This window comes from Pongo pygmaeus, chromosome 21 (genome assembly GCF_028885625.2).
Source record: "Pongo pygmaeus isolate AG05252 chromosome 21, NHGRI_mPonPyg2-v2.0_pri, whole genome shotgun sequence".
In the NCBI taxonomy this organism is placed as follows: Eukaryota; Metazoa; Chordata; class Mammalia; order Primates; family Hominidae; genus Pongo; species Pongo pygmaeus.
The window spans coordinates 31,931,598-32,063,362 of NC_072394.2; the positions used below are offsets into that span (position 1 = coordinate 31,931,598).

The following is a 131,765-nucleotide window of genomic DNA, read 5'->3' on the forward strand; positions in this document are numbered from 1 at the left end:
CGTTTGGGGTTTATTTTGCTATTTTTTCCTAGAATCTTTCTTTTTTTTGAGACGGAGTCTTGCTCTGTCAGCTAGGCTGGAGTGCAATGGCATGATCTCAGTTCACTGCAACCTCTGCTTCCTGGATTCAAGTGATTCTCCTGTCTCGGCCTCCTGAGTAGCTGGGACTACAGGCACACACCACCACATCCAGCTAATTTTTGTGTTTTTAGTAGAGATGGGGTTTCACCATGTTGGCCAGGCTGGTCTCAAACTCCTGACTGCAAATGATATGCCCAGCTCCAAAAGTGTTAAGATTACAGGTCTGAGCCACTGTGCCCAGCCTTTTTCTAGCTTTTAAATGTGTGAGCTTCGATTATTGATTTGAGATCTTTTTTCCTAATTAAGAATTTAGAGATAGAAATTTCCCTCTCAGCATTTCTTTAGCTGTATCTCACATATTCATTTTCATGCGTGTGTGTGTGTGTGTGTGTGTGTCTAGATAACAAGAAATTTGAAAATAAACAATACACTGCTAAATAACCCAAAGGCTTTTATGTGGACACATTTTTAAAAATTTCTCTTGGGTATTCTCTAGGGGTGTAATTGTTGGATCATATGGTAATTCTATGTTTAAACACTTGAGGAACTGCCAGATTATTTTCCAAAGCAAGAATACCATTTTAAGTTTCCACTACCATGTAAGGATATCTCATTGTGGTTTTGATTTGCATTTTCCTAGTTATTAATGACATGGAGGATCTTTTCATGAGCTTATCTTTGGAGAAATATCTACTTACTTTCTCTTTTTAAAAATTGAGTTATTTGTATTTTTATTATTGAGTTGTAAGTGATTATCTGTCTATCTATCTATCATCTATCTATCTATCTAACCTATCTATCTATCTATCTATCTATCTATCTATCTATCTATCATCTATCTGTCTATATCTACTTTCTAGATACCAGTTCCTTCTTAGGTATATAATTTGGAATATTTCTTCCCATTCTGCGAAGTATTTTTTTACTTTATCATCCAAGGTCATGAAGATTTATCCCTACATTTTCTTTTAAGAGATTTACAGTTTCAGCTCTTGCATTTAAATCTTTGATCCACTTTGATTTAAATTGTTTATATTGTATATGTGTGTGGCTATCCTGTTGTCCCAGAATCATGTTGAAGAGACTATTCTTTCATCATTGAATGGTCTTAGCATGCTTGTTGAAAATCAGTTGACCACAGATGTGTGGGTTTATTTCTTGACTCTCAATTATATTCCATTGATATGTATGTCTATCTTTATCAGTACTAAATTTTCTTGGTTACTATTGCTTCACAGTTAAGTATTTCTTTGGATATACCCAATAATGAGACTGCTGGGTGAAATGCTAATTCAATTTTAAGTTCTTTGAGAAACTGCCAGACTACTTTCCGTAATGGCTGAACTAATTCCCATTAGCAGCATGTAAGTATTCCCTTTTCTCCACAACCTTCCTAGCATCTGTTTTTTTTTTAGCCTTTTTAATAGTAGCCATTCTGATTGATGTGAAATGGTATCTCATTGTGGTTTTGATTTGCATTTCTCTAATGTTTAGTGATGATGAGTATTTTTTCATATGCTTGTTGGCTATGTGTATGTCTTCTTCTGAAAATTGTCTGTCCATGTCCTTTGCCCACATTTTCATGGGGTTGTTTGTTTTTTGCTTGTTAATTTGTTTAAGTTTTTGTATATTTTTGATATTAGGCCTTTGTCAGATGCATAATGTGCTAATATTTTCTCCCATTCTGCAAGTTGTCTGTTTACTGTCTTGATAGTCTCTTTTGATGTGCAGAAGCTCTTTAATTTAATTAGGTCCCATTAGTAAATTTTTATTTTTGTTGCAGTTGCTTTTGGAGTCTTCATGATGAAATATTTACCAGGCCCTATATCCAGAATGGTATATTCTAGGTTATCTTCCAGGGTTTTTATAGTTTATAGTTTTAGGTTTTACATTTAAGTCTTTAATACATCTTAAGTTGATTTTTGTGTATAATGTAAGGAAGAGGTCCAGTTTCAATCTTCTGCATATGGCCTGCCAATTACCCTTACTAGGCAGTTTTTATGTGGGGTTGAGTCAATCTAGTTATTAGATGAACAGTACCCTAAGTTTGGGTACTGTTAATGCTGTATTTACTTTCAGTGCACCCAGGCTTCTAATTCCTCTGTTGCCTTGTGTTCTGGATGGACTTGTTTGCAGGAGGTTTTTCTCAATGGGTGCTTTACCCTCTGCTTTAGGTCTTTCCTTTGCACACCTGCACCTCAGAGTGGGTCCTTCTTTGTATCTCCTCTTTATCAGTAGTAGACTGCTGTTACTTATTACTCAGGACCTATTAACCTGGTTGGGGAGGGGGGGTGTACGCACAGGGAGCTCTGTTGTTATGGTTCAGTCACAGTCTTAGTCACTATGGTCCAGGGTTCTAGAAGTGGAAACTTCTCAGTGGTCCTTCCCTTGGGCATCTCAGTAGATCTCTAATGGTTTAGGCCCAGGACATTTTTCTATCCTTTCCCCAGTGGTACAAAAGGGTTTTCTTTCTGTTCCTTTATCTGAGGAAAAGCAGATTTGCGTTCTTTCCAGCTGCTTAATGCTTTATTCCATATGGGAGACAGATGTGAAGGATCTGGGTGGTGCTTTGGGCTTTTTCCTACAGTAGCTGTTGCCCACGTCCCCTAGGTTTGCACCATGAAGGAACCTTTCTCTGAACTCTCATCCTGACCCAACCTTTCTGAGAATCCAGTAAAGTCTGTGGAGAAGAGCCTGCATGTACATGTAAATTTCTTTTATGTCCACGGATCTCTGGGGTTCTATATTCTCATGTTAGCCCACACATACTCACTTTAGCAATTTGGCAAAAAGATCTTTGAATTTTTCTTACCAGTTTATTTGGCGTCCAGCCTCTGCCCCAGGGAGGCATTTGCGCATGGCTCATGTCTTCTTGGAGGCATCTGTTTTCCTTTAGATTTGAGATTAGCCAATTGCCCTGCAACTTCAGCTCTCTGATCAGTTCAAGAAAAGATTTTATTTTGCAGGTTATACAACTTTAAATTTTTGTTATAAGAGTGGAGATGACACTGTTTCTGAATTTTATCATCCTAAGCAGAAGCTGAATTTCCCTGGATATATTTTCCATATAGAACTCATAGGCGGGGAGGAGCCAAGATGGCCAAATAGGAACAGCTCCGGTCTACAGCTCCCAGCATGAGCGACGCAGAAGACGGGTGATTTCTGCATTTCCATCTGAGGTACCAGGTTCATCTCACTAGGGAGTGCCAGACAGTGGGTGCAGGTCAGTGGGTGCGTGCACCGTGTGCAAGTCAAAGAAGGGCAAGGCATTGCCTCACTCGGGAAGCTCAAGGGGTCAGGGAGTTCCCTTTCCTAGTCAAAGAAAGGGGTGACAGACGGCACCTGGAAAATCGGGTCACTCCCACCTGAATACTGTGCTTTTCCAACGGGCTTAAAAAACGGCGCACCAGGAGATTATATCCCGCACCTGGCTCAGAGGGTCCTACGCCCACGGAGTCTCGCTGATTGCTAGCACAGCAGTCTGAGATCAAACTGCAAGGTGGCAGCGAAGGTGGGGGAGGGGCGCCCGCCATTGCCCAGGCTTGCTTAGGTAAACAAAGTAGGTGGGAAGCTCGAACTAGGTGGAGCCCACCACAGCTCAAGGAGGCCTGCCTGCCTCTGTAGGCTCCACCTTTGGGGGCAGGGCACAGACAAGAAGACAGCAGTAACCTCTGCAGACTTAAATGTACCTGTCTGACAGCTTTGAAGAGAGCAGTGGTTCTCCCAGCATGCAGCTGGAGATCTGAGAACGGGCAGACTGCCTCTTCAAGTGGGTCCCTGACCCCTGACCCTCGAGCAGCCTAACTGGGAGGCATCCCCCAGCAGGGGCAGACTGACACCTCACACAGCCGGGTACTCCAACAGACCTGCAGCTGAGGGTCCTGTCTGTTAGAAGGAAAACTAACAAACAGAAAGGACATCCACACCAAAAATCCATCTGTACATCACCATCATCAAAGACCAAAAGTAGATAAAACCACAAAGATGGGGAAAAAACAGAGCAGAAAAACTGGAAACTCTAAAAAGCAGAGTGCCTCTCCTCCTCCAAAGGAACACAGCTCCTCACCAGCAATGGAACAAAGCTGGACGGAGAATGACTTTGACGAGCTGAGAGAAGAAGGCTTCAGATGATCAAATTACTCTGAGCTACGGGAGGATATTCAAACCAAAGGCAAAGAAGTTGAAAACTTTGAAAAAAATTTAGAAGAATGTATAACTAGAATAACCAATACAGAGAAGTGCTTAAAGGAGCTGATAGAGCTGAAAACCAAGGCTCGAGAACTACGTGAAGAATGCAGAAGCCTCAGGAGCCGATGCGATCAACTGGAAGAAAGGGTATCAGCGATGGAAGATGAAATGAATGAAATGAAGTGAGAAGGGAAGTTTAGAGAAAAAAGAATAAAAAGAAACAAGCAAAGCCTCCAAGAAATATGGGACTATGTGAAAAGACCAAATCTACGTCTGATTGGTGTACCTGAAAGTGACAGGGAGAATGGAAACAAGTTGGCAAACACTCTGCAGGATATTATCCAGGAGAACTTCCCCAATCTAGCAAGGCAGGCCAACATTCAGATTCAGGAAATACAGAGAATGCCACAAAGATACTCCTCAAGTAGAGCAACTCCAAGACACATAATTGTCAGATTCACCAAAGTTGAAATGAAGGAAAAAATGTTGATGGCAGCCAGAGAGAAAAGTCAGGTTACCCTCAAAGGGAAGCCCATCAGACTAACAGCGGATCTCTCGGCAGAAACTCTACAAGCCAGAAGAGAGTGGGGGCCAATATTCAACATTCTTAAAGAAAAGAATTTTCAACCCAGAAGCTTAGTTCCAGCCAAACTAAGCTTCATAAGTGAAGGAGAAATAAAATACTTTACAGACAAGCAAATGCTGAGAGATTTTGTCACCACCAGGCCTGCCCTAAAAGAGCTCCTGAAGGAAGCGCTAAACATGGAGAGGAACAACTGGTACCAGCCGCTGCAAAATCATGCCAAAATGTAAAGACCATCGAGACTAGGAAGAGACTGAATCAACTAACGAGAAAAATAACCAGCTAACATCATAATGACAGGATCAAATTCACACATAACAATATTAACTTTAAATGTAAATGGACTAAATGCTCCAATTAAAAGACACAGACTGGCAAATTGGATAAAGACTCAAGACCCATCAGTGTGCTGTATTCAGGAAACCCATTTCATGTGCAGAGACACACATAGGCTCAAAATAAAAGGATGGAGGAAGATCTACCAAGCAAATGGAAAGCAAAAAAAGGTAGGGGTTGCAATCCTAGTCTCTGATAAAACAGACTTTAAGCCAACAAAGATCAAAAGAGACAAAGAAGGCCATTACATAATGGTAAAGGGATCAATTCAACAAGAAGAGCTAACTATCCTAAATATATATGCACCCAATACAGGAGCACCCAGATTCATAAAGCAAGTCCTGAGTGACCTACAAAGAGACTTAGACTCCCACACATTAATAATGGGAGACTTTAACACCCCACTGTCAACATTAGACAGATCAACGAGACAGAAAGTCAACAAGGATACCCAGGAATTGAACTCAGCTCTGCACCAAGCAGACCTAACAGACATCTACAGAATTCTCCACCCCAAATAAACAGAATATACATTTTTTTCAGCACCAAACCACACCTATTCCAAAATTGACCACATACTTGGAAGTAAAGCTCTCCTCAGCAAATGTAAAAGAACAGAAATTATAACAAACTATCTCTCAGACCACAGTGCAATCAAGCTAGAACTCAGGATTAAGAATCTCACTCAAAACCACTCAACTACATGGAAACTGAACAACCTGCTCCTGAATGACTACTGGGTACATAACGAAATGAAGGCAGAAATAAAGATGTTCTTTGAAACCAACGAGAACCAAGACACAACATACCAGAATCTCTGGGATGCATTCAAAGCAGTGTGTAGAGGGAAATTGATAGCACTAAATGCCCACAAGAGAAAGCAGGAAAGATCCAAAATTGACACCCTAACATCACAATTAAAAGAACTAGAAAAGCAAGAGCAAACACATTCAAAAGCTAGCAGAAGGCAAGAAATAACTAAAATCAGAGCAGAACTGAAGGAAATAGAGACACAAAAAACCCTTCAAAAAATTAATGAATCCAGGAGCTGGTTTTTTGAAAAGATCAACAAAATTGATAGACCGCTAGTAAGACTAATAAAGAAAAAAAGAGAGAAGAATCAAATAGATGCAATAAAAAACGATAAAGGGGATATCACCACCAATCCCACAGAAATACAAACTACCATCAGAGAATACTACAAACACCTCTACGCAAATAAACTAGAAAATCTAGAAGAAATGGATAAATTCCTCGACATATACACTCTCCCAAGAGTAAACCAGGAAGAAGTTGAATCTCTGAATAGACCAATAACAGGAGCTGAAATTGTGGCAATAATCAATAGCTTACCAACCAAAAAGAGTCCAGGACCAGATGGATTCACAGCCGAATTCTACCAGAGGTACAAGGAGGAAATGGTACCATTCCTTCTGAAACTATTCCAATCAATAGAAAAAGAGGAAATCCTCCCTAACTCATTTTATGAGGCCAACATCATCCTGATACCAACGCCGGGCAGAGACACAACCAAAAAAGAGAATTTTAGACCAATATCCTTGATGAACATTGATGCAAAAATCCTCAATAAAATACTGGCAAACTGAATCCAGCAGCACATCAAAAAGCTTATCCACCATGATCAAGTGGGCTTCATCCCTGGGATGCAAGGCTGGTTCAATATACACAAATCAATAAATGTAATCCAGCGTATAAACAGAACCGAAGACCAAAACCACAAGATTATCTCAATAGATGCAGAAAAGGCCTTTGACAAAATTCAACAACCTTCATGCTAAAAACTCTCAATAAATTAGGTATTGATGGGACGTATCTCAAAATAATAAGAGGTATCTATGACAAACCCACAGCCAATATCATACTGAATGGGCAAAAACTGGAAGCATTCCCTTTGAAAACTGGCACAAGACAGGGATGCCCTCTCTCACCCCTTCTATTCAACATAGTGTTGGAAGTTCTGGCCAGGGCAATTAGGCAGGAGAAGGAAATCAAGGGTATTCAATTAGGAAACGAGGAAGTCAAATTGTCCCTGTTTGCAGATGACATGATTGTATATCTAGAAAACCCCATTGTCTCAGCCCAAAATCTCCTTAAGCTAATAAGCAACTTCAGCAAAGTCTCAGGATACAAAATCAACGTACAAAAATCACAAGCATTCTTATACACCAACAACAGACAAACAGAGAGCCAAATCATGAGTGAACTCCCATTCACAATTGCTTCAAAGAGAATAAAATACCTCGGAATCCAACTTACAAGGGATGTGAAGGACCTCTTCAAGGAGAACTACAAACCACTGTTCAATGAAATAAAAGAGGATACAAAGAAATGGAAGAACATTCCATGCTCATGGGTAGGAAGAATCAATATCGTGAAAATGGCCATACTGCCCAAGGTAATTTATAGATTCAATGCCATCCCCATCAAGCTACCAATGACTTTCTTCACAGAATTGGAAAAAACTACTTTAAACTTCATATGGAACCAACAAAGAGCCCGCATCGCCAAGTCAATCCTAAGCCAAAAGAACAAAGCTGGAGGCATCACACTACCTGACTTCAAACTATACTACAAGGCTACAGTAACCAAAACAGCATGGTACTGGTACCAAAACAGAGATATAGATCAATGGAACAGAACAGAGCCCTCAGAAATAACGCCACATATCTACAACTATCTGATCTTTGACAAACCTGAGAAAAACAAGCAATGGGGAAAGGATTCCCTATTTAATAAATGGTGCTGGGAAAACTGGCTAGCCATATATAGAAAGCTGAAACTGGATCCCTTCCTTACACCTTATACAAAAATCAATTCAAGATGGATTAAAGACTTAAACGTTAGACCTAAAACCATAAAAACCCTAGAAGAAAACCTAGGCATTACCATTCAGGACATAGGCATGGGCAAGGACTTCATGTCTAAAACACCAAAAGCAATGGCAACAAAAGCCAAAATTGACAAATGGGATCTCATTAAACTAAAGAGCTTCTGCACAGCAAAAGAAACCACCATCAGAGTGAACAGGCAACCTACAAAATGGGAGAAAATTTTCACAACCTACTCAGCTGACAAAGGGCTGATATCCAGAATCTACAATGAACTCCAACAAATTTACAAGAAAAAACCAAACAACCCCATCAAAAAGTGGGCGAAGGATATGAACAGACACTTCTCAAAAGAAGACATTTATGCTGCCAAAAAACATATGAATAAATGCTCACCATCACTGGCCATCAGAGAAATGCAAATCAAAACCACAATGAGATACCATCTCACACCAGTTAGAATGGCAATCATTAAAAAGTCAGGAAACTCAGAAACAACAGGTGCTGGAGAGGATGTGGAGAAATAGGAACACTTTTACACTGTTGGTGGGACTGTAAACTAGTTCAAACATTGTGGAAGTCAGTGTGGCGATTCCTCGGGGATCTAGAACTACAAATACCATTTGACCCAGCCATCGCATTACTGGGTATATACCCAAAGGACTAATAATCATGCTGCTATAAAGACACATGCACACGTATGTTTATTGCGGCATTATTCACAATAGCAAAGAGTTGGAACCAACCCAAATGTCCAACAGTGATAGACTGGATTAAGAAAATGTGGCACATATACACCATGGAATACTATGCAGCCATAAAAAATGATGAGTTCATGTCCTTTGTAGGGACATGGATGAAATTGGAAATCATCATTCTCAGTAAACTATCACAAGAACAAAAAACCAAACACCGCATATTCTCACTCATAGATGGGAATTGAACAATGAGAACACATGGACACAGGAAGGGGAACATCACACTCTGGGGACTGTTGTGTGGTGGGCGGGAGGGGGGAGGGATAGCATTGGGAGATATACCTAATGCTAGATGATGAGTTAGTGGGTGCAGCGCACCAGCATGGCACATATATAGATATGTAACTAACCTGCACATTGCGCACATGTACCCTAAAACCTAAAGTATAATAATAATAATAATAATAATAATAATAATAATAATAATAAAAGAACTCATAGGATTTGCTAATCTGTAGAGTGAGAGAGAGAGAGAAGTCAGGGATGTCCCCAAGATTTTGGGCCTAAGAGACTGGAATAATACATTGCCGTCAAGTGTGTTAGAAAAAGCAGCACATGGAGCACATTTGGATGGGGAGATCAGGCGTTTAGTTTTGAACATGTTGAGTTTTAGGGCTGTAATTGGAAACCCTATTGTCTCATAACATTTCCGTTTCTGAGTGTGATGCTTAAAAACCTCTGTTGTTCAAACCTCCACCTTTAGATAAATAGCATATTTTCTAAAGGAAAGGCTCCCTGCACTTCCCACAGGATTGTGAATGAATAATAAGGGTCTCCCCCATCTCAAGAGGGAAGAATAATGAGGACCTTCAGACACGCATGCATGAAGTTGGCACACATTTCTAAGGACAGCAGTCTGGCTTCTTGAATACTTCCTCAAGAAGATAAGTTGCTATGTGAATAATGAAATTTTGTTAGAAGCAAATATTTCTATTGTCTTTACAAGTTGAGAAGGTCAAGGACAGTTGAGCTCATGGCAAATACCTCCAGGACCCTAGACCACCTAAGCGGAACATAGGAAGAGGCTGCAAAAACAAGTCATGCCTGCATTAGCAACCACCCACCTCCAACCTACATGAGAAGTTGAAGAGTACAGAGAAGCTGTATTTTAAATGTATTTTAATAAAGCAAATAATAAAACAAGTATTTGTAAGTATTTTTCTTTCCATACCAAAAGCCTGCTTTGACAGTAAAGCTTGTTGACACATAGTTCAAACACTTCCTTCCTGCCTTTTAAGAAATTTATTCTGCTTTTCAAGGAAGGTATGTTTCTATTTCATCTACAAACCTTGTAGACTGGCCTTGTAGTTTATAGCAATATAAAAACACACAAAGTGATGAGTTTTTTAAATGAAATTATGTAACAACACATAATGTATGTATTTTACCACTCTTACAAAGATAACTTACAGTAAATAATGTTAACAATGTTAGTTTTACTTTTAAAATACAGCATTTTTAAATCTCTAAGCTCAACTTGAAGATATCATAAGAACAGTAAATTTGATAAAAATGAGAAATTACATTCCCATTTCTTTAACAATTTGTAAATTCCAATTATCCTGAACATTTAATACCACTTACATATTTTGTTAATCACATTTTCTTAAACATTTGATAAGAGATTTAACGTTTTGATCCAACTACCAAAAAGGCAGACTTGTGTACTTGACAGATTTTTCTAAACACTTGACAACTCACGATTCAAACATAAACACAAAATAGCATATCAAAAGTTAATCACTCAGTTGGAAAGCATTCATACCATAGGCTTTTATTCATTTCTTGAAAAATTTTGTTATATCTTCCTCTTTTAGGCTGGCTGCAATGAGCTATAATTGCACTACTGTACTCCACACTGGGTGACAGAGCAAGACCCTATGTCTGAAAATAAAAACAGTATACATATATAAAAGTATCTTCCTCCATTATAATTTAACTCATTAAGCCATTTATTTAGATGGAAACTTGGCCCCCTGACATGTGCTATGAAACAAATAGAAACCTAGAAATTTAGTGCATATTCAAATATTAAGACAGACACTGGTGTGGTGACTTTTGACTATCGCTTCATTGGGACGTTTTTTCTTTCTGATCAACTTAATGAAAGTATAATTTACTATAATTAAGTGTAGCCATTTTTACTGTAGAGTTCAATGATCTTTGATGAACGTGTACATCCATGTAACCACACCCCCAATCAAAGTAAAGAATATTTTCTTACCAGAATAAATTTCCTCTCCCTTTGCAGTCATTCTCCCCAGCCCTAGGTCACCACTGATCCACCTTCTGTTACTGGAAAGTTAGTTTTCTTCCCTGATTTAGAATTTCATATAAATTAAATCAGATAGTATATACTCTTGTGTTTAGTTTCTTTAGCTTAACATGTTTAGAGATACTTGCTGTTGCATATGTCTGTAGCTTTTTGTTTTTATTGCTGAATAGTATTTCATTGTAATATACCACAATTGGTTTATGTATTTGCTGATGAATATTTGTGTTATTTCCAGTGTGGGATTATTACGAATAAAGTTGCTACAAAAAAAAAAAGTACAGAGAAGCAGGGAAAGGAAAGATCTTCGGAAGGGGTTGTTAAGGGCTATAGCAATTTTCCTCCCATCCTCAGGGTCAGGAGTGAGGGGGAAGCACCTGAAACCAACCAAGAGAACTTTCAGACAACACTTCAGAGACCTTGACACTTATGCCAAGGGTTTGGGAGAACAGAAGGGCTTGTACTAGAAGTGGTAACTCCAATGGCCTAAGGCAGCAGAGCAAAGAAAGAGGCAGGGCTGCATCCAGTGCAGCTGCACTTCCTCCAGTGGTGGGACAATTCATCTGTAGAAGTTCCATCTCATTACACACGACTTTCCTATAAATACTGAGAGTCTCCATCAGCCAACACAGTTTTCTATGAAGTCTGGCCACATCCCAGTCACTTCAAAGAGTCTGATCCATGTCGTTACAGATATCCCCGTGAACTGCTAAATAAAGCTTAGTTCATGATTTTTGCAAGTGAGAATGGAATAAAAGCTAATCAGATTCAAGGTTTGGTTATCATTTGAACTCAACATTATGTTCTTGACAGCTGATAAAAGAAAAAGAATTTAGACATATATCTTGCCCAAGCAGAGCTAGTTTGGAAGGCTTTCAGGGAAGAGGCTGCTTAGAAGCATGAGACCAGAATGGGGAGCACTTGCGTGTACATTTCCACTCAAGTTTTTCCATTTTCCTTTTCTAACATCTTCTTTTGTCATAATCATTGTTTCTCTTTATAGGCACAGACTCAGAGATTAGTCATTACCTTGGACCTAAACTTTTTTTTTCAAATGTATACATTTATAGGTTGCTACCGTTTTTCAGTGGCCTGAGGAAAACTACTATTTTGAAGTAAAGTAATACCATAGAGTATTTTATGTACCTTCATTGTCTTTTACTGGCCTGATGAAGCCAGTCACGGCCCCCACCCACTCTCTTTTTTTTTTCCTTAAGCAGATGAAAGGAAAGGGCAACCTTATTTTTTCTAAAAATCTATCTTCTTCTGACATGTTGGAGGGCTTATGTATTTTGTTTTATTCTCGTTCAAAGCCTTTAGCTTAAGCTATGTCAAGGCTGTCTATAGCAGCTGACTTTTGCTTTCTGCTGGGTCTTCAATTCCTGTTCCTCCTGCCACAAAAGAGTGGTTGCTGATGGTACTTTAGAAAGTGAAGTCATTTGCCTTTTCAGATAAAATGAAGAAAGCCTGGAGGAGGCTGCAGAATCTTTTCACATGGTGAATATAACAGGAAGAAAGTAAGGGAGGGAGGGAGGGAGGGAAAAAGAAGAAAGGAGGGAAGGAAGGAAGGAAGGAAGGAGAAAGAAGGAAAGAAAGAAAGGGAGAGAGAAATAAAAAGAAAGAAAGAAAAAGAAGAAAAGACAGAAAGAAAAAGAGAGGGAGGGAGGGAAAGAAAGAGAAAGAAAAGGAAGAAAGGAAGGGAAAAAGAAAGAAAGAAAGAGAGAAGGGAAGGAAAGAGAAAGACAGAGAAAGAAAGAGGAAAGAAAGAAATAGAACTTTCTGTCTTACAGAACTAGAGACTGCTCATGGAGGCCTGGGTGTGACTGTGACATAGGCTCTGGAGCCACAGGATAGACCAGTGAACTCATTTTTCTTGCCAGGTGAGGTCTGTAAGATTTTGATTTGTATATGAGCTGGAATAGAATTGTGCCTTCAAATAAGTGACTTTTCTAACTTTAGGTTATACATGGTGTGATACTAACTTAAAAATAAGTGCATTTTCCTTCAAATAAACTGTTTCTTACTTACAGCAATTTGTAACTTAACAACAGTGGGGTTCTTCTTGGGTGTCTTGTTTTGCATTCTATAGGTAAAGAGCTGAATTTAACACTGGTTGCAAGAAAAAAATGCACAAGTGCATTTTAATTTCTCTTTCTCAAATTTCTTTTCTTGGATATGTAATATTAAGTGTATATGACACCAATTTAATAAATATCCTATACATTGCCTATATATAAGACCTCTTCTGGGGAATTTGAAAGTTATGAATGTTTTTAAGCAGCATCAGTTCTCATGAATGAAATAGCTTGTGTACAGGATGATGAGCTATTCATTAAACATAATCATTGTGCAGGAAGTAGCAGGGGTGGTGTTTTGTTCGGAGTTTGTATCAAAATACCCATTTTCTTAGGCTTTATGTTCTCAACAAATGACTATATTTTATAACAGAAAATGTGAAGTTGTTTTGTAATTGGAAAAGGGGACACAGAACATGTACTGCCATTAGGAAATATCCTTTCATGTTCAGCTTTGTCATAAATTTTTTTAGTTCAGTTAATCTAACTGTATAAAATCTTTGTAAATTATGACAACTGTACCTTCTATTTCAAATGGTGGAACGGTGCAGTTTATTTGGATGTGGTTAGAAATTAGGCACATGCAACAACCAAGTCCAAGTGCATTTCTAGTTACAGGTTTCTTAATTTAGTAAGAACATTATTTTTACCAATATAAGTAATTTTACCTCAGTGTTGCACTTGTCAACTGAATTCAATAATAATCACAATAATGTCAAATGCTTAAACTACAAGAGTGAATTTCCAAAAGACTTTTGATTTCATGAATTAAATGAAAAAAATTAAATCATGATTTTCTATTTGAATCCTCTGATGGCATCATTTAACTGTTGACTTCTCTTAATGGAGCCAACACGTTAACAACCATTGCTTCACTTTTCATGTGTGCATAAAAAAACTTGGAGACAGTAATGAGTATAATTAACTTAGAAGAACAGTCTTTTGATCTAAATGAAGTCATGCTTCATAGAGTAATATGTAGGCTCACCTTTTGTAGCCCTCATTTTAATCATTATCTTTTAGCACCATCTTCTTAATGTAGCTATTAACTTTTGAAGTAGATGCTGATGGTTCTTGTGATTGGCAATCTGTGTCTTCTGATTTCCATCTAATCAAGCTTTTTCTAGGCTGCTGGCATGAGACTGCACTTTGCTTTATCATTAAGTGCCCCTCAGGCTGTTCTCAAAAAGGAGGGGTTAGTTACACTGTGACCAAGTGCTAAAAAAAGCACTTTGCTCACTACACATATATCTCACAGCCTGTAAGGTGAGAGCATGGCAGAAGCTGCAAGTACAAAGTGGAGGTTTACTAAATCCACTTCAGCTTCAGTTAATGCAACTATTGACAATAATACTTTGTTAAAACAACAATAAAAAGGACAAAAACCCAACAAGCAAAACATGAGGACAACAGCAATAACCTGAGACTCTTCCAGTGAAACCAAGGCATAGGCTTTCCATAACTGATGATAAGGGTGCCAGTTCTGTGGATTAACAAGTGGGAGGGACCAAAGGAATCCCAGAGGGAGGAGTTGGCCTTGGAGAGGCAAGAGAAATTCTACAACACCAGATAAAAAAAAGTGTCAGTAGGTCCACAGCACCTGGAAAAGCCAGAGGTCAGTGACTGGCAATATACAGTAAGATTCATTCAATGCTTAGCAATTTCCTGTTGTTTGCCAAGCATCAGGTATGACAATTAGTACTATTTATTCAGCATCATTGCATAACAAACACTTCATCTTATTTAATCTCCACAAAAGAGTGTAAGGTAAGTATTGCTACTTCTGGTTTACAGGGGATAAAACTGAGCCCAGAAGGGGCCAACTGACTTGCCCAACTCCTGGCCATTCCCTCCTGTTCTGGGCATTTCTCCTCTGCCTCTCCCCATTTCTCTGCCTACATGAGGAGTAGATGGGAATGGTGACCTCCCATGATAAAAGTGTTAAAATCTGTGTGACCGTCTCTCCCACAGAGGTCTGATCATCATTTTCTCCTCCCATCATTTCTCCTCCCTTTCCAAATAACTCTTCCAAAAACACATCCTTGTTTAACTAAACCCATTTCCTCTGCTGGCAAGAGATAGGAAATGGGTTTTGATAGTGTTGCAAAAACATCAGGGGTCCACAACACACTTTACATCTGATTCAATTTTATGTTTTATCATTTTATATTACTAGAGAGATTTTGTTTTTACTTTTTTTAATTTAAAAAGAAAAGAGGTTTATTTTGCTCATGACTGGAAAGATCAAGGCTAGGCACCTGCATCTGGTGAGGGCCTCAGGTTGCTTTCACTCAAGGCAGAAGGTGAAGGGGAGCTGGCATGTGCAGAGATCACATGTCAAGAGAGGAACCGAGAGAGAGAACAGGGGAGATGCCATGCTCTTTTGAACCACCAGCTCTTGTAGGAACTAAAATAATAAGAAATCACTCACTGTGCCCACCCCCCCACCCTCTACAGGGGGGGTATTAATCTATTCATGAGGGATCTGCCCTCATGATCCAAACACCTTCCATTAGGCCCTATCTCCAATATTGGGGATTGTATTAGTCTGTTCTCACACTGCTAATAAAGACATATCCAAGACTAGGTAATTTATAAAGGAAAGGAGGTTTAATGGACTCACAGTTCCACATGAGTGGGGAGGCCTCACAATCATGGCAGAAGGCAAAGGAGGCACAAAATCATGTCTTACATGGCGGCAGTCAAGAGAGCTTGTGCAGAGGAACTCTCATTTATAAAACCATCAGATCTCGTGAGAGTTATTCACTACCACAAGAACAGTATGGGGAAACTGGCCCCATGATTCAATTATCTCCACTTGGCCCCACCCTTGACCTGTGGGGGCTATTACAATTCAAGGTGAGATTTGGGTGGGGACACAGCTAAACCATATCAGGGATCAAATTTCAACATGAGGTTTGTAGTGGACAAACATCCAAACCATAGCAAGTGATCAATTCACCTATCAATAACCAATAAGCATATAAAAAGCTTCTTACTCTCTAGTAAATAAAGACGGCAAATTAAAACAATAAAATGTAATTTTCTATCCATCAAATTGAGAACTTAAAAAGTGATAATTCCTCAAGCTGGAGAAAGTACAAGGAACCAGACTCCCATTATCTGCTGGCAGGAGTGTAAACTGCTGCAACTTTTCCTTCACAGAAATACCTACGTAAGAATGTTTCGATCTGTACTATTAAGCATCAGATGGCAGGTTCAGAACAGTGCATATGATTTGCTCTCATTTAGAAAACGTATCAGTGGTCTCCTCTGGAGAGTGGGGCTAAGGGTCTAAGTAGAGATGGAGGTTTTTTTTTTTCTGAGATGGAATCTCACTGTTGCCCAGGCTGGAGTGCAGTGGTGTGATTTTGGCTCACTGCAACCTGCATCTCCCGGGTTCAAGCAATTCTCCTGACTCAGCCTCCTGAGTAGCTGGGATTACAGGTGTGTGCCACCACGCCCAGCTAATTTTTATATTTTTGGTAGAGACAGGGTTTTACCATGTTGGCGAGGCTGGTCTCAAACTCCTGACCTCAGGTGATCTGCCTGCCTCAGCCTCCGAAAGTGTTACGATTACAGGCATGAACCACCGCACCTAGACAAGGGAGCTTTTTTAACCATACAATCTTAGGTAACTCTTTTTCTTACCAGGTACATATATACTGTTTAAGTATCCAAATTTTAAAACCAATTTTTAAATTTAAAAATCTCAACTTGAGTTTATCTGAGAGTTCTGCTCATAAATATTCACTGCAGAGTTATTTATAATATCAAAAATGCTAACTTTATATCCAACAATTTGGTATAAATTGGAAAAAAATAAGCTAAACATTAAAAACCATATTGTGGAATATTTTGCAACATAGGCAAATATTCAAATACAGTAAATGAGAAATTGATTATAGATTATATTTCAACCTCCAATTGTGTAATAATCATATATGTACACATATATGGTCAGGTCTCACTCTGTCTTCCAGGCTGGAATGCAGTGGCATAATCATTGCTCAATACAGCCTCAAACTACTAGGCTCAAGGATCCTCTCACCTCAGCCTCCCAAGTAGCTGGGACTACAGGTGCATGCCAGCATGCCCTGCTAAACTTCATATGTTTTTGGAGAAACAGAGTCTTACTATTTTGCCCAGGCCGTGCTTGAGCTCCTGGCTTCCAGGGAGCCTTCTGCTCGGCTCACTCTGAAGATCTCAACTTAAAAGCCATATCCTGGCCGGGCGCAGTGGCTCACGCCTGTAGTCCCAGCACTTTGGGAGGCTGAGGCAGGCAGATCATGAGGTCAGGACATTGAGAGCATCCTGGCTAACACGGTGAAACCCCGTCTCTACTAAAAATACAAAAAATTAGCTGGGCGTGGTGGCACACGCCCGTAGTCCCAGCTACTCGGGAGGCTGAGGCAGGAGAATCACTTGAACCTGGAAAGCAGACGTTGCAGTAAGCGCAGATTGGAGATAGTGCCACTGCACTCCAGCCTGGGCGACAGAGCAAGACTCTGAAAAAAAAAAAAAAAAGCCATATCCTGGAGGATGCAAATTAAGTCATATCTGCCAGGCAGGTATTCCCTTTTCTTACACCAGGTATCTCACATGATAATTACAAACACATTTGCCTCTCAGCCAACAAATATTCATTGAACCATACTCTGTGCCAAGCAATGTGGTTGGTACTAGAAATTAGGCGGAAAAATTCTTGTTCTTGTGTAACTTGCACTCAAATAACTGTAAGGTTACACCTGTGCTAAGTGCTAGGAACGAGTATGTGGCAGTCCGAAAAACCCATGAAGAGGTAAATTGTACACAGAAACTAGCAAGGATTGCCCTAACACAAGAAATCCTAAGGAGGGGAATTAATCAGACCAAAGAGGGCATGGTTACCCAAGGAACCACACGTTCAAGAAGTAAAAGGCCAAAGAGGCTGTAGCAGAGCCAAGGGGAGTGTGCTGGAAGATGCCAGGCATGCCAGGCCGCCTGCACGTGAAGAAAGTTGTTGATCTGTTGTCTGGAAACAATGGGGTTATTAGGCGACGGGCAGAGGGAGGATCATACCTGATTAATAGGGACTTTTCCTCTCTGGGCTGAGAGTTTGTGTGTCCGTCTCACTCAGTGGCATCCCAGGAACCCAGAATAGCACTGTACGTAATAGGTGCTCAATAGGGTACCGGCCTGGGTGAACGGGGGGACGGGCCTCTGTGGCCAGATGGACCACACAGGGCCACACCTCCAGCGGCAACCCACATCCACGGCCCCCATATCACAGAGCGTCCGCAGCAGGGGAGGGAGGGAGGGAGTCCCAGGGCTGCCCCGCAGACCGCCTCTGCCCTCTGGGTCACCACGCGGCTGCCAGCCTCCTGCCCAGGCTCGGACTCCCAGGGGCCTTGAGAAACCGAGAAGCCGCCTCCTCCCCGGTGGGCGACGTCACAGGACAGGGACTCTTAACAGAAGTCTCCCTACTCAGCACTCATCTCCCGCGGCGGGCGGCACCGGGCTCTGGAAGTGCCGAGACTTTGTTTTTTCAAGAGACAGGGTCTCGCTGTATTGCCCACGCTGTCCTTGAACTCCTGAGCTCAAGTGATCCTGCCACCTCAGCCTCCCTGGTAGCTGGGACTACAGGTGCATGCCGTCGTGCCTGGTTACTAGAGGGACTTATACACACACACACACGCACACACACACACACACACATTAAAAAACCTACTAAACTACTTTTTAGAGAAGTTTTAGGTTCACAAAAAGATTGAACAGAAAGTACAGGGAGTTCCCATATACCCCCTTGGTGTTGTACACTCTATGGATGTATAATGACATGCATCCACCATTGCAGTATTGTACAGAATAGTTTCACTGTCCTAAAAATCTGTGTGCTCCACCTAGTCCAGCCTCTCTTTTTTTTTCCTTTTTCTTTTTCTTTTCTGAGATGGAGTATTGCTCTGTCACCCAGGCTGGAATGCAGTGGCGCAATCTCGGCTCCCTGTAACCTCTCCCTCCTGGGTGTAAGCGTTTCTCCTGCCTCGGCCTCCTGAGTAGCTGGGATTACTGGCACGTGTCACCATGCTTTGCTAATTTTTATATTTTTAGTAGAGACGGGGTTTCACCATGTTGGTCAGTCTGGTCTTGAACTCCTGATCTCGGGTGATCACCCTGCCTCTGCCTTCCAAAGTGCTGGGATTACAGGCATGAGCCACTGCACCCAGCTGACTAAACCTCTTTTCTTTGTAAATTACCCAGTCTCAGGTATTTCTTTATAGCAGTGTGAGAACAGACTAATACAGTATGTATTATACATAAATGCAGCTGGTCTTCCTAAGGATGGTTGCCCCTTAAAGGAAAGCTCAGTTTCGTCCAGCAGTTTCCCATAATTTTAGAATTTCCTTTTCAAAAGTGTCCAAGGCTAGGACAGTGTATCAGGTCAAAGTATGTTGCTTTGTGAGCATCACTCCACAAAGTGTCACCAGTGAGTCATGAGTCCCTCTCCTGCATGTAACAACTGTTCATGCAATTCTCTTCAGGAGAATTGAACTCATCTTCATGTTTCCTTTGGTTTTGAACAAACAGGAATTGGTCACAAATGAAACTACAAGTCTGAATTTCATGCAATAGGGAACAGCTACAATTTTAACAGCATGCTATGTAATTTTAGGCCAAAAGAAATGAAACTACTTATGCTAGACTGCCAATGCTACGACCTGGAACACCTGCTGTGAAATAGCAGCAGAGGAGACAGTTATCTTTTGTTTTATTCCTGAAACCAGAATCTCCTGCCCATAGACAGAGATCAAAACCTCCATTCTAAAGAGAGGCAGTTGGAGAGAACAGCTCAAATAAAGGCAAAACCTCACCAAAAAAGAAAAGGAGATCTGATTTCAGGAGGACTCACCATTTTGCACCCTGTGAAACCTCTGGAGTCTGAGGAACATAGTGCATCAATGCTGGTACCAAGCACTAAGCCCAAGAGGGAAGGCAGCATGTTCAGTGTTGGGAGGTCCCTCTGAATCCTGCTAACTATAGCAGACATGTCTACCTAAGAGAAGAAGCTTAGATAAAGTTAATATAAGTAGAAGGTCTATTTGAGCCAAATTTGAAGACTGTAACCCAGGAAACATCTCCAAGTCACTTTGGAGAATAAAGAACAGACTCGAGCTTTTAAGGAAAAAGGACAAACCAGGGGAGGGGATGATTACAAAAGTTTTTGTCAGGAATTCTCATTGCTTTACAAAAATAACATTGATTAGTAACCTTTATACATTATTTAACTATAGAGTATGACTTATAGTGTCCGCATGTGGCATTGTTACATTAAATTGTAGCTACCTGGGGCATTAGTCAGTCTAGAGTCCACATGGCAAGCAGCCTCAAGAGATGGTTACTTAGCTGAAGGAGGGAAGTGGGACATGACTGCTTTCTCATTCCAGTGCCTCTCTGGGCCTGATAATTGAAGGGGGCATCGCATTCCTCAGATTAAAAGGTTTTTGTGCAATTTATATTACAATACGGATGTACCCAGAATTTATGGAATTACCCTTTACTTTTTCCTGCTGTGTATTGTTTTTAAATCATTATGTAATCTAAGGGTAGCATTATGCTTTCTGTCAGGCCTCGAGCCCAAGTTCAGCCATCATATCCCCTGTGCACGAATACATCCAGAAGGCCTGAAGCAAATGAAGAATCACAAAAGAAGTGAGAATGGCCGGTTCCTGCCTTAACTGATGACATTTCACCATTGTGATTTATTCCTGCCCCAACTTAACTGAGTGATTAATCTTGTGAAATTCCTTCTCCTGGCTCAGAAGCTCCGGCACTGAGCACCTTGTGACCCCCACCCCTGCCTGCAAGAGAAAAAACCCCTTTGACTGTAATTTTCCATTACCCACCCAAATCCTATAAAACAGCCTCACCCCATCTCCCTTTGCTGACTTTCTTTTCAGACTCAGCCTGCATGCACCCAGGTGATTAAAAAGCTTTATTGCTCATACAAAGCCTGTTTAGTGGTCTCTTCACACGGACGCGCATGACATTTGGTGCCATGACTCCGATCGGGGGACCTCCCTTGGGAGATCAATCCCCTGTCCTCCTGCTCTTTGATCTGTGAGAAAGATCCACCTATGACCTCGGGTCCTCAGACCAAGCAGCCCAAGGAACATCTCACCAATTTTAAATCGGGTGGGTGGCCTCTTTTTACTCTCTTCTCCAACCTCTCTCACCATCCCTTAACCTCTTTCTCCTTTCAATCTTGGCACCACCCTTCAATCTCTCCCTTCCCTTAATTTCAGTTCCTTTCCTTTTCTGGTAGAGACAGAGGAGATGCGTTTTATCCATGAACCCAAAACTCCGGCGCCAGTCACAGATTTGGGAAGACAGTCTTTTCTTGGTGTTTAATCACTGCGGGACGCCTGCCTGATGATTCACCCATGTTTCAGAGGTGTCTGGTCACCGCAGGGACACCTGCCTTGATCCTTCACCTTAGTGGCAAGTACCACTTTGCTGGGGCACAAGTATCCCCCACCCATTCTCTCCATGTCTCTACCCTCTCTTTTCTCTGGGCTTGCCTCCTTCACTATGGGCAACCATCCACCCTCCATTCCTCCCTCTTCTCCCTTAGCCTGTGTTCTCAAAGACTTAAAACCTCTTCAACTCACACCTGACCTAAAACCTAAACATCTTATTTTCCCCTGCAATGCCACTTGACCCCAAAACGAACTCAACAACGGTTACAAATAGCCAGAAAACGGCACTTTTAATTTCTCCATCCTACAAGATCTAGATAATTCTTATCATAAAATGGGTAAATTGTCTGAGGTGGCTGACATCCAGGCATTCTTTTACACATCGGTCCCTCCCTAGTCTCTGTTCCCAATGTGACTTATCCCAAATCCTCCTTCTTTCCCTCCCGCCTGTTCCCTCAGTCCCAACCCCAAGCAGTGCTGAGTCTTTTCAATCTTCCTTTTCTACTGACCCATCTGACCTCTCCCCTCCTCCCCAGACTGCTCCTCTTTAGGTTGCTCCCCACCAGGCTAAATCAGGCTCTGATTCTTCCTTGGCTTCTGCTCCTCCACCTTATAATCCTTCTATCACCTCCCCTGTTCACACCCGGTTCAGCTTACAGTTTCATTCTGAGACTAGCCCTCCCCCACCTGCCCAACAATTTCCTCTTAGAGAGGTGGCTGGAGCTGAAGACATAGCCAGGGTACATGTGCCTTTTTCTCTATCAGACCTCTCTCAGATCAGCCAGTGTTTAGGCTGTTTCTCATCAGACCCCACTAAATATATACAGGAATTCCAATATCTAACTCTGTCCTACAATTTAACCTGGAGTGACTTAAATGTCATCCTAACTTCTACCCTATCCCCAGACGAATGGGAAAGAGTTTTTTCTCTAGCCCAATCTCACGCTGACAAGTGCTGGTTTCATGAGCCAGACCTCCAGGAAGGCATTAGAGCAGTTCCCCAAGAGGATCCCCAATGGAACTATCAGGCAGATTCCCCAGGTATAGCTAGGTGAGATTACATAATTTCCTGCCTAGTTGAAGGGTTTAAAAAGGAGCTTACAAAGCTGTTAAAGAACAGTTAAAGAACAAAGCTTAAAGAAACTACCCAAAGTAAAAATGAAAACCCAGCCCAGTTCATGGCTTGTTTGGCAGCAACCTGAGATGCTTTACAGCCCTAGACCCTGAAAGGTCAGAAGGCCATCTTATTCTCAATATGCATTTTATCACCCAGTCAGCTCCTGACATTAAAAAAAGCTTCAAAAATTAGAATCTGGCCCTCAAATCCCACAAAAGGAATTAACTCACCTTGCCTTCAAGGTGTACAATAATAGAAAAGAGTTGCAATTACTTGCCTCCCCTGTGAGAGAAACCCCAGCCACATCTCCAATACACAAGAACTTCAAAACGCCTAAGCCACAGCAGTCAGGTATTCCTTCAGGACCTCCTCCCTCAGGATCTTGCTTAAAGTGCCAGAAATCTGACCACTGGGCCAAGGAATGCCTGCAGCTCAGGATTCCTCCTAAGCTGTGCCCCATCTGTCTGGGACTCCACTGGAAATCGGACTGTCCAATTCACCAGGCAGCCACTTCCAGAGCCCCTGGAACTCTGGCCCAAGGCTCTCTGACTGACTCCTTCCCAGATCTTCTTGGCTTAGTGGCTGAAGACTGACGTTGCCTGATCACCTCGGAAGCCTCCTGGACCATCACAGATGCTTTGGGTAACCCTTACAGTGGAGGGTTATGTCCGTCCCCTTCTTAATCAGTATGGAGGCTACCCACTCCACATTACCTTATTTTCAAGGGCCTGTTTCCCTTGCCTCCATAACTGTTGTGGGTATTGACGGCCAGGCTTCTAAACCTCTTAAAAACTCCCTAACTCTGATGCCAACTTGAACAAAAATTTTTATGCACTTCTTTTTAGTTATCCCCACCTGCCCAGCTCCCTTATTAGGTTGAGACATTTTAACTAAATTATCTCCTTCCCTGACTATTCCTAGGCTACAGCCACACCTCATTGCTGCCCTTTTCCCCAGTTCAAAGCCTCCTTCACATCCTCCCCTTGTATCTCCCCACCTTCATCCACCATTTTGGGACACCTCTACTCCCTCCTTGGTGACCAATCATGCACCCCTTACCATCCCACTAAAACCTAATCACCCTTACCTGATCAATGCCAGTATCCCATCCCACAGCACGCTTTAAAAGGATTAAACCCTGGTATCACTTGCCTGTTACAGCATGGCCTTTTAAAGCCTATAAACTCCCCTTGCTTTTCCCCCATTTAACTGTCCAAAAACTGGACAAGTCTTACAGGTTAGTTCAGGATCTGCACCTTATCAACAAAATTGTCTTGCCTATCCACCCCATGGTGCTAAACTCATATACTCTCCTATCCTCAATACCTCCCTCCACAACCCACTATTCTGCTCTGGATCTCAAACATGCTTTCTTTACTATTCCTTTGTAACTTTCAGCCCAGCCTCTCTTCACTTTCACTTGGATTGACCCTGACACTCAACAGGCTCAGCGAATTACCTGGGCTGTACTGCTGCAAGTCTTCACAGACAGCCCCCATTACTTCAGTCAAGCTCAAATTTATTCCTCATCCATTACCTACCTCAGCATAATTCTTCATGAAAACACACATGCTCTCCCTGCTGAGCATGTCCGGCTAATCTCTCAAACCCCAACCCCTTCTACAAAACATCAACTCCTTTCCTTCCTGGGCATGGTTGGATACTTTCACTTTGGATACCTAGTTTTACCATCCTGACTAAACCATTATATAAACTCACAAAAACAAACCTAGCTGACCCCATAGATCCTAAATCCTTTCACCACTCATCTTTCCATTCCTTAAAAACAGCCCTAGAAGCTGCTCCCACACTAGCTCTCCCTAACTCATCCCAACACTTTTCTTTACACACAGCTGAAGCACAGGGCTGTGTGGTTGAAATTCTTACACAAGAGGCAGGACCGTGCCCTGTAGCCTTCCTATCCAAACTACTTGACCTCACTGTTTTAGGCTGGCTCCCACATTATTCCAGATACCACACCTGACCCCCATGACTGTATCTCTCTGATCCACCTGACATTTACTCCATTTCTCTATATTTTCTTCTTTCCTGTTCCTCATCCTGATCACACTTGGTTTATTGATGTCAGTTCCACCAGGCCTAATCGCCACTCACCAGCAAAGGCAGGCTTTGCTATAGTATCTTCCACATCTATCATTGAGGCTACTGCTCTGCCCCCTCCACTACCTCTCAGCAAGCCAAACTCATTGCCTTAACTCAGGCCCTCACTCTTGCAAAAGGACTACATGTCAATGTTTATACTGACTCTAAATATGCCTTCCATATCCTACACCACCATGCTATTATATGGGCAGAAAGAGGTTTCCTCACTACGCAAGGGTCCTCCATCATTAATGTCTCTTTAATAAAACTCTTCTCAAAGCCACTTTACGTCCAAAGGAAGCTGGAGTCATTCATTGCAAGGGCCATCAAAAGGCATCAGATCCCATCACTCAGGGCAACACTTATGCTGATAAGGTAGCTAAAGAAGCAGCTAGTGTTCCAACTTCAGTCCTTCACAGCCAGTTTTTCTCCTCATCAGTCACTCCCACCTACTCTGCCACTGAAACTTCCACCTATCAATCTCTTCCCACACAAGGCAAATGGTTCTTAGACCAAGGGAAATATCTCCTTTCAGCCTCACAGGCCCATTCTATTCTGTCATCATTTCATAACCTCTTCCTTGTAGATTACAAGCCACTATCCCCCTTCTTAGAACCTCTCATATCCTTTCCATTGTGGAAATCTATCCTCAAGGAAATCACTTCTCAGTGTTCCATCGGCTATTCTACTAGTCCTCAGGGATTGTTCAGGCTCCCTCCCTTCCCTACACATCAAGCTTGGGGATTTGCCCCTGCCCAGGACTGGAAAATTGACTTTACTCACATGCCCCCAGTCAGGAAACTAAAATACCTCTTGGTCTGGATAGACACTTTCACCGGGTGGGTAGAGGCCTTTCCCACAGGGTCTCAGAAGGCCACTGCAGTCATTTCTTCCCTACTGTCAGACGTAATTCCTCGGTTTGGCTTTCCCACCACTAAACAGTCTGATAATGAACTGGCCTTTTATTAGTCAAATCACTCAAGCAGTTCTCAGGCTCTTAATATTCAGTGGCTCCTGGTTTTATCTCAAACTGCCACCCTTAAGTCTCTCTTAAAGTGGATAAATGATTTTTGCTGACAGGGTACACTCCAATACTTTCACCCTGATGAAGTCCTATTCTTTACTTTTATACTCACTCTTACTCTTGTTCCCATTCTTATGCCACCCTCTACCTCTCCTCAGCTATCTCCACCACACTATCAATCTCACTCACTCTCTCCTAGCCATTTCTAATCCTTCTTTAACAAACAATTGCTGGCTTTGCATTTCTCTTTCCTCCAAAATTGCTGAGGTCTCAACTTAACTCACTGCTAAAAAAAGAGGACTCTGTATATCTTTAAATGAAAAGTGTTTTTACCTAAATCAATCTGGCCTGGTGTATGACAACATAAAAAAACCCAAGAATAGAGCCCAAAAAACTTGCCAACCAAGCAAGTAATTACACTGAACCCCCTTGGGCACTCTTTAATTGTAGATGTCCTGGGTCCCCCAATTCTTAGTCCTTTAATACCTGTTTTTCTCCTTCTCTTATTCAGACCTTGTGTCTTCCGTTTAGTTTTTCAATTCATTCAAAACTGTATCCAGGCCATCACCAATCATTCTATATGACAAATGTTTCTTCTAACAACTCCACCATATCACCCCTTACCACAAAATCTTCCTTCAGCTTAATCTCTCCCACTCTAGGTTCCCATGCTGCCCCTAATCCCGCTCGAAGCAGCCCTGAGAAACATAGCCCATTATCTCTCCATAACACCCCCTAAAAATTTTTGCTGCCCCAAAACTTCAATACTATTTTACGTTATTTTTCTTATTGATATAAGAAGACAAGAATGTCAGGCTTCTGAGTCCAAGCTCAGCCATCATATCCCCTGTGACCTGCATGAATACATCCAGATGGCCTGAAGCAAGTGAAGAATCACAAAAGAAGTGAAAATGGCCGGTTCCTGCCTTAACCGATGACATTCCACCGTTGTGATTTGTTCCTGCTCCACCTTAACTGAGCAATTAACCTTGTGAAATTCCTTCTCCTGGCTCAGAAGCTCCCCCACAGTGACCTCCACCCCTGCCTGCAAGAGAAAAACCCCCTTTGACAGTAATTATCCACTACCCACCCAAATCCTATAAAACAGTGCCACCCCCATCTCCCTTCACTGACTGTTTTCGGACTCAGCCTGCCTGAACCCAGGTGATTAAAAAACTTGACTGCTCACACAAAGCCTGTTTGGTGGTCTCTTCACAGGGACGTGTGTGACACTTTCTAAACCTAACACTTGCTCAGTACATAAGTGTTAACGTACATTTTCATTTCCATCTTGGCTTTGTGGGTGCCTAAATCAGCAAATCTCTCCTTTCCTCCTTTTTCTTTTTTTTTTTTCTTCTTCCTATTTTGGGATTATTGCCTCTGAAAGCTATGTCTTTAGTTTTGTCTCTGGTTAATAAGAGGAAAAGGAGAAACAGGATAGCACCTCTAGGCAGTAGCCTGTCTCTGGGATGGCCCTGATGACTCCAATATAATCAGTCCATCCCCCTCCCTTTTCTTTTCTCTTCAGCAAATATTTTATTTATTTATTTATTTACTTTGAGATAGGGTCTCATTCTGTCACCCAGGCTTGAGTGCAGTGGTACGATCATGGCTTACTGCAGCCTCCTCCTCCCAGGCTCTGGTGATCCTCCCACCTCAGCCTCCTAAGTAGCTAGGACTATAGGCATGGTCTACCATGCCTGGCTAATTTTTTGTATTTTTTTTTTTTGTAGAGACAGAGTTTTGCCATGTTGCCCAGGATGCAAAATATTTTAGAATGACTTGCATTTATGAGTGGATACAGGTTTCCCCACTCTCTTTGGATATTTACCTGACAAGCCCCTGGTAGTCCTGAGTGGCTTCCTGTCCTGATTTATAATCTCAAGTGATCTAAGAAACCTCAAGCATCTTAGGGGGAGTGGGATCAAAGTGCCCCTTCCCACTTTTCTCTGCTTTTTAAAAACATTGAGGCACCTATATCCATGGATGAGATCTGAGATAGCCAATGGAGTTGGGATATGAAAGCAACAGCAGCAAGGGATGCAACAGAGAAGCTCTCACCAGCCCTGGAGGCACAGAGCTTTATGAGGTGCTGTGGAGGACTCTCTGAGAAAGGAGGGCTGCCTGACACCAAGAGAGAAGAGAAGAAATTACAAATGGTCCCTGACTTACAATGATTTGATTTCTAAGTTTTTACTTTCCGATGGCATGCAAGTGATACATTCAGCAAAAACCACACTTCCAGTACCCATACAACCATTCTTTCACTTTCAATACAGTATTCAATAAATTACAGGAGATATCCAATACATTTTTATCAAGTAGTCTTTGTGTAGATGATTTTGCCCAACTCTAGGCTAATTTAAGTTTTGAGCGTGTTTAAGGTAGGCTAGGCTAAGCTATGATGTTCAGTAGGTTAGGTATGTTAAATGCATTTTTGACTTACAATATTTTCAAGTTAGGATGGGTTTACTGGGATATAACCTCATCACAAGCTGAGAAGCATTTGTGTTGTTGTAATTCAACAACACATTGAACAGTGGGGAGAGGGCCACCCACCCAAGCTGTAGCCCACTGGACTCCTCAACTTGTCTTTATTGCTTAGACTGGAACAGAGTGATATACACTCAGCACCAAAGAAGATCTCCATTCTATCAGCAGGAGTTCTTCTTCAAATCAAAATCACTCCGAAGTACACTGAGAAATAGCCAATCCACATAGCCCAGTAACTTCAGATCCCTGGCAATGATAGTTTAAGTATCCCCTTCCTGCTGGAATCATGGATAGAAAGTGGTATCCTGGGGTGTGTTATTGAGATTGGGACAGGATCCACACTATAGAATGGAAAGTCTTGCCAGAAACACAAAGTAGTGCACATCTTGCCAGCAGGATATAAAGTCGTCTCTATTGGTGGAGCCAATCAGGATAGCAAAATAGTGAGCCATGAGCAATTAAAAAACATCCCCTGGGAACTTTCTACCCATTTTAAATGATCCATTCTCATCACCAGTTGTGTTGTAAATGGTGGAGTAAGTGTCACTGGTGGGATCTTTGGGGATTATTCCAACACAGTTGCAGAAGTCATACTTGAAGAGACATATAAAATTAAATGATTTATTTTACTCATAGTTCCTAGAAGGTGAAGCATGACATGCCACACAGGGAGCCATTTAGAAGGAGCTCCTAGAGAAAGGGCTCAAGTCAGCAGGTGGGGAGATGAGACTGGGTGGACCCCTGGGAAAATGCCTTTATTAGGAGTCACAGTAAAGTACACAAGCAAATGGCATGAGGGAATTTCACTGGTGTGTTTGAATATCACTAGGTTACAGTAGAGGAGGGCAAGAACTGGTGTCAGGGACCAGCCTTATCACACTGGCACCTCATTGCCTGGGCAGGGGGCTCACAGCCTGTTTGTGGGGACATCAAGGCATGAGAAAAATATGAAGCTCTAAAATTTTACACCACAACCGAAAATATTTATTTCTTCAGACAATTTTGAGGTATTATGTTGCATCCTTTCATTTCAACCTAAAGAACTCCCTTTAAGATTTCTTGTAGGGCAGGTCTAGAGGAGATGAACTCTGTCGGCTTTTGTGTATCCAGGAATATCTCGATTTATCCCATATTTTTGAATGATGGTCTTATCAGGTATAGAAGTCTTAGTTGATGGCTTTTTTTTTCTTTCAGAACTTTCAACATAACATCCCACTGCCTCTGGCCTCCAATGCTTCTGATAAGAACTCAGCCAACAATCTTACTGAGGAGCTCTTGTATGTGAGGAATGGCTTCTCTCTTGCTGCTTTCAAGATTCTTTGTTTCATTTTAGCTTTCAATAGTTGGATTATAATATATCTTAGTGTGGGTCTCTGAGTTTATCTTACCTGGCATTTGTTCAGCAACTTATATTTGTAGATTCACATATTTAATCAACTTTGGGAGGACTTTGGATATTATTTCTTCAAATAACCATCTTCTCCTTCCTCTCTGTTTCTCTTCCTCTTCTGTTATTCTCATAATGTGTATGTTCATCCACTTAGTGGTATCCCATAAGTCCTTCAGGTTCTGTTCCTTTTTCTTTGTTCTTTTTTGTCTTTCTATCCTGTAGACTCAATAATTTCATTTCAAGTTTTCTGGTTCTTTCTTCCTCCTGCTAAAATCTATTATGAAACTCCTCTAGTGAATGTTTCATTATCATGACTTTCAGCTCTTATATTTCTGTTTGGTTCTATTTTAATATTTTTTATCTCTTGGCTGATGTTCTCATTTTGTTAATACATCTTTTCCTAATTTCCTTTAGATTTTTGTCCATGTTTTCCTTTAGCTATTTGAGCATTTTTTAGATGGAATTTTGCCCTTGTTGCCCAGGCTGGAGTGCAATGGTGTGATCTTGGCTCACTGCAACCTCCGCCTCCCAGGTTCAAGTGATTCTCCTGCCTCAGCTTCTCTAGTAGCTGGTGTGTTTTTAGTAGAGATGGGGTTTCACTACATTGGGCAGGCTGGTCTTGAACTCCTGACCTCTGGTGATCCACCCACCTCAGCCTCCCAAAGTGCTGGGATTACAGGCATAAGCCACCACACCTGGCTTTCTTTGAGCATTTTAAGACAGTTGTTTTAAAGTCTTGGTCTAGTATCAGGATGGGACCAATATATTGCAAGAGTCCTTATAAGTAGGAGGCAGGAGAGTAAGAGTTAAAGAAAGACATGTGATAATGAAAGCAAGATGTTGAAGTGATGGAAAGATGAAACTGTGAAAAAAGGAAGGTGAACAACCTCTAGAACTGGACAGGTAAGAGACAGAAGCCTAAAAATATTATCTCTACTGATACCTGTTTAGATTGTATATATTTAAAAGTGCTTTGAGATATATATAGGTAGATAGATATTGTTACAGTCAAGCAAATGAACATAACCATCATCTCAAATAGTTACCTTGTTTTGTGTGTATGCCAAGTGCATCTAAAATCTTATCTTTTAGTAAAAATTGTGAGAACAATTCAATATTATTAACTAGGGTCTTCATGTTGTACATAACATCTGTAGAGTTTTTCATCCTAACTATCTGCAATTTTGTATCTTTCGACCTACATCTCCCCGTAACCTTCCCCAACCCTACTCCAGGAAACCAAAGTTTTATTCTCCACCTTTGCATATTTGAGTTCTTTTCTTTTTTCTTTGTTACAGCTCAACAATTCCAATTTTGTACTTGTGACCACCAGAAGTGTACAATAATACATTTCTATTGTTGTGGTACATAAATTTAGTAGTAATTTGTCACAGCATTGTTAGGAATCTAATGTAATGTGATTATGCTATGGCTAAAAAATTTCAGGGCTTAAAAAATGTTTTATTTCTTATTTAAGCCATATGTTCATTGTGCGTTGAGAGTCACGTATTTCATAGTCGCTCAGAAATCCAAAGTGAGGAAGTAGCTTCCATCAGAGCCTTGTGGGTCTTTGTGGAAGGGAGCAGTTGATCCACAGAGGCTTTTGCCGTTAAATGCACAGACCACAATTATACCCATCACTTCTGCTCGCAACTCAATGGTCTAAAGAAGTCACATGGCCCTACCCAATGCAATGATTCAGAAAAAGCAACACTCCATGTGGCCAAAAAGTAGAGAGACAAATATTTGGCAAAGCATGACATTTCCAAGGAGGGTTCAGGAGTTCTACTCAGGTCCTCAACCTCATGCTCTACCATTAAACTGGACCTGACTCTGCCACAGTGTTCTCACTTGTAATACAGTCTCATGTTACAGGCTTGTTGTGAGGGTTAAATGAGATAATACATGCAGTGTGCTGAGCTCAAGGCCCACTCCTGGTGTATACTCAGTCAATGAAAGTCATTGATAAACACTTTAGAAAACATAAGCATCACATAAGGATGAATAAATGACTGTTTTGTGTTTCCCTGCAGGAGCGGCAGGTGAGGAGGAGCTGCAGGTGATTCAGCCTGAGAAGTCAGTGTCGGTCACAGATGGAGGTTTGACCACTCTGTGACTTCCCTTTGCCCTGTGGGGCCCATCAGGTGGTTCAAAGGAACTGAAACAGGGCAGGAACTAATCTACAGTTCAAAAGAAGGCCACTTTCCCAAGATAGCTTGCATTTTAGACATCACAAAGAGAAACAATACAGACTTTTCCATGTGCATCACTAGCATCACAAGAGCCAACACTGGCACCTACAACTGTGTGAAGTTCTGGAAAGGGGGCCCTGACATGGAGCTTAAATCTGGACCAGGCACTGAGTTGTCTGTGCATAGTGAGTACAGTGTGGGCCTCCTTCGTCCCCTGGTGTGTGACAATAAGTCAATAGTAACACCTTCCATTCATTGAGCAACAATCAGGTGTGGTGGTGGGTGCTCATTTTCATGATCTGGTGTCACCCCCTTCTACAGATCAGTTAAGTTAAAGCCTGATGCATCATGCTATTCACTCAGGCACCCATGGCCTGTAAATGGTGGGTAAAGTCTGTAACACTTGTCTGCCTTCTCCACAACTTGTCTCTTCTCATCTGGCCCAGCCTTTGGTTTCTACAGATGAGGGAACTGAAAGATTGGGTGACTTGTCCAGGCACAAGGCCAGATCTTGCCTTCTGCCTCCATGGAGCATTTTCCCCCTCTGGGTGGCCGTGTCTCCTTTTTATATAACTGGTACTCACTGAAAACCTACTATGTGCCAGGCTCTGCCCTGGTTGCTGTGTAAGCCGCAACGAACAAAACACGGAAAAACTCTTCTCTCACAAAACTTACCCTCTCTTTCCTTCCAATGAGAAGGAATTTGTTCAGGGTGGGAGGGGGATTGTATTTTTCTTAGTTTAATCTTCAAAAAACATCACATTGGGAAGATTTCTGAGAGGCACAGATTCATTGTTTAATCTGATGGCCCTGGTGGGCATAGATGCCATGAGCTTTGGTGTTTGTGGGTCTGTTAGAGAAACTCTCGTGTGATTCAGGCATTGACTTACACAGGTACTGTAGGCTGCAGTCAGAGATGGATCATCTCAGAATATCCCTCACTCCAGGAAAGAGGCCTCCCATGTGAGTGACTTAGAGTTTCCCCAGTGGAGTTAACAAAGATACTCACTTTGGGTTTCCTGCCAAAGATCTAGATTCACAATCTAACTCCTGATCCTGGGATGTTAGCACAGGAGGGATCTTCAGACCAGCCAGTCCAACCCCTTGTTGACAGACAAGAGCCTGAGGACAGGAAATGACATGGGTCTTGCCCACAGTCACAGGACCAGTTAGTGATGGGATCCAAATTAGAGCTCGGATCCAATTCCAGGCAGGTCCTTCTTGCCCTGGTGTTAGACACCGTCTCCACAGAAGAACCTGGTGCATCCTAGGTGCTGAATAGATGTTCCTTGAACATAACCACTGAGAGGCAGCCAGCACTTCCCCTTTTCATCACCTTCCCAAGGTTCAGAATACCCCTGACATTCAGACCCTGAGCCTGACTGGAAAACAGTAAGTATTTTATTTTATTTTATTTTTATTTTGAGATGGAGTCTCCCTCTGTCACCTAGGCTGCAGTGCAGTGGCACCATTTCGGCTCACTGCGACCTCTACCTCCGAGATTCAAGTGATTCTCCTGCCTCAGCCTCCTGAGTAGCTGGGACTACAGGTGCCTGCCACTGTGCCTGGCTAATTTTTGTATTTTTAGTAGAGACAAGGTTTCACCATGTTGGCCAGGCTGGTCACGAACTCCTGACCTCAGGTGATCCACCCACCTCAGTCTTCCAAAGTGCTGGGATTACAGGCATGAGGCACCACATCTGACCCATTTCATTTTATATAAAGATCCTATATCAGGACATAGACAGCTGCTCAATTAATACCTGTAGAGTACTCCAACTTATGGAGCTATCAAACTTATTTTACAGTCTTCTGTTAATGGATATGTAAGTTGTCCCCAACCTTGGGCTACTAAAACAACGCTGCAGTGGATGGCCTTGTACATGTACATGCATCATCCTGCTCAGGTGGAAGATACCCACTGGAAGTGGCATTGCTGGGTCAGAGGGTATGTGTGTTTTAAGGTATGTAGCTATTGCTAATGTTTTCTTCTTGATGTTGAAATAATCAGCACCCCCCTACCACCACCACCTTACATCCCTTGAACATAGGTAGGGAAGGTGGTTTTACCCTGATTTTGCAGATATTACAAAGGCATTGAAATTCCATGATGGTTCATATTGTGCCTAGGCAGGCACCCTTATTAAGGGTGTAGCCCTTATTAAGGCTCAGGAGTAACTCAGATGTGCTAACTCCTAGTAGAGTGCTCATTCCTCTTTTCCAAGCCATTAACCTAAACAATGCCCTGGATGAGATTGGAGAAAAGTGAGGAGGGGACCAAAGAGTGGCAGCTGTCCCAGATGCTGTGTCTTCATCTGGCATTTTCTTCTTATAACCAGTGCTATGAGAGGGAGACCATTTGCTGCCTCATTTATAGATGAGGACACAGGTTTAAAGAGGGGACCTGACTTGTGAGCAGGTAGAAGAGCCAATTGACCCCCAGCTATCTGACACACAGCCCTTTTCTCCGCAACACCCAGCTGTGCTTGCTGAAGTGTAGGGAAATGCTTCAACCTTCTCGTTCTAAACTGTTGTATTGTTCTGTTCATTAAAAAAAAAGACATTAAAAAAAGACCAAAAAAAGGCTTCTTCTTGTATGGGTAGGAGGGGCTGGCTTGACAACCCCCATCAGAAAGATCCTGCAGGCATTATATGTAATGTTGAACCTGTCCTAAAAGATATGTCTTGGCATTTAGGACTCTTCTTACATGTGCCATTTCTCCTTCATCGAGCAGCATCCATGGAGCTGAGTCCAGCCTCCTGCCTTTCAGCAGACCACACTAAAACCACCTTTACAAAATTATGAGAGACAGTGAAACAGATCTAACTTAACTGACTCCATCTTGCTTCTAACCTCCAAGCTGTCCTCGTTCATTCCTGGATGTAGGCTGAACTAACTTTGGGAGAAACTTAGTTTATAGTTTAAACAAAGACAGTAACAGCCCTTTCCCAAAGCAGACCTTCTTGCCTGGAGACTAGAATGCCTTTGTAGGACTAACATTACCCACAAGATGAGAAATTATGGTTTAGGAGTCATGCAGCTGGAGGCTATCAGATTCTGACCCTCCCTAAACTGCTCCTAAGATCAGTGCTTGAGATATTTGGCAGACCCTGAACTTGATGGATCAGCCAGCACCACCCAGATCAAAAAACTGGCTCATCTGATCTTATGGCCCCCTGCCCAGGAACTGACTCAGCTCAGGAAGACAGCTTCGACTCCCTATGATTTCATCCCTGACCAATCAGACTTCCTGGCTCACTGGCTTCTCCTTACCCACCAACTTATCCTTAAAAACTCTGCTCCCCAAATGCTCGGAGAGACTGATTTGAGTAATAATAAAGCTCTGGTCTCCTGCACAGCCAGAATTGTGTGAATTACTCTTTCAAGCAATTCCCCTGTCTTAATAAATCGACTCTGTCTAGGCAATGGGCAAGGTGCGCCACTTGGGCCATTACAACGTGCCCACCCACTCATGGAGCTGAAGACTAAGGATGTGGGAATGCGACATTTCCTAGAGTTCTTGTGCCCCATGGGAGCAAGAGTTTACATTCTCTTTTGGGCTATTAGGAACCCAAGGTCTTCTGTTTGTGGGTACAGAGTAACCATAGGGAGCCCAAGGGGAGAACTACAGAGTAACCAGCCCTGGGCACCCAGGAGGGATACTTCTCCCTAGAATTGCATTAAGTCAAGAATCTGAAAGGGACAAGGGAGGTGGCAGTCATTGTTGGGGATGTTGAAGTTCTGGTGCTTACTCTTTGATGAACAGGAAAGCTTGGCAAAACACAGGAAATGCCCAAGTCACGCATGGGGGATGAGAAGACAGTGCCTTCATTTCTCTTAGTCTCAGTTTTTTCATCTGTAAAATTATGACAATCTTGGACTCCTTTAGGAGAGTGGAAAGGACTTAAGGTTCTCTCTGTAAATCACCTAACACATTGTAGGCACTCTCCCAAATCACGTGTTATTTCAAGGCTGTGTGATCTCAGGCAACCCAGTTCCCTTTGCTGAGCCTGTTTCTTCATATGTAGGGTGTAGATAATTATACCAACCATTCCAGGATGTTAAGAGGATACAGCGAACCTGGGGAGAGAATAGACTTCAGTAAATGATGGGGTTGTTTTCCCAAGGTTGTGTGATCTTGGTAAAGTCTTGGCTACCCTTGAGTCCTCAGTTTTCCCATTTGTGAAATGGTGATGATCATGGTCACCATTATGGACTCCGTGGGGATCGGAGAGGATGTGCACAGAGTTCTGGATGGTGGTGGTGTTAGGGTTATTACTGAGTGTCAGTAGCACAGTGATTAGGAGAGCATGGGTTGGAACCCCATCACCTGTGCCACATCTCAGCTCTGCCATTTCCCAGCTCTGTGATCTGGGACAAGGCACTCCACCATCGTGGGCCTCAGTATCCTTACCAGTCAATTGTAACTCAACTTGGGAATATTTTCTCAAACTCTATGTGTTGTTTGTTTACTTGCTGATTATTTATTTTGCTGTTCAGAAGCTTTTTAGTTTAATTAGGTCCCATTTATTCATTTTTGTTTTTGTTGCATTTGCTTTTGGGGTCTTAGTCATGAATTCTTTGCTGAGGCTGATGCCTAGAAGTTTTTCCAACCTTGTCTTCCAGAATTTTTATAGTTCTAGGTTTATATTTAAGTCATTGATTCATCTTGAATTGATTTTTGTATGAAGTGAGAGATAAGAATCCAGTTTCATTCTTCTACATGTAGCTTGCCAGTTTTCCTGGCACCACTTATTAAATAGGGTGTCCATCTCCCAACTTATATTTCTGCATGTTTTGTTGAAGATCAATTGGCTGCACATATTGGGCTCTATTTCTTGGTTCTTTATTCTGTTCTATTGGTCTATGTGCCTACTTTTATACTTCTACCATGCTATTTTGGTAACTATAGCCTTGTAGTATAATTTGAAGTTTGGTAATATGATGCCTTCAGATCTGTTCTTTTTGCTTAGTATTGCTTTGGCTATGCAGGCTGTTTTTTTTTTGTTGTTGTTCTATATGAATTTTAGGATTGTTTTTTCTAATTCTGTGAAAAATGCTGCTAGAGTTTTTATGGGAATTGCATTGAATCTGTAGATTGCTTTGGGCAGTATGGTCATTTCCTTAATATTGATTCTTCCAATCCATGAGCATGGGATGTGTTTCCATTTGTTTGTGTCACCTATGATATCTTTTAGCAGTGTTTTGTAGTTCTTGTTGTAGAGATTTTTCACTTTCTTGGTTAAGTATATTCCTATGTATTTTATTTATTTTGTAACTGTTGTTTTTTTTCCTAGATATTTTATTTTGCAGTTGTTTGGGACTGAGTTCTTCATTTGATTCTCAGTTTGGTGGTTGTTGGTGTACAGCAGTGCTGCTGAGTTGTGTACGTTGATTTTGTAACCCGAGACTTTATCTAATTCATTTATCAAATCTAGGAGTCTTTTGGAGGAGTCTTTAGGATTTTCTAGGTATATAATCATACTATCGGCAAAGAGCAATAGTTTGACTTCCTCTTTTCCCATTTGAATGCCCTTTATTTCTTTCTCTTGCCTAATTTCTCTGGCTAGGATTTCCAGAACTATGTTGAATAGAAGTAGTGAAAGTGGGCATCCCTGTCTTGTTCTTGTTCTTGGGGGAATGCTTTCAACTTTTTCCCATTCAGTAGGATATTGGCATAGGTTTGTCATCTATGGCTTTTATTTTTTTGAGGTAGGACTCTTCTATGCCTAGTTTGTTGAGAGTTTTTATCATAAACGAATGCTGGATTTTGTTGAATGCTTTTTCTGCATCTATAGAGATGATCACATGGCTTTTGTTTTTAATTCTGTTTATGTGATGTATCACATTTATTGACTTGTGTATGTTAAACCATCCCTGCATCCCTGGGTTGAAATCCATTTGATCATGATGAACTATCTTTTTGTCGTGCTGTTGAATTTGGTTAGTCAGTATTTTGTTAAGGATTTTTGCATCTATGTTCATCAGGGAAATTGGTCTGTAGTTTTCTTTTTTTGTTATGTCCTTTTCTGGTTTTGATAATAGGGTGATACTGGCTTCACAGACTGATTCAGGGAGGATTCCCTCTTTCTCTAACTTTTGAAATAGTTTCAGTAGGATTGATACCAATTCTGCTTTGAATGTCTGATAGAATTCAGTTGTGAATCCATCTGGTCCTGGACCTTTTTTTTGTTTGCCATTTTTTTGATTACCAATTCAATCTCGCTACTTGTTATTGGTCTGTTCAGAGTTTCTTCTGGATTTAATATAGGAGGGTAGTATGTTTCCAGGAATTCATCCATTTCCTCTAGGTTTTCTAGTTTATGTACATAAAGGTGTTCATAGTAGTCTCAGATGAACTTTTGCATTTCTGTGGTATCAGTGGTAATGGCTCCAGTTTCATTTCTAATTGGGCTTATTTGTATCTTTTCTCCTCTTGGTTAATCCAGCTAATGGTCTATCTATTCTGTTTATTTTTTCAAAGAGCCAGCTTCTTGTTTTATTGATCTTTTGTATTTTGTTATTGTTGTTTGAATTTCATTTAGTTCTGCTCTGAGCTTTGTTATTTCTTTCCTTCTTCTAGCTTTGGGTTTGGTTTGGTCTTGTTTCTTTAGTTCCTTGAGACATGATATTAGGTTGTCAATTTGTGCTCTGTCAGACTTTTTGATGTAGGCTTTTAGTGCTGTAAACTTTCCTTTTAACACTGCTTTTGCTGTTTCCCAGAGGTTTTGATAACCTGTGTCATTATTATCATTCAATTCAAATAATTTTTTAATTTCCATCTTGATTTCATTATTAACCCAGTTATCATTCAGGAGGGGATTATTTAATTTCTATGTATTTGTGTAGTTTGGAGGGCTTCTTTTGGAGTTATTTTCTAGTTTTATTCCACTGTAGTCTGAGATGATACTTGATATGATTTTGATTTTTAAAAATGTATTGAGACTTGTTTTGTGACCTAGCATATGGTCTATTTTGTGCTGATGAAAAGAATGTATATTCTGCAGTTTGGCGGTAGAATGTTCTGTAAATATCTGTTAAGTCCATTCGTTCTAGGGTGTAATTTAAGTCCATTATTTCTCTGTTGACTTTCTATCTTGATGATCTGCCCAGTGCTGTCAGTGGTATATTAAAGTCTTCTACTATTATTGTGTTGCTGTCTGTCTCATTTCTTAGATCTATTAGTAGTGGTTTTATGAATCTGGGAGATCCAGTGTTAGGTGCTTATAAATTTAGGATTGTAATATCTTCTTGTTGGATTGATCCTTTTATAATTATATAGTGACCATCTTTGTCCTTTTATAACTGTTGTTGCTTTAAAGTCTGTTTTGTCTGATATAAGAAAAGCTACTCCTGCTTGCTTTTGGCTTCCATTTGTGTGGAATATCTTTTTCCACCATGTTACCTTGAGTTTATATGAATCCCTCTATGTTAGGTGAGTCTCATGAAGACAGTAGATATTTGGATTGTGATTTTTACCCATTCTGCCATTCTGTATCTTTTAAATGGAGCACTTAGGCCATTTACATTCAACATTAATATTGAGAAGTGAGGTACTGTTCTCTTCATCATGTTAAATGTTACCTAGATAGTTTTTTTTTTCATTGTGTTATTGTTTTGTAGGCCCTGTGAGTTTTAGGCTTCCAAGAGATTCTATTTTGGTGCATACTGGGTTTTTGTTTCAAGGTTTAGAACACCTTTTAGCATTTATTGTAGTGCTGGTATGGTAGTAACAAATTCCCTCAACATTTGTTTGTCTGAAAATTACTTTATTTCTTCTTTACTTATTAAACTTAGTTTTGCAGGGTACAAAATTCTTGGCTGAAAATTGTTCTGTTTAAGGAGGTTGGAGAAAGGACCCCAATCCCTTCTAGCTTGTAAGGTGTCTGCTGAGAAGTCTGCTGTTAGTTTGATAGGTTTTCCTTTGTAGGTTTCCTGATACTTTTGTCTTACTGCTTTTAGAATGCTTTCCTTCATGTTGACGTTAGATAGCCTAATGACTATATGCCTTGGTGAAGATGTTTTTGCAATGAATTTCCCAGGAGTTCTTTGAGCTTCTTGGATTTGGATATCTAGATCTCTAGCTAGGCCAGGGACATTTTCCTCAATTATTCCCTCAAATATCTTTTCCAGACTTGTTATTTTCATTTCTCCCTCAGGAACATCAATTATTCTTAGATTTGGCCATTTTACATAATCCTGTATTTCTTGGAGACTTTGTTCATTTCTTTTGACCCTTTTAAAAAAAATTTTTGCCTAGTAGAATTAATTCAAAAGCCTTGTCTCCAAGCTCTGAAATTCTTTCTTCTACTTGTTTTAGTGTATTGTTAAAAGTTTCTACTGCATTTTGTAATTCCCTAAGTGTGTCTTTCATTTCCAGAAATTCAAATTGGTTTTTCTCGATGATATCTATCTGTCTAGAAAATTTTTCATTCATATCCTAAACTTAAAAAAAAATTTATGATGGTTTTCACCTTTCTCTGATATCTCCTTGAGTAGCTTAATAATTCCTTATCTGATATTTTTAAATATTTCATCTTGGTTTGCATCCATTGCTGTAGGGCTAGTGTGATCCTTTGCAGGTGTTATAGAACCATATTTTGTCATATTACCAGAGTTTATATTCTGGTTCCTTCTTATTTGGGTAGGCTATTTCTTCTAACTATTCTTGAATTTACATTTGATTTGACTATGTTTGTTTGTTTTAATTTCTTTTTCCCCTTAAGGATGAGGCTTTAATACTTATAGTTAGTTACAGCCTAATTTGGTTCTTGGTGCTTCCAGGGATGAAGACTGTAAGAGTTCTTTGGTTATAAAGTCTTTGTATAATGGCTTTCCCACATGCTAGTTGTAGTAGGGGCCAATAGGGGAGATGTCCCTGGGTAGGAACTAGTTGTGGCTACAGCAGATGGGCAAATGTGATACCCAATGGTGGGCAGAGGTCCCAGTTTTGACAGAGGTTCTTGAAGGAGCTCTCAGTGAGTTGCACTGAGGTCTTATCAGAAGGAAGGGTTAAAGCCACCTTAGCTCCCCTGCCAGGTCAGCAGGAAATTTATTCACCTCTCAGACACACTCCCGTCCCAGTACTCCAGCATTCAGATCAGACAGGCACCTCTTTTCATGGGTAGGAGTGTTGATGTTCAAGTAGAGAGGAATTGTGACTCTGTCTCTCGTGCAAGCCGGCACCTGGAGGATGCTCCTCCTGTGAGGATGCCATCACCCTGACATGTTCCAGAAAGGGTGTCTATAGTTTAACCCACACTTAGCTCCCATGGTAGAAGCCCCAACCGTGCCTGTGGTGGTAGACGAGGGAGAAAAGATATTTCCTTATCCAAAGCCCTTCATGTGCACCAAGGCTGTCTGACTGTTGGGCTAGAGCTGAAGATTTTCCCTGCTGAGGCCAGCACTGCAATTGTGCCTCTGCTAAACTTCCCACCAGTGGAAATATCTGATGCTCAAGGCCTGTTGTCTGGATTCCTTTGTCTCACAGGATGTTCCCTTGATGTGGTGCACTCCCCCTTCTCCTAGGAGTGGGGATCCCTGGGAGCCAGGCTACTGTAAGTGTTATTGTTCCTCTGGGTCTAGCCATCCAGTGAAGTTGCCACACTCCAGGCTCATGTTGGGGAATGTCTGCAAGGGATCTGGTGATACAACCTGTCCTCAAGTCTCCCAGCAGTGGGTAGCAGCACTAGCTCTAATGGGGGTAGCAGGTGAGTGATGTAGACTGTGTGAGATTCCTTGTTTATTGATAGCCTTAGTGTGCTCACTTTCTTGAATACCAGTTAGAGTGGAATGATCTGATCATACGGACAGGCTCAGGACCTCCTGGTTAGCCAGAGTGGTGCAGGCAGTAGTGATAGCTGAGATTTTACAGCTGTCTTCTCCTTCTTGGGTGCAGTGTTATTCCACCAGGAGATGCTATCATGGACTGACTGTGTTGGTTGACTTCCAGCCAGGAAGTGACGCTTGCAAAAGAGCACCAGCTGCTGTAGTAGCAGTAGGATTTTTGCTTGCCTTATGTTGCCCAGTGGGGGTACTTTGGTTTCTCAGGCAAAGGGGAGAGGCATATAGTTCTCAAGATTTTCCGTCCTTTGTGTGAAGCTACCAGGGCAAGTGGCAGAGCAAAGCCAGGTGGGAGCTGGGTCAGGTGGGTTTGCACTCTGAGTCTTTGCTGGCAGGGCACACAGCAGCCCCTGTGGGTGTTGGGGGGATGGGAGCAGGTCTCAGGTCACGGGGTTGACCTTCCGGAGGGGAGTATTGCTGCCTGTGCTGCACAGAAGGGTTCGCACATGGAATGGTGAGTAGCAGGCAGCAGTAAGCCCCCACACAGTTCCCACGCACTTGGTGAGGCAGATCCACTCCCACAGTGTTACACTGGCAGCAGTGAGCAAAGTTCCAGTCAGCCTGCACTCAGAACTCCAATTGCCCGTGTGAAAATAACAGCCGCTTTCAGACCACGCCCCTCCCCATCCACTGCAAAGCCTGGTGCCTGGCTCCTGCACTCGCACTAGCGGTTGCAGCCCACTTTTCACTCTCCCCTGCCCTGGTCCTGGCCAAGGGAGTTCATCCCCACCCAAGGTTCTATTGTGAAACCCCCTTGGGGGCTTCCTTCAACCTGAGACCAGCTGCTTGAAATTTTCAGCTGTCCTCCGCAGAGTCCCCTGTGTGGAACAGTAGGGAATCTCTTCCATCGGTCCACACGAGGATCTGGAAGTGCATTCACGGGTCTTCCCGCCGTTGCTCCTACTTTTATATTCCACAGGCCTCCCCAAGTCGGTTCCTGCGCTGGTTGGGGTTAGACCCTTCCCCCGTTGCCTGGACTTTCAGGGTCCCTGGTGGGGGTGTCTATCCCCAAGGCAGTCTCTCCCTTCCTCTCACTCTGGGGACTCGCAGCCCTTGCCTGACTCACAGTGTAGGCGGCAGCCTCCTGCTTCCTTCAAAAGGTCTGTCGAGTCCTTCGGTTTTCCTATTCAGTTCCTGTGTCGCTTCTTGGAAATAAGTTCTCAGTATGAATCTCTACACACTATTTTGTCCTTCCAAGTGGGAGAAGTATGCTAGCAATGCCTCTAATCTGCCATCTTGAAAAGCTTTTGTGGTATATCTTTTGCTATTCCTATATTTTTACCTATTTATATTACTTTGTTTGGGTGTGTCTCTTTGTGCTGGATGCTTGGAGATTTCCCTCACATGATCACCCAGCTCATCAACTTCCTACTTATTCATATATCTCAGCTACTAAACCTATTAATTAAAAAAATTCAGCACTAATTATGTTTTCATTTCCAGTCTGTGTTTTGGTATTTTCCCTAGATGCCTGTTTTTATTTCATGCCTGCCTATTCTTGTTTCATAAATACCTGATGTTTTATGGATTTACTTCAGTTTTTTTTATAAGGTTATTGAATATGCTAATTTTAAAGACCTTTTCACATTGACTTTTTTTAATGTTTTCTCCGTGGAGAAGTTCTCTTTATTGCTGTTTTTGCTTTTAGTTATTGTTGTTCTTGGATTGGTTAGCTATCTCTCATGGTGCTGCTGTTCTCCAAATCTTTGGAGATTCCTGCATGCACTGTTATCTTTCCAGGAATAATGCCCCAAGTGATTAGAGGTTGTCAGGGTCTCATGAAGCATGGCACCTGCCCCAACCTCACTGCGGTGGCTACTTCTAATTGAGGCTATGGCTTCTTCTCTGCTTACTTCCTGAAAGATGTCTCTCTGATACGGTTTGGCTGTGTCCCCACCCAAATCTCATCTTGTATTGTAGTTTCCATAATCCCTCCATGTTATGGGAGGGACCTGGTGAGAGATAATTGAATCATGGAGGCCGTTACCCCCATGCTGTTCTCATGATAGTGAGTGAGTTCTCATGAGATCTGATGGTTTTATAAGGGGCTTTTCTCCCTTTGCTCAGCACTTCTTGCACCACCATATGTGAAGAGCAATGTGTTTGCTTCCGCTTCTACCATGACTGTAAGTTTCCTGAGGCCTCCCCAGCCCTGCAGAACTGTGAGTCAATTAAACCTCTTTCCTTTATAAATTACGCAGTCTCAAGTTTGTCATTATAGCAGTATGAGAACAGACTAACAGACTCTACCTCCCTATGAGAAGTGTCATAGAGCAAACATTAAAAGTGAAGGCGGTGGAGTGTGACAGTCTATGTTCTAATTCTGAAAGCTGGGTGATCTTGAGCAAATTCATTACTCTCTATCTGCCTTAGGTGTCCTCACCTGTAAAAGGAGGTTAATGGTAGCACTTACCTCATGGGTTTGGAGTAATGATTTAATGAGATCTGACATACCATATTTGATGCAGTATCTGGAGCATAACACATCTTCAATAAATGATGAGGCCGCTATTCCTTCATGTTATGTGGAGACTCATTTCTTGTTCATAAGTGTAATTAGACATTGATTAATATAATTATATAATTTTTCATTTTCATTTCTGTGAGTGTGGAATCACAGAGAGGGGAAGATTTCACCATGTGCATATCTGCCACATTGAAACATTTGAATGAAAATATGATAAATTTTACAATTTTATTTGACAATTTCTCATGACAGATGAAGAATCGAAAGCCCAGCATGCAACAGAAATGTTTTTGTACAGGCCTTTGTTAGTCATAGATGATGGAAGAGAAACCATTTCTCCCAATAAAGTGGTTTTTCTAAAGTACAGCTGTGGCAGGGAAGCAGTGAATACTTCTTCTACACAAAAAAATAATTATTGCCACAGTTTTTTGGCTATAATTAAGTAGAAGTCTAGCATTTTGTATAGCTTATATTATTTTACCTTATCTCTACAAGGTGCATGTTATAACCTCCATTAACATACAATCAAACTAAGGCTCAGAGAAGTAAAGTGTCTTGTTGAAAGCCACACAGTTGGAAATTATAAGTGAAGGGATTAATGTATGGATTGACAGGGAGCAGGATGAAGAAAATCCCAGAGGGAGCCATTGATCTCAGGATGGCAGGGGTAGTCCAAGTGCTTCATGTAAGCTGGGTCCCAGGAGGACCAGGGAGTTAGATAGGAGAAAGTCACTGCAACTTGCCAGGCAGTAAGGATCCATTCAAAATCAATACCTGAGTTCCCTCTGTTTACATGGCATCATGAGTGTCAATAATGCCCAACTGTGTTTCAGGCATGGTATAGTTATAACATCTCTTTTAGTCTCCACCATAACATCTGCAGGGAAAGCCTTATTATCCACATTTAGGAGATATTATCCTGAACTTATTGTCCACAGTTTAGCAAAACTGAGCCTAGGAGGGCCCAGTAGCTTGCCAAACTCCTTAGCACACCCTCTTGGTTGAAGCATTTATTCTTCCTCCCTCCTCAGGTCTTATCTAAACACAGTAGTGAATGAAATAGGTGCTCTGTTTACAGAACAAAGGGTATTGAAATTGATGTGATGGCCCCAGGAACATGTCCACCTATTCTCCTCCCATCATAACCCTGTCCCATCTCTGGAATCCATAATCCCCACCTACCTCTTAAGGCAGATCCTTATTACTCTAAACCCACTTCATCTCCTGGAGGAAGTCATGAAATGATTCCTTCTGCTGGATGCAGGCACATGAAAATGCTAAGGTCCCAGATTAGACTGAATTTGGGCTAAGTTTGGCCAGTTACATCAACAAACTTTTGGAATAAGGAATCATTTCAGGAGCAGATCTGGTTCCTCTCCAATGCTGAGCAAGTCCTGTAAATGTTCCTCCTGCCTCCAGCTGAGGAGCGCTTGTTTGAAGCTGGTACAGACTAAGGCAGCAAGCCAGCCACATCTTATGGTCTTGACATGGACAGTTTAGGGCATAGCTCACAATCACAGATCTTTCTTGGCCTAAAACCCCTAACTGGGGAATCACCAAAAATATCTGAGATGGAGATAGGGGCAATGTGGGGAGAGAGAACATGGCCAAGGTGTGCAGGAAGCATTATTTCTGCGAAGTGTGTCTGATTCTCCTGAAAATGGAGCATGAGAACTCTGCTTTGTAGCTGCCTGCTGTGCCTGGGTTTCTATGTCACAATCTAGAAGCAGGTTACTGTCTCACTTCATCACAGCTACTTCCTCTTGAATCGAGGGAGCCAGCGCTTGTCTTATCTACTTAGAGCAGAGCCTGAGATCTCCCCAGCACAGACGTTTGAACAGAGCAGGCTCCTGATGTCTCCAGGATGGCCATCCTAGCCTCCTGGCCCCACCCTCCTGGTCCTTTCCTGCTGCTGACTCTCCTGCTGGGACTCACAGGTGAGCATTGCCTTGGGCTAGAACGCTTTCTTCTTCGCCACTGAGCCATGGCCTGCCCCTGGGCTTCCAGGGATTCCAGACAACCACAAGCGCTGCCAAGGAAAGTCAAGGGCTGGGCATTGTCTAAGAGCAGAAGATCAGGGAGGTGCATACTTCCTCTGTGGATCTGCAGCTGGCTACCAGAAGCATCAAACCACATGATGCTTCAACCACCACCAAAACAATTACTTACATTTTTTAATAGTTCAGTTTACACAACACATTCAAAAGAATCATTATTTAAATCCTTGCAACTCTTGAGGCTCCAGAGGCAAAGCAACCCGCTGAAGGCCACAGAGTGAGCTCAGAGACAGCCTGAAAAGGCTGTGTGGCTCCAAGCCCAGCCCTCTCTGTGCACCGTCCTGAAGATGTGAAGTCTGAAATGGTGCCTGCTTGAGTTGGGCAGGGGTGCAGTGTTTCCTGGGGATGTCCTCCATCCACCATCCTCCCTAAGGGTGCTCCTCCCTTTGCCCTGTGTTCCCACCATTCCTCCCTCCTCTGCGATCTGAGTGTTACCACCCATTTCTCTGTGGCCAGTTCCTTTTTAAGAAATTCCACATCTTCAGCTTACTGGGTCCTATGTTTGTTAGCAAGGGCTTCCATAACAAATTACTACAGACTGGGAGGCTAATACTTCCTCGCTGTTCTGGAGTCTGAAGTCCAATATCAAGGTGTCAGTTGGGTTAGTTTTTTTGTTTTTTGGTTTTTGTTTGTTTGTTTCTTTGTTTGTTTTGAGATGGAGTCTCGCTGTGTCACCCAGGCTGGAGTACAGTGGCGCAATCTCAGCTCACTGCAACCTCCACCTCCTGGGTTCAAGCGATTCTCCTACCTCAGCCTCCCGAGTCGCTGGGATTACAGGCACCCGCCACTGTGCCCGGCTAATTTTTGTATTTTAGTAGAGATAGGATTTCACTATGTAGATCAAGCTGGTCTCGAACTCCTGACCTCAAATGATCCACCCACCTCGGCCTCCCAAATGCTGGGGTTACAGGCGTGAGCCACCGTGCCCGGCTGGGTTACTTTCTAATGAGGTCTCTCCTTGGCTGTAAAAGGCCATCTCTTCCCTGTGTCTTAGCACGTGGTCTTCCCTCTGTGTGTGTCTGTATTCTCAGCTCCTCTTGTAGTGAAAACGGGTTATATTGTGTTAAGACCTATCCGCAATGACCTCATTTAACTGAATTACTTCCTAAAGACCCTATCTCCAAATACAGTCACATTTTGAGCTATTAGGGATTGGGACTTCAACACATTCATTTTGGGGGACACATTCAGCCCGTAACAGTTCCCCATAACATTATTTGGTTCTCTAGACTTTTCTGTGGAGATTTTATTTCCCCTTCCCCAAGACAGGCAGGATTGGAGGGCCTTACCTCCTGCAGCCTTCGAGAGCCAGGCTGCTTGTCCTCACCCCTTTCTCAATCATAGAGCTGACCCCATGGTCACAGGGCTGGGCATAGTGCCTTCTCAGCTCCCCACTGGGCCCTGCTGTGATGTCCCCTCACAGATCCTAAAGGGCAGGGGTCCCACTTTTAGAAGTATTTTTCTTACACATACACTGTAGTGAAATTACCACCATAATAGTTCACCAATTAAACTCTTCTGATCAGACACATTTCTTAGCATTTTGTATTAATTTGACTAATCCTCACAATATCACTGTGTGAAAGCTACAGTTGTTATCCTCTACTTGCAAAAGGGGAGTCAGGCAGAGGGAGGAACTTGTTCATTGTCTCCTAGCTCAGTCAATGGAGCAGCTCCAGAGTTCCTTCTTTAAGCCAGTTTATGTTAATTGCAGAAAAATTAGAAAGTGCAGGGAGGAAAACAGAGGAACAATCACCACCCATCACACCAGTCAGAGACAACCAGAGTTAAAACCCTGTTGTATGCACTCCAACCTTTTGTTAATAATGTGTTGGATGCTTTCTATGTGCCAGATATTTTACTGAGCTTTTAAAATGTGTTATAATTTAGGTCGGGCGGGATGGCTGTAAAATGTGTTATAATTTAGGTCGGGCGGGATGCCTGTAATCCCAGCACTTTGGGAGGCCTAGGCAAGTGGATTGCTTGAAGCCAGGAGTTCAAGACCAGCCTGGCCAGCATGGAAAAACCCTGTCTCTACTAAAAATACAAAAAAAATTAGCTGTGCATGGTGGTGCACGTCTATAATCTCAGCTTCTTGGGAGGCTGAGGCACGAGAACTGTTTGAACCCAGGAGGTGGAGGTTACCGTAAGCCAAGATCATGCCACTGCACTCCAGCCTGGGCGGCAGAGGGACAGTGAGACTGTCTCGAAAAAAAAAAGTGTTACAATTTTATTCGATGCACAAAACAACCTTGTATATTAGCATGATAGGCCATGCTTTTATATGTATTTATGAATGCGTGTATGTGTGGGTGTGTGTATACACATTTGTGTATATGAGTGTAAGAATACACACACGGGAGTTTTTATTTTTTATTATTTCTCTTTCTATTTTAAATTAAATTTTTAACAAAAAATCGTAGTTTTATTTTCTATTTGTCAAAATTATACATATGTACAACATATTATGAAATATGTATACCTTTTGAAATGACTAGATTGAGCTAATTAACATATGCATGATCTTACATACATATCATTTTTTTCCAGAGAGAACTCATAAAATCTGCTCTCTTAGTATAATGGATGTTATTAAATATGGACTCTGTATTGTACAAGTAATCGCTTAAACATATTTCTCCTATCTAACTGAAATTTTGTATCCTTTGACCAATCTCTCCCCAGCCACACCTCCTCCCTAGCCCCTGGTAACCACCATTCTACTGTCTATTTCTATGTGTTCAACTTTTTTAGATTCCACATATGAGTGAGATCATGTGGTATTTGTCTTTCTGCACCTGGCTTACTTCATTTAGCATAAAGTCCCCCAAGTTTATGTATGTTGTCAAAAATTGCAAGATTTCCTTCTTTGGTAAGGCTGATTAGAATTCCATTGTGTACTTTCCTTATCAATTTGTCTGTTGATGATGGACACTTAGACTGATCCCATATCTCAGCTATTCTAAATAGTGCTGCAGTGAACATGGGAGTGCAGATATTTCTGTAACATGTTGACTTCTTTTCCATTGATTGTATACCCAGTAGTGAGATTGCTGGATCATAGTAGTTCTATTTTAATTTTTGGGGAATCTCCATACTGTTTCTATCATGGCTGAACTAATTTAAATTCTCACCAACAGTATGCAAGAGTTTCCTTCTCTGCACACCCTCTCCAACACTAGTTAAATATCATTGTTTTTATAATAGCCATTCTAACTGGTGTGAGATGATATCTCACTGTGGTTTTAATTTGCATTTCTCTGGAGAATAGTAATGTTGGATATTTTTTCATATGCCTACAGCCATTTGAATGTCTTCTTTTGAGAAATGTCTGTTCAGATATTTGGCCTGTATTTTATATTTTGGGTTGTTTTCTCACTATTGAGTTGTTTGACTTCCTTCTATATTTTATATATTGACTCTTTATCAGATGTATGGTTTGCAAATATTCTCCCATTCTAAGATTGTCTCTTCACCATGTTGATTGTTTTCTTGCCTGTGTAGACAGTTTTTAGTTTGTTGGAATCCCATGTATCTATTTTGCTTTTGTTGTCTGTCCTTCTGGGTTTATATCCCAAAATTAACTGCCCAGACCAATGTCATGGCACTTTTCTTCTAGTACTTTTACAGTTTTGGATCTTACATTTATGTCTTTAATCCATTTTAGTTGTTTTTTTATGTGGTATAAGATAAAGGTCCAATTTTATTCCTTTACATGTGCACATCCAGTTTTGCCAACACCAGTTTTTGAAGACTGGTCTTTCCTCATTGTATGTCTAACGGTTTTGTCAAAAGTCAATTAAGCATAAATATGTAAGTTTGTTTCTGGACTCTCTATTCTGCACCATTGATCTATGTGTCTATTCTTATGCCAATGCCATGCTATTTTAATTATTATAGCATTGTACCAGATTTTGAAATAAGGCAGTCTTGTGCCTCCAGCTTTCTTCTTTTGCTCAAGATGGCTTCACCTATTCATGGTTTTCTGTAGTTAATGTTAATTTCAGGTTGTTTTGTCAATTTCTGTGGAAAATATCATTGAAATTTTTTAGGATTGAACTGAATTTGTAGATCTCTTTGGGAAATATGTATTATACATTTAAACAGTATTAATTCTCCAATCCCTAAACACACATATCTTTTCATTGTGTGTCTTCTATTTCTTTCATCAGTGATTCATAGTTTTCAGTGGGCAGATCTTTCACTTACTTGATTAAATTTACTCCTAGATATTTTAGTTTTTTGAAGCAATGGTAAATGAGATTATTCTATTAATCTTTTTATGCTAATTTGTCATAAGTGTATAGAAATGCACTGATTTTGCATGCTAATTTTCTATTTTGCAACTTTATTTGCTTTTTTGCTCTAATTGTTTTTAGACATTTTAGGATTTTCTATATATAAGATAGTGTCTTCTGAAAACAGCAACAATTTAAATTCTTCCTTTCTGATTTGTATGACTTTCATTTCTTTCTCTTGATAATTATTCTGGATAGGACTTCTGATACTATGTTGAATAGAATCAGTGAGACAGGATGTCCTTGTCTTGTTCCTGATCTTAGAGAAAAAGCTTTTCACTTTTCTTCACTGGATATCATGTAAGCTGTGGATTTGTCCTATATGGATTTCATTGTACTGAGGACCATTCATTTTACATCTAATTTTTTGAGCATTTTTATAATAAAAAAATGTTAAATTTTGTCATATGTTTTTTTTGTCACTGTTGATGTGGTCCTATGGTTTTTGTCCTTCATTCTGCTCATGTAGTGTATTGCATTTATAGATTTATGTTTATTGAAGCATCCTTGTATTCCTGAGAAAAATCTCACTTAATCATGCTGAAACACATAGAATTTTAAAAAGACATTCTCTTCAACTCATATTTTAGTCTACATGAAATGCACGTTGAAGAGATGTTTGGTTTTCTCTGTTGCCTAGCCACTCTCTTCTCTTTTCTACCGTCTGATATTACCACTGAAAGTCTCCCAATCTGTTAAGATAAGCAATAGGTAAGCAACTTCTCTCTTGGTAAAATGAGTTTTATCTTAAAGCAGAACTTCTGTGCATTACGGTCTTAGAGTTCCTTCTTTCATAAAGGGTAGGGGTGAGGAAGAAAGAAAGGGATAAAACAGAGAGCTCTGTCTATGTTATCTACATCTATAGTTATATCAATAGCTGTATCCATATGCATATCATGTAACGTCGATTGAAGCCTCCATGACTTAGAAAACCTAAAAAGTAATAATTTACAATTTTTGAATACTCACCATGTGCTAGACACTGTTGGAAATGCCTTATAGCTGTTACCTCAGATGGTCATTATGCCCAAAATAGATATTCCCCTTAACCTCCTCCCACTGCTCACAGATAAGAAAACAGAAGCACAAAGTGCTGTGAGGATGCTCATTGGTAACTGGTAGAGCTATGATTTGAACTCAGGCACTCTGACTCCAGAGATCACAGGTTTTACCGTTGCTCTTGTCAAATACTTGTGGCCTTGATGCTATGCCATGAGACTTCTGCAGCTACTGCTCCTGGGAGTGAGGGGGGGTGTGGTGTAGGGAAGAAGGTTTGTGGTTTTCTCCTCCTGGGCTCTTTTGCTTTCTTTGTGTATGCAAATGAATGCTTTTTAAACCAAGTCATCTACATGGGAAACTCAGTTTCTAGCAAATATCACAGATGCAATCCACTTAAAACAGATTTCAGTGTCACAGGGAAGTGTCCTAATGAGTAATTCACACCTTATACACCTATATATTGGATAGCTACTATGTGCCAGGACCTGACATAGAACATGGCATGCATTGGTGAATAAAAGAGCAAAAGTGGTTGACCTTTTGGAGCTTATATTCTACTGGAGAAATGATAATAACCAATACACATGATAAGTAGATAAATAAAATAGTGTAGTATTAGTATATGATTTTATCATGTTGTGGAAATATCCATGTATTCCTTTTATTGATTATTTTTCTCATAAAAAGATGTTCGAATTTGTCAAATGCTTTTCTACATCAAATGAGATAATCGTGTCTTTTTCTCTTCATTGTATAAATATGATATATTACATTATCATTTGTATATTGAAACATGTTTGTATTCTAGGAATAAATTCCACTTACTCATGGTGTAGAAACCTTCTAATATGCTGTTAAATTCAGTTTGTTAGTATTTGGTTGAGAATTGTTGCATCAACAAATTATAAGACCAACAGTCCACAAAATGATGTGCAGCTGCTCCTGACGGAAATTTTAATTTTGCATTTCAGTGGAAGTTTAGGTTCCAATGGGCCCCATTTCAGATGAGCAGAGTGTTGCATGTGGGACAACCTATGATTCATGATTGCAACAGGAGAGTATTGTTCCTACATCTGGACTCCAGGATAGGAGATCCCAGTAGGTAACCAGGCATTTGTTGTTTTAATGGAATATAGCACAAGGGTGAGAGGGGCATTCTTTTTGCATCAAAGGCCCTGGGGAGATGTATGGCCATCATGAATGGTCTAGAAACTCCAAAAAGCATGAAAGAAATTGCTAAAGTCTCCATAGAGAAGAGATATTTTTGTTTCTTTGTTTATAGGCACTAACAGGGGTGCCTATTGATTTTAATTTGTAAATAAACTTTGTAAAAGAAGAATATGTTGCCACTGGCACTTCAAAACAACTTAGAGATGCTGGATAATGTGATGTTAATATGCACATCACATGAATCTCCTTTGAAGAGGTTGTTATCAATGTTATGCCATCCCATGCTCTTGAAGAAATGTGGATGTCATTATCGATATTTAAACAGGATCCTCACTTCAGGATAGAGAGTCTTGGCAGAACTCCAAAAGGTAACATGAAGCTGCACATAGCACAGCAAAAGAAAGCCATCAGTGTAAAAAGCCTTCTCAAGTTGTGGAGCCAATCAGAGTAGCAAATTAGTAAGCCATGAATAGTTAAAGAGCATCTCCTAGGAACTTTCCACCCCAGTTTAGAATGATCCCATTCTCATTGCCATTAGTATTGAAAATGCTAAAGTCAGGCTATTGGGTCTTTATGAATCACTCTAAGATGGTCATGAAAATTTCACTTGGAAAGGCATATGGAATATGATTTATTTTACTCACTGGTCCTAGAGAGGGAAGTAGGGCATGCCACATAGAAAGCCATATGAGAAGAGCTCCTAGGAAGCAGCTTCAATCAAGCAGATGGGGAAGCAAGAGAGAAAGAATTCCTCAGCAAGTGCCTTTACTGGGAGTCAGGGTAGAGGGTACAAGCAAAGAGCATGATGGGATTTACTGGTGTCTTTTTATGGGATTAGGTCACAATATGGGAGGGCAAGAAAGGGAATTTGTGCCAGGGACCAGCCTTATCACACTGGTGCACCTGGTCACCTGGGCAGGGTACTCACAGCATGATTGCGGGATGTTGAAGCATCAGAAAAATATGAACTAAAATAAATTTACATGTAGCAGGACTTTTTTATTTTTTTAGACAGAGTCTCACTCTGTCACCAGGCTGGCGTGCAGTGGAGGTTGTTCACTGCAACCTCTGACTCCCTGGTTCAAGCTACACGATCTCGGCTCACTGCAACCTCTGACTCCCTGGTTGAAGCTATTCTCCTGCCTCAGTCTCCCGAGTAGCTGGGATTATAGGCATGCACCACCATGTTCAGCTAACTTTTGTGTTTTTGGTAGAGACAGGGTTTCATCATGTTGGCTAGGATGGTCTTGATCTCCTGACCTTGGATCCACCTGCCCTGGCCTCCCAAAGTGCTAGGATTATAGGTGTGAGCCACCGTGCCCAGCCTGGGCATTTTTATTTATACAACTTGGAGTTGCCATGTAGCATCCTTTTATTTCTACCTGAAACCACTCTTGTAGGTAAGGTTTAATGAAACTCTCTCAGTTTTTGTTCATCTGAGAATATCTTAATTTCTCCCTCATGTTTAGAGGATAGTTTTCCCAGGTGTAAGATTCTTGGTTGATAGGTTTTTCCTCTTTCGGCATTTTCAGCATATCACTCCTCTGTCTTCTGGCTTCCAATGCTTCTGACAAGAAATCGGCTGATCATCTCATTGAAGAACGCTTGTATGTGAGGAATCCATTCTCTATTGCTGCTTTCAGGATTCTTTCCCTGACTTTAGTTTTCAACAGTTGGATTATAATGTGTCTTAGTGTGGGTCTCTGAGTTTTTCCTTGAGTTAAACTTGAGTTTCTTCAGAATCTTAAATTTGAGGATTCATGTATTTTATCAAGTTTCAAAAGGTTTTGGGATATTATGTCTTCGAATAATCTGTTCCTTTCTCTCTTCCTCTTTTCTTCTTCTAGAACTCTAACAATGTTGTGTTGATCCATTTGATAATGTCCCACAATGTTCTCAGGTTCTGCTTGTTTTTCTTTATTCCTTTTTCTTTCTATTCCCCAGTCACAATAATTTCAATTATTCCATATTCCAGTTTCCTGAATCTCTCTTCTGACTGCTCACACCAGTTGGAGAACACCTCTAGTGGATTTTTCAGTTATTGTACTGTTTAACTCTTAGGTTTCTGTTTGATTATTTTTTATAATTTCTCTTTGCTGTTGTTCTTATTTTATTAATGCATCATATTCCAATGTTTCTTTAGTTGTTTGTCCATTGTTTTCTTTAGCTGTTTGAGCATGTTTAAGACAGTGATTTAACATTTTGGTCTAGTGTCAGAATGGGCCCAATATATGACGAGGGTCTTTGTAGGACATATGACAATGGAAGCAAGAAGTTGGAGTGATGGGAAGATATAACTGTGAGGAAAGGAATGTGGCAGCAAGGAACAGAGCCTCTAGAATACACACAGCTTTGCTGACACCTCTTATCTAAGGGGTAAAACATGGTGCTTTCATATACATAGACATAGTGTAATGGTTATTACAGTCAAGCAAATGAACATATCCACCCTCTCACATAGTTACCGTGTGTGTGTGTGTGTGTGTGTGTGTGTGTGTGTGTGTGTAGGGCATCTAAGATAGACTCTTTGAGCAAAAATACTGAAGGTTCAATACAATGCTATTAACTCTAGTCCTCATATTGCACATTAGATCTCTGGATTTCTTCATCCTACCTATCTGCAGTTTTGTATCTTTTGGCCTGCATCTCCCCATTACCTCTCCGACTTCACTCCTGGTCACCAACATGTCATCCTCTATCTTTGTATATTTGAAGATTTTTCTCCTTGATTCTATCCAGTAACATGATTTTGGACTTCTGACCTCCAGAACTATAAGATGATACATTTCTTTTGTTTTAAGACGCTAAGTTCTGATAATTTGTCACATCAACATTAGGAACCTAAGGTAATGTAATTATGCTATGGGTGAGAAATTCTCAGGGGCTTAAAACAATGTTGTACTTGTTAGTTAAGCTGCATGTTCGGTGTGTGTGGAGAATTCATGGTCGTTCAGGCATCCAGGCTGATGGAGCAGACCTCATCAGAGCCTTGTAGATCTCTGTGGAAGGGAGAAGTTAATCCATAGAGGCTCTTGAAGTTAAATGCACAGCCCACAAATTATACCCATCACTTCTGCTCACGACTCAGTGGCCTAAAGCAGTCACATGGTCCCACCCAATGCAATGATTCAGAAAGTGTGGCCAGGTGCGTGGCTCATGCCTGTAATCCCAGCACTTTGGGAGGCCAAGGTGGGCAGATCAACTGAGGTCGGTAGTTCGAGACCAGCCAGACCAACATGGAGAAACCCCGTCTCTATTAAAAATACAAAATTAGCTGGGCATAGTGGTGCTTGCCTGTAATCCCAGCTACTTGGGAGGCTGAGGCAGGAGAATCCCCTGAATCCAGGAGGCAGAGGTTGTGGTGAGCTGAGATCATGCCATTGCACTCCAGCCTGGGCAACAAGAGCAAAACTCCATCTCAAAAAAAAAAAAAAAAAAAAAAGAAAGTGCAACATTCCATATGGCCAGAAAGTGGAGGCACAAATATTTAGCAAAGCATGACACTTCCAAAGGGGGCTCAGGAGCTCCACTTAGGTTAGCAACCCCATGCTCTTCCATGAAACTGAACCTCTCTGTGTCTCAGTGTCCTCACTTGTAATACAGTCTTATGTTACGGACTTGTTGTGAGGGTTAAATGAGATAATACACGCAGTGTGCTGAGCTCAAGGCCTGCTCCTAGTATGCACCCAGTCATTGAAGTTCGTTGATAAACACTTGAGGAAACATTCGAGATCACGTAAGGATGAATAAATGACTGCTCTGTTACTTTCTAGGGGTGGCAGGTGAGGAGCTGCAGGTGATTCAGCCTGAGGCATTTGTGTCAGTTGCAGCTGGAGAGATGGCCACTCTGAACTGCACTGTGACCTCCCTGCTCCCTGTGGGACCTGTCCAGTGGTTCAGAGGAGCTGGTCCAGGCCAGAAATTAATCTACAGTCCAAAGGGATGCCACTGTCCCCGGGTAACAACTATTTCAGACCAGAGAAAGAGAAACAGCACAAACTACTCAGCCCCCTTTCCAGTCTCACTGGCATTCCAGGTGCCACTGGGGTACAAAAAAAAATTCCTGGAGCTAGCTCTGTGTCTGCCCAAGTGGCCGCCCAGTTTTGTACTTGAAACCCAGGGCCCTGGTGGTCTAGGCACCCAAGGGAATCTCCTGGTCTTCAGGTTGCGAAAACCATGGGAAAAGCATAGTATCTGGACAGGATAGCACTGTCCCTCACAGCATAGTCCCTCACGGCTTCCCTTGGCTAGGGGAGGGAGTTCCCCAACCCCTTGTACTTCCCAGGTGAGGCGATGCCGCACCATGCTTCTGCTCACCCTCTATGGGCCACACCCACTGTCTAACCCATCCCAGTGAGATGAGCTGGGTACCTCAGTTGGAAATGCAGAAATCACCCACCTTCTGTGTTGGTCTCACTGGGAGCTGCAGACTGGCACTGTTGCTATTCGACCATCTTGCCAGCTCTTCGCCTTTGTACTTTCAAAGTGGTGAAATCTCTGCAAAAGTTCCTTTCATGTGAAGATTTTTGCCGGTGTCACATTCTCAGGGAGCGCTTTCTTCTCTCCCATCCCTGCACGAGACAAGACTTGGAGCTCCTTTTCCATAAACGTCTGTGTAGACACTTACTGGGATGTGCCTTGCCCTAGTCATAGTGATTCCCCCTGAGGCCAAGCCTACACCACGACCCTGGTGCTAGTAACGACTTTGTGATTATAAGGCTGGACACATGACCCACACTCATCATGTGGTGGTAACTGCACATCCCCCAGCCATTGGCCAGGGTTGTTGCACTGCATCATAAATCCTTGAGGGCAGAGAGTCTGTTTTTTAAAACTGTTACTATTACCAAAACACCACCTAATAAGAATCATATCTAACTTTTGAAACACAGTCAGCTGTTATTAAGTAATTTGCATATATTAATCAATTTTACAGCCTTAACAAACCTATGAAGTTGATATGATTATTATTTCCATTTTAGGGAACTGAAGAAACAGAGATGTTAAACAAGTTCCCCTAGGTCACACAGCTAGGACTGGTAGAACTAAATTCAAACCTAGAAGTTCTGATTCCTAAGCCCACAAGCTTAAACTGTGCTCTTCTCAAACATCCACTGACTCCTCACTTGTCCCATAGCCATATCTCATTATCTGCACCTTGTGTCATGAGTGCAGGGCTAAATTTAGCAGGAGAATTTTAGCTTATGGTTTCCCAGGCTCCTGCTTCTCTCAAACATTCAGGCTGTATCTGTACTGCACGAAGTCAACTTAAATTTGAAACTCAATTCTCCACATGATTTCCACAAAATTTTTTCACTCACATAAGCAGCTATGCATCTAATACATCTTTACTGAAGGACTGGAGTTCACAGGAAGTCACTTTGCTGCTCCAAGTAAAGATTCTGCCAAATTATTGAAACTATTCTATCAATATTTGAGTCATATATTCCAAATTACAGTTTTGGAGGTATAATATTTTGTGACTCATATCTTCCGGGTAGTTATTACTTTCATAAAAGGAAATATTCCTCTTTCAACCATTTGTGCTTTTTGCCTTAAATTATACTTCTTAAGATATTAATATTTCTAGCACAAAATTTTGCAAAGTATGTTATGGTATTTCTTTGTTATTGCTATATTTATACCTGTTTACATTACTTTGTTTGGGTGTGTCTCTTTGTGCTGTGTCCTAGGAGATGGCCCCTATGTGATGACCCAGCTCACTACTTACTACTCATTTATGTATGGTCAGCTTACTTAACTGATATGGTTTGGATCTGTATCCCCACCAAATCTCATGTAGAATTGTAATCTCCAATGTTGGAGGTGGGCCTGGTGGGAGGTGATTGGATCTTGGGTGTGGATTTCCCTCTTGGTGCTGTTCTCATGATAGTAAGCAAGTTCTCATGAGATCTGGTTGTTTAAAAGTGTGTGGTACCTCCCTACTCTCCCTATCCCTTCTGCTGTGATCATTAAGATAAGCCTACTTCCCCTTCGCCTTCTGCCATGTTTGTAAGTTTCCTGAGACTTCCTCTAAAGCCGAGAAGGTACAAGCATCATGCTTCCTGCAGAGCCTGTGGAACAGCAAGCCAACTAAACCCCCGTTCTTTATAGATCGCCCAGTCTCAGGTACTTCTGTATAGCAATGCAAGAACAAACTAATACGTCAACCTAGTTATTTTTAAAAACCTATATATATTTTAAAAATCCTCTGCTTTGTTACATTGCCAAGATACCTGTTGTACTTCATGTCTGCCTATCGTTGTTTTATACATGGTTGGTTTTGTTCTGTGAATTTGCTTTTTTTGTTATGTTTATAGGTTATTAAATATTCTAATCTTGAACACCTTCTCATATTTAATTTTTAATATGTTCTCAGGGATGAAGTTCTTTTTATTACTGTTTTATTGTTTTTAAGTTATTGTTCTTAGATTGGTTAGCTATCTCTTGCAGTGCTGCTGTTCCCCAAATCTTTAGTGATTTCTGCTTGCACTGCCATCTTTGCAGGAATAATGCCCCATGTGATCATGGGTTGTCAGGGCCTTGTGAAGCATGGCACCTGCCCCAACCTCACTGTGGGGGCTGCTCCTAACTGAGTCTATGGCTTCTTCACTGCTTACTTCTAGAGGGATGTCCTTCCTTTCTTATGAGAGGTGGTCATAGTGCAAACATTAAAAGCGAAGGCTGTGGACTGTGACAGCCTATATCTCAATCTAAAAGCTGAGTGATCTTGAGCAAACTTGCTACTCTCTGTGTGCTTCAGATTTTCTCACCTTTAAATGAAGGTTAATGGTAGCACTTAGCTCAGGGTCAGAGTGTTGAATTAATGAGATAACTGACATAACATGCTGGATACCATATCTGGTGTCCAGGACATCTGCAAAAAATAATAGCTGCTACTATTCCTTCGTGGCATATAGAGACTACTTTCTTGTTTTAAAGTGTAGACATTGATTAAGATAATTTTATCATTTTTTATTTTCGTTTCTGTGAGTATGGAGCAGGAGGTGAAGATTTCACTGTCTGCACATCTGCCACATAGAAAAAGAAATTTGGATGGAAATATGATAATTTTTATAATTTCATTTTACTTCTGAGAGATGAAGGACTTCAACCCCAGCACGTGACAGGGAGTGTTCCACGCAGGCCTTTCTTAATCACACATGATGAAGGAGAAACCATTTCTCCTAACAGGGTAATTTTTCTAAAGCACAAGTGTGACAGGGAAGCAGTGAATGCTTGCTGTACACAAAATATTAATATAGCCACCATGTTTTAGTTATAATTAACTATGAGTTGAGCATTCAGTATGGTTTATATTATTCCTACCATATCTTTACAAGGTACATGTTATAACCTCTATTTACATATAATCAAGCTAAGGCTCAGAGAACTTAGGTGTCTTGTTTAAAGTCACACAGCTCAATATTGTGAGAGAGGAATTCATTTATGCATTGACAAGAAGCAGGGTGCAGAGAATCCAGAGGGAGCAACTGATCTCAGAGTGGCAGGGATATTTCAAGTACACCATATAAGCTGGGTCTCAGGGGCCTGGAAATCTCGGAGAAAGCCACTGGTGGGAAACTCAGCCTGCAGTAGGGATCCATTGAAAAAATTTTGAGTTCCTTCTCATCACCTGGCACCATGGTATCAATAATGACCTACTGGGTTTTAGGTATGGTACAATTATTATCTCCTTTAACATCCACAAAAACACAGCAGTGAAAGACTTATTATTTGCAATTTGGAGAGCAAAACAGCCTAGGAGGGCCCAGTGACTTCCTCAAATCCTTAACACACCCTCTTGGTTGGAGTATTTATTCTTTCTCTCTCCTCACCTCCAATCTGAAGGTGGTGGATGGAATAGGTGCTCCGTGTGCAAAACAAAGACTATTGATGTGACTGCCCCAGGAAATTGCATACCATATTCTCCCCCCATCATAACCCTATCCCCTCTCCATAACCCATAACCCGTAATTCCCACCTCAGCCCACAAAGCATATCCTTATTAACCTAAACCCACTTCCTCTCCTGGAGGAAGTCAGGAGATGATTCCTTCTGCTGGATGCAGCCACATGAAAGTGCTGCTAAGGTCCCAGATTAGACTGAATTTGGGCTAAGTTTTGCCAGTTATATTGATAAAAGTTTGGAATAGGGAACAATTTCAGAAGCAGACCTGGTTCCTCTCAAATATTGAGCAGTAGATTTTGTGAACTCTTCTCCTGCCCCGAATTGAGTAGCACTTGGTTGAGGCTTGGTGCAGAAGAAGACAACAAGCCAGCAACATCCTAGGGTCTTGAGATGGAAAGTTTAGAAAACAGTTCTTAATCACAGGTCCTTCTTGGACTAATAGCCCCAAATGGTGAATCACCAAGAAGACCTGAAGATGGTGTTAGGGGCCATGTGGAGAGAACATATGGTCAAGGTGTGCAGGAAGCACTATTTCTGCTAAGCCTGTCTGATTCTCCTGAGAATGGAGCATGAGTAACTGTTTGCGTTGTAACTGCCTACTGTGCCTGATTTCTATTTCATTGTTGTACTCTATCACTGCCACTTCCTCTTGAATCAAGGGAGGCAGTGCTTGTCTTCTCTCCTCAGAGAAGTTTGAGATCTCCCCAGCACAGACATTTGGACAGAGCAGGCTCCTGAGGTCTCCAGGATACCCATCCCAGCCTCCTGGCCCCACCCTCCTGGTCCTTTCCTGCTGCTGATTCTGCTGCTGGGATGCACAGGTGAGCACTGTCTTGGGCTAGAACCCTTTCTCTCTGCTTGCAGCCCTGAAATCCCTGCCCCTGGGCTTTCAGGGATTCCAGACAAACACAAGTGCTCCCAAGGTAGGCCAAGGACTGGGCATTGTCTGAGAGCAGAAGATCAGGGAGCTGAGCACTTTCTCTGTGGATCTGCAGCTGGCTACCAAGGGATGGAATCAGGTGATCCTTCAACCAGCACTATAATTAGTTACATTTTTAAAATAATATTTCATTTGACAAACACAGAAGAATCATTATTTAAATCCTTACCAGAAGCAGACCTGGTTCCTGTCAAATATTGAGCAGTAGGTTTTGTGAACCCTACTGCTGCCCCGAACTGAGTAGCAGGAGCCTTGAGCCTGGAGCCTTGAGGCTCCAGGAGGCAAAGCCATCTACCCAAGTCCACAGAGTGAGCTGAGAGACAGCCTGACAGGGTGTGTGGCTCCAGGCCCAGCCCTCTGTTCAGCACCCTGAGGATGTGAAGTCTGAAACAGTGCCTGAATTGGGCAGGGGAGCAGTGTTTCCCGGGGATGTTCAGCTACTGTCCCTCTTCAGGATGCTGCACACTTTGTCCTCTGTTCCCCCTGCTTCCCACTCCTCTGTAATCTCAGTGTTACCACCCTCTTTTTATGCCCTCTTCGTCTTTAAGAAGGAATTTGCTGCTTTCTGGGCCCTGTAATCCTTTCCTAGGGCTTGCATAACAAAGTACTACAGACTGGGCAGCTAAAATTACAGACATTTACTTCCTTGCACTTTTGGAGGCTGAATGCAAGATCAAGGTGTTGGCAGGGTTAGTCTGTACTGAGGTCTTTCTTACTGGCTCGTAGATGGCCATCTCTGCTCTGTGCCTTATTATGTGGTCTTCCCTCAGTGTGTCTGTGTCCTCATCTCCTCTTCTTCTGAGATCGCCAGTCATGTTAGATTAAGACCCCCGCAATGAACTCATGTAACTAAATTGCTTCTTAAAGACCCTGTCTCCAAATACAGTCAAATTCTGAGGTTCTGGGGATGGGGGCTTCAACACATGCATTTTGGGGGACACATTCAGTCCATACAAGTACCACAATCTACCTTGGTTCTTTCGATTTTACCATGGAGAATTTGTTTTCCCTTCCCCAGGACAGGCAGGATTGGAGGACCTTTCCTGGTGCAGCCTGGGAGAGCCCTGCTCACAGCCCATAGACAGGCTGCCTGTCCTCACGCCCCAGTCAGGCCGGGGAGCTGACCCCAGAATCACAGGGCTGGGCACAGCAGCCTCCCTGCTCCCCACTGGCCCCTGCTGTAAGTCACTTCACAGGTCCTAGAAGACAGGGTTCTCACTTTTCAAATTATTTTTCTTACATATACACTTTACCCAAATGACAGTGGTAAGAGTTCAGCAATTGAGCTCTTCCTACAAAGTAGACACAGTTCTTAGTATTTTGTGTATTTTAACTCTACTAATCCTCACAACATCCCTATTTGAAAGCTACACCTATTAACTCCTATTTGCAAACGGGGAGTCAGGCAGACGGAGGAACTTGTCCATTGTCCCCTACATCAGTCAGTGGAGCAGCTGGGATTCAAGTCCAGGTCGACCAGCTCCAGAGTTCATTCTTTCAGCCGTGTTATGCTACTTGCAGAAATATTAGAACATGCAGGGAAGCAAGCATAGGAATAATCATCACCCATCACACCAGTCACAGAAGAGAAACACAGAGTTAAAACGCTGGTGTATATACTCCCAACATTTGTTACAAATGTGTTGGATGACTTCTATGTGCCAAATATTTTACTGAGATTTTAACAGGTTTCATAATTTTATTTAATGCACAAAACATCTTTATATAGCATACTGACAGAACAAACTTTTATATATATTTGTGAATGCATGTGTATATATAAGTATACATATATACACATGTGTGTATAAGTGACTATAAGTGTACATACACGTACATAAGATATCGTTATCTTTTTATTTGCAATGAAATTTTTCAGAAAAGAAATGTATTTTATTTTTGTTTGAAAAAAGCATGTATACTTATCATGTACAACATACTATAAAATATGTGTACATGACTAATTTGAGCTAATTATGAGGTAATTATGCATTACCTTACATATATATCACTTTTTGTGGTGAGAACTTATAAACTCTGCTCTCTTAGCAATTTTCAACAATGCAATTCATGTTATTCACTCTAGAAACCATATTGTACAATACATCTCTTAAACTTATTTCTCTTATCTAAACTAAAATGTTGTATCCTTTGATCAGTATCTCCCAACTACACCCCCTCCCCTGCCCCTGGTAACCACCACTCTACTCTCTACTTCTTTTTTTTTTGAGACGGAGTTTCACTGTTGTTGCCCAGGCTGGAGTGCAATGGTGAGATCTTGGCTCACTGCAACCTCCGCCTCCTGGGTTCAAGCGATTCTCCTGCTTCAGCCTCCCGAGTAGCTGGGATTACAGACGCCCATCACCAGGCCCGGCTAATTTTTTGTATTTTTAGTAGTGACGGGGTTTCACCATGTTGGCCAGGCTGGTCTCAAACTCCTGACCTCAGGTGATCCACCTGCCTCAGCCTCTCAAATTGCTGTGATTATAGGCTCTACTCTCTACTTGTATGAGTTCAACTTTTTTAGATTCAGTGTATGAGTGAGACCATGTGGTATTTGTCTTTCTGTGCCTGGCTTATTTCACTTAGCATAATATCCTCCAGGTTGGAAATGACAGAATTTCCTTCTTTTGTAAGGCTGATTAGAATTTCATTGTGTATATATACCACATTTTCTTTCTCCATTCATCTGTTGATAGACACTTAGGTTGATTCCATCTTTGCTACTGTAAATAATGCTGCAATGGACATGGGTGCAGATATCACTGTGACATGCTGATGTTACTTCCTTTGGATATACACCCAGAAGTGAGATTGCTGGATCTAATGATAGTTCTATTTTTAATTTTTGGAGGAAACTCCATACTGTTTTCAATAATGGCTGTACTAATTTACATTCTCACCAGCAGTGGGATGGATTCTCTTTTCTCCACATACTCTCCAATGCTAGTTAAATTTCCTTATTTTGATAATAACCATTCTAACAGGTATGAGATGATACCTCACTGTGGATTTAATTTGCATTTCTCTGATTAATAGTAAGATTGGGTATTTTTTATATGCCTGCTGGCCATTTTAATGTCTTCTTTTGAGAAATGTCTATTCAGATCTTTGGCCCATATATTAATTGAGTTGTTGTCTTATAATTGAGTTGTTTGAGTTCTTTATACGTTTTGTGTATTGACTCCTTATCAAATGTATAATTTGCAAATATATTTTCCCATTCTGTTTGTTGTGTCTTCACTCTGTTGATTGTTTTTTTGGCTATGTATGTAATCACACATTCATTTCTATATCCATGAGAAATGCACATGTAGAAGCTTTTTTAGTTTGTTGTAATTCAATTTGTCTATTTTTGCTTTTGTTGTGTGTGCTTTTGGGCTCATATCTAGAAACTGATTGCCTAGACCAATGTTACAGAACTTTTCTTCTAGTACTTTACAGTTTCAGATCTTACATTTAAGTCTTTAATCCATTTTGAGTTGATTTTTGTATGTGGTATGAGACGAAGGTCCAATTTTATTTCTCTATACATGGATATCCAGTTTACTCAATAACATTTTTGAAGAGATTGACTTTTCCCTATTGTGTGTCCTTGAAATTTTTATCAAAGGTCAATTAAGTGTAAATATGTGAGTTCATTTTTATGGAGTTGTCCCATATGGCATTTATTATGTTGAGGAACAATCATCCTATACGTAATTCATTGACAGTTTTTATCATTTAAAAATGTTGAATTTTCTCATATGCATTTTTGGGGCCTGTGTTGAGATGGTCATATGGTTTTTGTCCCTCATTCTGTTTATGTAGTGTATCACATGGAGAGATCACTGAGTGTCGAACCATCCTTACATTCCTGGGATAAATCTCACTTGACTATGTGAAACACACACAGGATTTTTTAAAGACTTTTCTTATTATTCCCTTCTAACCATTTTTTAGTCTATATGAAATGCACATTAAAAAGATGTTTGGTTTTCCCTGTTGCCCACACTCTCTCTTCTTTTTTACTTCTCTGATCTTACCCCTCAAAGTCCCCCAATCTGTTAAAGTAAGCAATAGATAAGCAAACTTCTTGGTAAAATGCATAGTCCCTCAAAATAGAACTTCTGTGCATTGCTGTATTAGTGTTCCCACTTTCATGAAGGGTAGGTGTGAGGAAGAAAGAAGTGGATAAAGTTACAGAAACTTCTGCCTATAGCATCTATATCTGTATAGTAACTATATCTATAGTTATATCTATATCCATAGTCATATCTATATCCTCATCATCTAATGTCCATTGAAGCCTCCAAGCTTCAGGAAATCTACTGAGTAAAAATTTTATTTTGTTTATTTATTTACTTTTTTGAGTCAAGGTCTCACTCTGTCACCCAGGCTGGAGTGCAGTGTTGCGATCTCAGCTCACTGCAACCTCTGCCTCCTGGGTTCAAGCAATTGCCATGTTTCTGCCTCCTGAATAGCTGGGACCACAGGGGTGTGCCACCACCCTCAGCTATTTTTTTATTTTTATTTTTAGTAGAGACAGGGTTTTGCCATGTTGGCCAGGCTGGTCTGAAACTCCTGACCTCAGGTATCTGCCCACCTCAGGCTTCCAAAGTACTGGGATTACAGGCTTGAGCCACTGTGCCTGGCCAACTTTACAATTTTTGAACACCCTCCACGTGGCAGACACTGTTGGAAACATCTTACAGCTCTTACTTTGGATGATCATTATATCCAAGGTAGAGATTCTTATCACCCCCTGCCCCCCACCACACACACACACATAGATAAGGAAACAGAAGCACAAAGCATTCCAAGATCATTCATTGGTAACTGGTAGAGCTATGATTTGAGCTCAGGCACTCTTAATCTAGAGATCACAGGTTTCACTGTTACTCTTCCCAAATACTTCTGGCCCTGATTCTATTCCATGAGATTTCTGCAACTGCTGCTAGTGTGAGTGTGTGCAGGGGTGTGGTACGAGGAAGAGGATAAGTAGTTTTCTTCTCCTGGGCTCTTCTGCTTTCTGTGTGATTGCAAATTGATTTTTTCTTCACCAACTCATCTACATGGGAAATTTATTTGCTCCAAATTCAACAGAAACAATCCATTTAAAATGAAAGATTTCAGTCTCTTAAGATATCCCACTGAGCAATTCACACATTATACACATATTTATTGGATATCTACTATGTTCCAGGACCTGACATAGAAATGTTGGGTGCACTGGTGAATGAAATAGAAAAAGTAGTTTCCCTTTTGTTCCTTATATCCACTGGAGAATGACAGTAACCAATACCCATGATAAGGAGGTAAATAAAATAGTAAATTAGACAGTGAATAGTAAATTAGATAGTGCAAAAAAAAATAAGAAAGTATGAGTATATGACTTTTATAATTTTGAATGTTTACATATATTTCTTTTATTGATTATTTTTGTCATAGAAAGATAGCCACATCTGTCAAATGCTTTTCTGCATCAAATGGATAATCATGTGTTTTTCCCTTTATTCCATAAATATGGTATATTACATTGTTGTCATTTGTTTACTGAAACATCCTTGGATTTCAGGAATAACTATTATCTGCTCATGGTGTATCATCCTTCTACTATGCTATTCAATTCAGTTTGCTAGTATTTGGTTGAGTATTGTTGCATTAACAAACCTAGTAGTAATAATGCCAACTGTCAACAGAATGGCGTGCAGCTGGACCTGGCAGTGATTTTAATTTTGTGTTCTAGTGGAAGCTTAGTTTCCAATGTGCTTCATATCAGGTGAGCAAAGCCTGGATGTGTGACAATTTATGGTTAATGATTGCAACAGGAAAGTATGCCTTGTAGATCTGTACGCCAGACCAGGAGATCCCAGTAGGTAACCAGTCATTTGTTGTTTTAATAGAGTATAGCATGAGGCCAAGAGGGGCATTGTTTTTGCATCAAAAGCCCTGGGGAAATTCATGGCCAACATGAATGGTGAAGAGACTCCAACAGGCATGAAAGAAGTTGACAAAATTTTTATAGAGAAGAGGTATTTTTGTTTGTTTGTCTGTTTGAAGGCACTAACAAGAGTATTGTTTTTGATGATGTGTAAAAGAATATGTTGCCACTAGCATTTAACAGAAACTTAAAGGTATTGGATTATGTGACATTAATCAGTGTGACAAATGAATCTGTTTTAAAGATGTTGTTTTCAATGTAATGTCATCTCTGCACTCCTGAAGAAAGGTGGATGCCATTATTGATATTGAGACATGATCCCCACTTTAGGATGGAGAGTTTTGGTAACACTCCCAAAAGGCAACACAAAGCTGAAGAAAGCAGAGTACAAGAAAGCCATCAGGGTAATAGCTCTCTCAAATGGTAGAGCCAATCAGAGTAGCAAATTAGCAAGCCATGAGCATTCAAAGGGCATCTCCTAGGAACTTTCCACCCTAGTTTAGAATGATCCCATTCTCATTGCCATTAGTGTTGAAAATGGTAGAGTAAGTCCTGCTGCTTGGGTCTATAAAGAACACTCTAACATGGCTGTGAAAATTTCATCTGGAGAGGCATATGAAGATGAACAATTTATTCTACTCATAGTTCCCAGAGAGCGGGGTATGGCATGCCAGGTAGGAAGCCATATGGAAGGAGCTTCCGTGAAGCAGGCTCAACCAAGCAGATGGGGAAGCAAGAGAGATTGGAATCCCAGGCAAGTGTCTTACTGGGAGTTAGGGTGGAGGACACAAACAAAAACCATGACGGATTTACTGGTATGTTTTAATGCCACTACTCTACTAGGTCACAGCAGAGGAGGACAAAAAGGGGAATTGTGGCAGGGACCAGCTTTATCACACTGCTGTACCTGGTCACTTGGTAGGGTGCTCACAGCTTGTTTCAGGGATGTTGAGGCATCAGGAAAATATGAATTTTTTAAATGTACACCTAACTGGACATCTTTATTTCTTCATACAACTTTGAGTGCCATGTAGCATCCTTTCATTTCCACCCAAAGCACTCCTTTTAGCGTTTCTTATAGGTAAGGTTTAGTGGTCATAAACTCTCACCACACCAATTGGGTGTGGTGGTGGGTGCTCATTTTCATGACCTGATGCCACCCCTTCTACAGATCAGGGAAGTTTGGGCCTGGAGACATCGTGCTATTCACTCAAGGATCCATGGCTGAGGATTTATCTGAGAATATCTTAATTTCTCCCTTGTGTTTGAAGGATGTTTGCCAGGTTTAGAATTCTTGGTTGTTAGGTTTTTCCTCTTTCAGCATTTTACATATCATTCCTCTGTCTTGTGGCCTCCAATGCTTCTGATAACTCAGCTGATAATCTTACAAGGATCTCTCGCATGAGAGGAATCGCTTCTCTTTTGCTGCTTTCAGAATTCTTTCTTTGACTTTAATTGTCGACAGTTGGATTATAATGTGTCTTAATGTGGGTCTCTTTGACTTTATCGCTGAGTTAAATTTGGGTTTCCTTGGCACCTTAAGCTTGTAGATTCATGTATTTTATCAAGTTTGGGAAAATTTTGTTCATGATTTCTTCCAATAATCTTCTGCCCCTTTCTCTTTTTCTCTTTTCCCCCCTAGAACTCTAGTAATGTGTATTTTTATCAATTTGATAATGTACCACCATTCCCTTAGATTCTATTATCTTTCATTTTTGTTGTATCTATACCTCACTCTCAATAATTTCAATGATTTCATCTTCCAGTTTCTTGATTTTTTTCCCACCTGTTCACTTGTTAGAGAACCCCTTTAATGAACTTTTAGTTGTAATACTTTCAACTCTAAAGTTCTCGTTTGATTTCTTTTTATAATTTCTCTTTGTTACAGTTCTTATTTTGTTAGTGCATCATAATCCTGAATTATTTTAGTTGTTTGTCTATTGTTTCCTTTAGCTCTTTGAACGTGTTGAAGACAGTGGTTTTAACATCTTGGTCTAGTATCAAGGTGGGCCCAATGTATCACATGAGTCCTTATAAGAAGGAGGAGGCAGGAAATTAGGAGTTAGACAAGCACATGTGAGGATGCAAGCCAGAGGCTGGAGTGATGGGAAGATGTAACTATGAGAAAAGAAATGTTACCGGCTTCCAGAATTAGTAAAGGCAAAGAACAGAGACTCCAGAAAACATAGCTGTTTTTTTTTTAAATTGTATATATGTAAGGTGTACCACATGATGCTTTCCTATACACATACATAGTGTAATGATTATTATAGTCAAGCAAACGAACATATCCATCATCTCACATAGTTACCCAGCATGTGGGTGTGTGTCAAGAGCCCATGAAATATACTCTTTAAGCAAAAATACTAAATTCAATACAATATTATTAACTCTAGTCGTCAATATATGGCATGTTCGATCTCTGGACTTCCTCATCCGACCTATCTTCAATTTTGTATTTTTTGACCTGTATCTCACCGTTACCTCCCTGCACTTCACCCTGGTCAGTACCATTTTATTCTTCACCTTTACATACTTGACTTTTCTTCTTGATTGTAACGCAGTCACATAATTTTGGGCTTCTGAATTCCAGAACTACAATATGATATATTTCTTTTGTTGTAAGACACCAAGTTTTGGTAATTAGTCACATCAGCATTAGGAAACTTATGCTATGGGTGAAAAATTCCCAGGGGCTTAAAACAATGTTATTTCTTTTTAAGCTGCATCTTCATGGTGTGTTGGGGATTCTGCATGTCACTGTCGCTCAGGAATCCAGGCTGATGGAGCAGACCCCATCAGAGCCTTGTGGGTCTCTGTGGAAGGGAGAAGGTGATCCATAGAGGTTCTTGCATTTGAATGCACAGTCCACATATTATACTCATCATTTCTACTCACAACTCAATGGTCTAAAGCAGTTACATGACCTCAGTCAATGAAATGGTCCAGAAAGTGCAATACTCCATATGGCCAGAAAGTGAAGGCAAAAATATTTAGCAAAGTATGACACTTCCAAGGAGGGCTCAGGAGCTCCATTCAGGTCCTCAACCCAAAGCTGTATCTTAAAATTGAACCTCTCTGTGCCTCATTGTCCTCACTTCTAATAGTCTCATGTTCTAATACAGTCTCGTGTTTAAGCTCTATCTTAAAATTGAACCTCTCTGTGCCTCATTGTCCTCACTTCTAATACAGTCTCATGAGACTTCTAATACAGTCTCATGTCACAACAAGCTACAAGCTTGTTGTGAAGGTTAAATGAGATAATATATGCAATGTGCTGAGCTCAAGCTCTGCTCCTGATGTGCACCCGATCAATGAAAGTCTTTGATACACACGAGGAAACACACAGGATCACATAAGGATGAATAAATGACTGCTTTGTCATGAAAGTGAAAGCTAAGGAGGAGTTGCAGGTGATTCAGCCTGAGAAGTTCATGTCAGTCGCAGCTGGAGAGATGTCCACTCTGCACTGCACTGCGACCTCCCTCTTCCCTGTGGGGCCTGTCCAATGGTTCAGAGGAGCTGGACCCGGCCACGAATTAATCTACAGTCCAAGAGAAGGCTACTTCCCCCAGGTAACAACTATTTCAGACTAGACAAAGAGAAACAACACGGACTATGTTCGAGGAGCTAAATAAAAGCTCCTCAAACAAAACCACTGACCAGAGAGCCAGCAATTCTCCTTTTCATCAGTTTCCCAAAGGCTCAGAATGCACCTCACATTCAGACACTAAAGCCCATTAGTGATTGGAAAAACCCTTCCAAACATAAGCCTTATCATTCCTTATCGAGATTCCACGTCAGGACATAGAGAGCTGTTCCACTCTTTGACAGCTGCAGAATAGTCCAATTTATGAAAATATCAAATTTGTTTTACAGTATTCTGTTGATAAATATGTAAGTTGCTCCCAATGTTGAACTATTGAAAGAACCCTGCAGTGGGTGACCTTGTACGTGTGTTATCCTACTCAGGTGACAAATGCCCACTGGAAGTGGCATTGCGAGGTCAGAGGGTGTGTGTGTTCTCATATATAAGAATACTGCCTAATTTCCTTCCTAGATGATTAGCAATCAAGTCTCCTAACAACCATTAAACATAGATGGAGAAGGTGGCTTTATCCTGATTTTGCAGTTATTACAGATAAAGACACAAGTTCCCAGCTGATGTGTTCCCACCCTAGGCAATCATATCGAGTAAGTGGCTCAGGTGTGACCCCAATCTGCTACCTCCTAGTGAAGTGCTCACTCCTCTTTGCCATATTATCAGCCTAATTGATGCCCTGGATGAGAAAGGAGGGAGGCAGGGAGGGAGGCAGGGAGCAGCAGCTGTGCCAGAGTCTCCTTATAACCAGTGCTAGGAAGGAGGAGCCATTTGTTGCCTCTTTTAACCCATTTAGAAAGAAAAAAAAAGTGCAGCTCACTGCCAGAGTTCATTTAATTTTACATAAACATGCTCTTTGAGGTTGAAGCAAATCTTACTGATTTTCAATGTGAATATAAAATATAAAAACTGTTCTTGGAGTTATTTCTAAACAGAACTTGTCTCTAATCCTAATGTAACAGAAATGTATATGATGTTACATTAGAATTAGAGACAAAAGTATTCTTGGGGCAAACAGGGTATGGGTTAAAGATGAGGCACTAAAGCTCAGAGAGGAGACCTGAGTGGTGAGCAGGTCAGGGAGCTAAGGTCTGATCCCCACCAGCCTGACTCACAGCCCCTGTCTCTGCAACCCTCAGCTATGCTTTTTAAAGTGTGAAGAAATGCTCCAACCTCATTCTAAACTCTTGCGTTGCTCTGTTCTACAGCAAAAAGCATGCAACACAAAACAAACAAAAAAACTCCTGTAGGGGTAGGAGGGGCTGTCTTTACACTCTCTTTAGAAAGATTCTGCAGATGGCTCATTGTATGTCAAGCCTGTTCCTAAAGGACAGGTCTCAGCACACATGAAGCATTTAGGACTCTTCTCCCGTGTTGTGCTGTTTCTCCTTCACTCAGCAGCATCTATGGAGCAAAGTCGGGCCTCCTGCAGCCCAGCAGACCACATACCCACCCCTTCTTGGTGCTGAAGACTAAGGATGAGGAGATGAGGTATTTCATAGTGGGTGAGTGGGGCCACTGTGAGCAAGAGTTTCCATTCTCCCCTTGGGCTGTCAGGAGCCCATAGTGTTTTATGGCTACAGGGTATCTGGGCCTGGGCACCCAGGAGGGAGGCTTCTCTCTAGAATTGCATGAAGTCAAGAATCTCAAAGGGACAACTGGGTGTGCGGTCAGTGTTGGAGCTCAAGAATTCAGAGGACCTGCTCTGTTAATGGACATGAGTGCTTGGTAGGACACAGGAAGTGCCCACTGGGACACATGGAGGACAAGGAGGCAGTGCCTTCATTTCCCCAGCCTCAGTTTCCTCATCTGTAAAATGGTGATCATCACGACTCCTTTAGGAGAGGGGATAGGACTTGAGGTTCTCTCTGTAAATCACCTAGCACATTGTAGGCACCCCTAAATCAAGCTGTTATTTCTTGTGATCTTGGGCCAGTCTTGCCTTCCCTTGAGTCCTCAGTTTCCCTATCTGTGCAATGCTGATAATCACGCACCAAACCCACTGTGGGTTCTGTGAGGATGGGAGAGGATGTGCACAGAGTCCTGAATGGTGGTGGTGTTCAGGTTATTACTGAGCTTCCGCAGAACAGTGGTTAGTGTGGGGCAGGCAGGAGCCCAACTGCCTGGGCCACTTCCGGGCTCTGGTATTTCCTGGCTCTGTGACCTGGGACAAGGTGCTCTACCACAGTGAGTCTCAGTGTCCGCACCTGTTGATGATAACACTGACCTCACAGACTGGGAACAGAAACTGAAGGAGTTAAATCCTGTTAAATGCTCAGAGCAGCACCTGGAGTGCAGTAAATATTCCATAAATGTGAACTATGTGATGCCGAAGCTACGAGACCTCAGATGGGTCAGTGCTTCTCCAGGCCTCAAGGATACATGGGGTTTGGGGTGGGGTCTGGTGGCTTTCGATCTTGGCTGCTCATTAGAATCATCTGGGAAATTTGAAAAAAAAATTTAAATCCAGCCCAAGGCTCCCTCCTAAAAAAATGCCAGTTTAATTGGTCTGACATGAGCCTGGGCATGCAAAGTTCTCAATGACTCCAGAAGATTCTAATACACAGCCCCCTAGCAAAAGTGGTCCCCCATTGTGTTGAGCATTGAGAGCAGCTTTTCTGGGTGTGAATGCTTCAGAACAACATGGGCCAGAGACATCTCAGAAGGCCCCAGTGGCCTGGCCAGGACCCCTCCCATGGAGCAGGCCTTAGGGGCCGAGGAGGAGAAGCCTGGTCTAAGTCCTGCTCAGATCCCAGCCTCAGTGTTGGGAACAACTTTAACATGTTGGCGTTTAAACAAGCACTGGAATCCCAGCAAATCCTCACTCCTCAGCCCCAGGAGCCTCCCTGCCTCCACACACCAAGATGTCATGGAGGAGTCTGTTTCCTATTCCTTCCAAAATGCTCCAGCTTCTGCAAATAGCTCCTCTGGAGGGAGGCATCTGTGATCTTGTTTGTGTTTTGAAAGCCAATTTGCCAAACTTGTTTCCTGAGGGGATTGTTCAGAAAAGGGAAGAGAATCCTCACTTGGTGGTTTCTGCTCCTTTTGTCATTTGGGTTTGTCATGAGCCTCAGGGAGCAGGGTTTGAGTATTTTTTTGGTGTTTTTGCTCCTCTTTGTTCTGCTGCCTAAAGGATAAATGTGTAGATTCAGAAGCAGTAATGACCAAACCGCCTGATAACAGTCACAGGTGTCATTTGTTAAGCACCTACTACTTGCCAGGCTCTGTGCTTTTCATTTGTCTTCTCTTATCTTACCAGGGTGGGGTTTGTGTCCACTTTTGGCCCTTGGCCAGCCAGGCCTCCTCTCTGAGCCTCATCCTATAAAGGGGCTCACATTAGGACCCCCTCACAGGGACGGAGGGGGGTTAAAAAGATTAAAGAGAGGTATAGAGGGAGCAGGCGGCACCAGGCTCCCATAAATGGAAATTGATTACATCCTCTCATCCTGTTAGGGTCCCCATGCTGGTGATGTCTTGATAACTTCTCTTCTTTAAGTGACACCCTCTTTACTGTGCCCTCAAAATGTCTGACACATGTTAGGAAGCAGGTTAATATGTACAAAGGCAAATATGTGTGATATATGCTTCCTGGTGATTGTTGTAGAAGATATAGGGTAGTAATTCGCAATTTGGAGGTGCCCTTTAGGACCTCTCTGTGGAAAGAAACTGCCTTCATTTTTCTGATTCTATAATCTGTGTACTTTCAGGATGCAGGATGAGCATCTGCCTGCTTAGATGGCCTGGGTCTGTGTTTCTTGTAATTAACTAATGATGAAAAAATTAACCACCTTTGGCTTTCTCAGTACTCAGTGATCTTGTTTGTCAACCCAAACCCAAACCTGACCCAACTGAAGACCCAGATTCCAAAAACGTTCACTCTTTTGAAAGGCAGCACTTGGCACAGATTAGGCCTGCTAACAACAACAACAACAACAACAAAATGACTGGCAGAAAGGCCAAAAGAAATAGCATTTATTTGGGAAATAAAGAATTGTACTTTGAGTACACAGAGTCAGAGAAGCGCTGAATAGAGTCTCATACAACAGTGCAGGGAAGGTTTTGTATAGGGGATTTTGAAAAAAGTTGGTTTTGGAGACAGTTCATTGGCTGGGCAAAAATTCTAAACTGCAAACCTGTTTTCATTGGTTACTTAAAGTATTCCAGGATGAGAGAGATCAAAATCCCACGTACCTTGACTTCAGTTGTTATTCAGATCTGCAGCAACATCCTGTGGCTTGACCTTTAGCAGGTGTGGGTGCAATGCTCTTACAAACTCTTGGCTCTACGTTAAAGCTTTAGCCTTAATTACTTCATTTTCTTTCACAGATCCTGCTGGAATATTTGTGAAAAGAATGAACTATATGGAACAAATTCATAAATACCTAGGAGAGATCTCTGTGTATTCATGAAATTTGGGTTAAAGATAGAACTGTGTTCACTTGTATGAAGCATCCTCTGTGTTTGATCCAAAGAAAACAGTGCCCCATTTAATCCTCACTGCATCTTGGGAAGCAGAAATGCTGTCCTATTTTACAGATGAGGAGCTGGGTGTGTCAGGCCACCCGTCTCCTGGGCTGAGCAGCCTGGTTCCAGCTCTCACAATGGCACCACTTTGCCATTGTTCCCTGTATTGGCTTCTGTAAATGCCCTCTCTTGTTGGGAACAGAACCCCTAAAATCTGGCCATAAACTGGCCCCAAAACTGGCCATAAACAAAATCTCTGCAGCACTGTGACATGTTCGTGATGGCCATGATGCCCATGCCAGAAGGTTGTGGGTTTACCCGAATGAGGGCAAGGAACACCTGGCCCACCCAGGGTGGAAAACCGCTTAAAGGCGTTCTTAAACCACAAACAATAACATGAGCGATCTGCGCCTTAAGGACATGCTCCTGCTGCAGATAACTTGCCAGACCCATCCCTTTACTTCAGCCCATCCCTTTATTTCCCATAAGGAATACTTTTAGTTAATCTATAATCTATAGAAACAATGCTTATCACTGGCTTGCTGTCAATACATATGTGGGTAAATCAATGCTCTCGGCTCTGAAGGCTGTGACACCCCTGATTTCCCACTCCACAGCTCTATATTTTCTGTGTATCTTTAATTCCTCTAGCGCTGCTGGGTTAGGGTCTGCCCGACCGAGCTGGTCTCGGCACTCTCTGAGATTAGTGAACTCTTCAGGGGAGGCAGGCTAGGACCAGTCAATACACAGAGGGAGACCAATCAGTAACTTTGTTCCTGTGCCCAGATTGGTGGAAGTCACCCTGTTTAGAGAGGAGAACTTTGAACTCAGGTCTGGACTTCCTCACGTCTCAGAGCCTTTCCAGCCTGGTCTGTAAAATGAGGACACCACCCTCTCCACATTATTAGAAGGATTAAAAACTAATGTCCATGAAGGTTCTTAACATGTCACACACTCATCATTAGTGATGGTCATCTCAGTCATGTCTCCTGTTTATCGATGCTCCTTTTGTAGCCAAACCCTCTGCCCCTGTGGTATCATGCACTGCAGTGAGGACCACAGCTGAGCACACAGTGAGCTTCACCTGTGAGTCCCACGGCTTCTCCCCCTGAAACATCACCCTGAAATGGTCCAAAAATAGGAATGAGCTCTCAGGCTTCCAAATCAACGTGGACCCTGCAGGAGAAAGAATGCCCTATAGCAACTGCAGCACAGCCAGGATGGTGCTGGCCTCTAGAGACCTTTGCCCTCAGGTCATCTGTGAGGTGGCCCACATCACTTTACAGGGGGGCCCTCTTTGTGGGGCTGAAAACTTGTCTGAAGCCATTCAAGGTACAGAATTCTCACTCCCAGCCCAATCCCATATCTGGCTGCCAAGCCTGCTCCTCCTCTCTGGCTTTTACTCCAGGGCTTGGATTTCCTGGAATCTGATTCCTAACTGTGCTGCCCACCTTCCATGAACCTAGATGTACTGGTCACTTACTATCATTTTCATGGCAGCAGCTAGATGTCTACCCACCAGGTGCCAAGCTCTGTGCTAGATAGTTTCATTTATTTCACCAAGAGCAACTACAATTAATGAGCACCTACCATGAGCCAAGCCCCTGTGTGCCTAGTGATTTCATTGATTTTGCTGCAGTTATGACATTTCAACTGCATGCCAGGGGTTGTGCTTGCAGATTTCACTCATTCTTAGCCTAGTAGGAGCTACCAGTCTTTGAGCACCTACTATGTGCTAGGTGTTGTGCTTAATAATTTCACTCATATGCAAAGAGCACCCTCAATGTCTGAGCACCTGCTGCCTGCCTAGCACTGTCCTGGTGATGCCCTCACCATGGTGGTGGGAGCTAAGTTATGGAGCCCTCCCTGTGATCTATCTGTGCCACAAGGTCAGAGCTTCTGCCCTGTGCTGTTTCAGTTTCACCCTTCTTGGAGGTTTCTCAACAGCCCATAAAGGCAGGGAACCAGGTGAACGTCACCTGCCAGGTGAAGAATTTCTACTCCTAGAACCTACAGCTGACCTGGTTGGAGAACAGAAATGTGTCCCAGATAGAAACAGCCTCCATCCTCATTGAGAACAAGGATGGCACCTACAACTGGACAAGCTGGCTCCTGGTGAATGTATCTGCTCACAGGGATGATGTGCTTACCTACCAGGTGGAGCATGATGGGCAGCTGGTGGTCAGCAAAAGCCTTGCCCTAGAGGTCTCAGCCCACCAGAAGGAGCAGAGCTCAGAGGCCACCCTTGGTGAGGTTACTCCCGATTTTAAAATTTTGTCTTTTTCCGTAATGTTAATAGTAATAGTCATGCTTGTTATAAAATAACCTAGAAATCTATAAATATAGAGTAGATTTTTAAAGTCAGCTGTCTACCCCAAATCCCACACTCCAAGAGTCACCATTACTAAGAGTTTGATGCACAACTTGGTAGATCTTTTGACACAAATATATATTAAAGGGAGAAGAGGGATGCAGGGAGATCATCTGTTTATGGAGTCCTGTGTTTTGCCTTCTGTCTCAGACGGTTATTTATGTTCTCCATTCCTTGTCAGAACAGCCCTCCTGCTATTCTTTCTCTGACTCATTTTTGTTCTGTCCTAAACTTTTCCATCACATCTGCGACCTCATCCCAGCAGACTCTGGCATCTGCTGTGGGAAAATCAGAAAAGGCATTTAAGACTGGACCAGGCCCCCTGGAGACCGTGACTGGTCACAGCATGAGCCTCTTCTGTGTCCTGATGCTGATATTTGACCAATAATAACCACAACATCCCTCTGCACATTTACTACGTGCAAATTTCTGTTCATCTATACTCTCCTTTCCTGCTTCAAACATCTAGTAGTTTGGAGTTTTACAGAAGGGAAACTCAGAACTTAAGGAACAATGGGAGATGTTGGGATGTTGTTGAAGATGTCTTGTCATTAGACAAGGTGATTAGTCTAAATGAATCAAGGTAAATCTGAGGCCCTGAAGACAGGGCCACTATCAGCCTATATGGCAAATTTGTGCTAATTAGAGAAATATTCGCTTTTGCTAGACGTTGTCCCAAGGATCTGAAGTTGGCCGATAGTCCCCTCTCTTTGACCAAAATATGTCCTGTTTCCCTCTCATACAATACCAGGAGGGGTCTCTGCTCCAGAAGACTTTTCAAAGGCTCGGATTCCTCCTGCATGCCCTAAGACATTAGCCTCATCTGCTGGGTCTGTGCTGGGTCACTGATTTGTCCATGTCCCTGCCTGCTGGAAGAGTGAAGACAGGAAGTGAAGGACAATTTCCCCTATAATCAGAGATGCATGGAAGGTGCATAGTCACGTCCACTGCTCACGCAGTCATGCATGCGCCTGCAGTAGCAAATGGAGTCCATCCTGGGTGATCTGATGATTGAGGACGTTTTTCTACAAGATCAATATTGTTATCACAGTTAATAAAATTAACAAAAATTTCCTCATATCATCTAAATTGGGTATATTTTACAATTTTCTCAAATCTCTTTCATGGCTATTTTTTGTGTGGTGTGTGTGAGCTAAAATTGATTTTAATTCCTCTTTAATTTTTTGGTAAAATATTCCTGTGAAAGGCTCGGTACAGTGGCTCACGCCTGTAATCCCAGCACTTTGGGTGGCCGAGGCGGGTGGATCATGAGGTCAAGAGATCGAGACCAGCCTGGCCAACACGGTGAAACCTCATCTCTACTAAAAATACAAAAATTAGCTGGGCATGGTGGGCACGTGCCTGTAGTCTCAGCTACTCCGGAAGCTGAGGCAGGAGAATCGCTTGAACCCAGGAGGCAGAGGTTGCAGTGAGCTGAGATCATGCCACTACACTCCAGCCTGGGCAACAGAGCAAGACTCTGTTAAAAAAAGAAAGAAGAAAGAAAGAGAGAAAGAAAGAAAGGAAGAAAGAAAGAAAGAAAGAAAGAAAGAAAGAAAGAAAGAGGGAGGAAGGGAGGGAGGGAGGGAGGAAGGAAGGAAAGAAAGAAAGAAAGAAAGAAAGAAAGAAAGAAAGAAAGAAAGAAGGGAAGAAAGAAAGAAAAGAAAAGAAAAAAAGAAAGATTCCTGTGAAAGTATCTGGTCTTCAAGAAATATTTTCAGAAGTGTTAAAATTATCAATTCAATTTCCTTCACATGTTCATATATTTCATAATGAAGGGGATACATCCTGAGAGATGTGTCATTAGCTTGAGGGAGGATAGGTAGTCAAAGAAGTGACCCTGTTCTCAGGATGCAGCAACAGTGGTGGCAGAACAGCGAATACAATAAGACTCAGCACTGGCATTTTAATTGAGCTGATTAAAGCAAAGCTATCTATAGTAGGGACTTCCTCTCTGTGCATTTTGACTTCACCTGTCCTCAAACTGACCCTTTGCTCATTATAATAGCAAAAAACACATCCTTGGGTGGAGAGTTAAGATGCTAATGAGCTATGCAATGTATGAACAAGCACATACAGCTACTGCTCAGGTGCACCCAGAGGACTGCCCAGAACATGCTTACTTGCAACACCTCTTTCCACCTCCTTATGAATAATCATTGAAGACTCCCATAGAGGGAGCCTCGCTAGTGCCAGTCTTTGCTGTCTTATCCTTATGAACAGCCCGTCTTGAATCCTATCTCTCTCTCTCAGGAGGTACTGTCTATTCTGCACCTAACTTTCAAAATATTCTTTTCCTTTTGCAACAAATTACTCTATGCTGCATCTTCTTTGCTGTGTGTCTCTTGTTTAAATTCTTTTAAACCAAGAAGACAAGAATCAAGGTCTCACAACAGCTATCAACAAGCTAATTTGGTTTTGGCGTGACCATCACAAAGTGTACTTACGCAAACCTGGAAGGGATGGCCTACTACACACCTAAGCCATATGGTATGGCCTCTTGCTCCTAGGCCACAAACCAGTACAGCATTTTACTGTACTGAATACTGTAGGCAATTAGAACACAGTAGTATCTAAACATTTCTAGCCAGATATTGTGGCTCACACCTGTAATCCCAGCACTTTGAGAGGCCAAGGAAGGGGTATCACTTGAGCCCAAGAGTTCAAGATCAGCCTGGGCAACATGGTGAGACCCTGTCTCTACAAAAAAAAATTAAAAATTAACTAGGTGTGGTGATGCACACCTGTCATCTCAGTTACTTGGAAGGCTGAAGTGGGAGTATCACTTGAGCTCGGAAGTTAAAGGGTGTGGTGAGCCACGATCACACCACTGCACTCCAGTCTGGGCAACAGAGCAAGTCTCTGTGTCAAAAAGAAAAAAGTAAGTAAATAAACATTTCTAAACATTAAAAGGTGCAGTAAATGTATGATATAAAATATTTTTTAATAATTTTTTTAAAAATATTTTTTAAAATGGTACACATGTATTGGGCACTTCTCATGAATGGAGCTAGCAGAACTGGTTGCTCTTGGTAAGTCAGTGAGTTAGTGGTGCATGCATGTGAAGTCCTAGGAAACTACCCTATGTAGACTTTATAAACACCATACACCTTGGCCACACCAAATGTATATACATTTTTTATTTTTAATTTTCTTAAAGAGCTGGGGTCTCACTGTGTTGCCCAGGCTGGAGTGCAGTGACCATTCACAGGTATGATCCCACTGCTGATCAGTGTGATAGTTTTCACCTGCTCCATTTTTGACCTGGGCTGGTTCACTCTACCTTAGGCAACCTGGTGGTCCCTCCTCTTGCAGGAGGTTAGCACATTGATTCTGAACTTAGTGCACACACTCAATCCAGAACTTCTGGGCTCAAGCAATCCTCCTGCCTCAGCCTCCTGAGTAGATGGGACTACACACACGGGACACAATGCCTGGTCTAGGCTATGCTAAATTGATTTTTAAAATATTTTGCCTTGTTCAATAATATATTAACCTTAGCTTGCTGTAACATTTTTATGTTATAAAGTTTTTAATTTTTTAACTTTACTTGTTAGTAACAACACTCAGCTTAAAACAAACACATTTTATAGCTGTACAAAAACTTTTTTCTCTTTACATCTTTATTCTATGAGGTTTTTGCTAGTTTAGAATTTTGTCTTCTTTTTTTCTTTTTTAAACTTTCTTTGTTAAAAACGAAGACATCCCACACACATTAGCCTGTGCCTACACACGGTCAGGATCAGCAATAGTGCTGTCTTCCACCTTTGCATCTTGTCCCACTGGAAGGGCTTCGGGGGCCATAACCGGCCTAGAGCTGTCATCTAGGAGAACAATGCCTTCTTCTGGAATCCCTCCTGAAGGACGTGCCTGAGGCTCTTCTTGAGGAGGCATCACTCCTTTCAGAAACAAGTCCATGGCTTCCTTGCAATGTATGAATACCTGAGTACAAGCTCTCTCAACACCCTCCTTCCAGTAGGAGAGCCTGGCACTGGGAGATGGGGTGACTGGAAAGAAGGAGCCTCTTTCCCTGGCTTCTGCCTTGGGTTGGATCCAGGGCATCGAGGGAAGGACTCAGATTCAAAAGTTTTGGAGCCTTGTTGGGCCCAGGTAGCCTTGGATGGGGTGAGTGGAGGCCCATCCCAGGTGGCCCCTCTCATGGCTCCTCCTGGAGTCTCATGATTTCTAGGGCTCATGCCAGCTCCTACTGCCCCACTCCTTGTAGCTCTCCTCCTGGGCCCCAGGGTGCTGCTGGGGGTTGATGTCTCTGCCATCTAACATCCACTGAAGCGGAGGCCTGACTGTAAGTGTGGGGATAGAAGGGCTGGCCAAGGGTTGCCGCCGAAGGGCAAGGCCAGCCGGAGGGCCCAGCTCACACGCCATGCAGCATCAGGCTCAGTGGAGTTTAGAGAAGGTAACCAAGCTCCCTCTGCACCCTTGGGAGTCTCAGGAAACTCTCTAAGAGGCTCCCAGCCCCAGGAAGCATGTGGGTGCTGCAGGAAGTGGGTTACAGCAAGGCTGTTCAAAGGTGTCCACGGTGCCTTAGTTGCCTTGGGGAGGTGAGAAGAGGGTGCTAAGTGAGGGGCAACTCTGTAGGTGGTCCCTCACAGGCCATCTCTAGATTATTTGATGCTGGACTCCATTCTAAGGAATCCCCACTGTAGAGTAATGCTGAGAAGCCCCAGATAGGCAACTCTGAAAGCTGTTCCCACTCTGATCCTCTGAGTGCCTGAGTGGAAGGGATGCGGGAAAGGGTGCCAGGACTCAGGAGGAGGGCTGAGCTGGCACAGTCCTATCTCAGAGCTGCCTGTCCAACCACCACAGACATCTCAGGAGGAGATCAGCACCGGGAACATAACAGACTCTTCGGAAACATTTCTTGAAGGATGAGCAGATGATTAAACCTGGACGTGTTTTCCCATAGCTCCTTCCTTCCTCCCCTGCCATGTGGAACCCTCAGTCTCTGCCACCTTGATGCCCCAGAGTGGAATCTTCACACATGGTCCTGAGCAGGGGCCAAGGAATGGGGCTCTGGGCAATGACTCATAGCATCCCCCTAGAATGTGAGAAACACATCAAATCTGAACACACCAGGATTCCTCGCATCCATCAATTTGAGACAGGCCATAAACCACAGACTCTCTCCAGCTTTTCAGTAGTTATTCTGTCTTCTGGATTCCTGCCTACTCCATCTCCCCAGCCTTTTTGAGGTTCTCTATTGCCTCCTGAATACAAATGAACCCCCATCCCAGTTTTAAGGAAAAAAAATAGTTCTCTTTCTTCTTCGTTTAAGCATCCAAGATAGTTTGAATATTTGTTCTATCTAAATCCCATGTTGAAATTTGATCCCCTATGTTAGAGGCAGGGCCTGATGGGAGGTGTTTGAGTCATGGGGGCAGATACAGCATGAATGACTTGGTGCTGTCTGCAGTAATAATTGAGTTCTTGCTCGATTAGTATTCACAAGGTTTGATTGTTACAAAGAGCCTAGCACCTCCCTCTTCTCTCTCTCTCTTCCTTCCTCTCTCACCATGTGATGCCAGCTCCTCTTTGTCTCTCACCATGAGGAGAAGCAGTCCAAGGGCCTCATCAGAAGCAGATGCTGACACCATGCTCTTGTACAGTCTGCAGAACCACAAGCCAAATAAACCTCTTATTTATAAATTACCCAGCCTCAGGTATTTCTTTATAGCAACACACGTGGACTAAGACAGTGTCCTACTCCTCACACCTAAAAAGAAAGCAGTTCTCCCTCCTCTCTCTGGGATGGAAACACTAGTTGTTTCTGACAATCTGCAACTTTCCTAACCCTGTTGCTCATGGCAGGAATGCTGTGACAGTCCAAAAGCTTTGGAGTCCTCCTTGATTTCTTTTTCATTTACATGCAATATTCAATTATGCCTTCAAAGTGCTTATGTCCACTGGTGAGGTGATAAATATATAACAGTTGACTCTTCAAAAGGATAAAGAAGGCTGATTTATAGCGCTTGTCAATTTTGGTAGTGTAAATACTCCCAATGTGGCCAATTTCAAGCTTCCAACAGTTTAACAACCAGATTGCAAAATTCCTGAAAGTTTGACAGTTGGCTCTCTTGAACCAGCCCAAGCCTGCTCCCGTACATCACTGAGTTATATTTATAACCTGCCTGCTTCTCACCTCCATCGCTCCTTCCTGGTCCCAATCAGTATCATCTCTTCCAAACTGTTGCTATTGTCTCTACTGGATTGCAGTTTTCAGTCACGATGATTTTTTTTTTAATTATTTTATTTTATTTTTTTTTGAGATGGAGTCTCGCTCTGTCACCCAGGCTGCAGACTGGAGTGCAGTGGCGCGATCTCGGCTGACCGCAAGCTCTGCCTACCAGGTTCACGCTATTCTCCTAACTCAGCCTCCTGAGTAGCTGGAACTACAGGCGCCCGCCAGCACGCCCGGCTAATTTTTTGTATTTTTAGTAGAGACGGGGTTTCACTGTGGTAGCCAGGATGGTCTCGATCTCTTGATCCACCCGCTTTGGCCTCCCAAAGTGCTGGGATTACAGGCGTGAGCTACCGCACCGGGCCATGATTTTTTTTTTGAAAAGTCAAATCCTGTCATTCCTCTGAGTCTTCCCCAAAACAGCTGCATGGCTCACTCTCTTCTTTCCTTCAAGTAAGTTTCTGCTCAGATTTCACTTTATTAAAGACACGTTTTGTAAACCATGGTGTGGAAAAATAGTCATTTTCCTCTCCTACCCTAGAATTTCAATTCCTCTTATCCTGATCAGTTTTTCTCCTTAGCACTGTATTGTATTACCGCGTGTGCTTATTTTGCATGTCCTCACTTTGCATGGCAGTGCAGGATTGTAAAAATAACTGGAAACCATGAAGCCCTGAAAAACCACTCTACATTCAATGGGAAAAATAATGGTTGTTCTGTGATCCTCATAATTTTTGTCAAAGTATTAGAAACTGTCATACTGTCAGTTAGAAATGTAGCAGGAAGTTCAAATATTTAATACACTGTAATTCAAAGCATTAGAAACACTGAGAGTTAAATTGTTTTCTTTCTTTGTAAAAATGTATCAACGGTAGTTGTAACAGTGCTTGCCTTTGTCTTGTATATTCACTATATGGAACAAGCCAAAGAACAACAGGACACTCTGGTATATTTTTAAATGATTGTTTTTCTTCTCTGTGTCCTGGGAGCACAAGTGAATATTTCTCCCATATTCACTCTGACTAGCTAAGCCAGCTCCCAGAGGTAAAACTCAAAAAAGTGTGGGAGACCTCCGTTATTGGGTCCTCTTGGAGTTTGTGTCTAAGACGGGCCCACACTGAGCCTCAAGAAATTCTTCAATTACAGTGCAGGCTTTCCTTCCCCAGCACTGGTTCCCACAGAGGTCTTGGCTTCAGGAAGTTGTGATTCTCTATATTACCCTGCCCAGCTCAATTCTGGGGACAGTGGTTTGCCCTGTGACCTTGTTTTTCTGACAGATCTAAGAAGAGTTGTCATTTTTTATTTGCTCAGCTTATTCCTTGGTGTTGACTTAAGGGACTTTTTGCAGGGGTTGTGCAGGGGACTGGGTTTCATCCCAGAAAGCTGCTACAGCCACAGCCCTCAAATGTGCCACACCTGGAATTATGGTCTCCGAAGTTGCAAGCTCAGTCCTTAGCTACAGAGCCCTCTTGGTCTGGACTGTCAGTGAGGAAGGGTCATGGGACCTCTGGCATGAGATGAGTGCCTCTGAAAACAGAGAGCAGGTTCTGGGGCAGTGGATCTCTCTCCAGTACTGGCTAAAGCTCCCCAGGCCTGGGAACCCCAAGCACAGACATCCACAACTTCCCAGAGGTGGCAACTGTGTCCGCTTCCTCTTTCACAATGGAGGATGGTCCCAGTCTCATGGCCCTTTCTCCCTACAGCTACCTCACTACTCAGACAACTTAGCAGATAAGCAGATGCCCTCCTTTCCTGCAGAGTAGAGTCTGGATTCTCTTCATGAGACAGTCTGACAGGGCAGGCAATGTCCATCCCTGTCTCCCAGCCCATGTGGACAGCCCCTGCCACTTCCTCTGCTGCCAGGACTCACAGGTGAGGGCAGCCTGCTCTACATGAGTGTATTTCTACATGGTGTCTCCTCACCCTCTCAGCCCATCTCACCTGCTCCTATTGATTTACATTTGGGAGCATTTTCTTCTTTCCCATTCCAGCATGAGACAAGATTTGGAACAGCTTTTCCATGAGCATTTGAGTAGACCCTTACTGGGGTCATATTGATTCCCCCAGATGTCATGCCTATAGCATGCCCCTGGTGCTGGTAATGACTCCATGATTCTAGGGCTGGGCACATGACCTCAGCTCATCGTCGTGGTACTCCACCTCCACCAGCCACTGGCTAAGGTAGTCACACTGCATCATAAATGCTTGAGGGCAGAGGATTTGTTTTTTAAAATTGTTGCTATTACCAAAACATTACCTATAACAATAATATCTAACTACTATCTATAATGATAATGGTAATACTGAATATATAACTTTTGGAGGACATGGTCAGATAGTATTAAGTAATTTGCATACATTAGTTCATTTAATTCTCATCACAAACTTATGAAGATGGTATGATTATTCTCTCCGTTGTACACTTGGGGAAACTCAGGAAACAGGGAAGTTAATAGTGACCCCAGGATCACACAGCTGGGACCCATTAGAGCTGGATTTCAGACCAGGAAGTTTTGATTCCTAAGCCCACAGTCTTCCATCTTTAGTCTTCTGGAGCATCCACTGGCTCCCAGTTTCTCATGTGTCCCAAAGTCGTCCCTGGTTATCTGCACCTGCTGTGATGAGTCAGGGTGAAATATGGCAGATAAAGGAGAATTTTGGCTCATGGACTCCCAGGCTCCTGGTCCTCTCAAACATTCAGATTTTATCTATGCTTCCCCAAGTCACCTAAATTTACATTTCAATTCTCCACATGATTTCCACAAAAATTGTAAGCATCTGTGTACTTAGTTGATCTTTACTGAAGGATTGAAGTTCACAGGAATGCACTTGCTGCTCTAAGCACAGATTCTGCCATCTTCCTGACACTATACTATGCATTTTTGAGTCATATATGCCCAATTCTTATTTTTGGAGACATAATGCTTTATGACTCACACCTCTCAAACTAATGTAGTAATGTGGATAAGTAAAAATAGAGCAATAGGAAAAGATATACCACAATATTGTGGTATATTTTTACCTATCAACATTACTTTGTTTGGGTGTGTCTCCGTGCTGTACCACAGGAGATTTCCCCTACATAATCACCCAGCTTACTAACTTACTATTATACTTATTTATGTATAGTCAGCTAGTCAACCTATTAAGTTTTTTTAAAAATTTCAGCACTGATTATGTTTTCATTTCCAAAGTCTGTGTTTTAGTATTTTTTCAAGATGGTTGTTTTTACCTCATGCCCGCCTATTTCTGTTTCATATTATTACATGCCTGATGTTGGTTTATGAATTTACTTCTCTTTTGTTTTCTTTATAAGATCATTAAGTATACTAATTTTAAAGAACTTTACACATTTTGTTTTTTCATATTTGCTCAGGTGTGAAGTTCTTTTGATTGCTATTTGTTTTTGAGTTATTGTTTTTCTTGAATTTGTTAGCTGCAGTGCTGTTCCTCAAATCTTTGGTGATTCTTGCTTGCACTGCCGTCTTCCCAGGAATAATTGCTCATGTGATCATGGGTTGTCAGGGCCTCGTGGAGCATGGCACCTGCCCCAGCCTTACTATGAGGGCTGCTCCTAATTGAGGCTATAGCTTCTTCTCTGCTTTCTTCCTGAGGGATGTCTCTCCATTCCTATGAGAGGTATCATAGCACAACCATTAAAAGTGAAGGCTGTGTAGTGTGGCAGCCTATGTTCCAGTTCTGAAAGCCGGGTGATCTTGGCAAATTCATTACTCTCCATGTGCCTCGGGTTTTCTCACCTGTGAAAGGAGGTTAATGGTTGAGCTTACCTCATGGGGTCAGAGCAATGATTTAATGACATTACCAATAGAAAAATGCTTGGCACCATATCTGGAGCACGGGAAACTCTCAATAAATGATAGCTGTTATAATTCCTTCGTGTCCTATAGAAGCCAATTGCTTGTATTCGAGTGTAATTAGACATTGATTCATATATTCTTTTCATTTTGTGTTTTCACTACTGTGGGTGTGGAGAAGGAGGGGAAGATTTCACCCTGTGTACATCTGCCACATTAAAACAGAACTTTCAATTAAAACATGATAAAATTTACAATTTGATTTGACAATTATTCATGACAGATTAAGGACCTAAAACCTACATGTGAGATGAAGGATTCTGGACAGGACTTTCTTAGTCATAGATGCTGGAAGAGAAATCATTTATTTTAACAAGGTGGCTTTTCTATGGCAGAACTGTGGCAGAGAACCAGTGGACTCTTCCTGTACACAGAAAATAATTATAGCCATGTTTTTTTGCTTATAATTAATTATGAGTCAAGCATTCAGTATGCCTTATATTATTCCTACCATAGCTCTACAAGGTGCATATTCTAACCTTTATTTACATATAATCATACTAAGGCTCAGAGAAGTAGTGTCTTTTTGAAAATCACACAGCTGGAAATTGTAAGAGGAGGAATTAATCTATGGATGAACAAGGAGCAGGATTTAGAGAATCCAGAGGGAGAAATTGATTTCAGGGTGGCAGGGATAGTCCAAATACACTATATAAGCTGGGTCTCAGGAGGCCTGGGTTGCTGGGAGAAAGCCACTGGTGGGCAACTCAGCATGCAGTAGGGATCCATTCAAAAGCAATATTTGAGTTCCCGCTCTTCACCTGGCACCGTGAGTATCAATAATGACCTACTGGGTTTCAGGCATGATATGGTCATTATCTCTTTAATCGTCACTAAAACACTGCAAAAAAAGACTTACTATTCCCAGTTTAGGAGACTGAAACTGAGCATAGGAGGGCCCAGCGACTTCCCTAACTCCTTGGCACACACTCTTGGCAGGAGCATGGATTTTTCCTCTTTCCTCATTTCCCATCTGAACTCAGTGGTGAATGAAATAGGTGCTCTGTGTGTAGAAGAAAGGGTATTGAAATTGATGTGACGGCCTCAGGAACCTGCCCACCATAATCTTCTCTCATCATAACCCTATCCCCTTTCCATAACCCACAATCCCCACCTCACTCCACAAAGCAGTTGCTTATTACCTCAAACCCAGTTTCTCTCCTGCAAGGAGTCAAGAAATAATTCCTTCTGCTGGGTGCAGGCACATGAAAGTGCTAAGGTCCACAAGAGACTGAATTTGGGCTAAGTTTTGCCAATTATAGCAATTTGGAATAGAAAATCATTTCAGGAGAAGATCTGGTTCCTCTCCAGTGTTGAGCAGGTCCTGTGAACTCTTCCCCTACCTCCAGCGGAGTGGCATTTGGTTGAGGCTGGTGCAGAACGAGACCACAAGCCAACCACATCCTAGGGTCTTGAAATAAAGACTTTAGAAAAAAGTACCTAAAAACAGATCTTTCTTGGCTTAAAAGCCCCAAATGGCAAATCACCAAGCAGACCTGAAAATGGGGTTGGGGACATGAGGAGGGAGCACAGGTCCCAGGCAGGCAGGAAGCATTATTTCTGCTAACCCTGTCTGATTCTCCTGAAAATGGAGCACGAATAACTCCTTGCTTTGTAGCTGCCTGCTGTGCCTGATTTGTAAGTCACAATCTAGAAGCAGGTTACTGTTGCACTCCATCATAGCCACTTCCTCTTGAATTGAGGGAGGCAGGGCTTGTCTTCTGTCTTCAGAGCAGGGCCTGAGATCTCCCCAGAACAGACGTTTGAACAGAGCAGGCTTCTGAGGTCTCCAAAATGCCTGTCCCAGACTCCTGGCCCCATCCTCCTGGTCCTTTCCTGCTTCTGACTCTACTGCTGGGACTTACAGGTGAGCATTGCATTGGGCTAGAACCCTTTCTCCCTGCCTCCTGGACCTAGCCTTGCCCCTGGACTTGCAGCAATTTCAGATAAGCACAAGCACTGCCAAGGAAGGTCAAGGACTGGACATTGTCCAAGAGCAGAAGATCAGGGAGCTGAGCACTTTCTCTGTGGATCTGCAGCTGGCTACCAGAGGCATCAAACCTTGTGATGCTTCTGCCACCATCACAATTACTTACATTTTTATAATATTTTATTTGACAAACACAGAAGAATCATTATTAAATCCTTACCTGTCTTGAGTCCTCCTACCCATTTTTCTGTGCCCTCCTCCTCTTTAAGAAGTTCCACATTTCATGCTTACAGGGTCCTATATTCCTTTCCTAGGGCTTCCACCACAAAGCACCATAGACTCAGTGACTAAAACAATAGACATTTACTTTCTTTCTTTCAGTTCTGGAGGCTGAATTGCAAAATCAAGGTGCCAGCAGGGTTAGTTTCTACTGAAATCTTTCTCCTTGGCTTGTAGAAGGCCATCTCCTCCATGTGTCTTAACACACGGTCTTCCCCTGTGTGTGTCTGTGTTCTCATTTTCTCTTATGAGAACATCAACCATATTGGATTAAGGCTCCCTGCCAATGACCTCATTTAATTAAATTGCTTCACCCATTTATGCCTAGTGCTCCATTATTGGATCACTAAGCTTGCAGGAGTTCTTTATATCCTACTGCTCAAGGGCACCGCCAAGGTCTGATTTTTCAAATTAAAAAAATTGCAACCTCAGGCATAAATGAGTTAAAGACCTTGTCTCCAAATATGGTCACATTCTAAGGCACTGGGGATTGGGGCTTCAACCCATTCGTTTTGGGGGCACATTCAGCCCATAACAGGCACCACAGTCTCCCTTGGTTCCTCTGGAGAATTTATTTTCCCTTCCCCCAGGCAGACAGGATTGGGAGGTCTTTCCTGGTGCCACCTGGGAGAGCCCCATTCACAGCTCCCAGACAGGCTGCCTGTCTTCACCCCTTTTTCAGACCATGCAGCTGACCCCCAGTCACAGGGCTGGGCACAATAGCCTCTCAATTGCCCACTGGGCCCTGCTGTGATGTCACCTCACAGGTCTTAGAGGGCAAGGGTCTCACTTTACAAATTATTTTTTTTACACATACACTGTACCCAAATGACAGCAGTAATAGTTCAGCAACTGCTCTCTTCCTGTAAGGCAAACACACTTCTTAGCATTTTGTGTGTATTAAGTCAACTAATCCTCACAATATCCCTATGTGAAAGCTACAACTCTTGCGCCCTATTTGCAAATGGGGAGTGAGGCAGAGGCAGGAACTTGTTCATTGTCCCCTACCTCAGTCCATGGAGCAGTTGGGATCAAGTCCAGGTTGACCAGCTCCAGAGTTTATCACCCTTTTAGCTATGTTATGCTATGTGTAGAAATATTAGAAAATGCAGGGAAGCAAACATTAGATTAATAATCAACCATCACACCAGTCAGAAACAACCAGAGGTAAAACGCTAGTGTATGTATGTATCCCCAAAATATTGTTAAAAATGTGTTGGATGATTTCTATGTGCCAGATATTTTACTGAGATTTTTAAATTTGTCATAATTGTAATTAATGCACAAAACAACCCTATGTACTAACATGATAAGCCAAACTTTTATATATATTTGTGAATGTGTATTTATACACATTATATATACATATATATGCACATGTACATGTACATGCACATATGAGATTTCATTTTTAATCATTGTTTCTCTAACTTTCTATTTCATTTTCTATTTTCAGTGAAATTTTTAACAAAATAAATATTTTATTTGATTTTTATTTGACGAAAGTATGTATACTTATATACAACATATTATGAACTATGCATAGATTGTGGAATGACTAATTTGAGCTAATAAACATATGCATTACCTTACATATTTATCATTTTTTATTTTGAGAACTTGTAAACTCTGCTCTCTCAGCAGTTTTCAAGAATACAATTCATATTATTAAGTATAAACACTACATTGTACAATAGATATCTTGAACTTATTTCTTTTATCTAAATTGAAATTTTGTATCCTTTGACTAATATCTCCCCAACTACACCCCCTCTCTAGCCCCAGATAAACACCATTCTACTTTCTACTTCTATAAGCTCAACTTTTTAGATTCTACATATGTGAAATCATACAGTGTTTGTCTTTCTGTGCCTGGCTTATTCACTTAGCAGAATGTCCTGCAGGTTCATCCATGTTGTTACAAATGACAGGATTTACCTTTTTGTAAGGCTGATTAGAATTCCATTGTGCATATATACTACATTTTCTTTCTCCATTTATCTGCTGACAGACACCTAGGTTGATTCCATATCTTGGCTTTTGTAAATAATGCTGCAATGGACATGGGAGCGCAGATATCTGTGTGACATGCTGATGTCATTTCCTTTGGGTATATGCCAGTAGTGAGATTACCAGATCAGATAAGAGTTATATTTTTAATTTCTTGAGGAACCTGCATACTGTTTTCACTAATGGCTCTACTAATTTACATTCCCACCAACTGTCTGCAAGGGTTCCCTTTTCTCCACATCTTCTCCAATACTAAATTTCCTCTTTTTGATAATAGCCATTCTTAAAGGTGTGAGATGATAGCTCACTGCGGTTTTAATTTGCATTTATCTCATGAATAGTAAGGTCATATTTTTTTTTAATGCTGACTTGCCATCTTAATGTCTTCTTCTGAGAAATGTCTATTCGGATCTTTGGCCCATATTTTAATAGGTCGTTTTCTTATGGTTGTGTTGTTTGACTTCCTTATATATTTTGTATACTGACTCCTTATCAGATGTATGGTTTGCAAATGTTTTCTTCCATTCTATAGGTTGTCTCTTCACTCTGTTGATTGTTTCCTTGGCTGTGTAGAAGTTTTTTAGTTTGTTGTTAATGCCTTTTGTCTATTTTTGCTTTTGTTGCCTGTGCTTTGGGGCTCAAATCCAAAAATGTATTGCCAAGACTAATGTCATTTAACTTTTCTTCTAGTTCTTGTACAGTTTCAGATCTTACATTTAAATCTTTAATCCATTTTGAGTTGATTTTTGTATGAGGCATGAGAAGAAGGCCTAATTTCATTCCCCTACACATGGATATCCAGCTTTCCCAACACCACTTTTTGAAGAGACAAACTTTTCACCATTGTGTTTTCTTCACACTTTTGTCAATAGTCAATTGAGTGTGAATGTGTGAGTTTATTGCTGGACTCTCTGTTCTGATCCATTGGTCTATATGTCTCTTTTTATGCCCGTGCCATGCCATTTTGATTACTTTGACACTGTAGTCAATGTTGAAATTAGGCAGTGTGGTGCTTCCATCTTTGTTCTTTTTTTTTTTTTTTTTTAAGATGGAGTCTCACTCTGTCACCAGTCTGGAGTGCAGTGGTGTGATCGCAGCTCACTGCAATCTCCGCCTCCCAGGCTCAAGTGATTCCCCTGCCTCAGCCTCCCAAGTAGCTGGGACTACAGGTGTGCACCACTATGCCCGGCTAATTTTTTGTATTTTCAGTAGAGACAGGGTTTCACCATGTTGGTCAAGATGGTCTCGATTGCCTAACCTCGTGATCTGCTCGCTTCAGCCTCCCAAAGTGCTGGGATTACAGGGATGAGCCACCGTGCCCGGCCCCATCTTTGTTCTTTTTGCTCAAGATTGCCTTGATGTAGCATATCACATTTGGAGATTTATGAATGTTGTCCCATCCTTGCATTCCTGAGATAAATCTCATGTGACCATGCTGAAACACACACAGGGTTTTAAAAAGACTTTCTTTACTATAACCTTCTACTCATTTTTTCAGTCTATATGAAATGCACATTAAAGAGATGTGTGGGTTTCCCTATTGCCCAGCCATTCTCCCTCCTTCCTACTTCTCTAATCCTACCACTCAAAGTCCTCCAATCTGTTAATATAAACAACAGATAAGCAAACTTCTCTCTTGGTAAAATGCATTTTCCCTCAAAGCAGAATTTCTGTGCATTTTTATCCTGAAAGTCCCTCTACCATTCCATGAATGGTAGAAATGAGGAAAAAAATGTGGGGATACAGGTGACATAGGTCTGCCTATATTACCTATAAGTATAACTATAGTTATATTTATATCCATATCCATATCCTTATCCTTATCCTTGTCATCTAATGTCCACTGAAGCCTCCAAGCCTCAGAAATCTACCGAGCAATAACTTTGCAATTTTTGAATATTAACCATGTGGCAGACACTGTTGAAAATGCCTTACATCTTTTACTTCGTGTGATCGTTATATACAAGGTAGATATTCTTGTCACCTTCCCTAACAGATAAGAAAACAGAAGCGCAAAGTGCTCCAAGCTCACTCATTGGTAACTGGTAGAGCTATGATTTGAACTCTGGCACTTTGACTCTAGAGGTCACAGGTTTCACCATTACTCAAACACTTCTGGTCTTGATTCTATTCCATGAGATTTCTGCAGCTGCTGTTCTTGGGAGTGGAGTAGGTGATGTGGTGTGAAGGGGGATTGTGATTTTCTTCTCTGGGCTCTTCTACTTTCTGTATGCTTGCAAATTGATTTTTTTTCACTAAGTCGTCTACATGGGAAACTCATTTTCTGTCAAATTCCACAGGAGCAAACCACCTAAAATAGATTTCAGTATTCGAGGGAAATGTCCCACTGAGCAATTCAAACATTACACACATATCTATTGGATACCTACTATGTGCCAGGATCTGACATAAAAACATGGGGTACTTTGGTAGAATAAAAGAGAAAAAGTAATTGCCCTTTTGTTGCTTACATACACTGGGGAGAAAGACAATAATCAATACACATGATAAATAGGTGAATGAAAAAATTAATTTTTGACAATGATAAGTGCAATAAAAATAAAGTATGAGTATGTGAATGTTATCATCTTGTGAAAGTATTCATATATCCCTTTTATTGTTTTCATCATAAATAGATGTACAAATTTACCAGACGCTTTTCTGCATCAAAATAGATGATCATGTGTTTTTTCTATTTATTCTATAAATATGGCATATCATATTGTTTGTTTGTCATTTGTATATTGAAACATACTCATATTCCAGGAATAAATACCACTTGTTCATGGTTTATAATCCTTCTAACATGCTATTCAATTCAGTTAGCTAGTATTTGGTTGAGGATTGTTGCATCAACAAATGCAGTAGTAATAAGGCCACTGTCAACAGAAAGGTGTGCAGCTACACCTGACAAATTTTAATTTTGTGTTTCAGTAGAAGTTTAAGTTCCAATGGGACCCATTTCAGATGAGCAGGACTGGCCTGTGGCACAACCAGTGGTTAATGCTTGCAACAGGAAATATTCCCCCTAGATCTGGATCACAAGCCAGTAGATTCTAGTAGATAACCAGTCATTTTTTGTTAGAATGAAGTAAAGAACAAGGCAGAGAGGGGATTTTTTGTTTTGTTTTATTTTTTGTTTTGCATTATAAGCCCTGGGGAAGTTTATGACCATCAGGAGTGGTCTAGAAATTCCAAGAGGAATGAAAATCATTGCCAAAGTCTCTAGAGAGAAGAGGTATTTTTGTTTGTTTGAAAGCACTAAAAGGAGTGCCTGTTGATTTTAATTTGCAAGTAAAATTTGTAAATGAAGAATACATTGCCACTGGCACCTCAAAACAACTCAGAAATGCTGGATTATGTGATATTATTATAAGTATCACATGAGTTTTCTTTGAAGAGGTTGCTGTATCATCCTGTGCTCTTGAAGAAAGGCAGCTGTCTTTATTGATATTGGAATAGGATACACACTTTAGGATAGACAGTCTTGGCAGCACTCCAAAAGGCAACACATAGCTGTGCGTAGCACAACACAAGAAACACATCAGGGCAAAAAAAAAAACCTTCTCAAATTGTAGAGCCAATCAGTAGAAAATCAGTAAGCCATGAACAGTCAAAGTGCATCTCCTAGGAACTTTCTACCCCGGTTTAGAATAATACCCTCCTCATTGCCATTAGTGTTGAAAATGGTAGAGTAAGTCCTGCAGGTTGTGTCTTAAAGGATCACTCTAACATGGTCATGAAAATTTCATCTGGAGAGGCATAGCTGGGCAGGGCATGCCACACAGGAAGCCATATGGAAGGAGATCCCTGGGAGTAGGCTCAACTGAGCAGATGGGGAAGCAAGAGAGATGAGAGATGGGAAGCCATTGCCTTTACTGGGAGTCAGGGTGGAGGACACCAAGAAAAAGCATGATGGGTTTTACTAGAATGTTTCAGTGTCACTAGGTCACAGAAGAGGAGGACAAGAAGAGGAATTGTGTCAGGGACCAGCTTTATCACAGTGGTGTACCTGGTTTGGCAGGGTGCTCACAACTTGTTTGTGGGATGTTGAGGTATCAGGTAAATATGATTTTTTTAAAAAAATTTACATATAACTGGACATCTTTATTTCTTCATATAACTTTGAGTTGCCATATGGCATCCTTTCATTTCCACCTGAAGCACTCCCTTTAGCATTTCTTGTAAGCAAGGTTTTGTGGTCATGAACTATCTTAGCTTTTGTTTATCTGAGAACGTCTTAATTTCTCCCTTGTGTTTGAAGGACACTTTCACCAGATATAGAATTCATGGTTGACAGGTTTTTCCTCTTTCAGCATTTTGAACATATCATCCCTCTGTCTTCTGGCCTCCAATACTTTATATAAGAGCTCAGCTGATAATCTTACTGAGGGTCTCCTGTATGTGAGGAATCGCTTCTCTCCAACTGCTTTCAGGATTCTTTGAATTTAGTTTTTGACAGTTGAATTATAATGTACCTTAGTGTGGGTCTCAGAGTCTATCCTTGAGTTAAACTTGCATTTCTTCAGTGTCTTAAATTTGTACATTCATGTATTTTATTAAGTTTGTGAAGATTTTGACCATGATTTCTTCAAATAATCTTCTGCTCCTTTTTCTCTTCCTCTTTTTTTTCCCCGGAACTCTAATAATGTGTATTGCAATCCATTTGATAGTGTCCCAGAATTCCCTTAGATTCTGTTCTCTATACTTTATTCCATTTTCCATCCATATCTCAGTCTTAATAATTTTAATTATTCCATCTTGCAGCTTTATGATTTTTCTTCTACCTGCTCACATCTGTTGGGGAACCCCTCTACTGAACTTTTAATTGTTGTATTTTCAACTTCTAAGTTTCTGTTGGATTTCTTTTTATAATTTCTCATTCTGGATGTTCTTGTTTTGTTAATATGTTTATATTCCTGCTGTTTTAGTTATTTGTCCATTGTTTCCTTTACTTCCTTGAGCATTTTTAAGACAGTGGTTTTAATACTGGATCTAGTGTCAGAGTGGACCCAACATATCAGAAGGGTCCTTATAAGAAGGAGGAAGGAGATTAATTCTTTGAGAAGGACATGTAAGGATGCGAGCAAGACGTTAGAGTGATAGGAAGATGTAACAGTGAGAAAGGAATGTGGGCAGCCTCTAGAATTTGGAAAGGCAAAAAACAGCCTGCAAAAGACGCATAGCTTTACTGACAGTTTTTAAATATATATATATATAATATATAAAAATATATATGACACTTATACGACATATATATATATATATATAAACACTTCAAAGTAGAGTTCAGGAGTTCTACTCAGGTCCTCAACCCAAAGCTCTACCTTGAAATTGAACCCCTTGGCTGGGCTTGATGGCTCTCACCTGTCATCCCAGCACTATGGAAAGCTGAGGCAAGTGGATCACTTGCACTCAAATAAGGGCAACCTGGGCAGAATGGTGTGACCTGTTTCTACAAAAATACAAAGCTTAACTTGGCATGGTGATATACACATGTGGTCCTAGCTACTCTGGAGGCTAAGGTAGCAGGATCACTTGAGCCTGAGAGGTTGAAGTTGCAGTGAGCCATGATTATGCCTCAGCACTCCAGCCTGGGCAACAGAACAGGACCCTCTCTCAAAAAAGAAAAAAAAAAAAAAAAATGAACCTCTCTGTGCCTCAGGCCTCAGTGCCCTCAATTGTAATACAGTCTTATGTTATAGGCTTGTTGTGAGGGTTAAATGAGATAATACATGCAGTGTGCTGAGATCAAGTCCTGCTCCTGATTCCTGATGTGCACCAATCACTGAATATCTTTGATAAACACGAGGAAATACAGGATTATGTAAGGATGAAAAAATGATTGCTTTGTGCTCCTTTCCAGAAGTGGCAGGTGAGGAGGAGCTACAGATGATTCAGCCTGAGAAGCTCCTGTTGGTCACAGTTGGAGAGACGGCCACTCTGCACTGCACTGTGACCTCCCTGCTTCCCGTGGGACCAGTCCTGTGGTTCAGAGGAGTTGAACCAGGCCGGGAATTAATCTACAATCAAAAAGAAGGCCATTTCCCCAGAGTAACAACTGTTTCAGACCTCACAAAGAGAAACAACATGGACTTTTCCATCCGCATCAGTAGCATCACCCCAGCAGATGCCGGCACCTACTACTGTGTGAAGTTTCGAAAAGGGAGCCCTGAGAACGTGGAGTTTAAGTCTGGACCAGGCACTGAGATGGCTTTGAGTGGTAAGTACAACATGGACCTCCCTCATCCCCTGATGTGTGACAATAACTCAATAGTAACACCTTCCATTCTTTGAGCAACAATCAGGTGTGGTGGTGAGTGCTCATTTTCAAGACCTGATATCACCCCCTTCTACAGATCAGGTGAGTTGAGGCCCAGGGACATCATGCTATTGCTCAAGGTTCCACGGCTGGTAAATGATGGGAAAGACTACATCTCCAGTCTGTCTGGCTCTACAGCTCTTGTCCTTTCCAATCTGGCCCAGCCCTTTGGTTCCACCAATGAAGAAACTGACAGATTGAGTGACTTGCCCAGGTACGGGGCCAGAACTCACCTGCTGCCTCCAAAGAGCGCTTCTCTCTCAGGCTGGTCAAGTCTCTTCTTTATGCAACAGGCACTCACTGAGAACCCACTGTGTGCCAGACTCCACCCTGGATGCTGTGCAAACAGCAGTGAATGAAACAGCCAATAGCTCTTCCCCACACCAAGCTTACATTCTCTTCCATTCTAATGAGGAGAAATTCATCCAGGGGATGGAAAGTGTAAATCATGTTTTTCTTTATTTAATCTTCAGAAACATCACACAGGGAAGATTCCTGGGAGGCACAGATTCACTGTTTAGTCTGATGGCCTGGTGGGAGGAGATGCCAACAAGTTTGGCATTTGCTATGGGTCTATTTGAAGCCTTGTGTGATTTAAGGACTGAGTCATACAGTCACTGTGGGCTCTGAGCAGAGCTGGGTCATCTCAGACTATCCTTCACCTCAGGAAAGAGGTCATACATATGGGTGGCTCAGGGGTGCCCAATTTAAGGCAGCAATAAAACTTATTTGGGGTTTCCAGCCAGAGGCCCAGAATCCTCATCCTACCTCCTGAATCCTGGAATTTCAGCACAGGAAAGACCTTCAGACTTTCAGCCCAACTCCCCTTTACAGATGGAGGACTTAAGCCAAGAGATGATAGGGGCCTTGTCCACAGTCACAGGGCCAGTTATTGATGGAATCAAAGCCAGAGTCCAGGTCCGAATCGAGGCAGGCTCCTTCCTTCCCCAGTGTTTGTTAGACACTGTCTTCATCGAAGAACCTGGTGCATCACAGGTACTAAATAAAAGCTCCTCAAACAGAACCATGGATCAGGGAGCCAGGATTTCTTTTTTCATCCATTTCCCAAAGTTTCAGAATGTACCTCACATTCAGACACTAAAGCCCATTGGTGATTGGAAAACTTCTTCCAAACATAAGCCCTATCATTCCATATTGAGATTCCATGTCAGGACATAGAACTGCTCCACTCTTTAGCAGCTGCAGAATACTCCAATTTATGGAAATATCAAAATTTATTTCACAGCATTCTGTTGATGGATATGTAAGTTGTTCCCAAACTTGAGCTACTAACAATCCTGCAGTGAATGGCCTTGTATATGTATCACCCTACTCAGGTGGGAGACACCCACTGGAAGTGACATTGCTAAGTTAGAGGGTGTGTGTGTTTTCATATATGAGAATATTATCTAATTTCTCTCCTAGATGATGTAGCAACAGGGCTCCCCACAATCCTTGAACATAGATGTGGAAGTGGCTTTATCCTGATTGTGCAGATGATATAGGCAAAGACACTGAAGTTTCCAGATGGTGCCTCCCCAGCCCAGGCAATCAGAGCCAGAAAGTAGCTCAGGTGTGACTCAGATCTGCTAACTCCTAGTAGGGTGCTCACCCCTCTTTGCCATGCTCTCAGCCTAAACGATGACCTGGATGAGAAAGGGGGGAGGCAGGGAAGGGGGCCAGGGAGCGGCAGTTGTGCCAAAGTCTCCTTATACCAGTGCTATGAGGGCGGAGCCATTTGTTGCCTCCTTTAAAGATGAGGACACTGAGGCTCAGAGAGGAGATCTGAGTGGTGAGGTCAGGGAGCCAAGATTTCCTCCCCACCAGCCTGACTCACAGCCCCTGTCTCTGCAACACTCACTCAGCTATGGTTTTTCAAGTGTGGAGAAATGCTCCGAACTTCTCTTTCCGGACTCTGGCATTGTTCACTTCTATAGCCAAAAGCATTAAAAATAAAACCGAGGCTGGGTGCAGTGGCTCATGCCTGTAATCCCAGCACTTTGGGAGGCCGAGGTGGGTGGATCACCTGAGGTCAGGAGTTCAAGACCAGCCTGACCAACATGGAGAAACCCTGTCTTTACTAAAAATACAAAATTAGCCAGGCATGGTGGCGCATGCCTGTAATCCCAGCTACTCGGGAGGCTGAGGCAGGAGAATCCCTTGAACCTGGAAGGCGGAGGTTGCGGTGAGCCGAGATTGCGCCATTGCACTCCAGCCTGGGCGACAAGAGCGAAACTCCATCAAAAACAAAACAAAACAAAATAAAATGAAAAAAAAAGTCCTGTAGGGGTAGGAAGGGCTGGCTTTACACTCTCATTAGAAAGGTTCTGCAGATGGCTTATTATATGTCAAGCCTGTTCCTAAAAGACAGGTCTCAGCACACATGAAGCATTTAGGACTCTCCCCCCATGTTGTGCTGTTTCTCCTTCACTCAGCAGCATCTATGGAGCAGAGCTGGGCCTCCTGCAGCTCAGCGGAGCACGTGCCCACCCCTTCTTGGTGCTGAAGACTAAGGATGAGGAGATGAGGTATTTCCTACAGGGTGTGTGGGGCCCATAGGAACAAGTTTCCATGCTCCCCTCAGGCTGACAGGAACCCACAGTGTTTTGTTTCTGGCCACAATGTATCTGGGCCTGGGCACCCAGGAGGGAGGCTTCTCCCTTGAATTGCATGAAGTCAAGAATCTTGAAGGGACAATTGGGTGTGCCGTCAGTGTTGGGGCTCAAGAATTCAGGGCACTTGCTCTGTTAATGGACATGAATGCTTGGTGGGACACAGAAGGTGCCCACTGGGACACATGGAGGACAAGGAGACAGTGCCTTCATTTCTCCCAGCCTCAGTTTCCATATCTGTAGAATGGTGATCATCATGAACTCCTTTAAGAGAAACAAAATGATTTGAGGTTATCTCTGTAAATCACCTGGCACATTCTAAGCATCCCCAAATTGAGGTGCTATTTGAAGGTTGTGTAATCTTAAGCCAGTCTTGCCTTCCCTTGAGTCCTCAGTTTCTCCATCTGTGTGATGCTGATAATCATGGCCCCCACTCTAGGTTCTGTGAGGATTGGAGAGGATATGCACAGAGCCCCTAATGGTGGAGGGGTTCGGGTTATCACCGAGCTGCTGCAGAACAGTGGTTAGGAGAGCATGGGCAGGAACTCAACTGCCTGGGCTACTTCCCAGCTCTGCCATTTTCTAGCTTTGTGACCTGGGACAAGGCAACCACCACTGTGGGCCTTGGTGTCCTCATCTGTTGATGATAACACTGACATCACAGACTGCAGGGAGAGCTGAAGGAGTTAAATCGTGTAACATGCTCAGAGCAGCACCTGCAGTGCAGTAAATGTTCCATAAATGTGAACTATGTGATGCTGAAGCCATGACACCTCAGGTGGGCCAGTACTCCTCCAGGCCTCAAGGATATATGGGGTTTGGGGTGGAGTCTGGTGGCTTTCAATCTTGGCCACCCGTTAGAATCACCTGGGAAACTTTGACAAAAATGTTTACAAACCTGGACCCAGGATCCACCCTAAAAATGCCAATTTAATTGATCTGACATGGGCCTGGGCACCTGAACTCTTTATGACTCCAGAAGACCCTCATATGCAGTCCCCCGGCAAAGGTCATGCCCCATAGGGTTGGGGCTTTGAGAACAGCTTTTCTGGGTGTGGGTGCTTCAGAAAAAATGTGGTGGAAACATCTCAGGAGGCCTCAGTGCCCTGGCCAGGACCCCTCCCACAGTACAGGCCTCAGGACCCAAGATAGAGTTTCTGGATAAAGCCCTGCTCAGATCCAGCCTCAGTGCTGAAGGATCTTCCATTTTGAAAACATTTGTATCTAAAAAAGCGCTGAAATCCCAGTACTCCTCAGCCCCAAAAGTCTCCCTGCCTCAAAACACCAAGATGTCACAGCAGGGCGGGGCCAAGATGGCTGACTAGAAGCAGCAGTGATAGGAGGCTCCCATGGAAAAGAACCACAAAAGCGAGCAAATCCTGCAACACCAACTGAAGTATCCAGGTTCTGACATCAGAATTGACTAGGCAGCTGGCGAGACCCATAGAGAGGAAGAGCAGTGTGGTGCAGAGGCCCCCTGAGAGCTGTGGGGCAGGGAAGCCCCCACCCCACCCCCAGCCAAGGGGGGCTGTGAGTAAGCATGCTACCTAGCCTGTGAAACAGTGCTTTTCCACAGAACTGAGCAACCCTCGGATCGGAAGATCCCACTCATGAGCCCATGCCACTGGGGCCTAGGGTCTCAACCACAGAGCAGCACAGATTCTCAACAGCCATTCAGCTAGAATCTCCTTCAGGCTGCTGAGCTCCCAGGCGAAGGGGTGGCCAGGACCACAGCTGTGGCTGCCTGCTATCTAAGCCATCTGAGCTCCTCTGGGGATGGGCGGCAGCCAGCATTGGGACTGATCACTGCCTAACACACCAAGTTCCCAGGGCAAGGGAAAGGTGGCAGCCATCTCTATAACTCCAGGCCATGCTTTTCCCCTGCTGGAGCCAGGGAGGCTGGATGGCTTGTTCCCAAGAGGTATCCCCCACAGCCCAACACACCAGCTGTGGCAAACTGCGGCCAGAGTGCCTCTTCAGGACTGGTCCATCCCTCCTCACTGGGCCAGGAACTCCAACAACTCCAGCCCGGGGCTCAGGGACAGAACTCTGATCTCCCTGGGCCTGAGCCCCTGTGGGGAGGGGTGGCCACCGTCTTAGTCCAGCAGACTTAGTTTTTCCTGCTGCTAGTTCTGAGAAATCTGGGCAGCCCAGATAAGTGGGTTTTTCCCCACTGAAGCACACTCACTCCACCAAGGGACAGTCAAAGTGCTTCATTAAATGGGTCCTGCTCCCCGTGCCACCTAACTGAGAGACACCCTCTAATAGGGGTTGTCAGACACCCTACACAGGAGTGCTCCTACTGGCATTAGATCAGTGCCCCTCGAGGTTAGAGATCCTAAAGGAAGGAGCAGGCACCCATCTTTGCCGTTCTCCAGCCTCTTCAAGTGACATGTCCAGGCGTGGGAGCCAACTTGATGAAAAGGCCCGAAGTAAACCCCCAGCAAACTGCAGCAGCCCTGGAGGGGAGGGACTTGACCATTGAAAGAAAAACAAACAAACAGAAGGCAACAACAACAGCATCAACAAAAAAAGTCCCCACAAAAACCCCATCCAAGGGTCAGCAGCCTCAAAGATCGAAACTAGACATATTCATGAAGATGAGAAAAAATCAGCAAAAAACACTGACAACCCAAAAGGCCGGAGTGCCTCTTCTCCTCCAAATGATCGCAATGACTCTCCAGCAAGGGCGCAAAACTGGACAAAGGAGGAAATGGACAAATTGACGGAAGCAGGCTTCAGAAGGTGAGTAATAACAAACTCCACTGAGCTACAGGAGCATGTTCTAACCCAATGCAAAGAAGCTAAGAATCTTAATAAAAGGTTACAGGAGCTGGTAACTAGAATAACCAGTTTATAGAGGAACATAAATGACCTGATGGAGCTAAAAAAACATAGCACAAGAACTTTGTGAAGCATACACAAGTATCAATAGTGGAATGGACCAAAAAGAAGAAAGGATATCAGAGTTTGAAGACCATTTTGCTGAAATAAGGCATGCGGATAAGATTTAAAAAAAAAGAGTGAAAAGAATGAACAAAACCTCAGAGAAATATGGGACTATGTAAAAAGACTACACCTATGATTGATTGGAGTACCTGAAAGAGATGGAGAGAATGGAACCAAGTTGGAAAACACACTTCAGGATATTATCCAGGAGAACTTCCCCAACCTAGCAAGACAGGATAACACTGAAATTTAGGAAATATAGAAAACACCACTAAGATACGCCACAAGAAGATCAACCCCAAGACACATAATAATCAGACTCTCCAAGGTCAAAATGAAGGAAAAAATGTTAAGGGCAGCCAAAGAGAAAGGCAAGGTCACCTACAAAGGGAAGCCCATCAGACTAACAGAACAACTATTAGCAGAAACCCTACAAGCCAGGAGAGAGTGGGGGCCAATATTCAACATTCTTAAACAAAAGAATTTTCAACCCAGAATTTCATATCCAGCCAAACTAAGCTTCATATGTGAAGGAGAAATAAAATCCTTTCCAAACAAGCAAATGCTGAGGGATTTTGTCATCACCAGGCCTGCCTTGCAAGAGCTCTTGAAAGAAACACTAAACATGGAAAGGAAAAACCGGTACCAGCCACTGCAAAAACATACCAAAATATAAAGATCAGTGATCACTATGAAGAAACTGCATCAACTACTGTGCAAAATAACCAGATAGCATCATGAAGACAGGATCAAATTCACACATAACAATATTAAGCTTAAATGTAATTGGGTTAAATCCCCCTATTAAAAGACACAGACAGGCAAATTGGATAAAGAGTCAAGCCCCATTGGTGTGCTGTATTTAGGAGACCCATCTCACATGCAAAGACACACATAGCCTCAAAATAAAGGGATGGAGGAAAATTTACCAAGCAAATGGAAGGCAAAAGAAGGTGGGGGTTGCAATCCTAGTCCCTGACAAAACAAACTTTAAACCAACAAAGATTAAAAAAGACAAAGAAGGGCATTACCTAATGGTAAAGGGATCAATTCAACTAACTATCCTAAATATAGGAGCACCCAGATTCATAAAACAAGTTCTTAGAGACCTACAAAAAGACTTCGACTCTCACACAATAATAGTGGGAGACTTTAATACCCCATTGTCAATATTAGACAGATCAATGAGACAGAAAATTAATAAGGATATTCAGGGCTTGAACCCAGCTCTGGATCAAGTGGACCTAATAGACACCTACAGAACTCTCCACCCCAAACCAACAGAAAACACATTCTTCTCAGTGCTACAAGGCACTTATTCTAAAATCAACACATAATTGGAAGTAAAACACTCCTCAGCAAATGCAAAAGAATGGAAATCATAGCAAACAGTTTATCAGACCACAGTTCAATCAAATTAGAACTCAGAATTAAGAAACTCACTCAAAACCACACAACTACATGGAAATCGAACAGCCTGCTCCTGAATGACTCCTGGGTAAATAATGAAATTAAGGCAGAAATTAAGAAGTTATTTGAAACCAATAAGAACAAAGAGACAACATACCAGAATCTCTGGGACACAGATAAAGCAGTGTTTAGAGGGAAATTTATAGCACTAAATGCCCACATCAGAAAGCTAGAAAGATCTGAAATCAACACCCTAACATCACAATTAAAAGATCTAGAGAAGCAGGAGCAAACTAATCCAAAAGCTAGCAGAAGACAAGAAATGACTAAGATCAGAGCCGAACTGAAGGAGATAGAGACACAAAAAACCCTTCAAAAAATCAATGAATCCAGGAGCTGGTTTTTTGAAGAAATTAACAAAATAGACCACTAGCTAGAATAATAAAGAAGAAAAGAGAGAAGAATCAAATAGACACAATAAAAAAAAGATAAAGGGGATATCACCACTGACCCCATGGAAACACAAACTACCATCAGAAAATACTATGAACAGCTCTACGCAAATAAACTAGAAAATCTAGAAGAAATGTATAAATTCCTAGACACATACACCCTCCCAAGACTAAACCAAAAAGAAGTCGAGTCCCTGAATAGACCAATAACAAGTTCTGAAATTGAGGCAGTAATTAATAGCCTACCAACCAAAAAAAGCCCAGGACCAGATGGATTCACAGCCAAATTCTACCAGAGGTACAAAGAGGAGCTGGAACCATTCCTTCTGAAACTATTCCAAATACTAGAAAAAGTGGGACACCTCCTTGACTCATTTTATGAGGCCAGCATCATCCTGATGCCAAAGCCTGGCAGAGACAGAACAAAAAAAGAAAACATCAGGCCAGTATCCCTGATAAACATCAATGTGAAAATCCTCAATAAAATACTGGCAAACTGAATCCCGCAGCACATCAAAAAGTTTATCCACCACAATCAAGTTGGCTTCATCCCTGGGATGCAAGTCTGGTTCAACATATGCAAATCAATAAATGTAATCCATCACATAAACAGAACCAAGGACAAAAGCCACATGATTATCTCAATAGATGCAGAAAAGGCCTTCAATACAATTCAACACTGCTTCATGCTAAAAATTCTCAATAAACTAGGTATTGATGGAACATATCTCAAAATAAAAAGAACTATTTATGACAACCCCACAGCCAATATCATAATGAATGTGCAAAAGCTGGAAACATTCCCCTTGAAAACCAGCACAAGACAAGGATGCCCTCTCTAACCCTTTCTATTCAACATAGTATTGGAAGTTCTGGCCAGAGCAATCAGGCAAGAGAAGGAAACAAGGGGTATTCAAATAGCAAGAGAGGAAGTCAAATTGTCTTTGTTTGCAGATGACATGATTCTATATTTAGAAAGCCCCATCATCTCAGTCCAAAAACTCCTTAAGCTGATAAGCAACTTCAGCAGTCTCAGGATACAAAATCAATGTGCAAAAATCACAAGCATTCCTATACACCAACAATAGACAAGCAGAGAGCCAAATCATGAATGAACTCCTATTCACAATTGGTACAAAGAGAATAAAATACCTAGGAATACAACTTACAAGGGATTTGAAGGACCTCTTCAAGGAGAACTACAAACCATTGCTTCAAGGAAATAAGAAAGGACACAAACAAATGGAAAAACATTCCATGCTCATGGATAGGAAGGATGAATGTCATGAAAATGGACATACTGCCCAAAGTAATTTATAGATTCAATGCTATTTCCATCAAATTACCATTGACATTCTTCACAGAATTAGAACAAAAACTACATTAAATTTTGTATTGAACCAAAAAAAAGTCCATATAGCCAAGACAATCCTAAGCAAAAAGAACAAAATTGGAGGCATCATGCTACCTGACTTCAAACTATATTACAAGGCTACAGTAACCAAAACAGCATGGTGCTGGTACCAAGACAGATATATAGACCAACAGAACAGAACAGAACAGAGACCTCAGAAATAATGCTGTACATTTACAACCGTCTGATCTTCAACAAACCAGAGAAAAACAAGCAATGGGGAAAGGATTCCCTATTTAATAAATGGGACTATGAAAACTGGTTAGCCATATGCAGAAAACTGAAACTGGACCCCTTCCTTACACCTTATACAAAAATTAACTCAAGATGGGTTAAAGACTTAAATGTAAAACCCAAAACCATAAAAACCCTAGAAGAAAACCTAGGCAATACCATTCAGGCATAGGCATGGGCAAAGACTTCATGACAAAAATGCCAAAAGCAATTGCAACAAAAGTGAAAGTTGACAAATGGTATCTAATTAAAATAAAGGGATTCAGCACAGGAATAGAAACTGTCATCAGAGTGAACAGGCAACTTAAAAATGGGAGGAAATTTTTGCAATTTACCCATCTGACAAAGGTCTAATATCCAGAATCTACAAGGAACTTAAACAAATTCACAAGAAAAAAACAAACAACCCAGTCAAAAAGTATGCAAAGGATATGAACAGACACTTCTCAAAAGAAGACATTTATGTGGCCAACAAACATATGAAAAAAAGCTCAACATCACTGATCATTAGAGAAATGAAAATCAAAACCACAATGAGATACCATCTCATGCCAGTCAGAATGGTGATTATTAAAAAGTTAGGAAACAATAGATGCTGGTGAGGCTGTGGAAAAATAGGAATGCTTTTACATTCTTGGTGGGAATGTAAATTAGTTCAACGATTGTGGAAGACAGTGTGGTGATTCCTCAAAGATCTAGAATCAGAGATACCATTTGACCCAGCAATCCCATTACTGGGTATGTAACCAAAGGAATATAAATCATTCTACTATAAGGACATATGCACATGTATGTTTATTGCAGCACTATTTACAACAGCAAAGACATGAAACCAACCCAAATGCCCATCAGTGATAGACTGGACAAAGAAAATGTGGTACATATACACCATGGAATACTATGCAGCCATAAAAAAGAATGAGTTCATGTCCTTTGCAGGGTCATGGATGAAGCTGGAAGCCATCATCCTCAGCAAACTAACACAGGGACAGAAAAGCAAACACCACATGTTCTCACTCATATGTGGGAGTTGCACAATGTGAACACATGGACACAGGGAAGGGAACAACACACACCAGGGCCAATCAAGGGGTGGGGGGGTGAGGGGAAGGAGAGCATTAGGACAAATAGCTAATGCATGCAGGGCTTAAAATCTAGATGACGGGTTGATAGGTGCAGTAAACCACCATGGCACACATATACCTATAAAACAAACCTACACATTCTGCACTTGTATCCCAGAACTTAAAGTAAAATAATAATAATAAAATGATGTCACAGAGGACTCTGTTCCCTCCTCCTTCCAAAATGCTTCCAGCTTTACCTATGATCTTATTTGTTATTTGAAAGCCTATGGTCCAGACTTGGTGGTTTTGCTTCTATTATCATTTGAGTTTTTCATGAGCTGCAGGGAGCAGGATTTGAGCCTTTTCTTGGTGTTTCTACTCCTCTATGTTCTGCTGCCTAAAGAATAAATGTGTAGATTCAGAAGCAGTAATGACCAAATCTCTTGATAACAGCCATAGGGCTCATTTATTAAGCACCTGCTACATACCAGGCTCCGTGCTTGCATTCATCCTCTCTCATCTTACCAGGGTGGGTTTTTTATCCACTTTTGGCCCTTTGCTAGCTGGGGTCCCCTCAGACCCTGGTCCTATAAGGGACTCACACGAGGACCCCCTCAAGGCAATGAAGGAAGGATTAAAGAGCTGAGAGGTACAGAGGGAGCAGCCAGCATCAGGCTCCCATGAAGCCCTCAGTAAATGGGAACTGGTTACAGCCTCTCAGCCCTTTAGGGATGCCCAATGCTGCTGGTGTCTTCATGACTTGACTTCTTCAAGTGACACCCTTCTTACTGTGCCCATAAAATGTTTGCAGGTGGTAGGGAGCAAGTTAATATTTACAAATGCAAGTATGCCTAATATGTGTTTCCTGATGACTGCTATAGGAGGTGCAGGGTAATAATTAGCAATTTGGAGACACGTTTAGGACTCATCTACAGGGAGAAACTACCCTCATTTTTCTGATTCTCCAGTTTGTGTGCTTTCAGGACCCAGGAGAGATTTCTGCCTGTTGGGGTGGCCTAGATCTTTGTCTCTTGTATGAATTAACGATGAAGAAATCACCCACCTTTGGTTTTCTTAGTACTCAGTGATCATTGTTTTTGACCCCAACCTGGCCCAACTGAAGACCTAGATTCCAAGAAAACTTCCCTCTTTTCAAATTGGGGACTTAGCACAGATTAGACCTGCTAACTAAAAAAAATAATGATTGATAGGAAGGCCAAAGGAAATAGCATTTATCTGGGAAATAAAGAGTTGCAATTTGGGAACCCTGAGTCATGGCAGCCCTGAATAGTGTCCCATAGGGCAATGCAGGAAAGGTTTTGTGCTGGGGACTTTCACAAAATGTTGTTTTTGAAAACAGTTCATTGGCTGGCAGAAATGCTAAACTGCAAACTCGTGTTCATTGGTTACTTAATTAGGACACTCCAGGATGAGAGAAATCAAAATCCCATGTACCTTGACTCCAGTCCATTGTTATCCAGGTCTACAGCAACATCTTGTGGCTTGACCTTTAGCAGGTGTGAGTGCAATGCTCTTACAAACGCTTGACTCCATGTTAAAGCTTTAACCTTAACTACTTCATTTTCTTTCAAAAACTGTACTGGAATATTTGTGAAAAGAATGAAAAATATGAAATAAATTCATAAATACACAAAGAGAGAGAGCTCTGGGTATATGTAAAGTCTGGATTAAAGACAGATCTGTGTTTATTTTTATGAAGCATCTTCTGACTTTGATCCAAAGCAAAACTTCTTCCATTGCCCCATTTAATCCTTGTTGCACCCCTAGGAAGGAAAAATGCTGCTGTCCCATTTTGCAGATGAGGAGCTGCATGTTCCAGGCCACCCTTCTCATGGGCTGAACAGCCTGGTTGCAGGTCTCATGGTGGTGCCACTTTGCCATTGTTCCCTACTTTGGCTTCTGTAAACACCCCCTCTGAGGTTGGTGAGCTCTCCTGGGGAAACAGGCTAGGACCAGTTAATACACAGAGGGAGACCAATCAGTAACTTTATTCCTGTGCCCAGATTGGTGGAAGTCACCCTATGTGGAGAGGACTTTGAACTCAGGCCTGGACTTCCCTCTGGGACCTGCCCCTACACTGTCTGACCTGGGGCTGGTCCTCACCTCTTCCAACCTTTGCATCCTGCTATGTAAAATTAGAATAAGAACACTATCCTCTCCACATTATTAGAAGGATTAAAATTAATGTATCTCAAGGTTTTTAACAGTGTCACACACTCATCATTAGTGATGGTCATCTCAGTCATGTCTCCTGTTTATCGATGCCCCTTTTGTAGCCAAACCGTCTGCCCCCGTGGTATCGGGCCCTGCAGCGAGGACCACACCTGAGCACACAGTGAGTTTCACCTGCGAGTCCCATGGCTTCTCTCCCAGAGACATCACCCTGAAATGGTTCAAAAATGGGAATGAGCTCTCAGACTTCCAGACCAACGTGGAACCCACAGGACAGAGCGTGGCCTACAGCATCCGCAGCACAGCCAGGGTGGTGCTGGACCCCTGGGACGTTCGCTCTCAGGTCATGTGCGAGGTGGCCCATGTCACCTTGCAGGGGGACCCTCTTCGTGGGACTGCCAACTTGTCTGAGGCCATCCGAGGTAGAGGACCCTCACACCCAGCCCAAGCCCACACCTGGCTGTCAAGCCCACTCCCCTCTCCCCAGGCTATTGCTCCAGAGGTTGAATGGCCTAGAATCTATTCCCTAACTGTGCTGCCCACCCGCCATGCACCTAGGTGTGCTGGTCACTTACTATCATTTTATTGGCAGTGGTCAGGGGACCAGCAATCACGTGCCAAGCTCTGCGCTAGAGAGTTTCATTTATCTCACCAAGAACAACTACAATTAGTGAGTACCTACTATGAGCCAAGTCCCTATGTGCTTGGCGATTTCACTGATTTTGCTACAGTTCTTACATTCCAACTGCATGCCAGGGGTTATGCTTGTAGATTTCACTCATTCTTAGCCTAGTAGGAGCTACCAGTCCTTGAGCACCTACTGTGCACCAGACACTATGCTTAGTAATTTCATTCATATGCAAAGAGCACCCTCAATGTCTGAGCACCTGCTGCCTGCCTAGCACTGTCCTGGTGATGCCCTCACTGTGGTAGTGGGAGTTAAGTTATGGAGCCCTCCCTGTGATCTGTCTGTGCCACAAGGTCAGAGCTTCTGCTCTGTGCTGTTTCAGTTCCACCCACCTTGGAGGTTACTCAACAGCCCATGAGGGCAGGGAACCAGGTAAACGTCACCTGCCAGGTGAGGAAGTTCTACCCCCAGAGCCTACAGCTGACCTGGTTGGAGAATGGAAACGTGTGCCGGACAGAAACGGCCTCAACCCTTACAGAGAACAAGGATGGTACCTACAACTGGACAAGCTGGTTCCTGGTGAACACTTCTGACCAAAGGGATGATGTGGTCCTCACCTGCCAGGTGAAGCATGATGGGCAGCTGGCGGTCAGCAAACGCCTTGGCCTGGAGGTCACAGTCCACCAGAAGAACCAGAGCTCAGATGCTACCCCTGGTGAGGTTACTCAAAATTTTTAAATTTTGTGCCTTTCTTTCATGTTAAAAGTAATATCCATGCTTGCTGTAAAATAAGCTAGAAATCTATAAATACAAAGTAAAATTTTAATGTCAGCTCCATCGCCCCAAATCCCACATGCCAAGAGTCACGACTAGTAAGAATTTGATGCACAAGTTAATAGAACTTTTGACATAAATATATATTTATTTATTTATTTATTTTGAGACGGAGTCTCGCTCTGTCGCCCAGGCGGGAGTGTGGGCGTGATCTCGCTCACTGCAAGCTCTGCCTCCTGGGTTCATGCCATTCTCCTGCCTCAGCCTCCTGAGTAGCTGGGACTACAGGCGCCCACCACCACGCCTGGCTAATATTTTGTATTTTCAGTAGAGACGGGGTTTCACCGTGTTAGCAAGGATGGTCTCGATCTCCTGACCTCGTGATCCGCCTGCCTCGGCCTCCCAAAGTGCTGGGATTACAGGCGTGAGCCACCACACCCGGCCAACATGAATATATATTTAAGGAGCAAAGAGGGAGGCAGGGGGAACCATCTTTTCATAGAGTCCTTTGCCTTCCCTTATTCCTTGAGAGTTGTTATGCCCCTGTTTCTCATCAGCCCACCCTTGTGCTCCCTACTTTTTCTAACCTCTGCTTTGTTTCTGTTTCATCCTAAACTTTTCCATCCACATTTATGACCTCATCCCAGTATACCCCGAGATCTGATGTGTATATTTCAGAAAGACAAGTGTAGTTTAAAACTATACCAGGCCTGGCGGCTCACGCCTGTAATCCCAGCACTTTGGGAGGCCGAAGTGGGTGGATCACGAGGTCAGGAGATCAAGACCATCCTGGCTAACATGGTGAAACCCCGTCTCTACTAAAAATACAAAAAAATTAGCCGGGCGTGGTGGCAGGTGCCTGTAGTCCCAGCTACTCGGGAGGCTGAGGCAGGAGAATGGTGTGAACCCAGGAGGCAGAGCTTGCAGTGAGCCGAGATCATGCCACTGCACTCCAGCCTGGGCGACAGAGTGAGACTCTGTCAAAACAAAACAAAAAAAAAAAAAAAAAAAAAAAAACTGTACCAGGCCTGCAGGTGACAATGAATGGTCACAGAACGGACCTCTTCTGTGTCCTGATTGTGATATTTGAGCAACAATAATCACAAACCCCTTTGCAAACTTACTAAGTGCAAATTTCCATTCATCTATGATCTCTGTTTTTGCTTCAACCACCCAGTGAGTCTGGAGTTTTAAAGAAGGGGAAACTAGGACTTGGGAAGTCATGGGGGATGTTGTTGAAGACCTCTTGCCTTTAGATCAGGTGATTGGTTCAAACTAATTAAAGTAAATCTGGGTCCCTGAGGACAAGGTCAGTATCAGCCTAAAATGCAAATTTGTGCTAGTTAGAGAAACATTCCTCTTCTGCTGGGCATTGTCCCATGGACCTGAAGTTGGCCTGTATTCCCCTCCGTATGACCAAAATATGTCTTACTTCCCTCTTATGTAATACCAGGAGGGGTCTCAACTCCAGGAGACTTTTCAAAGGCCCAGGTTCCTCCCACATACCTTATTATGGTGGTTAGTCTTATCTGCTGGGTCAGTGCTAGGTCACAGATTTGTCCATGTCCCTGTCTGTTGGAAGAGTAAATATAGGAAATGGAGGGCAAACAATGTCTTCTGTAATCAGAGATGTATGGAAGGCGTGTGATCATGTCTACAGCTAACTCAGTCATGCATGTACACGCAGTTGCAAATGGAATCCATAGTTGGGTGATCTTATGACTAAAGACAGCTTTACAAAACCAGTATCATTATTACAGTTAATACAATTTCAAATTTTTAATCACTAAATTTCATAAAATTATTAAAACAATTCCCTTATATCATCTAAAATGGAGTATACATTCAAATTTTCCTCAAATTTCTTTTATGACCCTCTTTCTGTGCACTAAATTTGGTTTTAATTCATATTTAAATGCTTTGCAGTATTTTTCTCTGAAACACTTGGGCCTCAAGAATTTTTGGGGGTGTTTTAAAATTATAGATTCAATTCCTCAATAGTTTAAGGTTACTCATATTATTCATTTCATATTGAGTGAGTTCCAGTAACTTGTGCTTTTTGAAGAATTTTGTGTCCATTTTATCTAAGTTGTCATATTTTTGTGTGTAGAGTTGTTCATAATATCTCCTTATTATCTTTTTGGTGTCTGAAGGGTCTATGGCGATATCCCCTGTTTCAACCTCATATCGAAAATATGCCATTTCTGTTTTCTTCTTCATCAGCCTTGCTATAGTTTTTTCCATTTTATTGATCTTTTCAAAGGACCACTTTGTTTCCATGAGTTTTTAAATTTTTTTTCTGTTTTCAGTTTATTCATTTTTTGCACTCTTCTTTTTATTAATTCCTGTCCCCTGCTTGCTTTGAGTTTATTTTGCTCTACTTTTTCTAGTTTCTTGAATTGGTGATTTAATTGACTTGAGGCTTTCGCTCTTTTCTATGTCATTCCTTTGCCTCCATTTATGGCTGGGGCTGGTGTTGGGGGGGTGGGTCCCAGGTGCCTGGCTGCAGGGCTGCCCCTCAGTCCTGAGGTCCCTAGTCAGTCTCCCTTCTTCCTCTCCCACCTTGGAATTTCTCCTATTCCTGTTCCTTGTGATGTTTCTAGGGTTCATAGTTTTACTTCTCAGGGCGGTAAAACTGCACCATCAAGACTGGATTGCATTTGCTTTTCAGTTATTCATACACCCACTGGCTTGGACCAGGACCAGGGCTGCCATTTTTGGGTGCTTTCTGTTTGCCAGATGTAGCATCTTTGCTCAGGTACTAAGGCTGGAAATGCATTTTAAGTTGTCTAGGCTGGCAGGTAAAGTGCAAGCTGCCTTGTGGTTACATAAGTGCTGCAGCAGTGGCATGGGAGCCTGGTAAGAGACTGTACACTAGGGTTAGGTGAGTGTTCTCTTTTGACTCACAGTCATTTTGCAGTTTGGCTTTCTGTTTTCAAGTAATACTGAGAGCCAGGTTTGTGCAGAACTTACTTTTTTGTTTTCATTTTTTATTTGATTTGGGGAAGATATTCTATAGAGATAAGTAGCTATGCTGCTGCAATTGTACCCAGCAACCCCTAAGTCAACTGAAGATCTTTGAGGGCTTTGACCCAGATGTCCACTCCCACATCTCAGGGTCCCACAACTTCCCCATCAGGGCCCTATCCCAGCATAGCAACCTTTGAAGCTGAGATTCATCCTCCTCTGTGATTCTGCTACTCTTTTAATGATGTCCAGGGCCCAAACCTCTATTCTTTCTGCCCTCTAGCCACAAGAGATAAGAAAGTGCAGTGCTGCCAAGAAGTCCTCTTGCTTTCATGCTGAACCTTAACTCATAATCAATCACTCTTAGCTTCTCATTTTTTTTTCTTTCCCGAAAAAAAAGATGCCCAGTGATAGCCATGGAACAACTTAGTCCTTATAACTACCATTTCCCAATTTGTTTCAAAAGCCTGATGCCAAGGAATTTCCTGCCTGTGGTTACACCATCCCAGCTTACTGCCAGTGAAAGTTTTATCAATTGCATCCCAGCCATGGTGCACAGCCCCACTCACTGCCAGCCCTGAGGTCCTCATTGCGAGCTGATGAGTATTCAGGCTTCAAATTTATATTTTAGAGTCAGTTTTCCAGACAACTTACCAAGGTCAGTTTCTCTGTAAGGCAGACTAGAGATGGATACAGGAATGCAGGAAGCATCCTGAAGAGCTGTAGGGTCAACATGCCTCAGGAAATGGGGAGGCAGGACTGTAGGAGGAGCGAGGTGCTGAGCTACAGTGCGGGTAGGACAAAGACCCAGCTGCTCCTGCAGAGGATCCCAAGGGCTGAGAGGGTCGTGTAGTGTTTTTTAATTGAGGAGAGAAGTGTGGCCTTCCTATTTTCAATTCAGCCAATCTTTCTTGTGGGCTGTCCCTTAGAAGGAGGAGTGAACTTGGGCAGTGCAGCTTTCCTCAAGGGACAAGAAGTCCCAGAGAGCCACCCAGCTGAAAACTGCCGGCCTCCAACACCCCAGCAGCCACAGATGCTGAGTTCTCCATTTCTTCCTTAAGGACCCACCAGCACCATTTTATTTATTTAAAATATACAGTAATATCTTTAATGGCCCAAACTGCTCATGTTAAAAATGTTGATTTTAAAAGCCCGAACTGCTCGTGTTAAAAATGCAGCATCCAAACATGGGCTTCCCCGTAACTGAGTGTGCCCAACTAACAGAAAGATTTCAGATGACACCTGTACTGGGGTGAGTGTACAGGCCAGTGTACAGGGGTCACCTAGGCCAGACAACACCTGGCCTAGGTGACGTCTGAGGCCCTCCCAAGCATGAGACCCATTTCCGTGACTCACCAGGGTGTTCTCTAGCCAGAAGGTTTCATTATGTCCAGCGCTCCACAGCTCCTCCAGGTTCTGAGAACACGGAGTCCTCCCCTTACTTCTGGGGCTAAGCAAGGAACCTGCAACTCTCATTGTGAAGCCATCCTCAAGCCACCTGCCTACTCTTTTATAGTCATTAAAATGTCCCTGGGAAGTTGGACTTGTTTTGTCCCAAAGGACACGGTCTCAGGGATCATCCTAAGGAACACTAGTGATGAGCTTCTTTAGATTTGAATGCAAGTAACTTTGTGACCCTCCCTAAAATCCATGGGCCTCAGTTTCCCTATCAGAATGGAATGATAATCCCTGCTCCCATAGGCTTGTGAGGGTCAAGTGAGGAACCCCATTGCCACATGTATGAATACCTGAGTACACGCCCCCTCCACCTCTTCCCTCCAGGAGAATAAGCTGGCAACCTGGGACAGGATGAGTGAAAATGGGGAACCTCTTTCTGTGGCTTCTGCCTTGTGCTGGAGTAAGGATAGCCAGGGCAGGATGCAGGTTCAAAGGCGGGGCATAGATGGGCCCAGGCAGCCTCAGATGGGGTAAGTGGAGGCCCCTACAATGGCCTCCCAAGTGGCCTCTCTCGTAGCCCCTCCTCTTCCCTGATTTCCAGGCCCAGCATCATCTCTTACTGCGCTGCTCCTCATAGCTGTCCTCCTGGGCCCTATCTACGTCCCCTGGAAGCAGAAGACCTGACTGTAAGTACAGGGAAGGGAGGACAGACCAAGGGCTGTCCCAGAAGGGCAAGGCCAACAGCAAGGCCCAGCCCACATGCCAAGCAACACCAGGGTCCGTGGGGTTAAGCTCCCTCCGCACCCTCGGAAGTCTTGGGGAGCTCTTTAAGAGGCTCCCAACCCACAGAAATTATGTGGGTGGTGTACAAGGTGAGATGCTTGAAATGTGTTCAAAGCTGTCCACAGTGCCCTAGGAGTTTCTTGGAGGCAGTGATGAGTGGGTGGTCCCCTGCAGGCTATCTGTAGATTATTTGAATGCTGGGACTCCATGGGGTCAGAGGAATCCACATTGTAGACTAATGTTGAGAAACCCAAATGGGAAGCTCTGAAGGCTGTTTGTGCTCTGACCCTCCGTGTGTCTGAGTGGAAGGAATATCGGAAAGGGCGTCAGGACTTGGCAGCTTGGCTGAGCAGACAGAGTTCTATCTCAGGACTGCCTGTCCACCAGTGACAGGCATTCCAGGAGACCAGCCCCGAGAACATAACAGACTCTCAGGAAACATTTCTTGAAAGATGAGCAGATGACTAAATGTGGATGTGTTTTCCCACAGATCCTTCCTTCCTCCCCTGCCACGTGGGACCCTCATCTCTGCTGCCTCCTTCCTTTCCTGAGAGACTCAGCTTGAGAGAATGAGCCAGTGAGAAGCTTCTCTAGACTTGGCTCCAAAAGCCTCCCCTCCCAAGACATCTGCCTGCCCACAGGCTCCTGTTGCTCCTTCACACAGACCTTGATGCCCCAGAGCAAGGTCTTCATTCATGGTCCTGAGCAGGGGCCATGGGATTGGGCTTTGGGCACTGACTTATGGCACCTCCCTAGAATGTGAGAAACACGCCAAATCTAAACACACAAGGACTCCTCTCATCCATCGCCTTGAGACTGACCATAAACCACAGACACTCTCCAGGCTCTCAAGAGTTATCCTGCCTTCCAGATTCCTGCCTACCCCAACTCCCAGCCTTGTTGAGGTTCTCTATTGCCTCTTGAATACAAATGCACTCCCAAAGTGGTTTTAAGAAAATAAAAAGATTATCCTTCCTCTTTGTCTAAGGATCCTACTCCTCACACTCAGAAACAAAGAAGCTCTCCCTACTCTCTCTGTGATGGGAACACTAGTTCTAGCATCCTGCAGGCTTCCCAGCCCCGCTGCTCATGGCGGAAATGCTGCCACAGTCCAAAAGCCTCCTTGACTCCTGGAGTCCTCCCTGATGTCTCTTTACACCCCATATTCAATTCTGCCTTCAAAATACTTACGTCCACTCATGAGATGGTAAGTGTTTAAAAATGGACTCTCTTAAAGGAAAAAAAAAAGCTGATTTGTTGTACTTGACAATTTCGGTGGTGTAATCACCCCCAACATGGCCAGTTTCAAGCTACCAGAAGTTTAACAACTGGACTGCAAAATTCCTGAAATTTAACGGTTGGCTTTCAGGGGCCAGTCCAAGCCTGCTGCAGGACAGTTCTGAGTTCCATCCCTAACCTGCACACTTCTCACCTCCACCATCCCTCCCTGTCCTGGCCAGCATCATCTCTTCCAGGAACACTTTTGTAGCCTCTGTTGGCTTTCATTTTTCAGCTACAGTGATTTTTGGAAAAGTCAAATTGTATCACTCCTCTGCTTCTTCCCCAACACAGCTGCATGGCTCCCTTCATCCCTCCTTCAAGCCTCTGCTCAATGTCACTTTATTAAAGGCACTTTTGCAAACCACCTTGTACATAATATCAATTCTCCTGTCTACCCTGGCATTCTAATTTCTCTTATCTTGATTAATTTTTATTTAGCATTTATTACCATAAGCATTATACTGAACACAGGCAGCCCTCCCTTTTCGTGGCAGTGCAGGATTGCAAGAATGACTGTGCGGCCAGAAATCCAGGAAAGCAATCTCCACATCCAATCAGAAAAACAATGATCATTTTGTGACCTTTACAATTTTTTGTCAAAATATTGGAAACTCTCATACTATCAGTTACAAATGTAGAGGGCAATAAAAAATAATAAATGAATATTTATTAGTACACTGTAATTCAAAACATTGGAAACATCGAGTGTTCAAGCATTTTATTTCTTTGTAAAAATGTTTCAAGAGTAGTTGAAAGAGTGCTTACCAACTTCCTCTCTAAGTTTGGATTTGTTTCCAGCACCTTATCATTTGCACTTTCAGTGTAGTGAAATCTCTGCAAAAGTTCCTTTCACATGAAGATTTTTGCTGTTGTCATATCCTCAGGCATACCTTCACCCTATTTGTCAGCACCCCATCCCATATCTGTTAAATTCACCTTCTCTAAGTCCTGCGGGCTGCCTATCTAAAGTTTCTCAAACACTACCAGGGTCTATGTTGCCTCCACCAGCTATTTATGCTTCTATAACTCCACTGACATTCAATTTGAACTTTACCTCCAGCATTTTCACTGCTCATTTATTCACTGCATTTTCACTGTGGTTGTCCAATCTCTCTTTCAATTATTTGTTTCCCAAAAATGTCACGTGGACTCATCACCAGTTACATGAGGTTGCAGTCTTGTGTGAGCCTGTGCCCCTGGCCTGTGGACTTCACAATTGCCTCTCAGTTTTTTGCCCTATGGTGAGACAGGATGGCTAAAGGGGGCTGGAGTTGGGTGCTTGCCTTCCCCAGGTAGGTTAGGCTCTGATCAAAGCCCAGCAGATTAGGCTCTGGTAAAATAGTTTCTCCTGAGAGCTGGGCTTGGTAAGAAGAAAGAATGCTCTGGTGTATTTCAAAATGATTCGCTTTCCCCTCCCCACCCCCCAGGAAGCACAAGTGAATATTTCTCTCATATTCACTCTGAGGACCTAATCAAGCTCCTGAAGGTAAAACTCACAACAGGGTTGGAGTTCCCTGTGATTGGGTCCTCCTGGAATCTGTTTCTCAGACTGGCCCACACCAAGCCTCTAGCAATTCTTCAATTACAGTGCAGGTTTTCCTATCCTGGCACTGGTTCCCATGGAGGTTTTGGCTTCAGGAAGTTGTAATTCTCTATATCATTTTGTCTAACTTCCAGTTTTGGAGAAATGGTCTGCTCTGTGACCTCATTTCTCTGACAGACCTAAGAAGAGTTGCCATTCTTATTTGCTCAGCTTGTTACTTGATGTTGGCTCTAGGGACTTTTTGCAGGGGACATCCAGGAGTTTTGGTTCCATCCTCAAAGGCTGCTACAGTAACAAGACCTCAAACTTTCCACACCCAGAATTACAGTCTCTGAAAATCCAAACTCAGTCCTTAGCTACAGGGCCCTGTGGATCAGGGCTGTCAACTGAGGAAGGGCCAAGGGAACCCGGGCATGAAGTGAGTGCCTCTGGGACAGAGAGCAGGCCCAGAGCAGTCAAACTCTCTCCACTACTGTCCAAGGCTCCCAGGCATGGGAACCCCAAGGTGGATATCATCAACTTCCCAGGGGTGGCAACTGTGCCTACTTCTTCTTTTACTATGAGACCGTGCCAGTCTCGTGGCCTTTTCCTTCCACAGCAAATTCCCTCCTCAGACATCATGGCAGGTGGGGCTTCTCCTTCCCTGCAGAGCTCAGAGGCTGGGGTCTCTCCATGATAAACTTTGAACAGAGCAGGCAATGGCCATACCTGTCTTCCAGCCCACCTGGACAACCCTTGCCTCTTTATGCTACTGGGACTCACAGGTGAGTGCAGCCTGTTCTACACAGGTGTATTTACGTGTAATGTCTCCTCACCCTCTCAGCCCATCTCACCCGTATCTATGGATTTCCATTTGGGAACATTTTCTTCTCCCCCATCCCAGCAGGAGACAAGATTTGGAGCACACTTTCCATGAGCATCTGTGCAGACTCTTACCGGGATTTGCCTTTCTTTAGTCATAGTGATTTTCCGAGGCCATGCTTGTACCATGACCCTGGTGCTAGTAATAACTTCATGATTATAGGGCTGGACACACGACCCACACTCATCATGTGGTGGTACCTGCACATCCGCCAGCCATTGGCCAGGGTTGTTGCACTGCATCGTAAATCCTCGAGGACAGAGAGTCTGTCTGTTTTTTAAAGGTATTAGTATTGCCAAAACACCACCTAATAACAATAACATCTAACTTTTGGATCATAGTCAGCAATTATTAAGGAATTTGCATATATTAATCCATTTTATGACCATAACAAACCTCTGAAGTTTATATGATTATTTCCATTTTATATTTGAGAGAACTCAAGAAACAGAGATGTTAAACAGGTTCCCCTAGGTCACACAGCTAGAACTGATAGAATTAAATTCAAATCTAGAAATTCTGATTCCTAAGCCCACAAGTTTAATCTTTGCTCTCCTCAAACATCCACTGACTCCTCACTTGTCCCACAGCCTTATCTCATTATCTGCACCTTGTGTCATGAGTGCAGGGGCTAAACTTGGCAGAAAGACAATTTTAGCTCATGGTTCCCCAGGCTCCTGGTTTTCTCAAACATTCAGGCTGTATCTGTACGGCACAAAGTCAACCTAAATTTGAAACTCAATTCTCCACATGATTTCCACAGAATTTTTCACTCAAATTGTATCTATGCATCTAATAGATCTTCATTGAAGGATTGGCGTTCACAGGAAGTCATCTTGCTGCTTTAAGCAGGGATTCTGCCAAAGTATGGAAATTATTCTATCAATATTTGAGTCATATATTTCAAATTATAATTTTTGGAGGCATAATATTTTGTGACTCATCTTTCAGGTTAGTTGTTACTTTCATAAAAGGAAACATTTCTCTTTCAACCATTTGTGCTTTTTAGCTTAAACTATGCTTCTTAAGATAGTATTTCTATTGCAACATTTTCAAACTATTTTGTGTTATAGCTTTTACCATTGCTATATTTATACCTACTGTCATTAATTTGTTTGGGTGTGTCTCTTTGTGCTGGGTTCTAGGAGATTGTCCCTGCATGAGGAGCCACCTCACTAACTTACTACTCATTTATATACAGTCAGCTACTCAATTGATACGGTTTGGATCTGTTTCCTCACCAAAATCTCACGTCAAATTGTAATCCCCAGTGTTGGAGATGGGGACTGCTAGGAAGTGATTGGATCGTGGGGACAGGTTTCCCTCTTGGTGCTGTTCTCATAATAGTGAGTGAGTTCTTGTGAAATCTGGTTGTTTAAAAGTGTGTAACATCTCCACCCTCTCTATCCCTCGTGCTCCAGCCATGTAAGATAAGTCCCCATCCACTTTGCCTTCCACCCTTACTGTAAGTTTCCTGAGACCTTCCAGAAGCCAGGTGTATGCCAGCATCATGCTTCCTATACAGCCTGTGAAACCATGAGCCAATTAAATCTCTTTTCTTTATAAATTACCCAGTCTCAAGTATTTCTTTATAGCAGTGTGAGAATGAACTAATGCAAAAAATTGATACTGAGGAGTGGGGCATTGCTATAAAGTTACCTGAAAATGTGGAAGTGGCTTTGGAACTGGATAATGAGCAGAGGTTGAATAAGTGTAGAGGGCTTAGAAGACAGGAAGATGACAGAAAGCCGGGAACTTCCTAGAGATTTCTTGAATTGTGACCAAAATGCTGAGAGTAGTATGGACCATGAAGTCCAGGCTGAGGAGGTCTCAGATGGAAATGATGAACTTCCTGGCAACTGGAGCAAAGATCGGTTTTGTTAAGTCCTGGCAAAGAGCTTGGAGGCATTGTGCCCCTGCCCTGGGGTTCTGTGAAACATTGAACTTGGGAGTGACAATTTAGAGTATCTGCTGGAAGAAATTTCTAAGCAGCAAAGCATTCAAGAAATTTCCTGGGACCTGGCACAGTGGCTCATGCCTGTAATCCCAACACTTTGGGAGGCCAAGGCGGGGAAATCACAAGGTTAGGAGTTTGAGACCAGCCTGGCCAATATGGTGAAACCCCATTTCTACTAAAAATACAAAAAAAAAAAAATTAGCCGGGTGTGGTGGTGCATGGCACACACCTGTAGTCCCAGCTACTCGGGAGGCTGAGGCAGGAGACACGCTTGAACCTGGGAAATGGAAGTTGCAGTGAGCTGAGATTGCACCACTGCACTCCAGCCTGGGTGACAGAGTGAGACTTTATATCACACAAAAAAAGAAGTTACCTAGCTGCTTCTAACAGCCTAATTCATATGCATAAGTACAGAGATGACTTGAAACTGGAACTTATATTTAAAAGGGAAGCAGAGCATAAAAGCTTAGAAAATTTGCAGCCTGGCCATGTGGTAGAAAAGAAAGGCCCATTTTCAGGGGACGAATTCAAGCAGGCTGTGAACTTTGCATAAATAAAAAGAAGCCAAATGCTAATATTCAAAACATTGGGAAAAGCCTTCAAAGGCATTTCAGAGACCCTCTCATTACAAGCACAGAGATCTAGAAGGGAAGAATGGTTTTGAGAGCCAGGCCCAGGGCCTGCTGCCCTGTGCAGCCTTGGCACATGGCTCACTGCACCCCATTCACTCCAGCTCCAGTCTTCGCTCAAAGGGGCTCAGGTATATCTTGGCTGCTGCTTCAGAGGGTGCCAGCCATAAGCCCTAGTGGCTCCATGTGGTGTGATGCCTGCAGGTATGTAGTGTACAAGAGTAGAGGATTGGGAGCCTCTGCCTAGATGTCAGAGGATATATGGAAAAGTCTAGATGTCCAAGCAGAAGCCGGAGCCCTCATGAAGAACCTCTACTAGGGCAGTGCAGAAGGGAAATGTGGGGTTGGAGCCCCCACACAATTCCCACTGGGGCACTGCCTAGTGGAGCTGTGAGAAGAGGGCCACCGTCCTCCAGAGCAAAGATTGGTAGATCCACTGGCAGCTTTCACCAAGTGCAGGGAAAAACCATAGGAACTCTACACCAAGTATGAGAATAACCATGGAAGATGAATTTTGCAAAGACACAGACATGGAGCTTCTCAAGGCTTTGGGAGCCCACCCCTTCCACTAATGTGCCCTAGGTGTGAGACATGGAGTCAAAGGAGATAATTTTGGAGCTTTAATGGCTGCCCTGCTGGGTTTCAGATTTGCATAGGCCTGTATTCCCTTTCTTTTGGGCAATTTATCTCTTTTGAAATGGGAGTATTTACCCAATGCCTATACCCCATTGTATCTTGGAAGTAACTAACTGATTTTTAATTTTACAGGCTTATAGGTGGAAGGCACTTGCCTTGTCTCAGATAAGACTTTGGACTTTTGAGTTAATGCTGAAATGAGTTAAGACTTTGGGGGATTTGTGGGAAGGCATAATTGTATTTTGCAATGTGATAAGGATAATATTTGAAAATGGGCAGGAGAAAATGATAAGGTTTAGATTTGTGCCACCACCAAAATCTCATGTTGAATTGTAACCCCCAGTGTTGGAGGTAGGACCTGGTGGAAGGTGGCTGGGTCTTTGGGTCAGATTTCACTCATGATAGTGAGTGAGTTCTCATGAGATCTGGTTGTTTTAAAGTGTTTGGCACCTCCCCACTCTCTCTCTCTCCTGCTCTGGTCGTGTAAATATGCCCACTTCCCCTTCACCTTTTGCCATTTTTGTGTTTCCTGAGACCTCCCAGAAGCTGATACCAGCATTATGCTTCCTGTAAAGCCTCTAAAACCATGAGCCAATTAAACCTCTTCTATTTATCAATTACCCAATCTCAGTCTCAGGTATTTCATTATGACAATTAAAGAAAGAACGGATTAATACATCCACTCATTTGTTTTTTAAACAATTTAGCACTAATTATATTTTTTCCAAATCTCTGTTTTATTTCTTTTCTCAGATACCTGTTGTTACTGCATGCCTGCCTATTCTTGTTTCATACATGACTGATGTTGTTTTATGGATTTACTTTCCTTTCATTATCTGTATAAGGTTACTAAATATGTTAATGTTAAAAATATTTTCATATTTTATATTTTATTTTCTGAGATATTATCTTCTAAGATGTTATTTTCATTGCGGTTTTTTGTTTTTTAGTTATTGTTTTTGAGTTTATTGTGATGTTGCTTTTCCCCAAATCTTTAGAGATTACTGCTTTCACTGTAATCTTTCCAGGAATAATGCCCTGAGTGATCATGGACTGTCAGCACTTTGTGGAACATGGCACCTATCCCAACCTTGTGGGGGCTGCTCATAATTGAGGTTATGGCTTCTTCTCTGCTTTCTTCCTGAGAGATGTCTCTCCCTACTTATGAGAGGTGTCATAGTACAACTGTTAAAAGTGAAGGCCATGGAGTGTGACAACCTGTGTTCTAGTTCTAAAAGCTGGGTGATATTGAATAAATTTATTATTGCCTCTGTGCCTCAAGTTTCCTCACCTGGTGGAGCCAAGATGGCTGAATAGGAACAGCTCGGGTCTACAGCTCCCAGTGTGAGTGACGCAGAAGATGGGTGATTTCTGCATTTCCATCTGAGGTACCGGGTTCATCTCACTAGGGAGGGCCAGACAGTGGGCACAGGACAGTGGGTACAGTGCACCATGTGCAAGCTGAAGCAGGGCGAGGCATTGCCTCACTCGGGAAGCGCAAGGGGTCAAGGAGTTCCCTTTCCTAGTCAAAGAAAGGGGTGACAGACGGCACCTGGAAAATCGGGTCACTCCCACCGGAATACTGCACTTTTCCGACCGGCTTAAAAAACGGTGCACCAGGAGATTATATCCTGCACCTGGCCAGAGGGTCCTACGCCCACAGAGTCTCACTGATTGCTAGCACAGCAGTCTGAGATCAAACTGCAAGCGGCGGCGAGGCTGGGGGAGGGGCGCCCGCCATTGCCCAGGCTTGCTTAGGTAAACAAAGCAGCTGGGAAGCTCGAACTAGGTGGAGCCCACCACAGCTCAAGGAGGCCTGCCTGCCTCTGTAGGCTCCACCTTTGGGGGCAGGGCACAGACAAACAAAAAGACAGCAGTAACCTCTGCAGACTTAAATGTCCCTGTCTGACAGCTTTGAAGAGAGCACTGGTTCTCCCAGCACGCAGCTGGAGATCTGAGAATGGGCAGACTGCCTCTTCAAGTGGGTCCCTGACCCCTGACCCCCGAGCAGCCTAACTGGGAGGCACCCCCCAGCAGGGGCAGACTGACACCTCACACGGCCGGGTACTCCAACAGACCTGCAGCTGAGGGTCCTGTCTGTTAGAAGGAAAACTAACAAACAGAAGGACATCCACACCAAAAACCCATCTGTACATCACCATCATCAAAGACCAAAAGTAGATAAAACCACAAAGATGGGGAAAAAACAGAGCAGAAAAACTGGAAACTCCAAAAAGCAGAGCGCCTCTCCTCCTCTAAAGGAACGCAGTTCCTCACCAGCAACAGAACAAAGCTGGACGGAGAATGACTTTGACGAGCTGAGAGAAGAAGGCTTCAGAGGATCAAATTACTCCGAGCTACTGGAGGATATTCAAACCAGAGGCAAAGAAGTTGAAAACTTTGAAAAAAATTTAGAAGAATGTATAACTAGAATAACCAATACAGAGAAGTGCTTAAAGGAGCTGATGGAGCTGAAAACCAAGGCTCGAGAACTACGTGAAAAATGCAGAAGCCTCAGGAGCCGATGCGATCAACTGGAAGAAAGGGTATCAGTGATGGAAGATGAAATGAATGAAATGAAGCGAGAAGGGAAGTTTAGAGAAAAAAGAATAAAAAGAAATGAGCAAAGCCTCCAAGAAATATGGGACTATGTGAAAAGACCAAATCTACGTCTGATTGGTGTACCTGAAAGTGACGGGGAGAATGGAACCAAGTTGGCAAACACTCTGCAGGATATTATCCAGGAGAACTTCCCCAAACTAGCAAGGCAGGCCAACATTCAGATTCAGGAAATACAGAGAATGCCACAAAGATACTCCTCAAGAAGAGCAACTCCAAGACACATAATTGTCAGATTCACCAAAGTTGAAATGAAGGAAAAAATATTAAGGGCAGCCAGAGAGAAAGGTTGGGTTACCTTCAAAGGGAAGCCCATCAGACTAACAGCGGATCTCTCAGCAGAAACTCTACAAGCCAGAAGAGAGTGGGGGCCAACATTCAACATTCTTAAAGAAAAGAATTTTCAACCCAGAAGCTTAGTTCCAGCCAAACTAAGCTTCATAAGTGAAGGAGAAATAAAATACTTCACAGACAAGCAAATGCTGAGAGATTTTGTCACCACCAGGCCTGCCCTAAAAGAGCTCCTGAAGGAAGCACTAAACATGGAAAGGAACAACTGGTACCAGCCGCTGCAAAATCATGCCAAAATGTAAAGACCATCGAGACTAGGAAGACACTGCGTCAACTAACGAGCAAAATAACCAGCTAACATCATAATGACAGGATCAAATTCACACATAACAATATTAACTTTAAATGTAAATGGACTAAATGCTCCAATTAAAAGACACAGACTGGCAAATTGGATAAAGAGTCAAGACCCATCAGTGTGCTGTATTCAGGAAACCCATCTCACATGCAGAGACACACATAGGCTCAAAAAAAAAGGATGGAGGAAGATCTACCAAGCAAATGGAAAGCAAAAAAAGGCAGGGGTTGCAATCCTAGTCTCTGATAAAACAGACTTTAAACCAACAAAGATCAAAAGAGACAAAGAAGGCCATTACATAATGGTAAAGGGATAAATTCAACAAGAAGAGCTAACTATCCTAAATATATATGTACCCAATACAGGAGCACCCAGATTCATAAAGCAAGTTCTGAGTGACCTACAAAGAGACTTAGACTCCCACACATTAATAATGGGAGACTTTAACACCCCACTGTCAACATTAGACAGATCAACGAGACAGAAAGTCAACAAGGATACCCAGGAATTGAACCCAGCTCTGCACCAAGCGGACCTAATAGACATCTACAGAACTCACCACCCCAAATCAACAGAATATACATTTTTTTCAGCAACACACCACACCTATTCCAAAATTGACCACATACTTGGAAGTAAAGCTCTCCTCAGCAAATGTAAAAGAACAGAAATTATAACAAACTATCTCTCAGATCACAGTGCAATCAAGCTAGAACTCAGGATTAAGAATCTCACTCAAAACCACTCAACTACATGGAAACTGAACAACCTGCTCCTGAATGACTACTGGGTACATAACGAAATGAAGGCAGAAATAAAGATGTTCTTTGAAACCAACGAGAACCAAGACACAACATACCAGAATCTCTGGGATGCATTCAAAGCAGTGTGTAGAGGGAAATTTATAGCACTAAATGCCCACAAGAGAAAGCAGGAAAGATCCAAAATTGACACCCTAACATCACAATTAAAAGAACTAGAAAAGCAAGAGCAAACACATTCAAAAGCTAGCAGAAGGCAAGAAATAACTAAAATCAGAGCAGAACTGAAGGAAATAGAGACACAAAAAACCCTTCAAAAATTAATGAATCCAGGAGCTAGTTTTTTGAAAGGATCAACAAAATTGATAGACCACTAGCAAGACTAATAAAGAAAAAAAGAGAGAAGAATCAAACAGATGCAATAAAAAATGATAAAGGGGATATCACCACCAATCCCACAGAAATACAAACTACCATCAGAGAATACTACAAACACCTCTATGCAAATAAACTAGAAAATCTAGAAGAAATAGATAAATTCCTTGACACATACACTCTCCCAAGACTAAACCAGGAAGAAGTTGAATCTCTGAATAGACCAATAACAGGAGCTGAAATTGTGGCAATAATCAATAACTTACCAACCAAAAAGAGTCCAGGACCAGATGGATTCACAGCCGAATTCTACCAGAGGTACAAGGAGGAACTGGTACCATTCCTTCTGAAACTATTCCAATCAATAGAAAAAGAGGGAATCCTCCCTAACTCATTTTATGAGGCCAGCATGATCCTGATACCAAAGCTGGGCAGAGACACAACAAAAAAAGAGAATTTTAGACCAACATCTTTGGTAAACATTGATGCAAAAATCCTCAATAAAATACTGGCAAACAGAATCCAGCAGCACATCAAAAAGCTTATCCACCATGGTCAAGTGAGCTTCATCCCTGGGATGCAAGGCTGGTTCAATATACGCAAATCAATAAATGTAATCCAGCATATAAACAAAACCAAAGACAAAAACCACATGATTATCTCAATAGATGCAGAAAAGGCCTTTGACAAAATTCAACAACCCTTCATGCTAAAAACTCTCAAGAAATTAGGTATTGATGGGACGTATCTCAAAATAATAAGAGCTATCTATGACAAACCCACAGCCAATATCATATTGAATGGGCAAAAACTGGAAGCATTCCCTTTGAAAACTGGCACAAGACAGGGATGCCCTCTCTCACCACTCCTATTCAACATAGTGTTGGAAGTTCTGGCCAGGGCAATTAGGCAGGAGAAGGAAATAAAGGGTATTCGATTAGGAAAAGAGGAAGTCAAACTGTCCCTGTTTGCAGACTACATGATTGTATATCTAGAAAACCCCATTGTCTCAGCCCAAAATCTCCTTAAGCTGATAAGCAACTTCAGCAAAGTCTCAGGATACAAAATCAATGTACAAAAATCACAAGCATTCTTATACACCAATAACAGACAGAGAGCCAAATCATGAGTGAATTCCCATTCACAATTGCTTCAAAGAGAATAAAATACCTAGGAATCCAACTTACAAGGGACGTGAAGGACCTCTTCAAGGAGAACTACAAACCACTGCTCAATGAAATAAAAGAGAATACAAACAAATGGAAGAACATTCCATGCTCATGGGTAGGAAGAATCAATATCATGAAAATGGCCATACTGCCCAAGGTAATTTATAGATTCAATGCCATCCCAATCAAGCTACCAATGACTTTCTTCACAGAACTGGAAAAAACTACTTTAAAGTTCATATGGAACCAAAAAAGAGCCCGCATTGCCAAGTCAATCCTAAGCCAAAAGAACAAAGCTGGAGACATCACGCTACCTGACTTCAAACTATACTACAAGGCTACAGTAACCAAAACAGCATGGTACTAGTACCAAAACAGAGATATAGATCAATGGAACAGAACAGAGCCCTCAGAAATAACGTCACATATCTACAACTATCTGATTTTTGACAAACCTGAGAAAAACAAGCAATGGGGAAAGGATTCCCTATTTAATAAATGGTGCTGGGAAAACTGGCTAGCCATATGTAGAAAGCTGAAACTGAATCCCTTCCTTACACCTTATACAAAAATTAATTCAAGGTGGATTAAAGACTTAAACGTTAGACCTAAAACCATAAAAACCCTAGAAGAAAACCTAGGCATTACCATTCAGGACATAGGCATGGGCAAGGACTTCATGTCTAAAACACCAAAAGCAATGGCAACAAAAGCCAAAATTGACAAATGAGATCTAATTAAACTAAAGAGCTTCTGCACAGCAAAAGAAACCACCATCAGAGTGAACAGACAACCTACAAAATGGGAGAAAATTTTCACAACCTACTCATCTGACAAAGGGCTAATATCCAGAATCTACAATGAACTCAAACAAATTTACAAGAAAAAACAAACAACCCCATCAAAAAGTGGGTGAAGGATATGAACAGACACTTCTCAAAAGAAGACATTTATGCAGCCAAAAAACACATGAAAAAATGCTCACCATCACTGGCTATCAGACAAATGCAAATCAAAACCACAATGAAATACCATCTCACACCAGTTAGAATAGTGATCATTAAAAAGTCAGGAAACAACAGGTGCTGGAGAGGATGTGGAGAAATAGGAACACTTTTACACTGTTGGTGGAACTGTAAACTAGTTCAACCATTGTGGAAGTCAGTGTGGCAATTCCTCAGAGATCTAGAACTAGAAATACCATTTGACCCAGCCATTCCATTACTGGGTATATACCCAAAGGACTATAAGTCATGCTGCTGTAAAGACACATGCACACATATGTTTATTGCAGCACTATTCACAATAGCAAAGACTTGGAACCAACCCAAATGTCCAACAATGATAGACTGGATTAAGAAAATGTGGCACATATACACCATGGAATACTATGCAGCCATAAAAAATGATGAGTTCATGTCCTTTGTAGGGACATGGATGAAATTGGAAATCATCATTCTCAGTAAACTCTCGCAAGAACAAAAAACCAAACACCACATGTTCTCACTCATAGGTGGGAATTGAACAATGAGAACACATGGACACAGGAAGGGGAACATCCACTCTGGGGACTGTTGTGGGATGGGGGGAAGGGGGAGGGATAGCATTAGGAGATATACCTAATGCTAAATGGCGAGTTAATGGGTGCAGCACACCAGCATGGCACATGTATACATATGTAACTAACCTGCACATTGTGCACATGTACCCTAAAACTTAAAGTATAATAATAATAAAATTTAAAAAAAACGTTTCCTCACCTGTAAAAAAAGGTTAATGGTAGTGCTAATTTCATGGGGCCAGAGTGATGAATTAATGAGGTAGCTGAC

The 131,765-nt window shown here is 42.3% G+C and overlaps 1 protein-coding gene and 1 pseudogene across 1 annotated transcript; both read left to right on the top strand.

Moving 5' to 3' along the window:
• The first annotated feature begins 18,354 nt into the window (after positions 1 to 18,354).
• On the top strand, positions 18,355 to 82,240 carry LOC129021571 (signal-regulatory protein beta-1-like; annotated as a pseudogene).
• A 7,522-nt stretch (positions 82,241 to 89,762) lies between these two features.
• SIRPG (signal regulatory protein gamma) lies at positions 89,763 to 118,431 on the top strand. The gene is made up of 6 exons (XM_054468189.1): positions 89,763 to 89,900; positions 98,119 to 98,475; positions 111,010 to 111,327; positions 111,916 to 112,248; positions 117,274 to 117,358; positions 117,946 to 118,431. Exons 1-5 carry the CDS (start codon positions 89,828 to 89,830, stop codon positions 117,354 to 117,356), a joined length of 1,164 nt encoding a protein of 387 aa, XP_054324164.1. The 5' UTR covers positions 89,763 to 89,827; the 3' UTR covers positions 117,357 to 117,358; positions 117,946 to 118,431.
• The last annotated feature ends 13,334 nt before the right edge of the window (positions 118,432 to 131,765 follow it).

Bases quoted from the DNA above. Each gene is read 5' to 3' on its own strand.
- SIRPG (XM_054468189.1), top strand. From the start codon at position 89,828: ATGCCTGTCCCAGACTCCTGGCCCCATCCTCCTGGTCCTTTCCTGCTT. The intron at 89,901-98,118 runs GTGAGCATTGCA...GCTCCTTTCCAG, and splicing joins TCTACTGCTGGGACTTACAG to AAGTGGCAGGTGAGGAGGAG. The intron at 112,249-117,273 runs GTGAGGTTACTC...CCTGATTTCCAG, and splicing joins GAGCTCAGATGCTACCCCTG to GCCCAGCATCATCTCTTACT.